This window comes from Bufo bufo, chromosome 1, assembly GCF_905171765.1.
Source record: "Bufo bufo chromosome 1, aBufBuf1.1, whole genome shotgun sequence".
Lineage (NCBI taxonomy): Eukaryota > Metazoa > Chordata > Amphibia > Anura > Bufonidae > Bufo > Bufo bufo.
In genome coordinates this window covers 62,703,338-62,845,906 of record NC_053389.1, presented here as the reverse complement: position 1 = coordinate 62,845,906, position 142,569 = coordinate 62,703,338, and the positions used below count along the sequence as shown (strand labels likewise).

Here is a 142,569-nt window from a genome sequence, read left to right as displayed (position 1 = left end):
TATAAAATATATAAACAATAAAAAAAATTACATATCGCCACGCCCGAAAAAGTGCAAACTATTAAAATATTTAAAAATATCTCCTATGCGGTAAACGCTGTAACAGAAAAAAAAAAACTAACTTGATATTTGCCATTTTTTTAGTCACCTTGTCCCTACAAAAATTAGGTTAGGACTGTTCTATTATGGTCCAGACGTTACATAAAATCTGGAATGCACATGGCTTTTTTGATGTTTTATTTTTTTCACGTGGTATCGAGTATCGCAATACTTTTTTATAGTATCGAAATCGAGTAAAAATTTTGGTAAGGCTACTTTCACACTAGCAGCAGGATGGATCCGACCGACTGTTCACCCTGTCGGATCCGTCCTGCCGCTATTTCGCCTTGCCGCCGGACTGCCGCTCTCTCCCCAATGACTATAATGGGGACGAGGACGGAGCTCCGGCGCAGCATGGTAGTGTACGGCAAAAGGCCGCCGGACTAAAAGTACTGCATGTCCGACTTTTTAGTCCGGCGGCCTCTAACCGCGAACTGCCGTGCTGCGCCAGAGCTCCGCCCCTGTCCCCATTATAGTCAATAGGGACAGAGCGGCAGTCCGGCGGCACGGCGAAATAGCAGCAGGACGGATCCGACAGGGTGAACAGCCTTTCGGATCCGTCCTGCCGCTAGTTTGAAAGACATGTTTTTTTTTTTATACCGTAATTATATGTATTTTAAATTTGGCAACTAAATTTTTCAGGTTAGGAGTCAATGGCTCCTTGATATTTTTTTTTTAGTCTGGAGCCCTGAATGGCCTTTTTTACACCCACTGAGAGGGAGGACAAACTGAACTACTACAGAGACATCCTATGTAGTCAGTTGGCCGCTGCCTATCTGCACCATCGTCCATCCTCTCTCAAGTCTGACCAGGGGGGGGGGGGGGGGGGGGACATCTGCGCTCACATTCCACTGCCATGGCTGGGGAGGGGTGGGGTGGCAGGAGCAGTACCAGCTCCATCAGCAGCAGCCTGAGACTACAGTAGCTGATGAGTAGCTTTCTTCACCCGCATAGTGAAGAAACTACTCACCACCAGCAGCAGCTAGACGTAGAGCAGAACCTGAACCAGCAGGTGGTGGCATACTTGGACAGCACCCTGCCACCCCACATTGAAGATCCGCTGGACTACTGGGTAGCCAAACTGGATTTGTGGCCACAACTAGCAGAGTTTGCCCTGGAAAAGTTGTCCTGCCCGGCCAGTAGTGTGGCATCAGAGCGGGTGTTTAGTGCGGCGGGGGCCATAGTTATCCCAAGGAGAACTCGCCTGTCCACTCAAAATGTGGAGAGACTGACCTTTGTCAAGATGATTCAGGCGTGGATCAGCCAGGATTTCCAACCAGCAACTCCTGATGCATCAGACTTGATAATCCATGGTGCCACACCAACACTTTGATACAAGAGACCGTTTTCTTCTGACTACCTGCCTCAGCTACTACTTTGATGCTGCAACCCGCCTGATGCCACACATCTGATGCCAAGTGCTCCTTATTTCACCCACCTTTAACATAGTACATAACATAGTACATAAGGCCGAAAAAAGACATTTGTCCATCCAGTTCGGCCTGTCATCCTACAAGTTGATCCAGAGGAAGGCAAAAAAACCCTGTGAGGTAGAAGCCAATTTTCCTCACTTTAGGGGAATAAAAAATTCCTTCCCGACTCCAATCAGGCAATCAGAATAACTCCCTGGATCAACGACCCCTCTCTAGTAGCTATAGCCTGTAATATTATTACACTCCAGAAATACATCCAGGCCCCTCTTGAATTCCTTTATTGTACTCACCATCACCACCTCCTCAGGCAGAGAGTTCCATAGTCTCACTGCTCTTACCGTAAAGAACCCTTTTCTATGTTTGTGTACAAACCTTCTTTCCTCCAAACGCAGAGGATGTCCCCTCGTCACAGTCACAGTCCTGGGGATAAATAGATGATGGGATAGATCTCTGTACTGCCCCCTGATATATTTATACATAGTAATTAGATCTCCCCTCAGTCGTCTTTTTTCTAACGTGAATAACCCTAATTTTGATAATCTTTCAGGGTACTGTAGTTGCCCCATTCCAGTTATTACTTTAGTTGCCCTCCTCTGGACCCTCTCCAGCTCTGCTATGTCTGCCTTGTTTACAGGAGCCCAGAACTGTACACAGTACTCCATGTGTGGTCTGACCAGTGATTTGTAAAGTAGTAGGAATATGTTCTCATCACGGGCATCTATGCCCCTTTTGATGCAACCCATTATCTTATTGGCCTTGGCAGCCGCTGCCTGACACTGTTTTTTGCAGCTTAGTTTGCTGTTTATTAAAATTCCTAGATCCTTTTCCATGTCAGTGTTACCGAGTGTTTTACCATTTAGTATGTACGGGTGACTTGCATTATTCCTTCCCATGTGCATAACTTTACATTTCTCAGTGTTAAACCTCATCTGCCACTTATCTGCCCAAGCCTCCAATCTATCCAGATCCCTCTGTAGTAGTATACTGTCCTCTTCAGTGTTAATTACTTTACACAGTTTAGTGTCATCTGCGAAAATTGATATTTTACTATGCAAGCCTTCTACAAGATCATTAATAAATATATTGAAGAGAATAGGGCCCAATACTGACCCCTGAGGTACTCCACTAGTGACAGTGACCCAATCTGAGTATGTACCGTTAATAACCACCCTCTGTTTTCTATCATTGAGCCAGTTACTTACCCACTTACAGATGTTTTCTCCAAGTCCGTGCATTCTCATTTTATATACTAACCTTTTATGAGGTACAGTGTCAAATGCTTTGGAGAAGTCCAGATACACGACATCCATTGATTCGCCGCTGTCAAGTCTAGTACTTACCTCCTCATAGAAACTGATTAAATTAGTTTGACATGACCGATCCCTCACGAAGCCATGCTGATATGGCGTTATTTGCTTATTTCCCATAAGATGCTCTAAGATAGCATCTCTCAGAAAACCTTCAAACAGTTTACCCACAACAGATGTTAAACTTACCGGCCTATAGTTTCCAGGCTCTGTTTTTGGACCCTTTTTGAATATTGGCACCACATTTGCCATGCGCCAATCCTGTGGGACATTCCCTGTCAGTACAGAGTCCGCAAATATCAGAAATAAGGGTCTGGCTATGACATTACTTAATTCCCTTAGGATACGGGGGTGTATGCCATCCGGTCCTGGCGATTTGTCTATTTTGATTTTTTTAAGTCGCTGTTGTACTTCTTCCTGGGTCAGACAGGACACTTTTAATGGCGAATTTATTTCAGCATTCAGCATTTCATCTGACAGTTTATTTTCCTCAGTGAATACATTGGAGAAAAAAATATTTAACAGCTTTGCTTTCTCCTCGTCGCTCTCTGCGACTCCCCCCTCATTACTCTTTAAAGGGCCGACACCTTCAGATTTATACTTTTTAACATTTATATAATTGAAGAACATTTTAGGGTTAGTTTTACTCTGTTTGGCAATTAATCTCTCGGTCTCTAATTTGGCCGCTTTTATTTGTTTTTTACATGTTCTGTTTTTTTCCTTATAGTTTTTCAGTGCTTCCGTGCTACCCTCCTGTTTTAGGGTTTTATATGCTTTCTTTTTGTCATTTATTGCTTTCTTTACAGTTCTGTTTATCCACATTGGTTTCTTTTTGTTCCTTAACCTTTTATTCCCATACGGTATGTACCTCTCACAATGAGATTTTAGGATGTTTTTAAAGATATCCCATTTTTTGGCTGTATTTTTATTTTTGGTATTGCCACCCATCGCCCCACTCTATTACTGGGTCACTTTGTGGTCTCCTGATGCAGCTGCTGATGCCATCTCCACACTATGTCACCTTGCCACTCTGTGGCCTCCTGATGCTGCCACCACCTCCAAACTATAGAACACATAATGCAACAGCACTCTACAAAGCAAATAAAGTACAAAGGTATATTGTATTGCAAATGCTATGCTAATAAATTAGAGATGCTTAGCAAATACATTTTGTAGAAAATTATTTGAGCCCGTCTGCCGCACGCCAAGGCGATCTCTATAAGACTATGTCACCTTGCCACTCTGTGGTCTCCTCATGCTGCTGCCATCTCCACACTATGTCACCTTGCCACTCTGTGGTCTCCGGATACTGCCGCCATATCCACACTATGTCACCTTGCCACTCTGTGGTCTCTGGATGCTGCCGCCATATCCACACTATGTCATCTTGCCACTCTGTCGCCTCCTGATGCTGCCGCCACCCCCAAACTATGTCACCTTGCCACTCTGTGGTCTCCTCATTCTGCTGCCATACATTATGTCACCTTGCCACTCTGTGGTCTCCTCTTGCTGCTGCCATCTCCACACTATGTCATCTTGCCACTCTGTGGCCTCCTCATACTGCTGCCAACTCCAGACCCTGTCATTGAGCCACTCGGTGGCCTCCTCATACTGCTGTCAACTCCAGACTCGGCTATTGTGCCACTCTGTAGCCTACTCATGCTGCTGCCACCTCCAGACTCGGTCATTGTGCCACTCTGTGGCCTACTCATGCTGCTGCCACCTCCAGACTCGGTCATTGTGCCACTCTGTGGCCTACTCATGCTGCTGCCACTCCAGACTCTGCCGTAGTGCCACTCTGTGGCCTACTCATGCTGCTGCCACCCCCAGACTCGGTCATTGTGCCACTCTGTGGCCTCCTCATACTACTGCCAACTCCAGACTCTGTCATTGAGCCACTTGATGGCCTACTCATACTGCTGCCAACTCCAGACTCTGTAGTTGTGCCACTCGGTGGCTTTCTCCTGATGCTGCCACCTCCAGACTCGGTCATTGTGCCACTCGCTGGCCTCCTCATACTGCTGCCAACTCCAGACTCTGTCATTGTGCCACTCTGTTGCCTCCGCATACTGCTGCCAACTCCAGACTCTGTCATTGAGCCATTCGGTGGCCTCCTCATACTGCTGCCAAGTCCAGACTCTGTAGTTGTGCCACTCTGTGGCTTTCTCCTGATGCCGCCACCTCCAGACTCGGTCATTGTGCCGCTCGGTGGCCTCCTTATACTGCTGCCACCTTCAGACTCTGTCATTGTGCCACTTGGTGGCCCTTCATACTGCCGCCACCTCCAGACTCTGTCATTGGGCCACTCTGTGGTCTCTTCATGCTGCTTCCAACTCACCATTTTGTCATAGGTCCACTCTGTGGACTTCTTATGCTGTTCCCACCCTTCCCTTTTCATGACTGGGCCACTATTCTGCCTTTCGGCCTGGCTGACATCATGATTTACATGATTTATTTGACCTTTCTTCTGATCTGTCAGAAGGAAGGAAAAATGAGACGCACAACGGATCCTGTCTGTGTATCAGCTGTAAGGCCTGTATGGTCCCATCAGAATTGGCTTATGATTTGGTAGCCAAAAGCAGGAGTGGGTACAAAACACAGAAGACATGCAAATATTCCATTCACGTGTCATCTTTTACATCCACTCCAGTTTTTTTTGGCATTAGCAATACTGATGGATTATTGAGCAAATGCTGACCGAGCAAAGGCGTATGCTCCACAGACAGGATCCGTTTTTTTGGGGTTATTGTTCTGATGGATCAGAGGAAGGGCAAATTAATCAGTGACGTCAACACAAACTTACTGCTGACACCCTCTCCACTCTGTCAGGGGGCTCTACTTGTATATGCGTTTAATAGAACAGGTTCTGTAGACATCTATGTGGAATCAGCTGACGACGGTGTAAAAGGAGTGCACTTCTTCTTGGTGCTAACATCGACCTGTAAGGCTGAGTTCATACTTGAGTTATTTGGTCAGTTTTGGCCCCGTGACTGCCCTAATAAGTGAAGTGTGCAGTGATTCCAAGAGCGATGCCTGTCATCTGTATTTCATACTGACTCACAGTATTACTTCACTACCACAGCAGATTCCCTATGCGTGTTACTGCAAGGCACAGTGTTCTACACCACTATAAAGGCTCTCAGCAGCCAGGAAATAGCCGTTTTTTTAATGTAATTTGCCGCAAATATATTCGGATCGAACCAAATTTTTCCCGAAAAATTCGGCGAACCGGCGAATTGAGTTTTTGAAAAATGTCCTCATCTCTAATTAGGGGCAATAAAATGGCTGCCGTCCTATTAGTACACACACCACCTGTCCTAATCACACAGAAGGACAAGTGAGCTAAAGAGCTGCCTCATCCTCCTCTCTGCTCTGCTTGTCAGAAATTATGCAGCTGATAATATCTTCAGCTGAATCTCTTTAGGAATGGAGTTCATGAGGAGAGTGAGACATGAAGTACAGACATGAGGTGGGGATGTGGTAATGAGCAGCAGCTCTTGTATACAGTTTCCATTACCACAGCCTGTCCTCTCTGTACTTCATGTCTCCTCATGACCTTCATTCCTACAGAGATACAGCTGAAGATCTTATCAGCTGTATTCAGGAAGGATCATAATCCCTGACAAGCAGAGCAGATAGGATGGGGCAGCTTTTTAGCTCAGTGTTGTGAAGTAACTTGTCCTGCTGTGTGATTAGGACAGGTTTTGTGTGTACTAATAGGACGGCGGCCATTTTATTTCTCCTGATTATTGCTCCATAGACAAAATGAGCCATTATAACTAATCAGAGGTATTTGGGAATATATTTATAATAAAGCAATATTTAAGTATTTTTATTTTCTTAATTCCCAGAGTACCCCTTTAATTTTGTCTGGTCCTCTTCACTATGAGAGGGAAGCTACTGGAAGCAGGGAAGCTACTGAGTATGTTGGTCCACCACTGAATGCAGTATAAAGTGGACCAGAATTTCAGCCACAGAAGAAACAGCAGAGAGCGCTACCAGAGAAGAAAATGTACATAAAATACCTTAAAATATTTTTTTGCATGGATGTTGCAATAATATTTAATGTGAAATGCCTATATATAACCTACGTATAACTACGGGAAATTGTTCTACACAAAAGTTGCTGCATTTTTATTTTTGTCCATATGGTAACAGGAACTATTCATTTTCTCTGGTGGTAATTTCCTCCAGGTCCACTATATATTGTGCATATTACAGGGAGACAGAGGCAATTAGTCCAGGGAGTGGATGCATTCTTTTTATAGGATTACAATATGGTAATTGCTTTCTCTAGTCACGCTAATTTTGGATTGTTTTATTATGCAGTGTGGTTCGTTTCCAGGAAGCCGTATTATTTTCAACCCATTATATGCAGAAAAGTGAAAAGTAATTCACTGTTCAGTAATTTTATCTGCAATTATACATACACAAATAGTAGGACAGTACTTGTATTGTCAGCTACAGAACTGTTCAGTAATCTGGTCTATCAAACATATGGTGATATATGGCTTATTAGATTCTATAGATTCTTGTAGCTAGGGATCTTTGATATATTCTTTGTTTTAACTTTATGGCATCTTATAGGAATTTCAGTACAATGATTCAGGCATCTATGCTGTACTACGTCAAGCATCAGAGTTGGACTGACCCACCAGAATGCCAGCAGATCCTCTGGTGGGCCCAGGCTCAGATACCATAATGGGCCTCAAAGGTTCAGGATAAAAAAACATATTCGGAGCTGACTTTGGAGCCAATCACTTGCCACTAGGGTCATCATTTCTTATTAAACTCTATTCATTATATAAGGTTTGGGCGCCAAGAACAACTTCCTCTGGTGGTTCCAAGGATCCCAGTCCAACACCATATCAAATGGTCTAAAAAAATACTTGTTTCCTATTATTGCATATTTGTTACACATTTCTATTCTTTAAAGAGGGTTCTGTCTTAGAAGCCAACATGTCCAATGGTTGTAACCTATGGCTAATTTAAAAGACAAAACAACAACCTACGGTCCCGGTGTTCCCACACTGCTGTCCTGCTGCTTCTCTTTAGTGATAGACCAAAAATGGCTTTGTTTTATGACTGCTGAAGCTAGTCACTGGCCTCATCAGTCACATGCTAGAGTGGCACATCACTGCTATTAACATACTAGTGACATGCTGTTCTAGCACATGTGACTGCTGAGGCCAGTGATTGGTTCCAGAGGTCATGGGACCAAGACTCTTCCAGTCCAATGGTAACTGGAAGCAGACAGTAACTGGGCAGTAGCATGGCAATGGCAGAATCGTGGACAGTAATTCTTTTTAAAAAAATTTTTAATTGGCCAAATGTTATGACCACTAGGGTTGTTGGCCCCTAGACTGGCCCCATTTGAATAATTTAAAAAAAGTATTGCTGTTACCTTAAGGAGGCTGTCTAGCTTCACCTCAATTTCATCTCGGTCTTGGACAGCACTGTACCTAACATAAAAAAGTCACCTCCTCCCTGCCACTCTGTTCCAGCACTGATAGACCAGGTCCTACCAGGCCTCCCTTTCAGAATCTCAACTACCAAGAGTGTCTGTAGCTATGAAGGAGGAAGCAATAGAAGGACAGTCCTTTGATTTAAATAATTGCAACCAGACTCTTCCTATGATTAAATGTCCCTTTCCATGGGATAATGTACAAGCAGATTGTCGGAAAGAAAGCTTTTGTTTCCAACAATATGCTGATTGCTAGCGGAGGAGACAGGTGCATTTACATGCAGCAATCTCCTCCAGCTTCTCCACAGTATGGGGAGGAGTGATCGCTAATGCCACCGATCTTCGTTGTTTCCTGGCAGCAGATTGTGTTTACACGGCACGATCTGTACTGCACAGTCGATCCAATTACTCGATCGTTGAGCATTCCACTCGTTCATCGGGTAATCGGCGGTACATTTACACTGCCAGATCATCGCTAACGAGCATTACTATGAACACTCGTTAGCGATGATCTTTTGAATCCTCGACCTGTGTAAAGGGCCCTTAAATGGCATTCTTTTTCATAACAGATGAGAAATTCTAGTCCATTGTCTAGACCTGAACTATTTAAATTCAGATATATTGGAAGAAATCCATGCACAAACTGCTTGTTTCTGGTCCTGCTACAGATTCTCAAGCTTATGGTAAGGATTTGGTAAGTAGTGTAATGCAGACCTTTAATTTCACATGTAGCCTTAGGGCTCGTTCACACGAACGTGTGCTGCCTATTGCCGTATTGCAGACTGTTCCATGTGCATTCCGCATCACAGATGCGGACCCATTCACTTCAATGGGTTCGCAAATCTGGAGATGCGGAACGGTGCGGATCGGAACGGAGTGGTCCTGGGGTTCTGTTCTGTGCCTCCGCACCACAAAAAGATAGAACATACTCTATCTTTTTGCGGAACGGAGGGATCGCTGACCCATTCAAGTGAATGGGTCCACGATTCCCATGCAGCTGGGCCACGGTCGGTGCCTGTGCATTGCGGACCGCAATATGCGGTCCACAGCATGGGCTTCACACGGTCGTGTGAACGAGCCCTTACTTGTGTGCTTCAGATCCTTGATTTGCCACATAACTCAGCTGTACTTAAAGGGATTCTTTGGGGCTTTATTTAAATTCTCTGTTTCAGCTAACCCATGGGAGGAAGAGAAGTTCAGCAGTACTTACCCTTTTGTTGTGATGACGATTCTGCGATATTGGCTGTAATCACGACTGACTGTGAGCACTTCACCATAGGTCCTGACCAGATGTGCCCCGCTTTCTTCCAGTTCAGCTGCAGGTACACTATGCAGAGGAACAGAAAGGCATATTAGCACACCCGGTAGAGACTTTACCAGAAGAGCCTACAGAAAGTTGGGGGGTCACATGATTACAGCCAAGAAAACGAAATTGGCAGCACAACGAAATTGGCAGTGCAACTTAGGGTACTTTAACACTTGAGTTTTTCTTTTCTGGCATTTCGTTCCGTTCTAGGGGCTCTATACCGGAAAAGAACTGATCAGTTTTATCCCCATGCATTCTGGATGGAGAGCAATCCGTTCAGGATGTCTTCAGTTCAGTCTTTTTGACTGATCAGGACAGAGAAAAAACCGCGGAATGCTACGGTTTTATCTCCGGCCCAAAAAACGGATCACTTGCCTGAATGCCGGATCCGGCATTTTTCTTTCCATAGGAATGTATTAGTGCATTCAAAATACCGGAATGCCGGATCCGTCCTTCCGGTCTGCGCATGTGAAAAAAATAAATGCCGGATCCGTTTTTCCGGATGACACCGGAAAGACGGATCCGGCATTTCAATGCATTTGTAAGACGGATCAGGATCCTGATCAGTCTTAAAAATGCCATCAGTTGGCATAGGTTTTGCCGGAAGTGCTTGCTGGATCACTCTGCCGGAAGTGTGAAAGTAGCCTTAGCTAAAACCGAGGATTTAGGAAATTCCCTGGAGAAACCCTTATCCAATATATACAGTGCCTTGAAAAAATATTCATACCCCTCGAACTTTTCCAAATTTTTTCACGTCACACCCACAAACTTAAAGGGGTATTCTCATCTTCAGTTTTCATACTTACCTTCGTCCAGCGCAACGTTCACTTCCTGGATTCGGCGGTGCTTGATTGACGTCTTCTCCCGGACAGGCTGCGCTTGCGCAGAAGACTGAAGTTTTTCTCCCTGCCACGCCGCGCATGCGCCATGGTGACTTATTCCTGGCCTGTATAGTACAGAGCCAGCGTGTGCGTTCGCGGCTCTGTACTATACTGGCCAGGAAGAAGTCATCATGGCACATGCGCGGCGGAGTGCGCGTTCAGGAGATTGCACGGCCCGGCCGGGAGAGAATCTTCAGTCTTCTGAGCAAGCGTGGCCCGGCGGGATTCGACAGGAGAGGTGGCCATAACCAGGGGAGACGAAAGACAACAATCAGGTAAGATTATTTTCTCAAAAAGGTGGGAATTGGGTAATAAAATGTATTTAGAAAAATTATTACTGTCAAATCATTAAGAGATTTAGCAGTGATCATTGTGATGGGAATACCCCTTTAAATGTATTTTACTGGGATTTTATGTGATAGACCAACACAAATTAGGAAGAATGTGTAAAGTGAAAACAAAATGATACATGGTTTTCAAAATGTTTAATAAATAAAAATCTGAAAATGTGGCTTGCATTTGTATTTAGTCTTATACCCCTAAATAAAATCCAGTGTGATCAATTGCCTTCAGAAGTCACCGCATTAGTAAATAGAGTCCACCTGTGTGTAATTTATTCTCAGTATGACTACAGCTGTTCTGTGAAGGCCTCAGAGGTTTGTTAGAGAGCATTAGTGATCAAACAGCATCATGAAAACCAAGAAACACACAAGAAAGGTCATGGATAAAGTTGTGGAGAAGTGTAAAGCAGGGTTAGGTTCTAAAAAGATATCCTAAGCTCTAAACGTCTCACAAAGCACTGTTCATGGATGCAGGGCCGTCTTTAATATTGATTGGACCCTGGGCAAAAATTTACTTGGGCCCCCTGGATCCCGCCTTCCCACACCTTAGGCAATCACGCCCTCCACCACAACACACACACAAAAAATCCACACATCTGGTAGAGTACAGTGAATGACTGTAAATACTTCCAGTTCTGAAGACTCCAGCGGGTCAGGATCAGTGCTCTGGGCAGCTGGGCTCAGGCTGGAAGTGGGCACCGCTCTGCAGGAAGGAGACCAGGGCTCGGCTCACCCTAGTGTTACAGTGCACCCCAGCACCCCACAGTATGCAGTATAGCACCCTATTGTATACAGCAACCCACAGTATACAGTATAGCACCCTATAGTATACAGCAACCCACAGTATGCAGTATAGCACCCTACAGTATACAGTACCCTACAGTATATATTAGAGCAGTATAGCAGCCCACAGTATACAGCACCTCACAGTATACAACACCTCACTGTATACAGCACCCCAAACTATACACTATACAGTACAGCAGTATAGCACTTCACACTATACCGCACCCACAGTATACAGTATACAGACCCCCACAGTATACAGTACAGCAGTATAGCCCCCCACACTATACAGGCCCCCCCACTATACAGGCCCCCCCACACTATACAGGCCCCCCACACTATACAGCCCCCCCCACAGTATACAGGCCCCCCCACAGTATACAGACCCCCACAGTATACAGGCCCCCACACAGTATACAGGCCCCCACACAGTATACAGCCCCCACACAGTATACAGCCCCCACACTATACAGGCCCCCCACACAGTATACAGCCCCCCACACAGTATACAGCCCACCACACAGTATACAGCCCCCACAGTATACAGCCCCCCACAGTATACAGGCCCCCCCACAGTAAACAGGCCCCCACAAAGTATACAGCCCACCACACAGTATACAGCCCACCACACAGTATACAGCCCCCCCCCCCCACAGTATACAGGCCCCCACACAATATACAGAGCCCCCACAGTATACAGGCCCCCACACAGTATACAGCCCACCACACAGTATAGAGCCCCCCCCCACAGTATACAGGCCCCCACACAGTATACAGCCCACCACACAGTATACAGCCCACCACACAGTATAGAGCCCCCCCCCCCACAGTATACAGGCCCCCACACAATATACAGCCCACCACACAGTATACAGCCCACCACACAGTATACAGGCCCCACACAATATACAGGCCACCCACAGTATACAGGCCCCCACACAGTATACAGCCCACCACTATACAGTAGTTTACAGTATATTAACATAACAGCCCCTGTCACCTTTTTCTTATGTAATGTTCACACAAAAAAGCTCCACAGCAACACTCCTGGTAGGACCTGTGATGACCTCATAGCCATGTGATCAGTAATTGCTAGGTTACTGGTCACATGGTGATGATGTCATTAAGGTCCTGAAGTGATCACACACAACTTTAACACAGTACGATCATGATGCCTGGACTCAGTGCAGGCAGGCACGGCAGCACCCCTGTGTAGCTGACAGCTTGACACCCGGGGCAGTGGCTAGCAGGGCTCAAGAGGCAGCTGCCTTGGGCCCCCCAGGAGCAACTGGGCCCGGGGCAGCTGCCCCTTTTGCCCCTTGGTAAAGACGGCCCTGCATGGATGTCCACTAGAGATGAGCGAATTTTTCGAAATGTATTCATGGCGAATCGTGTTAAAAGACGGCTATTTCCTGGCTACAGAGAGCCTGTATAGTGGTGTAGAACACTGTGCCTTACAGTAACACGCATAGGGAGTCTGCTGTGGTAGGGAAATAATACTGTGAGTCAGTATGACATGCAGATGATAGGCGTCACTCTTAGAATCACTGCACACTTCAGTTATTTAGTCACAGGGCCAAAACTGACCAAAAAACTCAAGTATGAACTCAGCCTTACAGGTCGATGTTAGCGTCAAGAAGAAGCGCACTCCTTTTACACCGTCGTCAGCTGATTCCACATAGATGTCTACAGAACCTGTTCTATTAAACGCCTATACAAGTAGAGTCCCGACAGAGTGGAGAGGGTGTCAGCAGTAAGTCTGTGTTGACGTTACTGATTATTTTGCCCTTCCTCTGATCCGTGAGAACAATAACCCCCAAAAAACGGATCCTGTCTGTGGAGCATCCGCCTTCACTGGGTCAGCATTTTGTAAGTAATCCATCAGTATTGCTAATGCCAATAAAAACAGGAGTGGATCCAAAACAGAGATGACACGTGAATGGAATATTTGCATGTCTTATGTGTTTTGTACCAACTCCTGCTTTTGGCTACCAAATCATAAGTCAATTCTGATGGGACCATACAGGCCTTACAGCTGCTACACAGACAGGATCCTTTGTGCGTCTCATTTTACCTTCCTTCTGACAGATTAGAAGAAGGGTCAAATAAATGATGATGTCAGCCAGGCCGAAAGGCAAAAAAGTGGCCCAGTCATGAAGTAGGGAGGGTGGGAACAGCATGAGAAGTCAACAGAGTGGCCCTATGACATAGTGGTGAGGTGGAAGCAGGAGGCCACAGAGTGGCACAATGACAGTGTGGAGGTGGCAGCAGCAGCATCAGGAGGCCACAGAGTGGCACAATGACAGTGCGGAGGTGGCGGCTGCATCAGGAAGCCACAGAGCGGCACAATGACAGAGTCTGGAGGTGGCAGCAGCATCAGGAGGCCACATAGTGGCAAGGTGACATAGTGTGGTGGTGGCAGCAGCATCAGGAGACCACCGAGTGACCCGGTGACAGTGGGGAGGTTGGTGGCAATAACAGTACCCGCTGACGATGGTGGGTGTAAGAAGGAGCACTTGGCATCAGATGTGTGGCATCAGGCGGGTGACAGCATCAGAATAGTAGCTGATGCAGGCAGCCAGAAGAAAACGGTCTCTTTTGTCAAAGTGTTGGTGTGGCACCATGGATGATCTTGTCTGATGCATCAGGCATTGGTGGGTTGAAATCCTGGCTGATCCACGCCTGATTCATCTTGACAAAGATCAGTCTCTCTACATTTTGGGTGGACAGGAGAGTTCTTCTTGGGGTAACTATGGCCCCCGCCATACTAAACACCCGCTCTGATACCACACTACTGGCTGAGCAGGACAGCTTTTCCAGGGCAAACTCGGCCGGTTGCGGCCACATATCTAGTTTGGCTGCGCAGTAGACCAGCGAACCTTCAATGTGGGGTGGCAGGGTGCTATCCAAGTATGCCACCACCTGCTGGTTCAGGTCCTGCTCCAGGTCTAGCTGCTGCTGCTGGTGAGTAGTTTCTTCACTAGGCCGGTGAAGAAAGCTGCTCATCAGCGACTCTAGAATAAAGTTGCTGCTAATGGAGCTGGAACTGCTCCTACCCCCCCACCCTGCCACAGCAGCCTTGGCAGAGGAACGTGAGCGCAGAGGGCCCCCCTGGGTCAGACCTGTGAGAGGATGGACGATGGCGCAGATAGGCAGGGGTCAACTCACTACATAGGATGTCGCAAGTGAGCATGCATCGGGCCACTTGTGCAAGTGACTCGGAGGGACTCCCTGCCTCAATCTCCACTGCATACTGTCACAGTGTGTCTGGGTCCTCTGCCTCCTCTTCCTCATCGCCCTGTAGCTCCTCTGGCTGCTCCTGCTCCTCCTCTCCTGTCACCTGTGTATAAAAACCACCCATTTCGCTACACATTGCTTGTGCTCCTCCTCCAGTTCGGCCCCCACAGGGCTCATGTGGCCGTGAGATTTAGGCGCCACATCTCCAGTCCCCTGACCAGCCAGATTTACCAGCATCTGTTCCAGGACATGAAGCAGTGGAATGACGTTGATCATCCTGTAGTCCCGGCGACTGACAAATAACGAGGCCTCCTCAAAGGGCCTGAGCAAATGGCAGGTGTCATGCATGAACTGCCACTGGCTGACATCGAAGTTACACAGGGGAGTACTCCTGTCCGCTTGGATCATCAAGAAATCGTTTATGGCCTTTCTCTGTTAGTATAGTCAGTCCAACATATGGAGGGTAGAATTCCAACGGGTGGAAACGTTGCATATCAGCCTATGTTGGGGGATGCCGTTCTGCCGCTGCAGCTGAAGGAGGGTGTGTTTTGTGGTGTACGAGTGGCTGAAGTGCATACAAAGTTTCCTGGCCATTTTTAGGATGGGTGGAAGACTTCAGGAACCGCTTGACAATTGAACAGGTGTGCCATGCAGGGCACCTGGCTCAGCCCTCCTTGACGCAGCGCCGACACCATGTTCTTCGTATTGTCAGTCACCATGGTTCCGAATTTAAGTTGTCGCGGAGAAAGCCAGAATTAGATTTCTTGATGAAGGACAAAGAGCAGTTCCTCCCCTGTGTGACTCAGTTCGCCCAGGCAAACAAGGTGCAGAACAGCGTGACACCGCTGTGCCCTGCACATGTGGTATGCTGGAGAGGCACTGTGAATTGTCCCTGCAGTGGAGGCTGAGGACACGGTGGAGGATGAGGAGGCAGAGACGGAAATTGTTGCAGAACCAACGGCGTGAGAAGGTGGGAGCGGAAGCGGCATCACCTGGCCAAGTTGTTGGAATGGTTGTGCAGGAACCCCACATTCACCCAGTGGGCCGTAAAGGACATATATTGTCCCTGACTGTAGTTACAGCTCTACACGTTGGTGCTGCCGTGCACTTTGGCAGACACCGGCAGGCTCAAAGACTGGCCCACCTTCTGTTCTACATGTGTGTGCAGGGCTGGTACTGCCTTTTTTGCAAAGAAATGACAGCTTGGGACTCTCCACCTTGGCTTGGCACAAGCCATCAGTTCTCTGAAAGGTGCAGAGTCCACCATTTGAAAAGGGAGGGACTGCAGCACCTGCAACTTGGACAGGAGCACTTTAAGCTTCTGTGCAGTTGGATGAGTGTACGCATACTGTTGTCTTTTGGCAATCGCTTCGGTGATTGATTTCTGATGAAATGACTAGGAGGGCGAGGAGCAGGAGCATTAGGACCAGCAGATTATGGGAAGGACAGACAGCCCACTTTGGCTGAGGTGGTGGAGCCTTGACTGCCTGAAATTGGCTGCGTGCCACTGGGTGATGGAGAGGTTGCTGTGGCAGGCTGGACCACCACATCGGAGCCACGGTTCTCCCAGGCCACTCTATGGTGATGCTGCATATGTTGACACAGGGCCGTGGTGCCAACATTGACATCCTGGCCACACTTCACCTTCTGCACACAGATTCTACATATGGCCATGTTCACCTCCTCCGGTGGCTTAACAATAAACTGGCACACTGCCCATTAGGTGATTTTACCCCCAACACTATGCACTGACTGACTGCTACCGCCGCTGCCTCCGTGAACCCGTGCACCTATACTTCCCGGGCAGGTAGGCTCCTGCAAAGTGGGTGGTCTACCCTGGGCATGTTTGGCTCACGTCGTCCCACTACTGCCACCCTGCTGACCCCCGGCCACGCTAGAGACTTGCTGGCTCCGCTGCTGCCTCATGGGCAAGCTGGCACCCTCTTCTCCTGATGATGATGAAGCCCCTCGTCACCCGGCTCCCAAGTGCGATCAGCTACATCATCGAGTACTGTCTGCACGTCGTTGATGTCCTCCTCAACCGTCTCTGGGTCAGGAGCCTGACCGCTCACAACACCAGCTCCCACGCCACTCTCCTCATCACTACTTGCCCGCCTAGTGGAGGAAGCGGCAGATGTCTCCTCCACATCTTGGGTTGCCAGTAGCTGCTGACTGTCTTCTAGTAGCTCGTCCTCACTGTATAGTGGAGCTGAGCTCACAGCATACAATACTTCTCTGGCTGAGGGAACAGAAAAGGACAGAGGCAGGTTGAGGACAAGTAAGGGCACAGGGCCTGCTCCCAGGCCATGCCAACAAAGTGTTGTGTCTGTTGAACCCACTGACTCTTGGCTGGAGGTGTCTGATGTTACTTGCGACGAAGTCGAAGATCAAGTCAACCATTCAAGAACCGTTGGGTTGCTGGTCAAGATACGACCGCTAACTGACACTGGGAGCTCAGGCCTCTCGAAGTGACCCCTGCTGCCACGGCCACTTACTCTGCTGTGACCTCTGGCTGTGCCAGAAACATTTAGGCCTCTGCCACTCCCCTGTGCAGGGCCTGGAACTTCTCTGTCTGACATTCTGTTAGATCAAATAAATAAATAAAAAGGAAATTAAAACACCCAAAAAAAGTCTGTAACTTTCTGACTTCACCACACAACGGCTAATAAGCCCTTTTATTCACACTAATACACACAAAAAAGGGCTTTAGAAGATATAACTGCACCCCTGAACGGCAAATATATTTTTCTTTTGCCACTAATACATGCCACAAAAGGCTTTAGAACATATAACTGCACTGCTGAACGGCAAATATATTTTTCTTTTGCCACTAATATATGCCACAAAAGGCTTTAGAACATTTAACTGCAACGCTTAACGGCAAATATATTTTTATTTTGCCACTATTACACGACAAAAGGCTTTAGAACATATAACTGCACTGCTGAAGGGCAAATATATTTTTCTTTTGCCACTAATATACGGCACAAAAGGCTTTAGAACATATAACTGTACCGCTGAACGGCAAATATATTTTTATTTTGCCACTTATACACGCCACAAAAGGCTTTAGAACATATAACTGTATCGCTGAACGGCAAATATATTTTTATTTTGCCATTTATACATGCCACAAAAGGCTTTAGAACATATAACTGCACCGCGGAACGCAAATATATTTTTCTTTTGCCACTTATACACGCCACAAAAGGCTTTAGAACATATAACTGTATCGCTGAACGGCAAATATATTTTTATTTTGCCACTATTACACGCCGCAAAAGGCTTTAGAACATATAACTGCACCACTGAATGGCAAATATATATATTTTTTGCCACTAATACACGCCACAAAAGGCTTTAGAACATATAACTGTATCGCTGAACGGCAAATATATTTTTATTTTGCCATTTATACATGCCACAAAAGGCTTTAGAACATATAACTGCACCGCTGAACGGCAAATATATTTTTCTTTTGCCACTAATACACGCCACAAAAGGCTTTAGAACATATAACTGCATCGCTGAACGGCAAATATATTTTTATTTTGCCATTTATACATGCCACAAAAGGCTTTAGAACATATAACTGCACTGCTGAACGGCAAATATATTTTTATTTTGCCACTAATACATGCCACAAAACGCTTTAGAACATATAAAAGCACCGCTCAACGGCAAATATATTTTTCTTTCGCCACTAATACACAACAAAAAGTGCTGTAATTTTAGCACTTCACCACACAACGGCTAATAAGCCCTTTTCCCCCCACTAATACAAGCCAGAAAATGTTTTAGAACATATGACTGCAAATAAGACGTACTGTACAGTCGTGGCCAAAAGTTTTGAGAATGACACAAATATTAGTTTTCACAAAGTTTGCTGCTAAACTGCTTTTAGATCTTTGTTTCAGTTGTTTCTGTGATGTAGTGAAATATAATTACACGCACTTCATACGTTTCAAAGGCTTTTATCGACAATTACATGATATTTATGCAAAGAGTCAGTATTTGCAGTGTTGGCCCTTCTTTTTCAGGACCTCTGCAATTCGACTGGGCATGCTCTCAATCAACTTCTGGGCCAATTCCTGACTGATAGCAACCCATTCTTTCATAATCACTTCTTGGAGTTTGTCAGAATTAGTGGGTTTTTGTTTGTCCACCCGCCTCTTGAGGATTGACCACAAGTTCTCAATGGGATTAAGATCTGGGGAGTTCCCAGGCCATGGACCCAAAATTTTATTGTTTTGGTCCCCGAGCCACTTAGTTATCACTTTTGCCTTATGGCACGGTGCTCCATCGTGCTGGAAAATGCATTGTTCTTCACCAAACTGTTGTTGGATTGTTGGAAGAAGTTGCTGTTGGAGGGTGTTTTGGTACCATTCTTTATTCATGGCTGTATTTTTGGGCAAAATTGTGAGTGAGCCCACTCCCTTGGATGAGAAGCAACCCCACACATGAATGGTCTCAGGATGCTTTACTGTTGGCATGACACAGGACTAATGGTAGCGCTCACCTTTTCTTCTCCGGACAAGCCTTTTTCCAGATGCCCCAAACAATCGGAAAGAGGCTTCATCGGAGAATATGACTTTGCCCCAGTCCTCAGAAGTCCATTCACTATACTTTCTGCAGAAGATCAATCTGTCCCTGATGTTTTTTTTGGAGAGAAGTGGTTTCTTTGCTGCCCTTCTTGACACCAGGCCATCTTCTAAAAGTCTTCGCCTCACTGTGCGTGCAGATGCGCTCACACCTGCCTGCTGCCATTCCTGAGCAAGCTCTGCACTGGTGGCACTCCGATCCCGCAGCTGAATCCTCTTTAGGTGACAATCCTGGCGCTTGCTGGACTTTCTTGGACGCCCTGAAGCCTTCTTAACAAGAATTGAACCTCTTTCCTTGAAGTTCTTGATGATCCTATAAATTGTTGATTGAGTTACAATCTTAGTAGCCACAATATCCTTGCCTGTGAAGGCATTTTTATGCAACGCAATGATGGCTGCACGTGTTTCTTTGCAGGTCACCATGGTTAACAATGTAAGAACAATGATTTCAAGCATCACCCTCCTTTTAACATGTCAAGTCTGCCATTTTAACCCAATCAGCCTGACATAATGATCTCCAGCCTTGTGCTCGTCAACATTCTCACCTAAGTTAACAAGACGATTACTGAAATGATCTCAGCAGGTCCTTTAATGGCAGCAATGAAATGCAGTGGAAAGGTTTTTTTGGGATTAAAGTAAATTTTCATGGCAAAGAAGGACTATGCAATTCATCTGATGACTCTTCATAACATTCTGGAGTATATGCAAATTGCTATTATACAAACTTAAGCAGCAACTTTTCCAATTTCAAATATTTATGTAATTCTCAAAACTTTTGGCCACGACTGTAGAAATATTTCCTTGTAATAAACCCTGTTAATGGGCTATTGGGCTGTAACACCCCAATAACAAGAACGGTTTGCTGGAATTACAGAGCTGTATAATGGCAATTTGGATCCCCAGTCAGTGCAGCAAGGTGTAATAGGATTTTTCCTATTACCTAGGCCAGGAATGGGCAAACTGCGGCTGTTGTAAAACTACAAATCCCATCATGCCCTGCTGTAGGCTGATAGCTGTGGGCAGACTGGGCATACTGGGAGTTGTAGTTTTACAACAGCTGGAGAGCCGCAGTTTGCCCATCCCTGACCTAGGCTGTCACCTCCCAGACTGTACCCTGTTCAAAATAAATGCTGTGGAATGATTCCTCCCTATCTTTTCCCTACACTTTGAATAATCTTTCCCTGCACTTGTACAGTAAATCGTTTTTTTCAGCACAATGAAGTATTTCCTAGCACTGTCCCTAGCGCCTGCTGACGTCTCTCCCTGCACTAAGTACACTGGAAAATGGCAGAATCCGAAATGGCTGAGGCTATTTATAGGGCTGTGACATCATAGGGCTGGATGGCTGCTGATTGGCTGCATGCATGGCATTATGGGTGATCCTGCTTACCCAGAGTTCCTTGCTTCATGTCCTCACACATGCAGCAGCCATTTTAAATGCAATTTGTTACTACGAAGCATGAGGAAATTCGGATTCGGTGCGAATCAAATTTTTCCTGAAATTTGGATCTAATTCCACTTCGTCAGCTTCGATTGGCTCATCTCTAATGTTTAGGTCTCTCAGAGCGTTTAGCTTGGGGGACACATGGGGGTAATGGCACCATTAATTGCTGTTTTTTTGGGGGACACATGGGGGTAATGGCACCCCTGTTTGCTGTTTTCCCGCTTTTTATTTCAGATTTACCTGAGGAGATTTCCTTGGACCGGTTCCAGCTGGTTACCACAGGATGTTTTCAGGCAGCTGCAGATTCGGCGCTGATTGGAGGAAGCTGTTGCTGTGGGAGAATACCGTTCCCTGATTCGTCTCCTTGCCTACAGCGGGAAAGTTGGCGGGTCTGGTGGCGCTTCTGGGCCAGTTCAAGAAGACCGGATTTGTTGCCCCGCCCACTCTCCCCTTATTTTTTCACAACGTTGCTTTGATTTATTAGAGGGGCTGTATCACTCAGTGTTTCTAAGTGGATTTCGGTATTTATTTATTGGTTCTGATAGTTCATTAATTTATTAATGCAGATGATTTTAATTACTTATTAAATTATTTATTATATTATGGTATTACCCTTAATAAAGCATTGCGGCCATTTTATTCCAGTAAATAATTGGTAGTGTATTTATTTTTTGTTAAGTGATGCAGGTTTGAAGGGTGCCATTTGCCTCCATGTCCACCTAAACTGAAAACCTAAGAAGAGCACTAATTAGAGAAGCAGCCAAGAGGCCCATGGTCACTATGGAGGAGCTGCAGAGATCCACAGCTCAGGTGGGAGAATCTGTCCACAGGACAACTATTAGTCGTGTACTCCACAAATGTGGCTTTATGGGAGAGTGGCAAGAAGAAAGCCATTTTTGAAAGCAAGCCATAGGAAGATCCATTTGCAGTTTGCCACAAGCCATGTAGGGGACACAGCAAATATGTGGAAGAAGGTGCTCTGGTCAGATGAGACCAAAGTTTAACTTTTTGACCTAAATGCAAAATGCTATGTGTGGCAGAAAACTAACACTGCACATCACCGTGAACACACCATCCCCGCCATGAAACATGGTGGTGGCAGCATCATGCTGTGAGGAGGGTTTTCTTCAGCAGGGACAGGGAGGCTGGTCAGAGTTGATGGGAAGATGGATGGAGATAAATACAGGGCAATCCTGGAGGCTGCAAAAGACTTGAGACTGGGGCGGAGGTTCACCTTCCAGCAGGACAATGACCCTAAACCTACAGCCAGAGCCAGAAAAGGAATGGTTTAGATCAGGCAGGGCTTTTTTTCTCAGAGAAAAGGTGGTGGAACTCACCCCCCCTGGCCACGCCCCTACCCACCCCTAGGACCGCCCCCTAAAACCGCCCCTTTAGAGAACAGGGATGCAAGTAAAATTGCCAGTGACGGTCGTGACAGCCAGGCTGCCAGTGCCCGCGGCAGTGGCGACTCTAGGAACAATATATAGGGGGGGGGGGCACAAAGATACCACAGTCAAAAATGGGGGGGCAAAAACAAAATAAGTATATATAAATAAGATTACAAAATACGAGAGAATTGCGGTTTGCAGGGATACATTTATAATAAAACAATTTACTTACAAAATAAACTATTCAGTCGTCTGCTGTGCCGTCCTCTGCTCGCTTCCGCGGATTCTTTCCCCTTCTTTCTGTCTCTCGTCAGTGCGCAGGCGAACTGTTATGGGGGCATCTGTGGAAGACACACTGTTATGGTGGCATCTGTGGATGACACATTATGCCTCTCATTAGCCCTCATTATGCCTCTCATCACTCCCATATCAGCCCCCATGCCTCTCATTAGCCCCCATATCAGCCCTTATGCCTCATTAGCCCCCATTATAAGCAATTATGCCTCATTAGCCCACAGTATGCCTCTTAATAGCCCCCATTATAAGCCATTATGCCTCATTAGCCCACATTATGCCTCTTATTAGCCCCCATATGCCTAATTAGCCTCCATTATGTCTCTAATTAGCCCCCATTATGCCTCATTAGCCCCCATATGCCTCATTAGCCCCCATATGCCTTATTAGCCCCCATATGCCTCTAATAGTCTAATTAGCCCCCATTGTGTCTCTAATTAGCCCCCATGATGCCTCTCATTAGCCCCCAATTATGCATCATTAGCCCCCATATGCCTCCAATTAGCCCCCATATGCTTCCAATTAGCCCCCATATGCCTCCAATTAGCCCCCATATGCCTCCAATTAGCCCCCATAGCCCCCATATGCCTCCAATTTGCCCCCATATCCATCCAATTAGCCCCATATACCTCCAATTAGCCCCCATAGCCCCCATATGCCTCCAATTAGCCCCCATATGCCTCCAATTAGCCCCCATTATGCCCCCAGTAGCCACATTTTTTATAAAATAAAAAACCACTTACCTCTCCTGCTCATGGACGGATGCCGCCTGCAATTTTCTTTCTCCTCAGTCGACTGTGCTCTGAACTGGCGCGCACAGCGCGAGGTCACAGAGCGCCCTCACTTCACAGAAGTTCGGGCTTGGGATCGGTGTTCTGTAAATAGTATTATTTTCCCTTATAACATGGTTATAAGGGAAAATAATAGCATTCTGAATCCAGAATGCTAAGTAAAACAGGGCTGGAGGGGTTAAAAAAAATAAAAATCATTTAACTCACCTTAATCCACTTGCTCGCGATGCCCGGCATCTCCGTCTGACTCTTTTACTGTATAGGACCTGTGGAGAGCATTAACTATAGTTTAAGGCAGCGGTGGGGAACCATTTTGCTGCCAAGGGCCATTTGGATATTTGTAACATCATTCGGGGGCCATACAAAATTCTCAATAAAATTTTTTTACTGCTGTATTTGGTCAAACATATAATTGACTTAGGGATAAGTTACAGAAATTGCACTTCAATTAAAATAATCTAGAGGGCTGTATTTTTGCAGCACAAAATAGCGCCTGCACTATATATATACAGTATATTACATACAATACAGGCGCCATATTGACCACACATAGCAGTCTAATTTTTAAGTTCAGAATGTTACTTATTTGACATTAATGGCAGGAAGCTAAACCCAGGGGGTCCAGAGAGGGGTTCACCCAGCTTTCACTCTCCCTGCCTCTTTCTTCGCAACTGTCCCTGCCTTTGTCCCTTTCTCAGCAAAATATCTGCCCCCACCTCCATCAGCCTGAAATCAGCCTCCTATCAGACCCCCCAGGCCTACATCAGCCTCAGATCAGACTCCCATCAGACCTCTAAGCCTCAGATTAGACCCCAATCAGACCCTTCCTAGCTTCAGATCAGACTCCCATCAGACCCCCAGCCTCAGACCAGACCCGGATCAGACGCCCAGCCTCAGATCAGCCCCCATCAGACCCCCCAGGGTCAGATCAGCCCCTATAAGACCCCCCAGCCTCAGATCAGACCTTCATAATACCCTCCCTAGCCTCAGATCAGCCCCCATCAGACCCTCCCCAGCCTCAGATCAGCCCCCATCAGCCCCCCTAGTCTCAGATCAGACCCCTATCAAACCCCAGCCTCAGATCAGACACCCCCAGCCTCAGATCAGACCCTCCCAAGCCTCAGATCAGACCCCCATCAGACCCTCCCCACCCTCCTTTAGCCTCAGATCAGCCCCAATCAGACATCAGATCAGATACTGTATTTAAGATAAACAAATAAACTTACCTCTCCAGCTCCGTACGGCGCTGCCTCTTGGCAGATTCACTTACCCTCCCTGTTCTTCTTCCTGCCGCACTATATTGTCACCTCACACCGCACAGCGTCAGGTCATAGTGCACGTCTACGTGCACTGCGTCCTGACGCTGGATGTGTCAGGACACAGTGTGGGGCTGAAAGAAGACCAGGGAAGGTGAGGACAGCCAGTGCAGTGCTGTTCTCACCTTCCTGTGCCTCCTGTATGCTAATGACCGCTTCCATAATGGAAGGGGTCATAAGCATTTTCACATTATGTTCTGGCAGGGGGCCGGGGGCCACATGAAATGATACCGTGGGCCGCATACGGCCCTCGGGCCGGAGGTTCCCCACCCCTGGTTTAAGGACCTGGGATGACGTCACTCTGGTCATCACATGGTACGTCACATGATCTTTTACCATGGTGAATCACCATGGTAAAAGATCATGTGACGTACCATGTGATGACCGGAGTGACGTCATCCCAGGTCCTTAAACTATAGTTAATGCTCTCCACAGGTCCTATACAGTAAAAGAGTCAGACGGAGATGCCGGGCATCGCGAGCAAGTGGATTAAGGTGAGTTAAATGATTTTTTTTTTTTTTTAACCCCTCCAGCCCTGTTTTACTTAGCATTCTGGATTCAGAATGCTATTATTTTCCCTTATAACCATGTTATAAGGGAAAATAATAAGGTTCGGGTCTCCATCCCGATCGTCTCCTAGCAACCGTGCGTGAAAATCGCACCGCATCCGCACTTGCTTGCGGATGCTTGCGATTTTCACGCAACCCCATTCATTTCTATGGGGCCTGCGTTACGTGAAAAACGCACAAAGAGGAGCATGCTGCGATTTTCACGCAACGCAAAAGTGATGCGTGAAAATCACCGCTCGTGTGCACAGCCCCATAGAAATGAATGGGTCAGTATTCAGTGCGGGTGCAATGCGTTCACCTCCCGCATCGCATCCGCGCGGAATACTCGCTCGTGTGAAAGGGGCCTAAAGCTGGTAGAGACATACCCCAAAAGACTTGTAGATGTAATTTAAGTGAAAGGTGATCCTACAAAGTATTGATTCAGGGGGGTTTAATACAAATAGATGCCACACTTTCCACATTCTTATTTATTAAAAGTTTTGAAAACCATCTCTCATTTTCTTTTCACTTCACACATACTTTCTACTTTGTGTTGGTCTATCACATAAAATCCAAATAAAATACATTTACATTTGAGGGTGTAATGTGAAAAAATGTGGAAAAGTTCAAGGGGTGGAAATAGGCACTGTAGGCAGTCAGTTTACACTGCAATATCACAGAGATATTCTCCCCTAAAGCAATTTTTCCGATAGCATGATATATTTTTTTCGTTGGCTTAATATGGAAGCCAAGATAAAGACACCCCCCCCTTCCCCCTTAGTATGCCTTCATATAAAATTGGAAGGATATGGAGTCAGGTCCATTAGAAAGCTTGAGCCTGAAAGAAAATATATATCATCAGAAAGTAGGGAATGTGTGAAGTGGATTCAGTTTCTGAATATCTTTAGTTATTGATGGTACTTATCATGGGGTTTACCTGATACGTTGTAGACCCTCTGGATTGTGACTTTTTGAATTTGCCAATTTAGGCTGAACCCATGAGTCAACTTTAAAGGATTCCTTGATATTCACTTTTTAACCCCTATACAGGGATGTGGACTTTCTGTAGCTGCAGGGAACCCTCAGGTCCCTACCCCTTGGATTAGTTCCCATTTGCAACAGCTGATGCAAAACTGGGAAGATGATGCCAAGGTACTGTACCATATTGGCAGACAGAAGTCATAGTCAGGTGGTGCTGCAAGGGTTGAGACAGAAAGCTTATGGTAAGAAAGAGGAGCCAAAGGTCACATCAGGTGGTAGAAGGGCATCGAATGTACAAAGGCAATTTATGGGGAAAGAGCCTTCATATGAACATTTGGTCCCAATAATCGTCCCATGTAAAAGGGCCTTTAGTGATGTCTGGTCTTAGTTTACTCTGTCTAAATATTTCACAGAATTAGGAAATCTGCTTTTGCTGACATTACTTTTGGAGACAAGACACTCAACTATTTCCCCATCAATCAATTAAGTCACTCTTGTGTTGGCTAGTGTTGATCGTGAATTTTCTAATCACAAATGTTTATTGCGAATATCTAGAATATTGTGCTATATCTTCGTAATTGCGAATATTCTAGAATTTTTTTCATCAGTACCCATGATCCCTCACTGCTTCTTGCTTGTGGGACAATGAGAAGGCTGCAATATCTTTAACTTTAAGAGTAGTGTTAATCGCAAATTTTCGTATCGCAAATTTTCCGATTTTCGCAATCAAGAAAATAATGACTGGAGATCACGAATTCTCAAATATATTATGAATATTTGCCCAAATATTCGCAAAATATCACAAATTTGAATATTGCCCCTGCCACTCATGACTGGTGTTGGCACCATCATCAATGCTGAATCTCCTCAGTTATCCTAAAATAACCCTTCACCAGTGCTAACTTCTGACTCACAGTTGTTAACCAGCCCAAGCAATGGCTCGAGGTATCTGGTTTCACCTTCAAATAGTAATGTGTTTTCTTTGGATCTTCTTCACTCGCTGTGATTTTAATAAATGTCTAGCAGGATACACCAGATGTACCACACAATGTGATCCGATATAATATTTGGCTTGTCTTCTGTCTGGTCTAGTTGTAAGCTGTAAAAATAACTGATAATTGATTAACAGATTCAGAATAAACAATATTAATAATGTAGTCCATATGAGTAACTGTCCACAACAATAGAATAATCCTAACAGATTTACAATGGAAAACCTTTTTAGTAATCCTCACATTATTTGGAAGTCCTAAGCACGCTGGTAGTATTGATATACTGTCGGTTCTGTAGTGGAATTTAGAGACTGCCGTTGCGTTTGAGCTGGTATGAGTCTTTCTCCTTCTGGACTCCCAATGCATTGCTGGCTCTGCTACCTTTCACCAGTTAGCACTCATAGAGTGTTTTGTCTCCCTGCTTCCTGGGGCATACAGTATGTTGTCTGTAACAAAGACTCTTCAGGCATACCATGTGGCCTCAGCCACACACACACACCCAATGACAACTCAATGTACTAGGCGCAGTGATGAGCAAACTGCGGCTCTCCAGATGTTGTAAAACTACAAATCCCATCATGCCCTGCTGTAGGCTGATAGCTGTAGGCAGACTGGGCATACTGGGAGTTGTAGTTTTACAACAGCTGGAGAGCCTCAGTTTGCCCATCCCTGTACTAGGGGGAAGAGAGACATATGAAAGACACTGTAGATACCCCTTAAATGTATACACTAGGTATACACAAACCATGTCACAGTGATATCTCATAGATTAAGATAGCCATACACATTAGATAAATGTTGACCAACTGACGTTTTTGCTGGGACCGGCAGACCATCTAATGTGTAGTACCCTGGAACAAGGGTACTTTGGAGACTGGATGTTTGTGGACATTTGCCCCTATTGCTGCTATGCAAAACCATCAACTCACTATTTCAGTGCACTTTGAAGGGTTACCTTGCACTGTAATTTATGCTGTTGTTTGCACTTATACTGTTTTATACTGTTGAATTACATTTTATATGGTTTTATATGATATATCCCACTAATTTACACTGTTATTGCACTGTATTTGGACTGAACTGCGGGAATGGTTAATGCACAGCCAGTTCAAACTATGAGACTTTGCCTGTGCACTAAGAAGCTAGTAATTTTTCTTTGCTGTCTTTGCAGAGTTGTGATTTGGATGGAATATACAGAAACAGAGAACATTTGACCATCTGATTTAACTCTGTCAGAATGTTGTTTATTACTGAAAACTGCGCATTCATTCCCATTGACTTTTATTGAGGCCCAATACAAGTCTGTGGCAGGCTTGAACTGCAACATTGTTTGTTTTAGGCTGTGATTCTCCAGCTTCACCCTTCCCACTAGAAGGTTCCAGATGAACTGTATAAAAATGGAGCAGTCAGAGCCCCTAGTTGCCTGCAGATCAGTATTTAGTAGGAGAGACTATACAAGACTGCACGAGTGACTAGAAGAAGATGCTGAGACGGGAATACTCTGCCACAGATCCTGGATCACCGGCCTTTGGGGCAAAGTATCAGCATTCTAAGAAAGAGAGGCACAGCTAGATCACACTTTTTCTCAGCACAGAACCTTCTGCTACCTGAGCGAAGACTGGAGAAGCCAGCTCAGTGAGTTGCCTCTATTGTTTTTCACTTGAGTTCCTCCACTAAAGAAGCACACTAATTTACTGCAAAACCCTGACTTTCTTCTGGACTTATTTCCCACTGGGATGCACCCAACCTTAACTTCAACTCCGAAGAGCAGCACATCGTGACACCTCAACAGTGTCTGGGGGATCCAGCACAGGATTGGGGGCCACCTCAAACCCAACCACTGCATATAGTGGTATCCCAACTCTCTTCGAATGGCAGATTTTAGAAGAAAGATCATTATGGTTTATTGAATTTCAACATGCCTGATCATTGGTCTCAAGGAATCTGGCAGTGGATGACTTCTCTATCCTTATTGTGAACACATTTATGCACAGTAAAGCGCAAGGTTGAGATGTATCCTTTTTAACAGTGTAAGCCAGCCTTAGGGTACTTTCACACTAGCGTTTTTCTTTTCCGGCGCTGAGTTCCGTCCTAGGGGCTCAAATCGGAAAAGAACTGATCAGTTTTATCCTAATGCATTCTGAATGGAGAGTAATCCGTTCAGGATGCATCCGAATGTCTTCACTTCAGTCTTTTTGACTGATCAGGCTTTTCAGAAAACCGTAGCATGTTGTATTTTTACCTCCGGCCAAAAATCCTGAACACTTTGACTGAACGCCATATCCGGCCTTTTTCCCATTGACTTGCATTAACGCCGGATCCGGCGCCGTGTGTTCCGTCAAACCGGATCCGGCTTTTGCATGTTAAACCCGAAAAATTTGAAAAAAAAGTTAAAGTCCATAAATGGCGGATCCGTTTTTTCCAATGCATTTTTTCATTGTGATCAAAATCCTGATCAGGATTCAAATGTAATCCGTTTTCACATGTTATTCCGGATCCGGCGGGCAGTTCCGGTGTCGGAATTGAACGCCGGATTTAAACAACGCTAGTGTGAAAGTAGCCTTAGGGTACGATCACACAGTCAGGTTTCCTGTTACAGTTTTGGAAGCCAAAAACAGGAGTGAATTAAAAAAAATCTGAGAAGCCATATCTGTCCATTATACTTTCTCTGCTTTTAAGTTCCACTCGTGATTTTGGCTTCTAAAACTGCATTAAGAAACCTGACTGTGTGGCTATGCCCTTATAGTTGGGCTAATTATGTGCAGCTATAATTGTATATTAAATCAGACAACCCGGCTGGTCACTTGATAGTCTTTTGCACAGGTTTCTCTAAATGGGATCGTTTTTTGGAAACAGGTGACAGCAAAAAGGGACTACTGGGTTTTTTGGTGCTGTCAGACCAAACCTTAAATTAGGCTCTCCATGAAGCCTCATAATGTACAAGATTGTTTGATTCTTAAAAAATACACCATGTTTAAACTGTGTACTCCTCCTTGTTCTGGCACATGCAGAGCAAGTGAGAATCTTCTTCTGGCACACTGTGCCAATAAAACCAGGGAATTTCCGACAAGCTTGAGATGACACACTGTGTCCTCAGGGATTTTAATCAGGACAGAATTGGCAAATTTTGGCTATGGTCGCCATTACTTTTTTCCTGAACGGCTGTACCTCCTCGAATCCTGAAAGGTAATACAAAAGCACATGTTTTTAATAAATTTTGCAAAAACTAGTAGTGACATACAGCCAGTAGAAATGTTCTCTTTAACCAAATAAATTGTTGTAGGCAATTCAAGGCACCTTATGTAGATGTCACTGTAATTGATGCTCATAAAATCAGTAATACTGGAGATACAATATTTTAAGAGGAATAAAAATCCACTAAATATGAGTTTACAAAGTTGCAGAGCAGGAATGATGGCAAATATTTTTGCATTTTCAATATCTCATTAAAAAACCCCAACCATTTACAGTAATCTCTGATTTATGGCACTGAATGCTTGGCCGAAGGGACAACAAATGTGCACAAATGTAGTCCATAAGTTTGTGGAAATGAATCTGTCCACCGTGAGAATACATATAAATGCTTTTAGCAAGTGATTTATCCAGATACTTTCCCTGGTGGTTTGGAGGATTATGGTCAGTGTTAGAAAGAGCTATAGCTCTCCAGAAAATATACTGTAAAATTGCCACACATGAGACAAACCAAAGAATAAAAGCCTAGTGAGTTCATGTTTTTTATCAATAGCTTTACTTCCTGATATATTAATTCTCTGGTAAAAATAACAAAAAGTATTTACAATTATGATTGGTATTTCAAAAATGGAATTTAAGGCATGTCATTTTTTCAGAGTCACGGCTGCTGTCCTCACACAATTGCTCCCTAGGGCTATGCAGTCAAAGGAGGGGGCACCCTTTCTCCCCTCGTAGCACACTCTGATTCTGGGGCTACGGTCTGATGGTAGCTGGGGTGCCCTTGTTAGGTGTTCGAATGGGTGCAAAGCAGGTCATGTAGAGTGTAATGGCCAGGGTATGGTGTAGAAGTCAGAAAATCAGGACAGTGGTAGAAGAATGAATGTGCAACGAGCCTACGGTGAAGAGCGTCTGGGGGATTCCTTGCCCCTTAGAAGGTTTCTACGAAATATGTCCCTCTTATAGAGCAAGTAAACGTGACGCTAGTTGCAGTTAAGCAACGAGGAAATGGAGTCCCCTTTGTAGATGGTAATGTTGGTACCCAGAGTAGGATTGCCAGAGTGATGTAGAGTAGCCTACAATGTCTCTGTAGATGTTGTATACACGTGTCATGGTGTTCCCACCTTGATATCCTTGGATCCCAGATGTGGTGTATTCTGAAGCAGTACAAAAAAGGTAGTGGAACTTGGATGATGAATAAGTAGAATAAATGGAGTCCAGACTTGTAGTAATGTTGAACACAGCTTTACTTTGGCATAAACAGTAATCCAAACTTTATCATGGTCATCAGCAGGTATTGCCTTAAATGGCAGGCAAACGCTTCTCTGCAACAATCTCAGCTCTGCTATGCTATCTGGAGTAAATATGAACTTTTTCTCTTCTGCTGGAACTTAGTTTAGCTGTCTGTAGTCTGTCTCTTACTTTAATCCTAGGATCCTTAATCCTTCTTGTCCTGGCTTTGAGTACCTCAAGCTCTAGCTTCAGCTTGGATGAAGGCAATGCAAGCCCAGGAGGGGACAAGTAACCATGTATACTTCAGAGTATGGGCCCCTGGGCCTAGCAGAGCTCTGCTAGCCAAGACACAACCTTTACCCAGGAGGGGGTAGGCTAGACTGCACACTAACTAACTAACTAACTAACTAACTCCTCCCTCCTCCCTCTCTACAGAGGGCTGGAAGGGAACTAGAAGGTTCATCTCCAGGGAAACCGATGTTGTTGCCATCTGCTGGTGAACCAGGCACATTACATGTTAACATAACATTGGCAAGGAAATTCATATACACACATTACAGGAAATTACATTAAATATCAGAAATGACGCAGGATGCACCAACTAAGATAGTGGGGGTACAAAGTAAGTGGTAATGCCCACTCTGAGTCATTACAAATGTCTTTCTTTTCTCAAGTGCAAAATGTGAGTTGTAGTACATCAAACTATAGCATACACAGTTCCAACTGTACAAAGTACAATTCTCTCCCAGATAGCGATGTATGGATTTAGACAAGGGTGGGATTTATGGCTCTCTATGTACACTATCTTGCTAAAGTCTCCCTCAGTAGAATCTATTGTGGGCAATAGTACTTTTACAATGGTGGTTGTAGTGACCACTGTCAGATATGGGGTTTTGAAGGCATGTCTGGCCAGGACGTGTCCAAGGGTGAAGGGAGTCTTAGCAGTTTCCTCCACAGCAGCAAAGTCTGAAATGCTGCAGTAGCAAGTTACTTTGCTGGCTCCAATGTTTGACCATGCAGATTCCATCGATGAATATTCAGACTGACCACACGAGTCAGGTCAAGTCACAAACACTCTGGTCATGTATCATGTTACCTGCATGCAGCTTTCCTGGAGACAGAAGACAGACTGCTCTCCCAGGCACATAGCTCACAGGTCCAAATAGCAGAACGATTAGGACACCTGCCCACCTTATGACACAGATGAGGGAAACATTAACCTTACATGAACACAGAGAGCATACAAGTCACAGGAAACTGTTCACACACATCCACAGAAGTCTGCAGCCAGCACACACAACACAAGCAACCAGCATACACAGGACAGGTCAACTACAGCCAGTACGCAAAATCGCAGGCAGCCAGTCAACATGGCAACTCCATGGGTGCACTGCGACATTACACCACTAACATTGCATCGTTATATTGGTGGTAGGCGAACACATCATTGCATTGCACCATATGATTTATAGTACAAAAATAAAAATTTTGAACCAGTAATATTAAACACAAACTACATAGTTCAAATAAATTTCACTGCCAACACTGCATCATTATATTGATGGTAGGCGGACAGATTATTGCATTGCACCATTTTTGAACCAGTGTTATTAAACACATACAAAATTTCTAGAAATTTCACTGCCAACACTGCATTATAAAATTAATTGTCAATAGCAGTGTGCAGTGTATTTGTAGAAGGGATAGGACATTTAATTACGCATCTGTCTTTAAATTACAGAAAACACACTTGCAATTTTGCTAGTACCATTCAATAATCTGTATGTACCAAATGGGGGTTTTTCATTTTTGGAAACATGACTTTTCATTTATAGTAAACCTGTGAGTTTTCATTTATAATATATAAATTATATATTATATATTATACATTCTACATTATATTAATACATTATATATTATAATGTCATAATAAAACGTCTGGAAACCGGAGGAGTGCAAAACGATAGACCTATGCCTCATCCTCCCAGAGCCAGAATGTTGGCAGCAGTCATCCGGCCTGTAGCTTTTTTTTTCATAAGAAGAGGCAAGAAACTACCATGACGCACTACGTTCGATAGTCAAGAGAATCTACCTGTAGATGAGATGTGTGAGAACTGTCAGTGTTTGGACTGCCATGAGGAGGAGTTTCAGTGGGAGGCGGGGGTATTCCATGCTTAGCTTCGTTGGTGGTGGCACCTATACAGTGGTGGTGGTAGGGACAATGGTAGCAACAATGGCACTAAGGGCAAATACATAGCAGGGAATTGGGAAGGGGGCCAAGGGTCTCACGACATGTCACAATCTGATAAAACTGATGGAGAGGGTGAGGACTATGATTATGATTGTGTGATGGACAGGATCTGGGCCCTGGATCAGGGTGCTAAGGAGGTAACATCAGAGGGGGAGGCTGGTGGCAGCATCAGCGGCAATAAAGAGCTGAAGCAACATATGACCAGAACCTCATAAAAACTGCCAGGGCCAGATCTGCTCCTATTATGATCAGCTCGGGAACTGATGATGCCTCTGAATCTGATACTGTGGGCTCAGGCTAAAAATTTCCCAGACCTATGCCAAACTTGTGTGTGAGTATATGCTATCTGGCAGTCTTTCTCCACCATGCTGGACAACAGAAACATTGTTGTGTGCAAGATCTGCAGGATTAAAATACAGTGCCATTACTGTTACTGTGAACAGTTAAAGGGGCTGAACCGCGACATAAACTCCCCTTAACTCCTTTAGCATGTACGAGTGGAGCATTGGAGCATTTCCTTCCTCCGATGCTCCCCTTGCCTTAGGCTGCATGCAGGGCAAGGGCATTTTCTTGCGAGCTGCTGACGTACCAGGGTTCACAACACTATGCTAGGCGGAGACGTCCGCCTAGCAGGGAGCCCGGTGACATCACTGGCACAAATGAGTGGTGTATAGTGCCTCTAAAACCGCCCAGAACAGCTCTATATACAGGGCTATACACTGATCATTTACGCCGGTGACTTCACTGGCCTCTTTGCTAGGGCTCACAACAAACAGACCTTGCCCTGCACAATGCAGTGGAAGGCAAGGGGAGCAGTGGAGCAAAGGAGTGAAGGGGAGCTTATGTCCAGGATCAGCCCTAAACCCCGAAAACCCCTATAAGCAAATTGAAGATGAAATAATCTCCAAAAGGCATAAAGTTAACCACCTCAGCTCCCCTAGCTTAAACACCCTTAATGACCAGACCACTTTTTACAATTCTGCACGACACTATTTTCACGGTTTATTGCTCGGTCATGCAACTTACCACCCAAATGAATTTTACCTCCTTTTCTTCTCACTAATAGAGCTTTCATTTGGTGGTATTTCATTGCTGCTGACATTTTTACTTTTTTTGTTATTAATCAAAATTTTATGAATTTTTTGCAAAAAAATGACATTTTTCACTTTCTGTTGTAATTTTTTTTTAAAAAAACGACATCCATATATAAATTTTTCTCTAAATTTATTGTTCTACATGTCTTTGATAAAAAAAAAATGTTTGGGTAAAAAAAATGGTTTGGGTAAAAGTTATAGCGTTTACAAACTATGGTACAAAAATGTGAATTTCCGCTTTTTGAAGCAGCTCTGACTTTCTGAGCACCTGTCATGTTTCCTGAGGTTCTACAATGCCCAGACAGTAGAAAAACCACACAAATAACCCCATTTCGGAAAGTAGACACCCTAAGGTATTCGCTGATGGGCATAGTGAGTTCATAGAATTTTTTATTTTTTGTCACAAGTTAGCGGAAAATGATGATTTTATTTTTTATTTTATTTTTTCCATACAAAGTCTCATATTCCACTAACTTGTGACAAAAAATAAAAACTTCCATGAACTCACTATGCCCATCACGAAATACCTTGGGGTGTCTTCTTTCCAAAATGGGGTCACTTGTGGGGTAGTTATACTGCCCTGGCATTTTAGGGGCCCTAATGTGTGGGAAGTAGTTTAAAATCAAAATGTGTAAAAAATGCCCTGTGAAATCCTAAAGGTGCTCTTTGGAATTTGGGCCCCTTTGCCCACCTAGGCTGCAAAAAAGTGTCACACATCTGGTATTGCCGTACTCAGGAGAAGTTGGGAAATGTGTTTTGGGGTGTCATTTTACATATACCCATGCTGGGTGAGATAAATATCTCGGTCAAATGCCAACTTTGTATAAAAAATTTGGAAAAGTTGTCTTTTGCCGAGATATTTCTCTCACCCAGCATGGGTATATGTAAAAAGACACCCCAAAACACATTGCCCTACTTCTTCTGAGTACGGCGATACCAGATGTGTGACACTTTTTTGCAGCCTAGGTGGGCAAAGGGGCCCACATTCCAAAGAGCACCTTTAGGATTTCACAGGGCATTTTTTACACATTTTGATTTCAAACTACTTCTCACACATTAGGGGCCCTAAAATGCCAGGGCAGTATAACTACCCCACAAGTCACCCCATTTTGGAAAGAAGACACCCCAAGGTATTTCGTGATGGGCATAGTGAGTTCATGGAAGTTTTTATTTTTTGTCACAAGTTAGTGGAATATGAGACTTTGTAAGAAAAAATAAATAAATAAAAATCATAATTTTCCGCTAACTTGTGACAAAAAATAAAAAATTCTATGAACTCGCCATGCCCCTCACGGAATACCTTGGGGTGTCTTCTTTCCAAAATGGGGTCACTTGTGGGATAGTTATACTGCCCTGGCATTTTAGGGGCCCTAATGAGTGAGAAGCAGTTTGAAATCAAAATGTGTAAAAAATGCCCTGTGAAATCCTGGATCGCTGTTATCAAAACAGTGTCTAATATACCTGTTAGGGGTTAAAAAAATCGCATCTACAGCCTGCCAGCGAACGATCGCCGCTGGCAGGCTGCAGATCCACTCGCTTACCTGCAGTTCCTGTGAAAGCGCGTGGCTGTGTGCGCGCGTTCAAAGGAAATCCCGCGTCTCGCGAGATGACGCATGGATGCGTCCAGGAGGAATGAATCGACCGCCGCCAGGACGCATCCGTGCGTTAGGCGGTCGGTAAGCAGTTAAAGATGACACATTCCCTTTGTTTTTTAAGCAAAAACTATTTATTATTTTCATCTTTTACATTTTCAAACAACAAAAAAGGAAAAGGGCCGGAACCAAATGTTTGGACACCCTATATGGTTAGTACCTAGTAGCACCCCCTTTGGCAAGTATCACAGCTTGTAAACACTTTTTACAGCCAGCCAAGCGTTTTTAAATTCTTGTTTGAAGGATTTTCATCCATTCTTTCTTTTAAAAGTCTTACAGTTCTGTGACATTCCTGGGCCATCTTGCATTAACTGCTCTTTTGAGGTCTATCCACAGATTTTCAATGATGTTCAGATCAGGGGACTCTGAGGGCCATGGCCAAAGCTTCATCTTCCCGAGTTCTTAATATCTTCTCATGATCCCCTCCCCTACGTGGAGACCAAACCCTCTCAATACCAACAACATGCATGTCTCAGTGGTTAGTGTAGCTCTGGTGTGGGGTCCTAGGTTTGAATCTGGCCAAGGACAACATCTGCATGAAGTTTGTATGTTCTCCCTGTGTTTGCGTGGGTTTCCCCCAGGTTCTCCAGTTTCCTCTCACACTCCAAAGACATACTGATAGAGACTTAGATTGTGAGCCCCATTAGGGACAGTTAATGATAATGTCTGTAAAGCGCTGTGGAATATGTCAGCGCTATATAAGTGTATAAAAAAATCTATATATATAAAAAAGGATGTATATATATGTGTGTATGTATGTTCCGCGATCACTCAAGACCATTGATTTCAACGAAACTTGGTATACACATCCCTTGGTATACACAAATTCTTGTGGGGGTCACAGCTCTCTAGGACGTACTGTTCCTGAGATATTCCCAAAAAATTACCTGCATTAGCCAATACAAGCCTGCAAGTCTTTCTCTTCATATCCCAACTGCCATACAAACGGTCACATGTCCCTTATCAGCCAATAGAAGCTCGCAGGCCCTTAGTCTCCACATACACACATTTTTACTCCAGGTTTCCATAACAACCCAGCCATTTTTCTTCACTGCTGTAGGTCAGCTTTAGGCTACGGCTACACAACGACATGTGTCGCACGACAATAAGTCGCACGACACATAGGGCCAGGGCTTTTTTTCTCAGAGAAAAGGTGGTGGAACTCACCCCCCCTCCCCTGGCCACGCCCCTACCCACCCCTAGGTCCGCCCCCTAAAACCACCCCTTTAGAGAACAGGGATGCAAGTAAAATTGGGGGGGGGGGGGGGGGGGCTATAAAAGTCCAGCCCAGCAAAGAAACCCCCAGATGGGGATGGCACTGTTAATGGGGGATCTGGGGATGGCACTGTTATGGGGTGGAGGATCTGGGGATGGCACTGTTATGGGGGATCTGTGGATGGCATCCACAGATCCCCCATCCTATAACAGTGCCATCCACAGACCCCCCATCCTATAACAGTGCCATCCACAGACCCCCCCACCTCATAACAGTGCCATTCACAGACCCCCCTTAACAGTGCCATCCACAGACCCCCCCACTCCATAACAGTGCCATCCACAGACCCCCCCACCCCATAACAGTGCCATCCACAGACCCCACCACCCCATTTCAGTGCCATCCACTGACCCCCCCCTTAACAGTGCCATCCACAGACCCCCCCCCCCCCCATAACAGTGCCTTCCACAGACCCCCCCCACCCCATAACAGTGCCATCCACAGACCCCCCACCCCATAACAGTGCCATCCACAGACCCCCCCACCCCTTAACAGTGTCATCCACAGACCCCCCGTTGCTCCAGTACAGTTATAAAATGTGTAATTCAATTAATAATGATTCATGCTGCCCCCTCTGTAGTATAACATTCAATATATCCTACTCACAGGGCTACTGTTATATTGTAATGCAGGCCGGCCGGGCAGACGAGCGGCAGAGTGACTGACTGACGTCACGTGCCTGCGCCGCCTGCTTCATTCATAAAGTAGGCCGGGCAGGCAAGTGGCGTCAGTCAGTCACTGCCGCTCGTCTGCCTGGCCGGCCTGCATTACGATGTAACAGTAGCCCTGTGAGTAGGATATATTGAATGTTATACTACAGAGGGGGCAGCATGAATCATTATTAATTGAATTACACATTTTATACCTGTACTGGAGCGGCGGGGCCGGAGCACAGGGAACGCACCGGCCCCCAGCTCCCCCTCCCAGTCCCTTCCCGCTGATACATCGCAGCCTGCGATGCTGGAGCATGGCAGGCTGCGATGTCAAAAGGTGGCGGAACAACGTTCCGGTGCGTTCCGCCAGAAAAAAAAGCCCTGCATAGGGCACAACTACACTGCTACATGTGTCGCGCGACATTGATGTCGCACCAATTTCGCGCAACACATGTCGTCATGTAGCCCTAGCATTAAAGGGGCAGGCACTGTGGAGGTCACTGTTAACCACCTCCGGACCGCCGAACGCAGCGACGCGTCCTGGAGGTGGTTGATTCATTCCGAGTCGACGCGCCGGCGCGTCCTCTCGTGAGACGCGAGATTTCCTGTGAACGCGCGCACACAGGCGCGCGCGTTCACAGGAACGGAAGGTAAGCGAGTGGATCTCCAGCCTGCCAGCGGCGATCGTTCGCTGGCAGGCTGGAGATGTGATTTTTTTTAACCCCTAACAGGTATATTAGACGCTGTTTTGATAACAGCGTCTAATATACGTGCTACCTGGTCCTCTGGTGGTCCCCTTTGTTTGGATCGACCACCAGAGGACACAGGTAGCTCAGTAATATGTTGCACCAAGCACCACTACACTACACCCCCCCCCTGTCACTTATTAACCCCTTATTCACCCTTGATCACCCCTGATCACCCCATATAGACTCCCTGATCACCCCCCTGTCATTGATTACCCCCCTGTCATTGATCACCCACCTGTAAAGCTCCATTCAGACGTCCGCATGATTTTTACGGATCCACTGATAGATGGATAGGATCCGCAAAACGCATACGGACGTCTGAATGAAGCCTTACAGGGGCGTGATCAATGACTGTGGTGATCACCCCATATAGACTCCCTGATCACCCCCCTGTCATTGATTACCCCCCTGTCATTGATCAAGGCAGCAGGGTACTGTGGAGGTCACTGTTAAGGCAACAGGGTACTGTGGAGGTCACTGTTAAGGCAACAGGGTACTGTGGAGGTCACTGTTATGGCAGCGGGGTACTGTAGAGGTCACTGTTAAGGGGGCGGGCCCCTGAGGAGGTCACTGTCAAGGGAGTGGGGTGCTGTGAAACTAATTGTTAAAGGGGTAAAGGCACTGTGGGGGGTCAGTGTTAAGGGGTGGGGGACTGTGGAGTTCACTGTTAAAGGGGCGGGGTGCTGTAGAGGTCACTGTTATGGGGGATACTGTAGATATCTTTTAACGACACACACAAACATTAAATGAAATAGATTAAATATACCTGAGCAAATCCAAGTCCTTCCGCTAGTAAAAAAATAAATGAATAAATATGTTGGAAATATTGGCCGAGTGACCACTGGGGATTGACCAAATCATTAAAGGGGTTGTGCAAGAATGTGGTGGTTTTTGGCACTTCCCCCCACCTCGGCTGGACCTGTAAAGGGTAGGTTACTTATCTGGTTCCCCACGCTGGGTCCTTGCCCCTTCTTCTCACAGTCTGCGGTGCTCCACAGAGCTCCATCACTGAAAACATCCGGTATAACGTCTCTTGCAGCCAATCACTGGGCGTCCTGCTGACAGGCACAAGGGGATACGATCACTTCTGTGGCCAATTATGGGGGGTCTTAATTATGAAGATCCTAATATGTTTTTTTTTTCAGTATTAAAATGCAAGAAAAACTATATAAATGTGTTATCGTTCTAATTATACTGACCTGGAGAATGAAGGTAACAGGTCATTTATACCACATAGAGAACATAAAAGCAAAACCCATAAAATTGTTGCATCATTTTTGTTTTTTTATTCCACCCGATCATATACAACAGTAAATGGTGCCATTAGAAAGTACAACTTAGAAAGTACCAAAAAACGGAAAATGGCTCGGTCCTAAAGGTGTTACGTTTTTCCAAGAAGCGCACCTTCAAGGGTCTAATCGTACTTCCTATATAGATCTTATTACAATTGGTACAGATAATCATGTATACCACATAAGTGGAGGAGCCAAATAATCATGTATACCACAAAAGTGGAGGAGCCACATAATCATGTATACCACATAAGTGGAGGAGCAAATTGCACCCGACATGTACTGTACCACTAAACATATTTGGTTGAAATGTCAGAACTTTTAGAAATCTGGGGTTGTACTTTGTAAAATGTGCAAATATGTTAATAGTGATAATACCTAGAAGTTTTAGAGATTGTATAAATTATACAATCTCTAAAACTTCTAGGTATTATCACTATTAACATATTTGCACATTTTACAAAGAACAACCCCACATTTCTAAAATTTCTGACATTTCAACCAAATATGTTTAGTGGTACAGTACATGTCGGGTGAAAGAAGATTTCCTAAGGTTCAGGGCTTCCGATATACAATCCTACATCCATGCTGCAGAAGATCAGTCAGTATATCATCATCATCATCATCATCATCATCACTAACGGATGTAAGTGTTTTAAAGTAATATATTTAATTAGAGTAAATTTACTATACTGTAAAGTTACTGTAGGCGTGGCATGTTTACCCTGGCTATATACCATCCTTTGTTGTAACTAGTCACGTTGACTCACCAGTTTTTCAGCCCTGGAGAGCATCCAGTTAGCATAGCCTCCAGCCCTGAGGCAAAAGACCACAAACAAGCTACCTCAGTCAGAAAATCCATGTCAGAGCTGCAATTTCTCCTAATTCTAGTGAACTCCCCAACTGGAATAGCCTTCAAAGTATATTTAGGATGAAAGTTGCAGGCATGGAGTACTGTATTGTCTGCGGTGGGCTTTCGATAGGTAGATGTTATAATAGTGTGGTTCACCTGCCCCCTCACCACAAGATCCAAAAATTCAGTGGACACAGGATGAAAATTTTATGTGAATCTCAAATGAAATTCATTTTTATGAAGATAGTCCAGGAATGCCGGTATGGCAGATACATCACCCTGCCAAACAAAGAGCAGGTCATTAATGTATCTGCCCTACCAGCAGAGGTGAATTAGCCATAAACTCTTCAGGGAAATTTCAGGGTGCTGCCTAAGCCCTCCTCACGGCCGCTGGGGTCGTCAAGTAGTTATGTAACTGCCCGGCGACCACAAGTTCCCTCCTGATTCTTGAATTCAACTGGAGGAGGAGGGCAGAACTTTGCAAACAGAGTTGGCCACCACAGAGGGGCAGCTTCTGAGGAAGTATTTTGTGATGCTGGGGCAGTATTTTGTGATGCATTATGTATTTTGATGCTGCTGGGACAGTTTATGGTTGCATTGAGCCTACTGCATGGGGCTACTTTTAGTTTTTTTTTCCAGGTCCACTTTAAGTTCCAGTTCACCCCTGCCTACCAGTGCACAATCCACAAAAAAACTACTATTCTCACTGTACAAAAACAGCTCCTCCCTGTCTGACATGACTAACTTTGCCAAGGAGGGGAAATAATTCGCCCCATGGGGACGCCTATAGTCTGCATATAATACTACTCATTAAAGACAAAAAAAATTGTGAGTAATGAGAAACATAGTAACATCTAAAATATGTTCATATAATGTATCACTGTGTCAACGGTAATGTTGGAGATGATAAGTGAGTGCTTTGAGCGCAATATCATAAGGTCTGGCACTGTATAAAGCCTGGATATCACAGGGCAGTCAGACATAATCCTAGTGCCAGGTCTTATGTGCAAAACACTGCAAGATATCCCTGCTGTCCCTCAAAAAACCGAGGGCCCTGCACACGAGAGGTTGCGGGAGAAAATCAAACCACCCCGACAGCCTCTGGCACACAGAGCTAATTCCTGAGATTATAGGTCTCATAGGGGGTGCAGAGATGGGGTAGACTGGCCATAGATCCTACAGGGAAAGTTCCGGATGGGCCGATGCCCAGTAGGCCCCCAAGCCCTCCTTACTGACACCGGCCAGGTACATAACGAGCTGATGCTCTCAGCATTAATTACTGCAAGGACCATCAGGTACTTATGTTGATAATCTAACTCAGTGATGGTGAACCTTTTAGAGACTAAGTGCCCAAACCCATGTATTTATGGCAACATGCCAAGACAGCAATTTAACCTGAATACTACAGTCCAATATACTATATCTTCCATGTACTTTATCAACAGCTATAATAGCCTGTCTACATTCATGATGAATGGCAGGAAAAGCCTACAGCGTGATGAATGGCAGGAAAAGTCTAAGGCATATTGGTACTTCATAGACTTTTTCCATGGCATTGGTGCCCACAGAGAGGGCTCTGAGAGCCACCTCTGGCACTTGTGCCAAAGGTTCGGCACCACTGATCTAACCTATCCAGCTCTATGTTTTACACAAGGTAAGCAGCACCATGGGTTCATCCCATACCCAATTTACTGATATTTTGGCAGCAGGAGTAGTAGAGAAAGGTGGTAATATAATATAATAATATAAATAACATTCCAAACACTTGTTTCCTTGGGAAAACTGAAGGTACAAGTGTATGGGGGTTTGGGAGGAATAGCTGTCGGCTGTACAGTGGGAGTATTTTGCCATCAGCAATCTGATGTGTCTAACCTTCTTTACTCCTAACCTCTCCCTGTCTGCACACTCACTGTCTCATAGACACCTTGTCCCCTCTCATCACATTATATACCATGTCTGTCACCTATCATATTCAGTCCTGAACCCAACATCCTGACTCAAACCTAATCCATACATTACTTTCCCTGCTTATTACTCATTTTCCAATTACACAAGTGTGAGCCACCTCTTATAATCCCGTGAGAAATCATTTTCTTAAGTTCTTTCCTTTTTCTTACATTTGATTTCAAACAGGAGAATAAGATTGGTGCATGAACTGACTTTGGATCAGTGCTGAGGTGGTAACTCTAGGATTAGGAAATAATGATAGTGTAATGAATAGGAAGTGGCTCTCGCATGGCTTCCACGGCGCTCACTGATCCGCGGGGGTGCCGGGTTTCGGACCCCCGCAGATCAGATATTGATGACCTATCCTTTAAGGAGTGGCAAACCAGGCAACTGCCCATGGCCACTGATAATAAGAACCCAAGAAGCAGCCTAAAATGACCCAGTATAGTTTAGCGGTTTATGGTGGTATTATTTAGGGACTGATTTCAGTATATGGGAACTACTATATATGCCAGTATTGTCCAGGATTAGAAAAACATGGCTACTCTCTTCCAAAACAGCACAGCCCCTGCCCACAGGTTGTGTTATTGCAGCTCTGCCCCATTGACTCCAATGGAGGTGAGCTGCAATACTAGACAAAATCCATGAACAGGGGTGGTGCTGTTTTGAATGTGAGCACCCATGTTTTTCTAATCTCGTTCAACCCCTTTAAAGACCCCACATAATACTGCCATATACAAAAGTTCCACTTTAAATGAAAATATATTATATGTATATTTAACCCCTTAAGGATCCTGCCATATTTCACCTTAAGGACCCGGCCATTTTTTGCAAATCTGACATGTGTCACTTTATGTGGTGATAACTTTAAAACGCTTTTACTTTACCAGGCCATTCTGAGATTGTTTTCTCGTCACATATTGTACTTCATGAATTCAAAATTCTAATTTAACAAAAATTTGGAAAAATTAGCAAATTTCCAAATTTCAATTTCTCAACTTTTATAATAGATAGTAATACCTCCAAAAATAGTAATTACTTTACATTCCCAATATGTCTACTTCATGTTTGGATCAGTTTGTAAATGCCATTTTATTTTTTGGGGACGTTAGAAGGCTTAGGAGTTTAGAAGCAAATCTTGGAATTTTTCAAAAAATTTCTAAAACCAACTTTTCCAGGACCAGTTCAGGTCTGAAGTCAATTTGTGAGGCTTACATAATAGAAACCACCCAAAAATGACCCCATATTACAAACTACACCCCTCAAGGTATTCAAAACTGATTTTACAAACTTTGTTAACCCTTTAGGTGTTCCACAAGAACTAATTGAAAATAAAGATGAAATTTCAGAATTGCAGATTTTCCATTTTAATCCATTTTTTCCTGTTACAAAGCCAAGGGTTAACAGCCAAACAAAACTAAATATTTATGGGCCTGATTCTGTAGTTTACAGAAACACTCCATATGTGGTGGTGAAATGCTGTACGGGCACACGGCAGGGCGCAGAAGGAAAGGAATTCTATACGATTTTTGGAAGGCAGAATTTGCTGGACTGTTTTTTTGACACCATGTCCCATTTGATGCACCCCTAGAGTAGAAACTCCAAAAAAGTGACCCCATTTTGGAAACTATGGGATAAGATGGCAGTTTTGTTGGTACTATTTTAGGGTATATATGATATTTGGTTGCTCTATATTACAATTTTTGTGAGGCAAGGTAACAAGAAATAGCTGATTTGGCACCGTTTTTATTTTTTGTTATTTACGACACTCATCTGTCAGGTTAGATCATGTGGTATTTTTATAGAGCAGGTTGTCACAGACGTGACAATACCAAATAAGACAACTGTTTTTGGTTGTTTGTTTCAGTTTTACATAACAAAGCATTTTTGAAAACAAAAATAATTTTTTTGTGTCTCCACATTCTGAAAGCCGGAGTTTTATTTATTTTTTGGGCGACTGTCTTGTGTAGGGGCAATTTTTTTTCAAGATGAGATGACGGTTAGATTGGTACTATTATAGGGTGTATATGACTTTTTGATCGCTTGCTATTACACTTTTTGTAATGTAAGGTGACCAAAAATGGATTTTTTACACCGTTTTTATTTTATTTTTTACGGTATTCACCTGAAGGGGTTAGGTCATGTGATATTTTTATAGAGCAGGTTATTACGGATGCGTAGATACCTAATATGTCAACTTTTCTATATTTATGTAAGTTTTACACAATGATTTCATTTTTAAAACAAAAAAAATCATGTTTTAGTGTCTCCATAGTCTGAGAGTCATAGTTTTTTAGTTTTTGGGCGATTATCTTAGGTAGGGTATGATTTTTGCAGGATGAGATTACGGTTTTATTGGCACTATTTTGGGGTGCGTATGGCTTTTTAATCGCTTGCTATTACACTTTTTGTGATGTAAGGTGACAAAAAATTGCTTTTTTACACTGTTTTTATTTCATTTTTTTTACGGTGTTCACCTGAGGGGTTAGCTCATGTAATATTTTTATAGAGCAGGTTCTTATGGACGTGGCGATACCTAATATGTATACTTTGTTTATTTACTTAAGTTTTACACAATAACAGCATTTTTAAAACAAAAAAAACCCCTATGTTTTAGTGTCTCCATATTCTGAGCCATGTTTTTTTATTTTTTGGGCGATTGTCTTAGGTAGGGGCTCATTTTTTGTGGGATGAGGTGACGATTAGATTGGTACTATTTTGTCGGGCATACGCCTTTTTGATCGCTTGGTGTTGTGCTTTTAGTGATCTAAGGTGACAAAAAAATTGTTTATTTAGCACAGTTTTTATTTTTTTATTTTTATGGTGTTTATCTGAGGGGTTAGATCATGTGATATGTTTATAGAGCTAGTCGATACGGACGCAGCGATACCTAATATGTCAACTTTTTCTTTTTTTCCCTATTTAAAAAAAAATAATTTAACTTTAATTATTTTGTTTTTTTACTTGAAACTTTTAAGTTTTTTGGGGAAAAACTTTATTTTGTCACCTTTTTTTTCTATTTATTTTTTTGTCCCACTTTGGGAATTCAACTTTTGGGGGTCTTATCCCCTTTACAATGCATTCCAATACTTCTGTATTGGAATGCATTGGCTGTATGAGTAATACAGTGTGTATTACTCATACAGCTTCCTGCCTCTGAGATCCAGGGGGCTGGATCTCACAGGCTTTTCACCGGAAGGCAGCCCCGATGCCTAAGGTCACAGCAGCACGGGGACCCGATGGCAGCACTGATCCCCTCCCAACATCGCACATGCCGGGGTCAGCGCTGACCGCGGCACATGAAGGGTTAATGCGCTGGCATTGGTGGTTTCACATGCAGCAGGGGTCCGGCTATCAGTGACTGCCGGACCCCTGCTGCGGATCGGGCGGGCGCAGCTCCTGCACCCGCCCGATCCCCATAAAGTACATGTACGTAGCAGGTCTTTAAGTCCCGCAAAGAAATGACGTACATGTACGTCATGGGTCCTTAAGGGGTTAACATATAATTATATTATTTTGTGGGTTGTACTGTATATAGCAGCATTTCCTTGGCACTGTGTGGTGATACAGTATAATGTGGGCTGAAATTAGGAGCAAAACTATCCAACAATGGGTGAGCTTCTTTGATAATGGCGCACACAAGACCATTAGCGGTACAATTTCTGCAATATCTTTAAATTTTTGGAAAAAAAACATGCAAAATTCCTCCAATTCTTGGAGACAATACCATTCCTCATTCATTCAGCTTCGGCTTTATTCCTTAAGGCCTCATCCACACGAACGTATTTTCTTTCCGTGTCCGTTCCATTTTTTTTGAGGACCATATACGGAATCATTCATTTCAGTGGGTCCGCAAAAAAACAGAAGTTACTCTGTCTGCATTCCGTTTCCGTATGTCCGTATTGCCGTTCCGCAAAAAAATAGAACATGTCCTATTATTGTCCGCATTGCGGACAAGGATAGGACTGTTCTATTAGGGTCCAGCTGTTCCGTTCCACAAAATAGGGAATGCACACGGATGTCATCCGTATTTTCTGTGGATCCGTTTTTTGTGGACCGCAAAATACATAGTCGTGCGCATGAGGCCTTAAGGAAGACAGTGATTTCGAACTTACAGCTCTCCAGCTTTTGCCAAATTACAGCCCTCAGTGTGCTTGGAGACCACTGCTCTGAGGCATACACACGCGAGCAGTGTAATAGGCTTTGCAATTTACATACCTTTGAAATAGAAGTGTACTTTGCTTTACTAGATAACATCATAACTGGGAAAAGGCGTGTTTTCTTGATCCTGTTGCCTTGGCTCTGTAACTGTGAGGCACACATCGATTGCTGCAGACGTGTTAAAAAATGTGATGTGAACTTCAGTTGTCGGTAAATGTCATCTTCAATGTATTTTCTTTTTTACCACAGAACTGAATACTACAGTACATTTGTTATTTCAAGGCAGATTGAAAAAAGAAAACAACTTACAGTGGCTTTTATGTTGTTTGTCCATGGATAATTGCCTAAGGACAAATGAATTTGTAAAAAGGAGCACCGATTATCCATTTAGTAAGAAGAGTTGATAATTTCGTTTGCAGCAGTTTCATTCCGACCGATTTTCGGCATATTTGCTGGGTTGGAGCTGTATCTCCTGCCGGTCCCAATTATAGTTAATAGAGACGGACGACGACGAGCTTCCGACAATGCCGGAATGCAGAGAGATCCCACAGGCTGTTCCCTGACGGATACTAAGCGCTAGTGTGAAACTAGCCGGTCGTTGATTTGATCATCGCATTAAGAGTATTTAGACTGGTTGAGCATCGGCCAGATAATCCCTAACAAGCTTGTTAATAATTATCGTAAAGGTACGAAAACGCTCATTCATCGGGCCATGAAGGCCCCTCTCTACTGCTAGATTTAGCAGATGCTTGTTGGAAAGGAAGCGTTCCTTCCCAACAATCACCTGCCCGTATTTACATGCAGCGATCTCTTCCATAGTATTCAGAAGAGCGATCTCTAATACCATTGGTCGTCCCTATACAGAATTATTGTTTGTCGGCAGCAAAGTGCTGTTTAGTTGGCACAATCAGCTGATGATTTAGGTGACCCCATGAAAGATGCCATTACCCGATGAACAAGCATTTCGCCATACTGTGGAGGAGATCGCTGCATGTAAAGAGGTCTCCTTGACTGACCAGCAGGTGATTGTTGGGAAGGAATGCTTCCTTCTCGACAATCGTCTGCTAAATCTAGCAGTGTAATAGTGGCCTTTAGTAAGAAGCGCCAATCAGCCATTTAGTAAGGAGTGCCGATCATCAGTTTAGTAAGGAACACCGATCACCGATTTAGTAAGAAACATCAATCATCAATTTAGTAAGGAGCACCAATCAACAATAAGGTGCAACGATAAATGGTTTAGTAAGGAGTTAGGAGCGCTGATCATCGATTTAGTAAGGAAAGTTGATAATGGATTTAGTAAAGAGATTTGAACATCAATTTAGTAAGGAGCACCGATCATCGATTTAGTAGGGAGCGCCGATGTTTGATTTAGTAAGGTGTGCCAATCATCGATTTAGTAAAGAGCGCCGATTATCGATTAAGTAAAGAGGGACGATCATTTATTTAGTAAGGAGTGCTGATCATCGATTTAGTAAGGAGAGTTGATAATCGATTTAGTAAGGAGCGCCAATCATCGATTTAGTAAGGAGCGCCAATCATCGATTTAGTAAGAAGTGTTGATCATCAATTTAGTAAGAAGCGCCGATTAGCGATTAAGTAAGGAGTGCGATTTTGTAAGGGGCGCCGATCACTGATTTATCATCAACCCCGAAGGAGTTCAAATCAATGATTTAGTAAGTAGTGCGTATCCTAAATTTATTAAGGAGCATTGATCATCTGTTTAATAACAAGCACCAATCAATTTAGTAAGGAGTGCTGATCATCGATTTAGTAAGGAGAGTTGATAATCGATTTAGTAAGGAGCGCCAATCATCGATGTAGTAAGGAGCACCAATCATCGATTTAGTAAGAAGTGTTGATCATCAATTTAGTAAGAAGCGCCGATTAGCGATTAAGTAAGGAGTGCGATTTTGTAAGGGGCGCCGATCACTGATTTATCATCAACCCCGAAGGAGTTCAAATCAATGATTTAGTAAGTAGTGCGTATCCTAAATTTATTAAGGAGCATTGATCATCTGTTTAATAACAAGCACCAATCAATTTAGTAAGGAGTGCCAATAATGATGGTGTGGCAGTCATCAATTTAGTAAGGAGCACCGACCACTGATTTAGTAAAGAATGACAATCACTGATTTAGTAAGGAGTGCCTACTATCGATTTAATGTTCGAAATATGTGCATTTATGTGTAACAGTGATCATATGCTTTTTTGTAATTTTGATTGCTTTTGATATCACTTTTATTTCCTCCTTTCCTACCAACCTATAATCAATGAAAAATTATCATTGAATCTCTGCACCTGTTTACACTGCACAGTGACTGGACACACTTGCTCAATAAAATAACTTTTTTTTATATGATAATCGTTCCGTGTAAAAGGCAATAACTGATAGTTGTATGTAGGACACTAACCCCTTATAAAACACCTAATCAGCAGTTTGGAGAGCTAGAAAATAATTGTCTACACTGACAACTAGGAGAGGTTGCAGCCAGCTAGAAAAATAATTAAAAAAGAAGTCTCATTCTGTAAAAGAGGGCAGGGCAGGAATGTTCTCAGGGCTTCCTGGGTGTGGATCACATTGTGTAACCTTAGCTGTCTCATCTCTTCATCATATCTCCTTTGCTGTGGTTCATCGTCATCGGCAGGAATAAGGTTTCCTCAGACTATTTGTGAGTCACAGTCAGATATTTATCAGAGTACTTTCCTTGCTCTACCTGTGATCTTACAGTATCTCCACAGATTTAGAAGCACAAGGAATCTACAGGATTAACAAGGGTCCTCTAAAGTCCAGGTACTAAGACAATGGAAGATCACGATGTTAAGACAGCCAATGGCTCCCATTCCGAAGAGAGTTTTCAACAAGATTCTGCAAATTCCAGTATTGATGAAACTCCAGAGATCCTAAGTAGCCCAGGACCAGACCAAGGAGGCGTGAAAACCACAGTGCTGAAGAATAGTCCTGGGGCTGGAATCAAATTCAATCGTCTGAATCTTTATGGTGGATCTGATGCGAAAGCTCCTGGAAGCCCTGGTCATGATAGTTTAGAAAATCGCAAGTCTGCTCGCGTAAGTGTAGGGGCAAATATAGAGTCGGATGATGTCCTTTGCGATACATGCATTGAAGACAAAAAGAAAGCTGTTAAGTCCTGTCTAGTCTGCCAGATTTCCTTCTGTGAAGCCCACCTTAAACCCCATTTGGAAGGAGCTGCTTTTCGGGACCACAAACTGCTGGATCCCATTAGGGACTTTGAAGCCAGAAAATGCCCACTTCACAGCAAGACAATGGAGCTGTTTTGTCAATCAGACCAAACCTGCATCTGCTACCTGTGTATGTTCCAAGAACACAAGAACCACAATACTGTGACGGTGGAGGCTGAGAAATATGTAAAAGAGGTAAGTGCTGATTTTTTCATAGTTATTACTGTACATTACTCAAGTTACAAACGAGTTGGAAAGCCTACCGATTATAATTATTGCAAATAGAGATGGGGAATCAAGTCACCAAGTTTACAATGGTTCGAGAATTGAGATGATTTTCGACTTGAATCCGTAAAGATTAGATTAGAATATTTTTAAATATTGTTTTAATATTAGCTAATTTATAAAAAAAATTAAATCAACGTGATTTATATTTGATTTGATTTCCATAGACATCAATGGAGTAAAAACTATTAGAAATAGTTTCCCACTAAAATCAAATCAATCCCAAGTGAACATGTATTTGAGTTTCTTAGTCATGGGAAAACATGTGCCATTGGGGCTTCCCAAGACTCTTTAACAGCAAATTTGTAAAGTTATCAACGAATACATCTTACACTCCCATACAATTGCTTACTTGGAGCTAACGAGAGTTAATATATTATAATAAAGCCATATTTCAGAATTCCCCTCTATTATAATTGCATTACAGTGATTACTGCAGGATTAGAGCGACTTTACGGCTTAATGGCCTTTAGAGATTTGACATCAAGAATCCAGATATGTTTTTTCCCTTGTCTGTAACGATTTAATCATTATAATTGTGTTACTTCTTCTCTTTAATTCATTTGGAATCTTAGCGTCTATCATTATTAATAGTTCATTTGGTTAAATTGAATAAATTATGAAAAGAAACATCATAAAAATCGAAATAATAGTAAGAAAAAATTACAAGTGGCGGAGTCGTAGGAGTTTCATATTCCAGCCACCCAGCAATTTGTCCATCACCAATGGTCAAGCTTCTAAGAAGGAATGTTGTGATTTTGTAAATTTCAAAAAGGAGAGCAGGAACATTTTTAAGTATTTTTTTATTTTATTGAATTTTTTTTTTATTTGAAAGTACATAGACCTGGGATATTCCCACTGAGGAATGTACAGTTTGGAAGTGGTTAAATGTGTAAGGGCTTAAATTCTGCTGTGGTCCTGTCTGAACAAAACATAGACTGAGGGCGTTTCCTTTATTACGACATTTCATGAATGCCTCCGTATAATAGCTAAAATCTACGGCTGCTGTCCTGCCACACCCTGGGTGTGCCTGCGCATTATGCAGACAAGCCACCTGCCCGTAGCCTAATACAGTATGTTAGCAGTTAGTTACGCAGGCTGAAATCACCTCAACCCCCCCTGGGGAGCAGATATGTGACAACTTGCATTTGTGGACTGTGTGCTCAACCGTTTTGTAGGTGATTCTTCCCGTAAAGGCTTCAGGCTTAAAAACTGGATCGATCTAGAATCTATTAGAGCACATTTAAAGGGGCAGCAAACTGTCATTTTGTAAAAGTTAAAGGGTTAGCTTTGGATAGGTTATCAATATCAGATTGGTGGTGGTCCGACACTCATCAACCCCCGCTGATCAGCTGTTTGAAAAGGTTGCGGCGCTTCAGGGTGTGCTGCAGCCTACTCAAAGCTTCCCAAGAACAGCACTATTCATTATGTAATGGCTGTGCTTGGTATTGCAGCCCAAGCCCATTTACTTAAATGGGATTTGGCTGCACGTAGGCCATGTGATCGATGAATGTGACATCACTGGCCTAGGAAGAGGCTGCAGCACTCACTGGAGAACCATGGCCTCTTCGTACAGCTGATGGGCCAGGAGTTTGGAGCCCCCACCAAATACATATTGATGACCTCTCCTAAGGATAGGCTAGCTTGGCTATCTTTGTCTGTCTCATAGATATTGAATGCAGCAACAGTGTGCATAGCTCCATTCAAATGTCTCCAGAACGGAGAGCTTAGGACCTCCATTTAAGTGATTGTGGTGGTCCCAGAGGTTGGGCCCCCAGCAATGATATGTTTATTGTCTATCCTGTAGATGCGTGTTGAGGGTTTCATCTTTCAATGCATTCTAACGACTGTGTCCAGTTGCAGAGGGGAAGTTTGAAATTTTTAGACCCCAATGCACAATTTTCAACAGGGCTTCCTACTACAATCCATACTGATCTTCTCATCTGAGACAAGATGTTCCATGGACCCCCTCAGGCTCACACACCCTAGTTGTGGCCTTCCTTATTTGGTGAATCCTATGTTTTAAAGATTAGCTATTGGCCATTAGCTCTTAAAGAAGTTTTCCAGGAATTTGATATTGCTGGCATATTCTTAATTGTGTATTAGACACTTTGATGCCACAGACGATTGTCTGGAGGGAAGCGTTCCCTCCCGGCAATCATCAGATAGCTAGTAGAGGACACCGCTTGTGCTAAAATAAAATTAAAAAATAAAGTTTTTTTTCCCCATCATTCAATACCCCATAATGACCAAGTGAAAACAGAATGTTTAAAATCTCTGCAAATTTTTATTAAAAAGGAAAAACTAAAATCTTGATTGACATAAGTATTTAGACCCTTTATTTAGGACTTACCGTAGTTAAAGCCCCTTTGGCAGTGACAACATCCTCCAGTCTTCTTGGGTTTGATGCCCCAAGGTTTGCCCACCTGGATTTATGGATCTTCTGCCATTCTTCTCTGCAGATTATCTCAAGCTCTGTCAGGTTGGATAGAGACCATCAGTGGACAGGCATTTTCCAGTCTCTCCAGAGATGTTTGATTGGGTTTCAGGACTCTGGCTGGGCCACTCAATGTCATTCACAGAGTTGTCCCTAAGCCACTCCTGTGTTGTCTTGGCTGTGTGCTTAGGGTCATTGTATTGTTGGAAGGTGAACCTTTAGCCCAGTCTGAAGTCCAGAACACTTTGTATCAGGTTTTCATTAAGAATATCTCTGTACTTTGATCTATTCAGCTTTCCCTCAACCCTGACCAGTCTCCTTGTCCCAGCCGCTGAAAAACACCCCCACAGCATGATGCTGCCACCACCTTGCTTCACTGTAAGGATTGTATTGGGCAGTATCTGGTTTCCTTCAGACATGATGCTTAGAATTGAGGCCAAAAAATTCATTCTTGGTTTCATCATACCAGAGAATCTTGTTTCACACAGTCTGAGAGTTCTTAAGGTGCTTTTTTGCACACTCCAAACATACTTTCATGTGTCATTTTCCAAGGAGAGGCTTCTTTCTTGCCTCTCTGTCATAAAGCCCAGATTGGGGGAGGGCTGAAGTGATGTTTGACCTTCTGGGAGTTTCTACAATTTGCACACAGGATCTTTGGAGATAAGCCAAAATGACCATTGAGTTCTTGGTCACATGTCTTACTAAGTTCTTAATTCCCCCCATTTAGTTTGGTGGCGCGGCCAGCTCTAGGAAGTGTTTTGGCTGTTCCAAATGTCCTCCATTCAAAAATTATAGAGACCACTGTGCTCTTGGGAACTCTTGGGAACAGTGCAGCAGAATTTTTTTTGTACCCTCCAGATCTGTGCCTCCACACAATCCTGTTTCTGGGCTCTACAGGCAGTTCTTTCCTCCTCATAGCTTGGTTTGTGCTCTTATATGCATTGTCAGCTAGGACACTTTATATAGACAGGGCTGTATCTTTCCAAATTATGTCCAATCAAGTGAATTACCACAGGTCGATTCCAATCAAGTTGTAGAAACATCTCAAAGATGATCAAGAGAAATTAGATGTCCCCCCTTCCCGAGCTAAATTACAATTGTCATCGCGAAGTGTCTGAATACTTATGTCCATGCTAAATTTTAGTTTTTCCTTTTTAATAAATTTGCAAACATTTCTAGAATTCTAGCTTTCTCTTTGTCAATATAGGGTATTGAGAGCAGATTGATAGGAGAAAACTTGTTTTTTTTTATCATAGCACAAGCCTGCAAAATGTGAAAAAAGTAAAGGTCTGAAAACTTTCTGAATTTATTGTACCTATATATTAAAGCGTAGTCTTTGTCCAAATAACTCAGTTTTATTGCTTGTTATTCTCTTATGCTATGTGTGATTTACAGACTCAATGCATAGCATATCATTACATTATTACTAGCACACAAGCACTGTAGGGCATGTTCACATGAGGCAAAAGGTCGTTGTCATAGCAGAACAGGTTCAGGGACGTTCATGTTAACACATTTGAATGCACAGTAAACTAGATCTCTTACTAATTCTGATATGAACTCTCAACTGAAAAGAAAATGTTGTGATGCATTTAAAGGGGCATTCCCATATTCTTTATGATCGGTGGGGGTTCAACTTCTGGAACCCTCAACAATCCTGAAAATAAAGGGGCTGAAGTATTGATTTGGTGGCAAAGCTGCTTCGGTCTTTTGTCCCTGCACAACAGCGCCGCCTGCTGTATAGGGTAACTCCATCAATCAATCACCAATGCAGAACCATTATTATCAGGATCGGTTGGGGTTCCCATCTTAGCAATAGCAATATTCAATCACGTTATGAGATGGGAATACCCCTTTAAAGTGAAACTCCTCTTAAAGCAACCCTCTGGTTCAAGAAAAAAAGTCACATTAACTTGGTTATAAGCAGAACTTTTCATTACCTGGTACCTAAGCTGTCAGCTGTAGATCCGCCAGTTCCCAGGCTCCTCTTCTGTCATCCAAGATGGCTGCATTGCTTCTCAGGACACCGGATGCATTTGCATTTGGTAGTCCAAGACACTTCCTGCTCAGATTGGACACCATTGCTCATGGGAGCATTGGTGGACCATCCAAGAGCAGGGCTGGAGAACCAGAAAGTGTCTTGGATTACCAACATACTGTGAAATAGGTGGTTCTGCAGCTGAAAAGATGAAAAGAAGGGCACCAGGTAAGTGCTCTGTTTGTTCCCCAGTTAATGCAGACGGTCTCTTTTAAGAGCTTAATTTAAAGGGGTTTTCTAGGAATTTAATATTGATGGAATATCTTCAGGATAGGTCATCAACATCAGATCGTCAGGGGGTCCAACACCCGGATCCCCTGCTGGTCAGCTGTTTGAAGAAGCCATGGCGCCCTGGTGAGCTTACCACCCTCTCACAGCTCACCAAGCACAGCGCCTTACATTGTATAGTGGCCATGCTTGGTATTGCAGCTTTGGCCCATTAAATTGAATAGGACTGAGCTGCACCTAGGTCATGTAACCAATGAACGTGACCTAGGAGGGAGTTATAACGCTTACCAGAGTGAGGACCCCCACCGATCAGATATGTATGGCTTATCCTGAGGATAGACCATCAATACTTAATGTTTTGAAAATCCTTTTCAAGGTGTTATTATATAAGTTTACTCAAAGTAATGACTCACTTGTGACCTTCAGGATAATAATTTTTAGGCTCTTACCTCTGTGCAGCACACCTCAGGCTGACATACAGTCTGTGCATTAAATATACACTGCCATAAATTATGACTGCGTCCGTCTATGGCACTGGTAGGGCAAGGACATGGTATCAGAATTTCTAGCATACTTGCAAGTTCTTAGAAAATCGAGGGGGTCTTGAAGGTGGTCTTTTACTCCATTTTACTCCACTTCACAACATGTTCAACCACAGTAAAGACGGTTGGCATATGTACACAGTACATACAGACCTTTTCTCTATGATGAAGCAGAGCACTCAGTGTATACTACTGTAGCACCCCTGCCCGATAAGTGATCTGAGAGAGGCACTGTACTCTATCCAGTTGCCTTCCACTGGTGCATGGATTGCAGGTTGCCAGTTGGTTCTAAGTGCAAATGGAAAATCTAGGACAAAATTATCCTTCTGGTCCACTTTTTTTTAAGCTGGTCATACAAAGATGACACATTTGGCCAACAGCTATCTCTCCTGATCCTCCCACACATATGCATGCTTGTCTAAGCAGGCCTATATAATGATTGGGGAGAAGGCAGTGGTTTATCTCCCCGAGAACAAAAGGATCAAGCAGCTGGAATCCAAAATGCCCGATCCTTATCTCTCCCAATGTAAGCTGTTGAAGGAGAGATAGGAGAATACAATACACATACCTCCTAACCTTTGAAAAACTCAAGAAGGGACAATATCAGTGGCAAATTATTTTACGTAAAGCCATGACACAAACTATGCTCAGTGCCTTTCTATACAGGATGCATGCTTAGGGGCATACGGCAACTGAGGCCAAAATTCTGGACTGTCCCACTGGACCCGGATCTGTTGGGAGGCATGCATACACATTAGACGGTCGGCTGAACCTGCTGAAATTGGTGGGTTAGGCAAACACAAATCTAATGTGTATGGGGGCCTATAGATCGAATATGTATGGGGGCCTAAAGATCGAATGTGTATGGGAGCCTAAAGATCAAATGTGTATGGGAGCCTAAAGATCAAATGTGTATGGGGGCCTATAGATCAAATGTGTATGGGGGCCTATAGATCTAATGTGTATGGAGGCCTAAAGATCTAATGTGCATGTGGGCCTATAGATCTAATGTGCATGGGAGCCTATATATCTAATGACTATGGATACATATAGATCTAATGTGCATGGGGGCCTATAGATCCAATGTGTATGGGGGCCTATAGCTCTAATTTGTATGGGGCCTATAGATCTAATGTGTATGGGGGCATATAGATCGAATGTGTATGAAAGCCTATAGATATAATGTGTATGGAGGCCTATAGATCTAATGTGTATGGGGGCCAGAACCAAAACCCGATCACCTGGGTTAAAGATCTGGACCCGGGTCTGCCAATTATAGATCTGACTCTGGGCTCGCTGAGTGGCCTCCCTATGCTCCCTGACAAGAGGCAAAACGGTCTCTATCCGCTGTTGCATCTTGGTAACATATTCAAGGAGGCTTTTATGCGGAGTAGGTTATTGTTCCCACGCCTCTTTGGCTACGTCCAACAAACCACAAGGATGTCTGCCATATAGCAATTCGAAGGGTGAGAACCCAGTAGAGGCCTGGCTCACCTCTCGCACTGCGAACGTGAGATAGGGCAGAAGAAGGTCCCAATCCTTTCCATCTTTGGACTTTGCATCAGTTGCGACAGCCACCTCGTGGGTCCACCTGCCGTAAACAGTGGACAGAGACACCATAGCAGTAGGGAAGTCTTTTAAGTCCCCATGTATACACATGACCCCTACTTTACGGCCAGTATACTCAGCAGAGCGTACCAGGGAAGCCCTTACCAGGGTCACCAGACTCCCTGAGTCCAACAGAGCCTCCGCTGGAGTGTCTCCCACCTCCACCTGGCACAGGTGGTTCAGAGACTCCGGAGCAACCACCACACACAGTTTCCTGGCATACAATGATTGACGGAAGCCATAGTTTGTGTCTATGGGTTCCCCCCTGCTGTGGACAGTCCGCTCGAACATGGCCAGGAGCCCGACACCGCCAGCAGACCATTAGAGCGGGGTCCACAGGGGCCTCATCCCGGGCAGGTTTTGTGGGCACCAGTCGCCGGGTCCGGGGCGGAGGGACTCTGGATTTGAGTGCCCCCCTCCCAAAAGAACCCACCAGGTCGACCATCTCCAGCGCATTACCTGGAGAGACCTGATCCATCCATTTCTGGAGAGGGGGAGGCATAGCAGTGGGGCTCAGCACGTCAGGTTGTAGCCACTTTTGCAACAGGTTGAGCAGGTTATAATACTGGGGTCTCGCGGATTTAGCCGGGTTGAACTCCCACTGATGCACCCGCTGGGCCCGAACCAGCACATTCACCCCCAGTCTTTCCAAAATCTTCCCCTTTACCTTTGGGTAGTCGGCCGCTTGATCGTCCGGCAAATTTAAGTACACGTGCTGAGACTCTGATGCCAGGAAAGGAGCAATGACCTCAGCCCACTGGTCCACGGGCAGCCTTTCCCTGTTGGCCACTTTCTCATACATCGCCAGGTATGTTTCGATGTCATCTGTGGGTGTCATCTTAGGGATCGCTGCATGAACTGCTTTCCGGGCATCGTGAACGCTTGGGGTTGCTCCTGCTGTTTGCAAAGCCATCACGTGTTGTAGCAGCAACCAGTTGGTCTCTTGCTGCTGCTTATTAGCCTCGCGTTGCTGCAGGTTGGTCTCTTGCTGCTGCAGATTAGCCTCCATGAGGGCCTTCAAAAAAGCCTCCATTTTGTCACGTGACACAGGTTTAAACCTTGCAGGTTTGATAAACGACATACACCCGTGTGCAAACCAAAAATATTTTGGCAATCACACCAGCCTCACTGCTCTGCACGCATCCTCCACCAATTGTAGGGATTTGCTCTGGTAGGCAGGGTAAGCAGACGCAATACAGAGGCAAGACCACGGTTGAAAAAACAAAAGTCCAGTGTTTATTCACACAGAAAAGGCAGAAAAGAAAAAACAATGCTTTACAGAGTCCTGGTGTTAGTTCACACCGCAAGAGCTCCCAAAAATAACATAAATCACCTGGCAGACCACAGCAGGCTTTAGGGCACCTGACTCTCAGCAGGCGGCTCTCATGCAGCTCTCAAAAACACAGAGCTTCCACAGCTCCACTCTCACTTGAAGGAACATACCACACCCAGCTGAGCTGCTGGCTGGGTTTTTAAACCCCAGCCCAAAACCTCGCCTGGACGTGGGGAACAGCCACCCACCTTGCTCTTCGGCTGCTCCCAATAAGAACCGGCCCGGATCGGCTTTACAGCCACACTAAAAAAAACAATGTCAGCGAGCACTAGCTGCCGCTGACACACAAAGTTACCGGTTCTTATCTCACCGGGGCTAGGAACCTCGGTGACACGTACCTTCCATACCTTACACCCTCCTACAGAGCCTATAGATCTAATGTGTACGAGATCCTATAGATCTAATGCGTATGGGGCCTATAGATCTAATGTGTATGGGGGCCTATAGATCTTATGTGTATGGGGGCCTATACATCTAATGGGTATGGGAGCCTATATATGTTAATATGTATAAGGGCCTATAGATGTAATGGGTATGGGGCCTATAGATCTTATGTGTACGGGGCCTATAGATCTAATGTGTATGGTAGCCTATAGATGTAATGTGTATGGTGCCTGTAGATGTAATGTGTATGGGGCCTATAGATCTTATGTGTATGGGGGCCTATAAATCTAATGTGTATGGTAGCCTATAGATGTAAGGTGTATGGGGCATATAGATGTAAGGTGTATGGGGCATATAGATCTAATGTGTATGGGGGCCTATAAATCTAATGTGTATGGTAGCCTATAGATGTAATGTGTATGGGGCCTATATATCTAATGTGGATGGGGGCTTATAGATCTAATGTGTATGGGGCCTACAAAGCTAATGTGTATGGTAGCCTATAGATGTAATGTGTATGGGGGCCTATAGATCTTATGTGTACGGGGCCTATAAATCTAATGTGTATGGGGGCCTATAGATCTAATGTGTACAGGGGCCTATAAATCTAATGGGCATGGGAGCCTATAGATCTAATGTGTATGGGGACCTATAGATCTTATGTGTCTGGGGGCCTATAGATGTAATGTGTATGGGGGCCTATAGATGTAATGTGTATGGGGGCCTATAGATCTAATGGGCATGGGAGCCTATAGATGTAATATGTACGGGGGCCTATAGATCTAATGTGTACGGGTGCCTATAAATCTAATGTGTATGGGGGCCTATAGATCTAATGTGTACGGGCCTATAGATCTTATGTGTATGGGGGCCTCTAAGGCTAATGTGTATGGGAGCCTATAGATGTAATGTGTATGGGGGCCTATAAATCTAATGTGTATGGAAGCCTATAGATCTAATGTGTATGGGGCCTATAGATCTAATGTGTATGGTCCGCTTTAGTGCTTGAGTCAGGAGCCATTCATCCAAGCACCTTCCCTTTAGGCCAAACCAATGCGGCAAGTTTTTTAAACAACTCCCCACACTCCTCTATGAAAGATGGGTGGAGAATCTGGGCAGATCAAATGCGAAGCTGGTTCATACTTCCTCCTCTCAACTATATGCATATAAAACCATTTAACAAGCAATAAACCCGGGCGCTCACCCTGCCATACATTTTATTTCTATTTCTGTACATTAATAATTTGTCATGGATTTTACAAGCTGAAAAGAGAAGTCAGCTCTGTCATCTCTGAAGGCTCTGACAGTTTATCTTAATGTTATCTGGGCTGTAATTGCAGATAAAATGCTCAGGAACAGATCTGTGAGATGGGATTTTTATAACTACAGTACAAAAGGTCATTAGAGACAAAACCAAATGAGTACACAGACCATAAAATACACACGAAGTGTCACTAGAGTGCAAAACGCTGAGATTTAGAGGAAAAAAGGTAATTTACAGAGCAGAAAAGTAAAATTGTGTCATTAAAGTTAATAGTTTATTCATGGGGTACAAATATGGAAGCGGGGCTTGTTTACCGGAGATAATATCCTAAAAATATGTTAGATAAGAAGAGAAAAATACAAATATAATAATGATGTATTGATGATATCATAAAATGAATATAATATAAAATGAACTGAAATGGTCATAATATGTTAATATGATTTATAAACACTTCACTTAAAGGGAACCTGAAATGCATGGCGAGACCCTTCTACAACAATCATGACACAGAGCAGGAGGAGCTGAGCAGATTGATATACAGTTTTATGGGAAAAGATTTGGTATAAATTGCAATTTTTTGTAATTTTAAGGGAATCTATCACCAACAAAATTTGTTTTAAATAGAGCATACCGGAAGGTAGAGATTGGTGCCCCGAAACATAAACTTACTCTTCTTGTAAAAATCTGATCCCTTAATCCAGAGAAATGCTTATTTGTATTTTATGTTAATTAGGTTTTAAGTGCATTGAGGGCGGGGCTGTGCCGTTCAGTGCACCATTGCTCCTCTGCTTTTCACCGGGCCATCTTTTAAACTTTTGTTGCTCGTTTTGGGCTTAGGAGAACAGTAAGCGATTCTTATCAGTGACGGACAACCTTCCTCATATCAGCGTGCATACTGAGTTAGCGGTCACTGAGTAGGACCACCCACTGGACTCCTAAGTATAGAAAAAGCTGAATTATAAATGACCAAAAAGTTTATTTCTATTGAGTCTTTTCCTTACAAACCTATATATATATATAAATATATCAATCTTCTCAGCTCATCCTGCGCTATAATATGTTGCTGGCAGGACAGACGGCATATTCTTTTTGACAAGTTCCATTAAAGGGTGTCTGTCGGCAGGATTAAAGGGGCAATCCAATCTTGGACATTGCGGGCATATCGCTAGGATAGGTCCCCAATGTCTGATAGGTTCTGGTCCCTCCACCAATACTTAGAACAGAGCCCGCAAAGTGCCGTTGGGCGCACGTCCACCATCCATTCATTCCTATGGGAGCACTGAAAATAACTGAGTGCTGGCTCGGTTATTTCCGTCAGCCACATAGAAGTGAATGGAGCCGTGACTGTGCTTGCTCAGTGCGCTTCCCAATCATTTTAATGAGGACTTCCGAAAAATAGCCGAGTGTGCTGCTCGGCTATTTGCTGCGCTCCCATAGGAATGAATGGACGGCAGCTACGCATTCGCGGTGCACCCTCCGTCACTTTGCGGGCTCCGTTCTATTTATAGGTGTGGGTCCCAGAGGTGGGACCTGCACCTATCAGACATTGGGAAACTGCCAGCAAACAATAATTCTGTATGGGAACCAAGGGCGGATTGCCCCACTGGTAAATTTACCAATGGGGCAATGCCCAGGGGGCCGCTCAAGCCTTCCTCTTTGCCAATGGCCAGGTAGATAGTGAGTGGTAATTAACACTGTGAGAATCAGGTACTCATGTACCCAGCCAGCCACCGCACATACCCTCCTGAATTCATCTGCTGTGGATGCATCTCATCTCCTAAGTCCCCTGCTCCATATCTTAATCAGAGACAATTGGAGGTAAAGGACAGCAAATGGCATCTAATGATGGCCACCACAAAGGAACAGCTTTTGGGGCAATATATTGTGCTTCAGTGTGGTATATGGTTCTGATGGGACTGTATTTTTCACTATGGTATTGCTGACTCAACCTACTTGTGTTGCCCGCCTTCTGTCAATTTGCACCCACCTACTACCAACATGTGGGGCCAATTTTCGTTTTTTTCCAGGGCCACTTTAAGTTTCCAGTCTGATGGGGATGAGCGATAGCATTAGTGATCGCTCCTCCCCATCCTGTGGAGGCGATTGCTGCATGTAGATACAGCAGTCTCCTTCACTGCCGAGCCGGCGATTGCTGGGACGGAACGCTTCCTCCCCGACAATGGTCTGCTTAACTCATCTTACTAGAAGGATAGTCTTTACACTATTTTACAATGTAGTTGATACATTAGGAATATTTGCGAGTTAGTATTTTGGGGAGGATGCAGTGATAAGCTGGTAACGTACTGGCCTGGATTTAAGACTAATTATTTTGATAGATTGATATATATTTTACCTAATATTCTACTAGATCAGGACTCTGCGTCCTCTGGAGAAAATGAATTTCACCTTTGCAAGGGAAACTTTGGAAGGTGGATTGAAACAAAGACTTTGTGAAATTGTCTATACGGCTGCTTCCAGTAATGGCATGAAGCCAGCTCATGATAGGTTTGCTTCCATCGGTAGAAACCTTTCTCCTTGGCAGGCCTTTCGGTCCTTCAGTACAATTTAAAATGCAAATGAATGTGCGGAAAGCTCATTGAGATAACAATTATGGGCGGTGGAAGGCTTTTGTGAACAGGAAATTCACACCATTTGCATAATGATACAAGCAATCTCATAACTATATAACGTAAATTAGACGGATTAAACAACATTAAAGTTAATTGTCCTTTTTTTTTAAGTGGTTCTCCAGGATTTTTTTTAAATACCTCCTCCACCCAGTGGGACCAGTGAAGGGAACTATACTGAACTACTTCCTGCTACTTGGTTTTGGCTCTGTGGGTCCAGGGATGTCTTCACTGTATTTCCGGCACTGCATGTGCATTTCCTGCATGGATGGGTTGACGTACGCCACTACAGCCAATGACTAGCCTCATCAGTGACATGTCCCCAAGCTGCTCGGAGACGCATCACCATTGGCCGCAGCAAGGCACGTCACTCCTTCCATGCAGAAAGTTTACATGGTGGAAACCTGAAGTGAAGTAAAGAAAGATGGGGACCTATGGAACCAAATGGCAGGGATCAGGTACTGTAAGTATTGTTACCTTCACAGGTCCCACTGGATGGGTGGGATTTTAAAAAAAATGTGGACATCCCTTTCAAAGGAGTTTTCTGGACAGTTATTATTTTTTTATTGTCAAAAAGGATAAAAAAAAATAAGAAAGAGGCACTACTCATCTCCACCAATTCCTCGCCACTGTTGGTCTGATGCTAGACCAGTGCTGTCCACATCTTCTCTGGCTTAACACATGCTGGAAATGCCAGGAAAGGTCCACTCAGCCAATCATTGGTCAAAGCAGTGACCTGCTTCAACTAGTGATTGGCTGAGCAGGCATTTCCTGTGTGTCCAGATGGAACCAGGAAGTGGAGACCAGTGTTGATCCTGTAAGCATCAGCAGGGTGAGGAATTGGCGATGTGAGTAATGCTTCTCTTAATTTTTTTCTAAACATTTAGCCTGTTGGACAACCCCTTTAAAGTGTAACTGTCATGTTTTCATAAAAAATAAAAAATCTATTTTAGAATATATTACTGCTGCTGCAGCATTATACAAGAAGCAATCTTTAGGTTCTTCACATACCACTGTTTTTCTTGAGCTTTTCCATTAGTTACGACTGTTTTAACCTCTACAATATGAGGATCTTCTCAAAATAGCTCCTCTGCCAGTTCTCTGAGGCCTAAACTGCTTCCCTCACTACACATACACACTGCCAGCAGCCAATCAGATTGGATTACTGAGAGACACACCTTCTCACTCTGAGAAGTGTGAAGGACCACCCCTCTGTCTTCTGTTTGCACTAAAAGGAAAAGCCCTAGTAACAGTCTTTTAAGGGACCAAAGGATAGGGACAGGGACATTATTGAAAGCTATTATTATATGGTAATTACAGATCTTTTGACAATCATTGACAAACTAAAAAATATGACATTTATACTTTAACCCCTTAAGGACCCAGGACGAGAATGCTCGTCCTAAATGGCCGGTACTTTGTGCCCCAGGACAAGCATTCTCGTCCTGTGGTCCTTCCTCTCCCCCATGTGCGGTGCCGCGATCAGCAGCTGGGATCCGGCTGTTACTGACACTGCCGGATCCCTGCCGCATCCACTAGCATCAGTGATAACGCCAATGCCAGTGGATTAACCCCTCATATGCCGTGGTCAGCGCTGACCGCGGCATATGGGAAGTTTGCGCTCCCTCCAATCAAACCGTCATCTCACCCTGCAAAAAATGGGACCCTACCTAAGACAATCACCTAAAAAATAAAAATAATATGGCTTTCAGAAAAAGGAAACACAAAAACATGATTCATTAAAAAAATGCTTTATTATGTAAAACTGAAACAAAAGAAAAATAAAAGTAGACATATTTGGCATTGTCGTGTCCATAACAACCTGCTCTATAAAAATGGCACATGATCTAACCTGTCAGGAGAACACCATAAAAAACAAAAAATAAAAACTGTGCCAGAACAGCCATTTTTTGGTTACTTTGCCTCACAAAAAGCATAATATAGAGCAATCGAAAGTCATATATACCATGAAATAATACCAATGAACGTATCACCTTGTATCACCTTTTCCTATAATTTCCAAAATTGGGGCACTTTTTTGGAGTTTCTACTCTAGGGGTATTTAAATGTCATATGGCAACTTAAAATTATCCCAGTGAAATCTGCCCTCCAAAATCCATATGGCGCTCCTTTCATTCTGCGCCCTGCCGTTTGCCCGTACAACAGTTTACGACCAGATGTGGGGTATTTCTGTAAACTGCAGAATCGGAGTAATAAATATTGAGTTTTATTTGGCTGTTAACCCTTGATGTGTTGCAGGAAAAAAGGAATTAAAATGGAAAATCTGCCAAAAAAGTGAAATTTAAAAATTTAATCTCCTTTTTCCTTTTATTCTTGTGGAACACCTAAAGGGTTAACAAAGTTTGTAAAAATCAGTTTTGAATAACTTGAGGGGTGTGAGGGGTGTAGTTTCTACAATGTGGTCATTTATGGGTGGTTTCCACTATGTAAGCCCCACAAAGTGACTTTAGAATTGAAGTGGTCCTTAAAAAAGTGGGTTTTGGAAATTTTCTTAAAGCCTTATAAGATCCTAAAAAATAAAATTACATTTTCAAAATGATGCAAACATGAAAGTGGACATATGGGAAATGTAAAGTAATAGACTCTTTTATGATGTATCATTATCTGCCTTAAAAGCAGATAAAATAAAATTTGGAAAATTGAAAACTTTTCAAACTTTTCGGAAAATTTGGGATTTTTTTTAATAAATAAAGGTGAATTATATCGACTAAAATTTTTCACTATCATGAAGTACAATGTGTCGTGAAAAAACCAATCTCAGAATGGCTCGGATAAGTAAAAGTGTTCCGAAGTTATTATCACATAAAGTGACACATGTCAAGTTTCCTTGGTCCTTAAGGTGAAAAATGGCAGGGTCCTTAAGGGGTTAACTGTTTATATATATGCTTTTAGCTATAAACTCTCAATGTGATCCAGCAAATGCTTCCCACTAATAAGTATGATATTATTCAGTAAATTCTCCCTTTGCCTAAAGTTATATCTGCAGGATAACGACCTGATGATTATTCAAGATGTCTAACGTTTCTTGTTCCTTCCATTAAAGGCAGAATTGTCTGAAATCCAGGACCAGCTTCACCTCCAGTTACTTGATGTAGATGATGAGGTGGAGAGATGGCACAAGGAGAAGGATCGGATTAGGGTAAGAAAACCGTCATTATTATTTTAAAGCTTTGATTTTGCATTTTATTCGCCGGTGCTTTTTGAAAGCTTTGTCACTTCCATCAGGACCGGCCCCACTACAAAGTGAGCCATATGAATGGCGGTGACAGCGCAGGAGAAGTCTTTTGTGGACATTTCAACATACCCAAAAGAATGGAACTTAAAGGACTTTACTTTCTGCCTAAGAACCTAACTGTTCCTAACATGATACATTTTTATGCAGCATCTCGGGGTGTGACACGCTAGGACAGTTAACTGTATTCTGGTTAAAGCAGAAGAACCAAGAATTATTGTCCCTTAGTAAAGAAACAAAGGCTAATGGCTTGTTCACACGACAGTCGCCACTCTGTTGCCGTATTGCGGCCCGCATACGAACTTGCTCTATCTTTTTGCGGAACGGACGGATCGCGGACCCCATTCAAGTGAATGGGGTCGAGATCTTCATTCGGCAGCCCCATGGCAAGTGTGAACAAGCCCTAAAGGTGAAGTGGCTAAACCTACAGATTTCGGCAGTATCTTGTGTATATAGGGACGTCCTGATTCTTCCCCGCTTGCCAACTTAATTATGTAAGGTAATATCTACCGTTCTTTTAGCAGAGTCTGAAAGCAAGCAGTGCAAATCTATCTATCTAGTTATCTAGTTATCTGTCCCTTTAAAGTATCAATCTTGTAAAAAAATATTTAAAAAATTGTATCAGCTAGTGTAACATTAGTTGCAGCTTTGCCCTTGTACACGTACACCTGTCCATTAATAACATGTGGACGTAGCCTGTCCAGCAATGGCGCCGTGCATTCACATGTGGCATTTCTTTTCTACATGCACACGTGTGCCGGCCCTTCCGCAATTTGCGCTCCCCAATGCACAGGCACCATCCGTGCGGTTTCTACAGACGGATGCAGCCCCATTCAACCTGAATGGGTCCGTGATCCGTCCGCACTGCAAAAAATTAGAACAAGTTCTATTTTTTTTGTGGTGCAGAGGCACAGAGAGAAACCCCATGGAAGCGCTAGGTAGTGCTTCCGTGGGGTTCCATGCATCCATTCCGCACCGCACCTGTCGGATTGCGGACCCATTCACTTGATGCTGTGCACAAATGGCCAGGGCCTGTTTGCGGGCCACAATACTGGCCCGGCCGGCACGCGGTTCATGTGCACGAGCCCTTAGGGTGGGTTCGCATCAGCATTAGAAATTCCATTATACTGTTCCATTCAACAAGACTTTTTTCCCGGAACCATTATTTGTGCCCATAGACATGCATGAGGACGGAGCAAAACGGAATGCCTCTTAAAGGGTTCCGTTTTGCATTCTGTCCTAAATTTCCGTTGCATTCCATTATAACTCTGTTATAATAACGGAACAGTGTAACGGAATTTCTAACGATGGTGAGAACCTGCCTCTTTTTTTAATAGATTTCCCTATGTGCTGAAAAAAATCTCATCCTAGAGTTATTCTAACTTTCCCTGCATTTCTGGCATTGTCTGATCTTTCTGCGCATACTTTGGCGTTTTCCGTGGTAAGGCTTTGCATGTGACATTTATACAGGTATGAGGTGCACATTTTTCATTTTGGTGTCACGCTTCCCTTAAGTGCATAACGCTTATTTTTACATTGGAGCCGCAGGCGCTCACCCGTCTCAGCAGAATGCGGATGAAAACTGGAGGTTCAGGAAATGTTGTAGTCAACATATTTCTAGGTCTTCTGTGTGAAGGTGTTTGCTTTGCCAACTATCCTCATAAGTGTTGAATGACTACAGCCCATAGTACAGTCACAAGATTTCTTCCCCCCCCCCCTGTCTTATAGCAGATGGCTGATGAAGGAACAGCCATTTGTGATGATAACTAGAGATGAGCAAAGTTCTTAAAATTTGATTTGGCTGCTTTGCAGAATTTTACAAAAAAAATGAGTAAGTAGTGGGTACAATGACAGGTAACGGCAATTGTACCGCCCCATCATTGAATCCCTCAGAAGCCGCATTCATCGCTGATTGTGGAATCTGAGATTAATATTAAGATATGAGAATATGTAAAGATGAGAATATGTCATCAGGAACATCCAGCTCCTCCTCTCTCTGCATCTTGCTGACTTTTCTAGGACATAGAGACTTTGAAGGATGATTTGGAAAAAGTAAAGCCAGCAAAAGATAAGGATGGTCATCATTAAGACCTGGCACCAGAATAATAAAGGCTTCCATCTTATTGGTATTGAATTACATATCTTAGTTTACTGCGGATGTAGGAATACATAAATAAAACTGACGCAGAATAAGTCTCCCTGCACTCACCCTGCAGTCTCCCTGCAGTCTCTCTGCAGTCTCCCTGCACTCACCCTGCACTCTCCCTGCACTCACCCTGCACTCACCCTGCACTCACCCTGCAGTCTCCCTGCACTCACCCTGCACTCACCCTGCAGTCTCCCTGCACTCACCCTGCAGTCTCCCGGCACTCACCCTGCAGTATCCCTGCACTCACCCTGCAGTCTCTCTGCACTCACCCTGCAGTCTCCCTGCAGTCTCCCTGCACTCACCCTGCACTCACCCTGCACTCACCCTGCACTCACCCTGCAGTCTCCCTGCAATCTCCCTGCAGTCTCCCTGCCCTCTCCCTGCAGTCTCTCTGCACTCTCCTTCTCCAATATTCTTCTGTTAGTCGTTTTCAGCAACACTGTCCCTAGAGCATGAGCACTTGGCATGTCTCACCCTATGCTCAGCTCACAGGACAATGGCGGAGACCATGAGGGATAAGGATTTTATAGGGCTGTGACATCACAGGGTATGGCTATATGGCTATCTGTAGATTGGCTGGCTGCATGGCATTATGGGAGATCTCATCTTCTTTCTTTCACTTAGTAACATGTGCAGCCACCATTTTAGGAAAACCTGATTCGTTACCATGAAGCGCAAGGAAATTAAGATTCCTTTAGAATCAAAGTTTTCCTAAACTTGGACCGAATTCTGCTTCTAATGCTTCGCACAATGTGACATCACTGTGTATATTATCCCTCAACTGTGACATCACTGAGCCCATCATCCCACTATTGTGACATCACTAAGTGCCCTTTACATCTATTGTGACAACAGCTTGCGCATTATCGAACTATTGTGACATCACTGGATGCATTATCAAAGCATTGTGACATGACTCTGCCTATTATCCCACTATTGTTACATCACTGTATCCATTATCCCACCATTGTGACATCACTGTGTGCATTAACCCACTAATGTGACATCACTGTGCACATTATCCCACAAGCGTGACATCACAGAGCACATTATCCCGTTATTGTGACATCGCTGAGTTCATGATCCCTGTGCAATAATAAGACCAAAATAAAGGCGGTCATGGTGATGTGGGACCTCAAGGTTTTGCCCATGATGACATAGATATAATGTCAGGTGGAAGTTGCAATACATGTAAATTTCTATAGGTTATATTGAAGAAAATCTGCGAAAATGTTATTGTCTGTAATAATTCATTACACAATTGTATTCATCGTTCAGGACTTTGACTGCTTGTCTTCTCTGCCACCCCACTCCTGCTTCCATGCGCACGCTATCATGGATCCTGCTAAATTCAGTTACCGAACGCTTGCCATTTACTGTCTACAGCTATGGGTGATGTTAATCCTGCTTCACTGCTGCTCGCATTATTCTCGTTTCTCATTACTGCCATTATGATCAGATGAGCCGTGAGCGATCTGTTTCCACTGCTGTTCAGTTCCGCCAGTGCTTTCACCGGTGCCTTTTCTTCCAGATCATCCCGCTCTCTGCATTTCTTTTAACAAAAGCTTTTTCATTTACATGAATGGTTCTTGCCTGGAGGATGTCGCACTGAGCAGCTTATCTGGATTATCTGATGTTCCAAACTGTAGTTTGGTCTGTGTGAAAAAAAGTTCAGACATAGTCTACAGAAGTTTATTATTTTCTGTCACGGGTAGTGTTTTCTTGTAAATTTTTTTTTTTTAAAGAGGCTTCCCAGTTCCCTAGTATAGGCCATACATGTCTGATAGGTTTGGGTCTCAACTCTGGGACCTGCACCTATTTCTAGCAAGGGGAGTTTCCATGTCCACCCTATGCTTCCGATACTGACTCATGCACATGACAATATTATGACAAGAGCCTTATATTTGGTGCCAAGGATGAGATCAGATCATGGGCCGCTCATCAAAACGTTGGTGCCATTAGGCACACTCTTATCCTAATTTATGAAAAAAAAAGTAAATTTATCTGTTGTGGTAGACTAAGGGTGATTTCTAGGGATGAGCGAATCGGCTTCGGATGAAACATCCGAAGTCGATTCACATAAAACTTCCTTCTAAAACTGCACGGAGCAGGAGCTCCGTACAGTATTAGAATGGATTGGCTCCAATGAGCCGAAGGTATTGCTTCGCGAAGTCTAATGAGACTTTGCGTAACAACTTCATAAATTATTTGTACTGTAAAAAAACATTTCCCGAACTCGGGTTCAGTTCCAAGTGGTACCTTGGAAACTAACCTGAGTTCGGGAAATGTTTTTTTACAGTACAAATTAATTTATGAAGTTATTGCAATAACTGCGGCTCATCAGAGCCGAAGTTCTAATACTTCTGCTCCGTACAGTATTAGAATGAAGTTTTATGCGAGCCGATTCGCTCATCCCTAGAAACCACCCTTAATCTACCAGAACAGATAAATCAACTTTTTTTTCCATAAATTGGGGTCAGAGTGTAAGTCAAGAATTTTTTTTTCTTGTGAATTATTATTATTATAATTTTTTTTTAAAGATGACCTATTCACATGAGCCATATTGATGCAGTTTTTGAAGCCAATGCCAGGAGTGAACAGTAAAGGGAGGAGAAGAATATAGGAAAGATTCTACTTTTAATCTACTCCTTGCTTTGGCTTCAAAAACTGCATAAAATACTGCATGAAAGCAGCACTTGTGAAAGTGACCTTAGGGTTCTTGTACACAGGGTCAGACTGGCCCACCAGAGTAACAGAGGATCCATCAGTGGGCCCAGTGTCTAAAGCCATAGTTGGCACCAAAGGTCGAGGAGTAAAACATTTGGAGCTCGTCACTTGCCACTAGGGTCTATTACTTTGATAGAAAATCCATTGGACTGCATTGATGATACAGAACTTGGGCCCTGAGAATAATTTCCTCTGGTGGTCATCAGTGACATTCAGGCCCATGATGCTGGGCACTGAATAGTTTTTGAGTGCAGTCAACATCATAACCTATGACACATGTAAAGTATTTTGGCTATGTGAAAATGGTCTTATACTTACTCTCTCCAGGCTTAGCTTAGACTTACAAAAAGTGATGGAAAATACTGACCAAAATACTGCCATATGAATGTGGCCAGTGGCCACCTTAACTTGGCAATAATTGCAAAGCATCTGTGCCTCTACGCTTTATAGATGTCATTAATTTCCTTAGAGTGGAGAATTATCAATACCCCTCAGTTCCCTCATGTACACAGAATTAGTGTGGCAAAGTTCATAACTACTGCCAGTTAGAGATGGCCTTGCGGTTCTCCTAGAGGTTGTTTTGCGGAAAACTTTGCACGTTCGCCATTCGCCGAACATGCGAACAGGGTCATTTTGAAAATGACAGGCAGAGGAATAGGCAGGCCATTCTGCAGGGGTGGTAGGGGTCAGGCAGGTGCACCAGGCTGGAGCCTAACTGGGAAGTTGCAGATGGTGCGTGCAATTACGTCAAAGGACGCACCAGACTTGGTTGATTGGCTCACTCAGCCTTCCGCTTCTGCACCCTCCTCATCCTCTCTATCTGCACAATCTTCACTCTCTGCTTTGTGCACCCCCAAAGACACCACCACCACCATATCCCCTCCGCTCGAGTCAGAGGAATTATTTTCCCATCCATTACAAGACCTTACCGAACCGCAGCCATTCTTGGCATCGGATCAGGAAGAGGAGGTAGCAACGGCCGCCACCCAGCGGTCTGACGACAGTACCCGGATCAGCCCAAGGAGGGAGGTCCCCGCTGTTGCTGCCTACTCCGAGATCTCTAATGTCAGTGGTGGTGAAGGTGACGATGATGAAGGGTCGATGGACGTCACGTGGGTACCCATAAGAGAGGAAGAGGAGGGGAGTTCAGAGGGAGAGACGGAGAAGCAGATAGTAAGGAGAAGGAGGAGAAGCAGGCAGAACTTACAGTGCATGGGAGGCAAAAAGCAGACTGCTAATGTATCTGGAACGAGCCAACCACCATGCACGGTCACATCTGGCGCTTCCAGGATGCCGGCACATGGCTCTGCAGTGTGGGCTTTTTTTTAACGTGTCCACTGCTGACAATAATGTTGCCATCTGCAGCCTGTGTTGTCAACACATAAGTCGCGGTAAGCCCAATACTCACCTAGGGACGACCGCCTTAAGAAGGCACCTGGCCTCCCATCATCGAGCCCAGTGGGAGCAACACAGTCAGAACCCACAAAGCCACACTCCCGACGCTCCCCGTCCTGCCTCTTCTCCTTCCCCTCTCTCCTCCCAGTTGTCCTCCACTCCACCTTCCCCCGTGCCGTCATCGGGTTCATCTGGCAAAAGGCAGGCTTCCTTGCCCCAAATGTGGCCCGATGGCTGACCGCTGACTTGTCAGAACTGCTAGCATGCCTACTGCTGCCATATAAACTGGTGGACTCGGTGGACGACAGTGTGGACTACCTCACATTTCTAAAAATGAATGAGGCATGGATCTTGGAGGAATTCCACACATGTGACGAGTCGACTACGTTTGATTGAATTTCCTCATGACAGCCCACAAATATCCGCCACCACCCAGAAGAAATCATGGTCCCTGTCTTAGGTAAATACAGCGGCATAAAAGGCCTTTTATGTCTGTTAAATGCCTAATTTTTGGGGCCTGTACTGGCCGACAGTTATATTTTTATCCTGTGACCGCCTAATGTCCCTCCAGCCACAGAATCCTACAAAGTTGTGTGCTGTCAGGTGAATGCCTGTTGGCAAATTTTTTGGGCCTGTACTGGCAAGTTCTCACAACAATACTTAGTGCACCAGTCACTAATATCTCATGAGACCTTATAAAAATGTGAAGTTGTGTGTACCGCGGAAAAAATAAAATCGCATCATTAGGGATTTTCGCAATGGCGCTTTTTTTTAAACACTCAGTCTGCATATACAGCGATTGTTCTAACATGCATGTGAAATGTAATCAAATACACTGCTTTAATGTCAAATTACTTACAGTGAGTTCTTCCTCAACGTTGCGAAAATTGTTGCCAACCATCTTTTCTGATCGCATCCAACTTCGGTCTGGTGGAAACCAGATGCTGTAGTAGGCTGCGCCTATTTTGTGCATGCGCATACGTAAAAATTACATTGCCGATATTTCGCATTGAAAAAAATAATGAATGGAGATCGCAAATTTGAATAATACATCTGGTATGTCACTGTCCATGTTGTGGGACTATTTGTGCACTTTTAGTAATTATTTGGTGGCTGCAAATCTGACCTGAAGGTTTTTCACGTTCGCCTGCCATTCAAGTCTATGGGGCCCGCTGCAAACACACGGTTGGCGAACATTTGAGCCGTCCCTGCCAATGTTCATCCATCACTACTCCCAGTATCACTTGTGACACTAGATGCAGTAGGCGGCAGATGATAGTAACAATAAGCAAGGCTATTAAGTAGGAAGATAATTAAAGGTGCTGCCATGCAAACGTACTCTTATGAGCCTCCATGGGAAAATCCCAAACTTGGCACTGCGCCATACGTGACGTGGCCTGGATTTTCAGGTTACGTGATGAAAGTATATATGATCTTAAGATGTTGGGTTTGCGAGTGAGATGTCAAGGTAACAAAATATTTTTATTACATGAATTTTATGATATAACCTACATATTAATGATATAGTGGAGAACATTTCCCAGGAGAACATTTTTAAGACTCATGGTATCTGTGTTGAGAAAGCTTGTGAAAGCTAATATTAGGAATATTAGGAGATGTCATGAGAGCAGAAAACTTGAAATTTGTCTACTTCATGTAGAATGTACTAATCCTGACTGAAATGTAGACATTGTAAACTTAGACCAGACAATCTGGTAATTTGACAAATTTATCACAGTGGCTCAGTCTGGATGATAAATTTACTGGAAGGGTAGACACTTCACATCCCCACTTGGTTGGCTTACTTTGCGGAAAAAAAATTGTGCCAAAATTTCGGTTAGCTGGAGAACCAAAACATTTTGGCTAGGTGTTATGGATTATTCCCTTTGTGTAATTCTATAAATTCACATTATTAAATGTGGGCCACTGTTTGTTATTCGTTGGGAAAATTTTTAAGGTGCATTTACACTTTTCCGATGAGCATACAGTTATCGGGAAGAAAGCGTTCCTTACCAATAGATGCCTGCTCGTTAGTGGAGTTGAAGTGCTGCATTTACCTTCACTGAATGGGGACAAGCAATGGTTACTGCTATTGCTCCTCCTCATACAGATTCATTGTTTCTGGACAGAAGATCCCTGTTTACACAGCACTATCTGCTGCCCAGAAACCATGACTGAGGTGCCTGCACCAAGGATCATTTCACCCAATGAATAAACGTTTTGCTCGTACATTGGGTGAGCTGCGGCACCTTTACACAGGCAGATTATTAGGAACGAGCCTTCTTACGAATCTTCGTTCTGCATAATCGGCCCTTGTAAATGATCCATTAGTTGAATCCATTTTGCATGGAGTACACACTCCTTTCTCATTAGTTCTGTTCAGGTTCAAAACAAAAAGGTCCACCAGGTTCATTCTTTTATAGTCTGATTGAATCTACTGTACAATAATTCTAAATGATAAACATGTTTTTTTTTTTTTCTTTTTTAAAGATTTGCTTTAGGTCTTATGAATTTGGCAATTACTTTTGCATGGTCCCTTCTGGCAGCTGATAATGTGCCCATCTGTCCACTCTTTATGTCAGTACTGGACTGGGGTTCCTTGGGTCCAGAAGAGGAAATTAATCTCAAGGCCCAACACCTATATCATCAATAAAGTTTAATAGCTATTGAATCACAAAAATTAACCCTAGTGGCACATGACTGGCAACAAAGGCAGCCAAATGGGTTTTATCTGCTGGATCTTTGGGTCCATTATGGTATCAGAGCTTTGGCCCAACAGATGATCCTCTGTTACTCTCAGGGCAGTCCAATCCTCCTACCTGTCATTATATTGTTTCTCTGTGGGGTACTATATTATCCTCTAGCAGCTATACTTCCATAATACAGCACACGAACTGAGCTTAGCCGAAGAACAATGGCCCGGATTTACTAATGTGAGGGCACCTTAGAACCTTAGACTTTGCACCATAGTTGGTGCAAGTTGGTACACATTAGTGCAACTTGGTACATTTTTGGCATGAATTTGTGCATCTAATTTTGGGAAAATCCTCTGCACCTACCACAACAAGGGGCATAGTTTAGTAGGAAAGGGGGAGTTACCTAAGCCAACCAATAGTTTATCCTCCAGCCGGAGCCCCTGTGATAAATTTTTGATAAACAGTTGATCTTCCTTTAAATGCCTCTCAACCAGGCAACAAGTACCCTGCCCTGCTGAAGGGCAAAACAGCTGTCTGCAGTTGGGTCTGCTTTTCTTACGGAGAAGATTCTGGTTTGGCTAATATGCTTAGTTACGTTACAAGGGTTGGTCATTGGTTTATATGGTAGCTACTCCCCAACACATGGCACTAGACAGTTTTCATTTTTCCTGAAGAAGAGCGACTTTGCATAGCTATCTTCCTTGATATCCCTGACCACCTGTTCCGTTTTGCTGAAAGGATCTGTTCTTTCCATTTCTCTAGATTTATTAACCATTTAGAAATGGTTTTAATTGCAATCTATCTGATGACTTCAGGGTCAATCTAGGTGTCCCCTTAAGCTGGCCACACACATTAGATTGGCCCTACCCAGTGATCAGCTAATCATCTTATGTGTTTGGTGGCCTCCCGAATCTCCTGCAACAGCTAGGGATCAGACAGTTAGATTTAAACAGCACCTGTCAGCAGGATCAACCTCACAGAGACAGGCATACTGCATGGAAGGTCTGATCCTGCTGATTAAAATGATACCTGTCTTGTGAAAATCAATTGCGACATTCCTGAGAATAAAGACTTTTATTCTTTATGCAACTAAAGGCTCCAGTGCATATCCGCCCCTCAGTGCATCATCTCCTAAACCTTCCAGTGCTGGCCATGGCCCTTTATGCACTGAAGCCCTAATTTACATAAATAATAAAATATTTTTTTCTCGGAAACGCCACAACCGATTTTTACTGATATTTTATTGCTGTCAATAATTACGTTTTTTTCACTCTCTCCCGTTCTAAGATCTGCAAGTCTTAGGCTACTTTCACACTAGTGGCAGTCTTCTCTGGCAGGCTGTTAATGCTGGTGAACAGCCTGCAGGATCCTTGCTGCCGCTAGTGCAAGAGTGCCGCCGGAGGTCTGCTCCAGCCCCATTGAATATAATGGGGGCGGGCTAGAGTTCCGGTGGCAGCTCGGCAAACATGCCGAGAGGCGGCCAGAATCAAAGTACTAAATGTCATAGTTTTATTCCGGCTGCCTCTCGGCATGTTTGCCGGGCTGCCGCCGGAACTCCAACCCGCCCCAGTAAAGTCAATGGGGCTGGAGCGGACCTCCGACAGCACAGATCCAGTAGGCTGTTCACCCTCCGGAACAGTCTGCTGGAGAAGGCTGCCGTGAGTGTAAAAGTAGCCTTATACTCTATGTATATAACTATAATCCAGACCATTGCAACGGAGCTGACGCCGGATATTGTCGTGTTTTGTGTCTGTTCTCCAAGTGAAGCCTAATCACCTGTAAACGTGAAATTATATCTCCTCCACATCAAAGTCCATCCAAGCTTAGCTCATCTATCTGCCTCTTGCAAAATGAAGATGTTTGTAATATATAATATCTTGGCCTTTCTGTCACATCCAATACTTGACTGTGAATGTGAGGAAACTCTTCTCTATTTCAAAATCCTTTAATTAAGAGATGAACAAGCCTCTCTATACTTCTGCCTATATGCACAGATAGCATGTCACAGAAAGCTGCTTTCTATTTTGCATAAATCTAATTTGCCTGCACCTTATTTGCATACTTCTGTGTGTCTTGAACGCTGTTGCTATTTACAGTGTTTACTGTTACAAATCTCATTTCTTATCTTCTCCCAATGAATCCAAAGGTTAGAATACCAATTTCAAACATGGTAATGAGACATACATACGTATTTTACATATACAAGACCCGTTGCTGTTCCTCTTTAATATACAGTATTTATTATTAGTGATGAGCGGCATGGGCAATATTCGTTTTTGTGATATTTCGCAAATTTTTCGCATAATATTCGAATTCAATTCTAAAATTCATGATCTCCAGTCATTATTTTCGTGATTGCGCAAATTGGTTCTAATGATGCGCAGATTTTTTGCGCAATACATGCAACTTCACATTTTATCAGGTCTGAGTAGATATTACTGATTGGTGCACTAAGTATTGTTGTGACATCACAGCACTATGTCTGTAGCATGTATGTATGGACAGCAGAGAAACAGTAATCCCTATCACAGTACCTAACACCCTGCACTGGAACCTGTCAGCTACACTATATCACTATCTGACCTACACTGACGATCTACCACTAACTATCTGTATTATATATATATGAGCTAACTATCTAATGCAATTGGATAAGGAATAGGATCCAGATGAAAGCACAGAGCACCGCAATGTCACTGATCGCTCTCTCAGAACTGTAAAAAAACTGCAGAAAATTGCTGCTGAGGAGTCTCTTATATAGTAAGGGGTAGGCAACTTTCCTATTGGTTGCTAGGGATGTTGCTAAGCTCTGACAAAGATATTGCAGCCTTCTCATTGGCCCACAAAAAAGAAGAGAGGTTACTAATGAAAAACAAATCTAGAATATTTGCGATTACAAATATATAGCACTATATTCTACATCTTCGCGAATTCTCGAAGTGCCGATTTTCACGATAAAAATTCGCGATTAGAATATTCGCAATCAACACTATAATTATTAATGATCTTGTAGAAGGCTTGCAGAGTAAAATATTAATTTTTGCAGATGACACTAAACTCTGTAAAGTAATTAACATGGAAGAGGACAGTATACTGTATATATATTTTACAGAGAACATATATACTGCATATATACTACTGAGAATAGTATAATATATATATATATATATATATATATATACTACAGAGGACAGTATACTGCTACAGATGGATCTGGATAGATTGCAGGCTTGGGCAGAGAAGTGGCAGATGAGGTTTAACACTGACAAATGTAAAGTTATGCGCATGGGAAGGAATAATGCAAGTCACCCGTACATACTAAATGGTAAAACACTGGGTAACACTGACATGGGAAAGGACTTAGAAAATTTAGTGGACAGCAAACTTATCTGTAGAAACCAGTGTCAGGCAGCTGCTGCCAAGGCCAATAAGATAAAGGGCACAGATGCCCGTGATGAGAACATAGTCCTGCCACTTTACAAATCACTAGTCAGACCACACATGGAGTACTGTGTACAGTTCTTGGCTCCTGTGAACAAGGCAGACATAGCAGAGCTGGAGAGGGTTCAGAGGAGGGCAACTAAAGTAATAACTGGAATGGGTGGACTTAAGTACCCAGAAAGATTATCAAAATTATGGTTATTCACTTTAGAAAAAAGACGCCTGAGGGGAAATCTAATAACTACAGTATGTATAAATATATCAGGGGTCAGTACAGAGATCACTCCCATCATCTATTTATCCCCAGGACTGTGCCTGTGACGAGGGGACATCCTCTGCGTCTGGAGGAAAGAAGGTTTCTACACAAACATAGAAGAGGATTATTTGATTCTTTACTGTAAGAGCAGAGAGACTATGGAACTCACTGCCTGTGGTGATGTTGAATTCACCCCAAGAGGGGCCTGGATGTATTTCTGGAGTGTAATAATATTACAGGTTATAGTTACTAGAGAGGGGTCGTTGATCCAGGGAGTTATTCTAATTGCCTGATTGGAGTCGGGAAGGATTATTTTTTTCTAAAATGAGGAAAATTTGCTTCTACCTCAAGTTTTTTTTTGCCTTCCTCTGGAGGAACTTGCAGAATAACAGGCTGAACTGGATGGATGTATTTTTTCAGTCTTACAAACAATGTAACTATGTAAGATCCTGTCACGTTGAACATGGTGTCTAATCAGGCAGCATGTAATAGAGCAGGAGGAACTGAGCAGATTGATAATGTGGGGGGTTAGCTCTTATTCGGGGGTCATTCTCACAAGAATTGTCTTCAGGACACCAGGTTTCATGTCCAAACAGTGCATTTATTGTGCCTCAGCAAACCAAACATAAATAATACAAAATAAACACCTGCCCGGCTGGGCTCTAACTAAACATGAAGTTTCTGACTCACCTAAGTCACAGTTCACACCCTGTGAACCCATGCGGCTTTGTCAGCCAATGTCGAACGGCCTCCTGGCTGTACAGAGTCCAGTACGCCCACTGTCTCCAGTTCAGTGTTTATTGTGGGGGATTGGGGCTTAGTAGTCCGCCTGACTATAGCCCTGCAACCCTCCCAGGCGTCGCTTCGTCACCCAACTCCAGGCTATCTCCCAGCCTTGTGGTCCCTCAGCCTTGCCCAGCTGAGACCACACAGACAGAGCCTCCAGGCCTCTGTCCACAGGTAACACACTCCCCCCTTGCTGACACTCTGGGAGGTGCTTTCTGCCAGGCTGAGTACCTCCAGCTGGTCTCACCTGTGGTGGAATAGGGGCATGGACCGCACTATCCACCCCTTCCTTGCCTCCAACTTGCGTGAGACCTGTCACTGTCTCACAATATATTGTTTGTGCTCTTTTCATAGGAGCCCTGTGAGTGGTCCTATCAGGGTTTGATGGCCTTCCTTATATGTACAGAAATAGCTGCCGGTCACTGAAAGGACCATTCGCTGGACTGCTCAAAAACGATATATCAATCTGCTCAGCTCCTCCTACTCTAGACCATGCTCCCCACATATACGATATGACAGGTTCCATTTAAATTAGAATTTCTCAAATAATGCTAGCACAGCTTGTTTAAAACTTTCAGAACTTTTTAGTAGTAGACTGGGTGCCTGAGCAATAGGTTCTAGTTGTCTAGTTTACTGCAAAGGTGTGCTACTTGTTTCCTTCTTCCATGTACTGACTTCTTCCTGTGGTTTTGAACCCTTCACTGTCTAACCTGATCTCTGCCTAATCTCCATACTAACCCTGTACTGCCTGCTCTGACACTTGACCCTCCTTCAGTACTATAGACTTTAGATAGATTTACGGGGTGCAGGCTAAACCGACCTTCCATTAAAACTCATCGATCATGCAGTGAGGAGGAACAAGGGCTTAGAAGACCCATTCTAGTGATCAGTCATGGGACCCCCGTTCATACATTTACCTTTCCTGGGGAAAGTTATTTCATTTGTGGGACATGTAATTGCCCAGGAGATACTGGAAATTTCCTACCACCAACTTCTGCTGGCGAACACATGAGAAAATCCTTATTTCTTGTCAGTACCAGTAGAACTAGCCTACTTGACACTATGACGCATCTACTTCTCACCAGATACAGAGTTTAATGTCATAAATAACATCCTTGATTGCTTGATAGCAGTAATCCACATTCAGACGAATAGCGAGCAAAGTAAGGAAAATATATATTCTGTGAGGAGCAGGAATAGTCTGAATATGTGCCTATTATGACGTGAGTGCATAGTAAATATAGTATGAAATAAATGCCCAGGCGTGTTAAATGGCAGGTTGTGATATAATGAGTGTATGTTGTAATAATAAAATGGTTTTCCATGATTAGAACATTTTTGTGACTTAATGGATGAGATAACATAAATACCTGGCATATCAGACCACTCGAGTCAGCAATCAATGTCCTACAAATAATAACTATATGCCGTACCTGGCACTTTATATAATTAAATACACAGGTTTCCATGGCATGGTTATGCATAAACAGGAAAATGTCACAGTTGGAAATCCAATTTTAAAATATTATGGACACGTCAGTTGTTACTAAATTGGCTAGGACAACCTGGCACAAACCCCATTGCTATATTTAAGTAGGCGGAGGTGTGCCTGTCAATCAGTTATCTTACTAATAGTATATTGATGGATTACAATGTTCCAGCATCACATCACACATTATTCTGTAAGGATGGTTTCACATGCCGCAATTTTTTGGAAAAATGCCATTTCAGTTCTTGATGCCCTCTTCTCAGCCAAAGTCAAAAGTGGTTTCAAAGGGAATAGAAAATATAAAAGTAGGACTTCGACTTCTCCTTCCTGCTGGATCCATTTATGGCTTTTTCTAAATATAGTGGAATGGAAAAAAAAATGCTGAATATGTTAAACCACCCTAAAGAACAATGCAGTATATAAAAGAAAAAGAAAAAAAGGAGTGCTTCATAGGCAGTAGTGACCCATGCAGGTATGAGGAGCACACTTTGTACCAATGCACTTACCTGTAGAAATTGTGCTAATCAACACGAGTTGTTAGTACTTGTTACGGGGTGTCGTATCTAGCTGATCTGATATTGATGGCCTATTCTGAGGATAGTCCATCACTTGTAGAGGGTTGGACAACCCTTTTAGCTATTCAAATTCTATTATATTCTAGAAAAGTACGCAGCTAATACTCCATATCAAGGACCAGGAATCTAATAAGGACATAAACAAATGCCTGTATTGACTTTGGCCTCAAGTGTCCACACGTCATCTACATTGTTATATATACATTTGCATATTTTACATATAGAAAATTGGTTTTGGAGTTGTGTTTACAAGATCTTTCACCCTTTCCATTGGGTCACATTTCATTGCCTAACAGCCACAAGACTAGGACACCCCATGGTTCTTCTGTACCGTTCTGTCATCTTCATCTGTGTTATATAAAAATTAGTGTTGATCGACCACCAAAGTGCTCAGGTGCTCGAGTAGAACACTTTGGGATGCTCGGGTGCTTTACTGAGCAATCGAGCACAATGGAAGTCAATGGGAGAACCCGAGCATTAAACCAGGCACCCCCTGCTCTGAAGAGGGGAGGGTGTCTGGTTCATAGGAAAAGGTCAGAAATTGATGGAGACACCACCGAAATGGTTCCGGAACAGCATGGGGAGGATGTCTGGATGCATTTTGGACTCCCAGGTCGCTGCTGGGAACGATGTTGTCCGAGTAGTACACCACTTTTACAGACTGACAATAATACGCACAAAATCAAATATTTTAGATTTTAGAGGAAAAATTGTTATAGGATATCTTTCCTGTATATTTACTTGTATATAAAGTGCAAGTGCTGCCAAAAATTACAAGAAAGAGGCACTCTGATACAACCTGTATATCACATAAAGGAGGGCCTCATTCACATTGTGGTACAATTGTTCAGGTAGTGGGACTCCTACACTCATAAAGCCTATGCACTAAGTAAAAAGGCTGCCAAAAATTACAAGGAACCAGTACTCCAATACATCCTTTATTTTTTATTACACATAAAGGAAGGCATCATACACAGCCTTGAAAAATTATGATTGATGGCCTGCTGGTGACACTTAAAAACATTAGGAGGAAGGGCCTGCTGATCTGACCATCTAAAACATTATGGGTGAGGGCTTGCTGCCGCTTTGGTGACTCTAGATAACCTGGGGCCGATCGCACATCCCCGTGACGGCGACAATCCATTCGGATGTCTGGCCTATCAACTTTCAATGTTATTTTCAGCTCAAACCATGGTGACCATGGGTAACGGTGAATCAGTGTTACACTGGATGTTGGATATTTTTTGGATGCACACACTTTACACTGGTAGTGTGGCGCAGGTAATGTCACTGTCCGCAGCGGACACCGTCTACGGAAAAAGTACACTGGATGTCACAGATATTCTTTGGGTGCGCACACCTTACACAGGAGAAGTGGGGCAGTTAATGTCACTGTCCGCAGCGGACACCGTCTACGGAAAAAGTACACTGGATGTCAGATATTTTTTGGATGTGCACACTTTACACTTGTTGTGGAAATTTTATTATATGGAATTATGCAGACATTTTATCTTAGGATGTGTGTGTGTTTTATAGATTGTCATCTGTCTCCCTGTGTCGGATTTAACCGAGGAACGCTCTAGCAGAGGGTACTTGGGTTGAATCGGGACCAGCGGTAAAACCGTCAGTATGAAAACCTTCTCATGGGCTTGGAGACGTGTTCTCAGTGTGTGTGGGGGGGGGGGAAGGGTTTCCGGTTTGTGAGCACTAAGTGCAATGAGCTCGGCTTCTTCCCTTCAAATGTCTATACACATTAGAGAAGTGAAGTCTGCATAACGAGAGATACATATTATACCTCTGTTGCGACTTCGCTATCCCTTTCCGGATACATATCTGCTTTTAAGACATGCATATCTGCCTTGTCGGTATACTGGTACCGTATACTGACATTAGCCGTAGCAATGTCCCGCAGATAGTCCCAAATCTATAAGAACCAGTAGAATGATCTTCACTAGATACTGGTCACTCTGAGCAGTATTGAAGGGGGTCCATGCTGACAGTGATGGGGGATGGGCAGCCACCTGGCTGATCAGACTCACCCTTCCTTATACAGGGATAAGGTGTGTGCATTGCACTGTTTGGCCATGTTGATGCCCTTCCCTTGTCCTTTTGATATGTACCTGCACTTTCTGGGCTGACTGGCTCAAGTTATAAAGCCGTCTCCCATCGGGCGTCGTTCTATTGCCTTAATAAAGAAGGAGTCTGGAGTCTATTGAAGGGATTTTTACACTGACTCCAGCTTGAACCAGCATTGTGTCTGACTTTTCCTGGGCTAAAGAAGTACTTCATCCCTTATACAGAAAGAACTGAATAATAGCTACGGAATTGGTTGTGCTGGGCACACTTTAATACTGAAGTGCACCTTTTAGTGAACCGGAGATTTGTGCGCAAAGTCCAACCAAATTATCCATATCACACAGGAGATGTGGCAGAGCTAATGTCACTGTCCGCAACGGACACCGTCTACAGAAAAAGGACACCGTATGTCACAGATACATTTTTTCAGTGCACACGTTAGACTGCAGATGTGGCACTGGTAGAAGCGGACACCGTCGTAATGTCGCTGTCTGCAGCGGCCTAACTATTGTACGCTATTTAGCGCAGGATGCGTTAAAAATAGATATTGCGGCCACACACAATAGTCCTTAGAAGGACTTTTGGGTCTGTAAAGTTTTAGCAATTTAGCGCAGGTTGCGCTAAAAATATAGATTGCTGCTGCCACACACAACAATAGTCCTTAAAAGGATTTAAGTTTTGGTGGTAAAAATATTCTTAAATCACTCCCTACACTGTCTGTCCCTTCCTCAGCACAGCTCTCCCTGACTAAGAATGAACCGAACACGCGTCATCGGGTGCTATATAGCACCAGATGACGCGTTTCGACCAGCCAATCTCTTTAATGCCAGCAGCCAACATGGCTACGACATTACAGTGAGGGCACTACTCACCTGCAGAGCAGCCAAGAAATGTGCTGGGCGGAGACTTGAGCATTGCCCTCGAGCACATGCGGTATTCGGCCGAATACCGCCATGTGCCGAGCATCGAGATGCTCGCGCCGAACTGGTGTTTGTCCGAGCATGCTCGATCTACACTAATAAAAATCATCAAACATCGAACTTACAATTTAAAGGATATGTGTTATCCAAAAAATGACTTATTGTTTATGTTAAACATATTTATTAAGAATTTTTGAGGATTTTGTTTTCATTTCCATGTCTCTATCTATGTTTAAAAAATCCTGAAGACCTTCGGTTTTTCACTCTGACCACTGAGCTTCATAATAGGTGGACACTTCCAACTCTGTGGAGATCACTTCTCAACAGTTCTCTCATTAACATCACAATAGTTGATATATCTGCTTGCCCACTCTCCCTCGCCGCACCATGGCCTCTGCACAGGTCACACAGCATGCCCACAACGCTCTTCCATTTAATGAGTTCTTTACAGGTTCACGTGGCTGCTGCAAAGCATATCTATAAATGCTGTGAACAGAAGATTGAGGATAATGGCTGCCCCTATAAAAAAAAAAGAGAAAATGAATACAAACTTAGTGACATATAGAAATGTTATATTCCAGTAGATCATGCTCATATTCACGTTTGGCTGACACTCGTGACTCATGTTGAATCTCTATGTGTTGTGAAGCTCTATGTGATGCTTATGTTGTTAGGGCAATAACATAATAATGTATTTTTTTTTTTACATTTCCTCTTTTTAGAATTTTACAGCCAACCAAAAGTCTGCTGTTGACCATAGCTTCAAGGATCTCATCCGGGAGCTTCAGAAACAGCAGGAGGAAGTGAAGGCATGTCTAGAGCAAAAGGAGAGAGCTGCTGTTGACCAAATCGAGCAAATTATAGGCGACTTACAAGTAAAAAGAGACCAACTTCAAGACAAGCAGCACGATGGAGATAAGCTGTTACATACCACAGATGCTGTACTTTTCTTGCAAGTGAGTTCATTAAATGTTAATAGAAGCATGCCAAAACTTGGGAAGGAGGGTTAGAAACGCCAACATTACACCCTCTGGACAAGTTCAACATCATAAAATGTAAGGTAAAAGCATTGACCTTTCAGCTTTAGCTATGTGACAAGTAGCGCATCAGTGTTTCATTAAATACAGCATATCCGGCAAGTTAGAATATGAGCGGTTGGGTGAGAACATCAATCTAGAGTCACTTCAGCTAACGTGTAACTGAGATGACCCTTAGACAAGAGTCTAAGTTTTAGTCTTTCTACCATTCAATACCACAAACCATAGACCGAGAGATGAGCAGATTCTATTTCCTATAAAAATTGCATGCATACAGCTGCTGTAGACATGACGATTCACAAAGGCAGGGGAAGGGGGAATGTTACTACTGCTTATAGTGTGTTGTATTAAGAATATTTTTAAAGGGGTTTTCCAGGAATGCCATATTGATGACCTTCAGGATAGGTCATCAGTATCTGATTGGTGGGGATACAACTCCATCTAACTCAGCCCCACCAATTAGCTGTTAGAGAGGATGGGCGCTCCAGTGAGTGATGAAGCCTCTTCCTCGGTCACTAGGTCATCAGTTAAATGGCCTACGTGTAGCTCAATCCCTTTTAAGTAAATGGGCCTGAGTTGCAATACCAAGCACAGCCGCTATACAATTTTTGGCGCTGGCTTGGTATGACGTGAGGAGGCTTCAGTGCTCACCTTATCACCGAGGCATCTTCAAACCCCTACTGATTAGATATCGATGACCTATCTTGAGAGTTTTGTTATCCCTTTAAGGGAATTGTCTTCTATCTAATACGTTTTTAGGGTACATGCACACAGGACAGGTTAGTAAATAAAATCCACAGAGTATCTGCAGACATCTACAGCAGCAAAACAAAATTGTAGTTAAATACTGTGGATTTGCCCTTTGGACTTATCATTAAGGGAACTTTGATATTGATGGCCTAGTCTTAGGATTCAATATTAGATCACTGAGGTACCAACTCCTGACACTTCCATTAATCAGCAGGTCTTGTCCCCTTCATCATTTAACAGGCACAGCTCAATGCATTTTGCACTGCCTGTGCCTGGCATGCAGCTTAGTCCCAATTCAAGTGAGGCAGCAGTGAGCTGCAGTACCAGGCATGACCTCTTCAAAAATGTATGGAGCTCTGTCTGGTAAACAATGAAGGTGACGTAATACTTGCCAGAGCATTGCGGCCCTTTCGATCAGCAAATAGGTGAGGATACAGAGAGTCGGACCTTCAATAATCTGCTATATAGGCCATCAATACCAAAGCCCTAGAAAACCTCCATAAATGTTTGTTTTCAAAATTAATATGCAGTCCTTGGGGAAGGTGTTTTTCAGGTTTGGGATATTGATAGTCCATCCTCAGGATAGGCCACCAATGTCCTATATTTGTGGGTCCCACTCTCCAGACCCCTTATCGGTGACAGACACTTACACAAAGAATGCTACCAATCACTGATAAAATCTCTCTGGTGTACAGCTATCAGTGAATGACATCTATCTCTGTATACACACTTACACCGAGAATGCTATAAATCACTGATAACACCTCCCCTGTGTACAGCTATCAGTGACTGACAGCTATCTGTGTATACACATTTACACAGAGAATGCCATCAATAACTGATAGCATCTCCCAGTGTAGTTATCAGTGACTGACAGATATCTCTGTATACACACTTACACAGATAATTTTATCAATCACTGATAACACCTCCCCATGTACAACTATCAGTGACTGACATCTATCTCGTTATACACACTAACACAGAGAATGCTATCAATCATTTATAAAATATCCCTGGTGTACAGTTATCAGTGACTGACAGCTATCTCTGTTAACACACTTACACAGAGGATGGTATCAATCACTGATAACACCTCCGTCGTGTACAGCTATCAGTGACTGACATCTATCTCTGTATATATACTTACACATAGAATGCTATCCATCACTGATAACACTTCCCTGGAAGTGCTTACCTGTTCCTTGCCACTCAGGTCGTGCTCTATGGCTCCCACATGTCCATCTTCCAGTAGGGAGCTTTTTTATTTCCTCCCAGGCATAGGCCAGGTCAACTGCTCTGAATTCAGCAGTGACATATCTCTTGTGGAGGGAGTAAACAAGTTGAGGACCAGAAGATGGACATGCGGGAGCCAGACAGCAGGACATAGGTAAGCACTATCAAAGTGGATGCATCCATGAAAAGTTTTTTATTCCCAGACAAACTGCAGTTTATACGTAGACAAGCTATGAAGATCAGTGAATGTCGATTTTTTTAAAATAAAATCCCTAATTTAGTGGATGGTATTGAACTGAAAATCTATGACATATTCATGTTTTTTCACAGGAGTTCCAAATGTGTATTAGAAACGCCCCTCCAATCCCCCCACTGCCTACTTATACTGTGACACTGGAGGCAGAAAAGCTGACCCAAGCAATGGGTGTCTTAAGAGAAGAGCTGCTTACAGCTGGCAAGAAGAACTTGGACAAATACTTTAAAATGGAAGCTAACCGGAATTTGGTTGAAAAGAATGGTAAGACAGATCTGTAAATGATGCTGAACTATATAAACTAATCTAGAAGAAGACCAGTGGTGCTTCCCTACGCCACCGCTCACACTCTTGTATGTATTTTGTAGCGTTGATAACGGTTGAAGTCTTTTTTGTTCTCATAAGCAGCTCTGCTGTTTTATTTTCACTTTTGTTGGCATTTCTCATTCTGCTTTCAGATCTTGTGACAGTGATTTATAAGTCATTATCATACTTTTTATTAAGTAACATTTGTATTCACTGGCTATGGGTGCTTGTAGACCACTCGATTTCGGGCTGTTTATGAGTGCAGATCGATGATAAAACAGGTACTTCTGTGCTCGTTTAAACAACCTTTACACAGGCTGATCGAAATTCTCAGAGGGATGAACGATCTTTAACATGATTATTTGTTTAACGGGAAGATCTTCTGTCAACCAGCAAGCATTTCTATGCCTTCATAAAACATGATTACTGGCCAACCAGCTTTTAAATGGTGGGAAGCTTAGGCCAATGGTTGGACAAACAAATATTCCTATTAATGTTCCCAATCATCGGACAATGTATAAGGCCCTTTTATGTACATAGTCATAATAAGAATATATCCCTGTATTACCATGAATCCTGAGATTGGGGAATAAATAGGCTTAACATGGCTTAAGTGTATAAAAAGGTTACTAAACTAGGATTAAACATATATACAAAAGATAACATACAGAGTAAAGTAATTAACAGTCATCAAAGCTGTGGCCAGGTACCTGGTACCACTAAGCAACTACTTAAAAAAAAATTATAAGGAGATAACCACTAAATACCTTACTACACAATCCTATAGTGTGCAGATGCTTAATATCATGACTACATCTCTAACCTTGCAAAGAGTTTTCTCTCTATGTGTCTGTTCCATAATTCTTTCTGAAAACCTAGGAAAATGTTGAGTACAGTTTCCTGCCACTTCATTCAATGTATGTACGCATGCAGCCAGTCTGTTCTTTTACTATGATGGGGTGCTGGAAGTTTATTTTCTCCCACCACATGCAGGGAGGTCTGTAGCCCCAATGTAAATGTGTTTACAATCTTTGCCAGGTGTTTTGCACTACTTCCTTTATGGCCACTTAACCTTCTGTGGAATCCAGGAGCTCTTTCCCTTAAACTGTCACTATTTTTTCACAAAACTTTAGATGTGTTTCAGAGACATTATTGAAAGTTTAGATTGGTTGGAGTCTAAGCACTGAGACCCTCACCGATCTCTGGAATGAGGGAAGAGAACTACATGAGCTGGGCTCAATAGAAGTCTATGTGCCTGTCTTGATTCCATCCGCTGAAGCTAGCAGAGAGAGAGTGAACTATGCATGCCTTTCAATCCCTTTGTTCTAGGGATCTTGGGGGTCTCAGCTCCCAGACTCCCACCAGTCTAAACTTGGTGATATGTTTCTACAATATATCAAACCTTTTGCAAAAATTTGTGAACCTTTAAGGGTTGGCACGTATGCTGCCACTTGATGGCTTTGTAATCCTCAGGATAAAGGATTTCCTTGCTCAGCCGTGCTCCTAGCTACTAGTTCACCCACAGCTCCTCCTGTAGAGGAAGTGGTGGTACCAGCCCTACCTAGCAACAGTAACTAGGGACTTGCTTCTCTCCCAATACATAACCTGTGGGACATACAGTGCATAGAGTACAGTACAAGAAACCCTGCAGTGGGACACATCAATAGTGAAGAATAATTACCAATCTCCAGTACTGAAGTGTACTATACTTTGTTATTTTATATATGTCCTAAGAACCTGGACTCTTTATAGGACATAATAAATTATTAAAAACACTAAAGTACTACAATAACAATTTAATTACAGTGGCCAATTCACCTACAAATAAGTCTTTCAGTGAGTCCCAACTGATTTAATCATTCTATTTGGAGGGAATATTTCCTCTCTATGAGGACTAGTCACAATAATCTGCTATCCTTTATTTCCCAGGATGTTGCGCAGAAAATAGGTGCCATGCAGAGGAGCTTAATTGCTTTTCTAAGTTCATGTGGATGTAGAAACTTTTAGTGTAATAACATTTATTTTTTTCACTTTTCTCCTTCGTGCAGGCTGAAAATGAAATGAGTCTTGTGCTAGAGATAATAATATTATTTTTGAGAAATAAGGGTCATTAACTTAGACAATCAAGGTGATTTACAGTAAATTTAAGTTTGCAAGTTTCAAGAGGTTCAAAAACTTTCTGCTGGGTGTTTTGTTGAATGGACTTTTCAATCTCTAGATAGTTTTCAATCTCTTCAGTTATTATATTGCATTGTAAAAAAAATGGCACATATTTTTAATGTCATTTCTCTTTTTTATCTTGTATTCTTCAGAATAGGTTATCAGTATCAGATTGGCAGTGGTCTAATAATTTTAAAGCGGAAGCAGCACTCGTACGCCGATCGCCGGGGTCGCCATGAGTTACACCCCGCCGATCTGATATCGATTACCTATCCTAATCAAGCAGCTGTTTTTTCATAATGTATGTGCATTTTTTTAACCAAAAATGGGAGAAATATATATTTTGTAATTTCTTAGGAGTTACTTCTGGATTTGGCAAAATGGCAAATTCTATGCTGATTCTCTTTTTTTAAATCTATGAACTTGGTTGATGCTACGTTTTATCTGATACAGACCTTCAAATCAACTGCATAGACATAGAATTAAAAGATAAAATTCTAGCTGCCGCCGGTCAGCACTAGAGGGAGCCTAAGAGCTTATTGCATTTTGGTTCAATATTGAGTTCAATAGTATGCAGCAAGAATTGTATCTTTTAACTCTATGGGTGAATGTATTAAATGTTTTGAGGGAGTTTTTTGGGTATGAACACACCAGAAACTATGGCGCATGTATCTGTGCTGGTGCAAATTTTAGTACAAATTTATGCCAGCTCATAACAGTCATAGGTTTCATTTTCTGTCTTTATGGCTGTCCAGATTTCTTAAGAGGCATAAGCTTAGCTTTATCAATGTCAGTCTTAATAAACGCCACCCCAACGCAGAGAATTTGGAGCTCTGTATAAAAAATATAGCTCCATCTCTCTTATTTATTTGCAATCGGCCCCATTACTTTTTCCTCCAATAATTATGCTGACAACTGGGTGGTCTCCACAATCCAGTGTCAAAGGGGCATTAGCAACTCTGAAATGGTCCAGTGTGGAGGCGGCATCAGACTGGCTCCAGTGGTCCCTTTAACACTGGGAAGTGGAGACCACCCAGTTGTCAACTTATACTGTAAATTATTAACACAACTGTAGAAAAAAAGACCCGGACTGTGGCCTCTTTTAATTCGATCCATACACAAAAAAAACCCCAAAAAAACCCTCCAAATTTCAATAATAAAGGCAGCGATTCAGGGTGAATGGTTTGGTGAGGGGTTGGGGTGCAATAGATAAAAAAAACAGTCACGATAGGTTCGTTATAATGTGATTGTCCAGTGGGATTACATTTTTATATGTGAGATAGGATCCCTTGCCACTGCTGTTCTCTGCTGGTCTCCACTTTCTGGTCCTGACATGCAGGAAATGTCGGAGATTCCAATCACTGACAGGTCACAGAAGTACGCACCCAGTAATGGTTGGGACAGCAATAGCAGTGGATTATGAGGAGAGTAATGCTTATATTTTATGGCACATTTAACACATTCTGCTCTACATATACAAAATTGAATTGTGTCGGACTACCTGTTTGAGGCTGTGGTTTTCTCATGAATAATTATTAGGACAACCATCTATGTTGCTCATTTACACACATGCATATCCTTACTACAGCAATGCTTTGACTCTCCCATGCCAATGTGCTATGGCAGTGGGTGTGGCACAACTGTGTCAACCAACAGATTTTATTTTGTGACAATCCTAAGGGCTTTATCCTGGAATTTTTCAGTTTTCCACTTTTCAACCCCTGTATAGGGATCTGGACTTTTCTGCAGGGGAACCACCAAGCTGCTACATCCTGGAGTAGTCTCTGTATGATTGACAGCTGACCCATGGGGGTCAGAGACTCCAAGGCCGAGGTCAGGGCAGGTGGAGTACAGGCTAAATGGTGAATAGTCTGAGGTCAGAGCAGGCAGCAAAGGGTCAATACGGAGGTCAGGCACAATTCAGGTCAGACAGCAGAGATTCAGAATCCAGTAAACGGGCAGAAAGTCAGTACATAGGTAGACAACAGAAACAGTACACCATTGCAGGAACTTAGCAAACTATGGAACCAATTGCTCAAGAACCTTCCCAAGGGGGAAGGCATCTTAGGTACCCTAGGGTTGTCAGTCATTGGCTGGTAAGATCAGGGTGGATGTGCGCTGGCCTTTTACTAGGAGCACTTGCGTGTGCCTTACAGGCTGAGGAGGCAAAGCTTTGCTGGTATGCAGGCCACAGCCTGTATGGAGAAGCAAAGTAAGCCCGGTGGCCAGGCCTGCCAGGAAGAAGGAGGCAGCGGGAGGTGGGTTCGGGAGCTGGGATAGGTGAGCAGACCAGCAGTGGCCTTGGGCCACCACTGTAACACAATATTTGCCTAGTCCCTCAATTAGTCCTTTTATTTTGGCTTTCAGTGATGATTTAATTTGTTAAACTCTTTCCTGCTACTTAATTCTGCCATGGATTTTCCATGTGCAAATCTGCAAGGAAAATCCACAGCATTCCCATCCCATGTCTTTTCACTCGAATAGTCTTCTGGCATTGCAATCATTGATAGCAGAGCATCTTCTGATTCAATATATGTGTTGTATAAGCATTAGCATTCATCCGAATGATCATGGTGGTGGCACAGCAGGTAAGAGAACACAGGGCTGTCATCAAGGCATTAGTACCATTGATCTCGCTCCCAGAACACCTGCTGTTCAGCCCTGTCATGAAAGCGTCCGCTCTATTGATAGAAACACATTTGATCTCAGCGTAGGAGACATTTCCTATCAGAGAGTCGAACTTTAAATAATATTCCAAGCAGTAAGGTCATGATCAGCTTCATGAAGCGTGCTCAATGCAGGCAGCGTATCATTCACCCGAACAAAGCATATCTAATATAGTTAAGGTTAAAATTTAGACCATGCAAAGGAAAAGTCTAATCAACAAATTGGAAATCTGCCTGCAACCAATATCCTCATCCTTGGATTGTATGTAAGCTTAGCCATCCGGAATGAAAGAGTTAAATATTTTATGAGCTCTCCACCCCTCAATGGCCGTGTTCATGGTTCCAGGACAGAAACAGTTACAGCTATCACTTCTTCTAAAATGCTGGGGTAAAAGAACTAAATATTATACAAAACCTCATGCATAGTGTATATCCATGGCGGATGGTGGTAGGACGTCTCAGCGAGTAAATTTCATTGCCTTTGTATACATATGAGAGATTACTATATAGCTAGTAAAATAAATTATTCAAAAGTGACAAGCAATGAAAAATTAAAAAAACATTGGCAATGGGGACTCTGTTGATTCATCGATTTTTCCAGTTACATCTACGTATTTTTAAGAGCTACATTGTAGAACTTGAAGAACAGGCATAGGAGAAAAGGTAATACTAGGGATATATGTATCCATATTTATAGAGTCGTGCGGATCAGGCTATTATTAATTTAAAAGATCCATTCTTAAAACAGGTTTACATACATAATATTAAAACCGGTACAATAAACATGAATTAACTGAGTGACACACTGGAAGAAAGAGGGAGAGGACCTTGTCTTTAAAGGCTTACAGTTTATGAGGGAAGGGTAGAAGCTGGTGTTTGGTGGCAGCAGGGTTATTGTAGGTTGTCGGCTTTCCTGCAGGGGTTAGGGTTTCAGGTTGCTTTTGAAGGTTCAGATGAGAGGGGGGGGGGGAGTCTAATGTTCTGTGGTAGCATTTCCCAAGTGTGGAGGATGTACAGGAAAAATATTGGAGAAAATTGTGTGAGGAGCAGACAAGAGGAGAGTAGAGATGAGCGAATCGCTCAAAATTCGATTTGGCTGAAATGATTGACCAATTTGATTTGGGTCCGAATTGATTAGAACCATATCGAAAGTGTTTCAATTGGCTTGGAAATCTGTGTACAACACTCTGAGGTCTCTTAGGACTTTTTTCCGCTCTTGTCTCTCACTTTTTTTTGTATGTTAATTGTTTTCTCCTTTCTCTCCCTTCTCAAATCAAATCACCAAAAATTCAGATTCTGATTCACCTCAAATCCGATTTAGAATCGATTCATTCATCTCTATAAAAGAGCAAAGGAGGTGTTCCTGGGAGGATCAGAGATTATGTGTGGGGATAGGGAGTAGGTCAGAAATGTAAGGAGGGGACAGGTTGTGGATGGCCTTGGATGCTATTGTTAGTATGTTGAAGTGGATTTGCATGGCTATGAGGAGCCAGTGAAAGGGTTGGTAGAGGGAAGATACGGAGGAGAAACGAGGAGAGAGGTAGATTAACCTGGTAGCAGAGCTGATGATGGCTTGCAAGGGAGCAAGAGTGTTAGATGGGAGGCCACAGTGAAGGATGTAGCAGCAGTTTAGGCAGGTCATGGTGAGGACTTGCACTAAACTTTTTGTTGACTCACAGTTGCGGAAGGAGCAGACATGTAGAATGTTTTTCAGTTGGAGGCGGCAGGATCTGAGAAAGTAGTGGGATTAAAACAGAGAATATGGAATATACATATAAATAACATTTCAGAAGTAAACTGTATATATATAAAACTGTGTAATGATTATATAAAAAGGACGTAGTACATTAAAATTATGTAGGTATGAGAGCGGACGGGAGACAAGCTAGGTCTTCCTAATCCAAGGGCTAACTGCACACATTGTGGATTAGGTGTTTTTTTTCCATGCAAATTTTTGTGTTGTAAAAAACACAGCATTAGGGTCCATTCACATGTCCGTATGTGTTTTGCGGATCGGCAAAACACGGACACCGGCAATATGCGTTCTGCATTTTGCGGACGGCACTCTCATAGAAAATGCCTTTTCCTGTCCGCAATTGCAGACAAGAATAGAACATGTTCTATTTTTTTGCGGAACGGAAGTGCAGATCCGCAAATGCGAATGCGGACAGCACATTCCGGTCCCATTGAAAATGAATGGGTCCGCACCTGTTCCGAAAAATTGCAGAACGTATGCGGACCCATTTTGCGGACATGTGAATGGACCCTAATACAGTACCGGCAAAGTGAATGAAGTTTGTCAAATCTCAAATATACTTTGCATAGTATTTCCATGCGGAAATTGATCTGCTGTGCGGTTTTTGAAACTTGTAGCTTGTCATTTGTTTCTGCCGATTTTGGCAAAGGGTGAGATCAGCGCAAACCCAAATCAAAATTTGCAACTAAATCTGAAGTAACACATGTGGATTTAGTTAGGAAAAATGCAGGGAAATCAGCCTGAAAATCCATGCAGAAAATCTATTTTTAAACCTGCACTTATGTTATGTAAAAAAAACTCATCTGAACTGAATGTTTGTTCTTTTCACTATTATATAATGTACACTATTATGTAATTTTACTTGTGCTCTAACTTTATACAGTTTGTGACCTTATCTCACAGCAACATGGCAAACAGCTCAAAGGCTATGTTCTTCTTCACAATCATTTTTTTTAATTGTCACAAAATGACAAATGAAAAATTAAGCAACTTTTCAATCGGCTGTAATGATAAATTTCCAATTGTTTTGATCCTGCAGCTCCTTTGCAGTCTATGCAATTCCATGGTAACAGACAACAAATTCAGGGTGGTGTAATCCTGCAGTTTTGCAACCTCATACTGTCTGCCATTTGTCCCCTACTTTGTGCTAATGTACTATTGGAAGGCTAACCAGAAATAGACGGCAGGATAGACAAAAAGACTTCAGGATCAGACTACACCAAGCTTGTTTGTTGTCTGTTACCATGGAGATGTATAGTCAGCATAGAAGCTCAAGAAACAAAATGGGAGGAAAATTTTAACTACAAAGAAAGAAATGGGGGTTAGTCAAAACATCCCAGTACGCAGGTGCACATCGCCATGGCTGGAAGCACAAAAGCAAAAACAAACACAATGCTATAGCACTCTGCAAACACAAATAATCAAGTAAATACAATAGTGCCATACTCACTATAGAAAATGTACTAATGCTAATGCTACATTATAATTGTGAGATTCTTGGCAAATACATTTTGTACAAAATTATTTGTGCCTGTCCACCAGCGTCAAGGTGATCTCTTTAGGTCAGGAACCTATATTAAATATCACCTCCGCTGGTGCCGTACTGACCTCCATTAAATTCAGGGAATGCAGGTTCCACATGCATGCTGAGCCCACTCTGTATTATACCTCTTTTGGTACCACAATGGCCTCCGATTAACCAATTTTAATCAAGACTTGTTGTGAAGTTGCTTCAGTTTTCATTTTAGTTGCATTGAAAGAATGAAAAAGTTTGTGAAGTGGCATACAGGTATATCCTTCAAGAGATTTTTGTTGAAAATCACCTTTCCAGTTTACTTTCTAATCTGCTGTTCTTTTCTTATAGTGGAGAACAGATACATGATGAAAGACCATGCGAGTGACTGGGCTCCGGCAAATGACTCATTTGGAAGGTTCGGCTCTCTATTTAATGTCAAAGGTAATATTAACATTGTCAGAAATAGCCTTCTTTTCTCTTTTTTAAAGGCCCTTTCTCGTTATGTTCCATCCCTGTGTCTTGTATTCTATTTTTAATATTTCTAATTTACACATTGCTCCTTTTCTTACCAAGCAACTCTTCTTGTATGACACAAGTGCAACGACACAAAATGTGAGCGAAATTGTTCTCAACACTTAAAGGGGTATTCAGGGAGTAGGATATTGGTCACCAATATCAGATTGGCAGAGGTCCAACACCCAGCACCCGTGCCGATCAGCTGTTTGAAGAGTGAGTCCTGCTGCCTCCCCGCACCTTACCACGCACAGCGCCATCCACTGGATAGCTACCGTGCTTGGTTTTGAAGCTCAGCTCCATTCACCTGAATGGGACTGACCTGCACCTAGGCCAGGTGATCGATGAACGGGACGCCACTCGCCCCAGGAAGAGGCCACAGCGTTGTGATGTCCTGTGTGTTCTGACACCTTTCTATCATACTCTTCTTTTATTTCAGCAGGTATACATGAGTAGAGTGGACGCGTTTCGGCCCGTCCATCCGAAACGCACCCTCTCTACTGATGTATACCTGTCACCTAATGCAGTAACCTTATTATCATCATCATCACAGGCAGGATTACAATGACAGGTATCACCTCTGTAATAACACAGGATCCAACATTCACAATAGGTGATATCACTGCTTATCTATTCCCTCCCGATCCTGCACAGGTCACAGAGCATGCCTAGAAAACTCTCCCTCCTGTCCATTGTGTCTCTGGCCCATGGTGTCTGTTAACAGCTCAGGCAAGATGGCCGCCACCATGATCATGTTCGGAAAATAGAATTAAAAAAAAAACCCAACAGATTAGAAAAGAAGAATATGTGTCACTATCTGTGAATGGCAGAAAAACGTATAAATGACATATTCCCTTTAAAATGCATGTTCCCGTTTGTATTGTTTACGTGTGTATTTTCTCTATTTTTTTAGCCGTTGTATTTCTACAACATTGCAAAAACAGCAAAAAAGATTTTCATCCTTTAGCAAAAATAGAACAAATGCAGATGAAGAACAGACAATTTAAGACACACTACGGATGCCGTATACGTTAAAAAAGTGATCTGACAGTCCATATGCAAATGTGAATGCGCCCCTATCCCTATATATATGTAAAGGATTATTCCATAAGTTTGAAACTTTTCTACTCCCCCTTTAAATGGACATTTTACCACCCCCTTTAAATGAATGGGCACATCATCCCTTTGCTATCTTTAAAGCACATAGCTGTAATCCTCTGATAGCTACTGGCAAAATAATTATATTGGGGCGATGGGGAACTAGTATTTTGTTGGAATTGTTCAATCAGAGCAACTCATTAGCTGTAAAGCTCTACATAAGCAAGGCCATGCTAGATTTTAGTAAAAAAAATATTAATTTCAAAGACAAGCCAGGATGAAGAGCCTGAGTGGGCAGAACAGTCAAATTGTGCTTTAACCAAGTAATTATATTACTCTATGAAAGTGAATCAAACGTTTTGCTGAGTTATTTGGGCGAGGTAGTAATGGTTCACTGGTGATGCTGCTCTTCAGTATGTAGCCACACAATATGTGTGTTCTCAATGTAATTTGGCTCTGTCTGTTTTTACTTGATAATACACTTTTTTGACTTACATTTAAGATTACTGTCTACCGAATGCTCATTTGGCCGGCAGCTATCTTTCCTAACCCTCCCCCATACTCACATTTGGCCAAGTGTGGACATAAAAGCCACTGCCAGGCATCTATGGTAATCAGGGGCATAGCTATAGGGGGTGCAGATGTAGCAGTCGCTACCGGGCCCAGGAGCCTGAGGGGGCTCAAATACCCTTGTGCCATATAAGAGGACACCAGTATTATAGAAAGTGCATGCTGGTCAAGTTATAGCTCTGGCTGGAGGGAAGGGGTTAGGTCAAGAATTTGGCATGGGAGGGTTGGGGGGGGGGGGGGGGTCTACTGTCTCCACGGGCATCATGAAGGCTATGTGCTTCCCTAGCCACAAAACACTGAGGGAAGGGGGGGCCCAAGCTGAACCCTTGGACCAGGGCCCATGAGCCTTTAGCTACGCCCCTGATGGTGGTGGCTTATCTCCCTGAGAACAAAAGGACTGGACATGTTCAACTCCATCAGTCTGATCCTTACCTCCCCAGGTGGCAAATATCGGGACATCCCCATACACATTAGATGGTTGACTGGTCCGGCCAAAAATGTGCTTTGAAATGAATGGCAGTTGTGGATGAAACCTATGAGTCCTAAGTTTCTGTAAGGCCTCATTCACACGACCATTGTTGGGTCTTCACAAAAAAAAAAAAGCGGCTCGGATGTGGTCCCATTCACTTCAACGGGGCCGCAGAAGATGTAGACAGCACTCCGTGTGCTGTCCGCATCCGTTGCTCCGTTCTGTGGCCCCACAACAAAAAAATAGAACCTGTCCTATTCTTGTCTGTTTTGGGGACAAGAATAGGCATTTTCATTATGGTTGGCAAATTGCGAAATGCACACGAGCGGCATCCGTGGTTTGCGAATCTGCAATTTGCGGACCACAAAACACGGGTGCAGAAAAACAGGCAGGAGATCCACATGAATGACGGTGTGTTTTTGGAAATGATTAAGTGTTCTGTAATATCAGAATTAAGGTGGGTTCGACAGAACTTACTTTTCCTTCCTGCATAACAGAAACCAGACAGATCCATTATGCTTGCCCATAGACCTCTATTCTGACGGATCAAAACGGAACGTCTCAGTTATTTTCTATTATGACCATATTATAACGGAAAGCAATAACGGAATTCATAATGTTGATGTGAACACGGCCTTACACAAGTTTCTTTTCTTCGATAGGTTCTCGGCAGTCCTTCCAGCCCTCCCCTGTGCGCTCTCTAGCAGATACTTCAGGCTTGAACAGCATGTACGGAAACAAAGGTACAAAAGTTTTATTAGAAGGAATATTAGAAGATTGTGTAGGTTTGTGTCTTTCTATGCATATAAAATATGTTTTATACATGTACTGTATACATACTGATGACCCCTGTTTTGTGATGTGCTATGCATTTACTTCTAAATGGTATAAATACATGTAAAGTATGAAATGATCGCTTGTATGAAAAAGCAGTTGTATAGCTATCAAAGGGAGTAGTAAATCAATGACCTATTCTCAGGATATCTGATCTGTGAAGATTGGAAAACCTGGCAACCCCTCCAATCAGTTGTTTGAAGAGGCCACGGTGCTCCGGTGTGCTCCACGAACTTCTCACAGCTTACCAACCACAGTGCTGTACATTGTATAGTGGCTGTGCTTGGTATTGCAGCCCTGGCCCTTTCACTTAAATGGGACTGAGCTACACCTAGGTCACGTGACCGATGAGTGTGACATCACTGGCCTAGGAAGAGGCTGCAACACTCATTGGAGCACCAAGGTCTCTTCAAACCAGATTGGCGGAGTCCCGGGTGTTGGACCCCCACCAATCACATGACCAGAGGATAGGTCATCAATAAGATACTCCCAGAAAACACATTTAACATCCTCCTTTTGCAATCGAGCATATTTAGAAGTTACTTGGCACCCCTAAAAGTAGTTGAAGCTAAGAAGTGTAATTTGTGCAAAAAGCATGTTAAAAACTAAATATAAAAGTCAACTTATTGCAATGACCGGACTTGTATAAGCTGTACTTCATGCTATGAAAATCTATCACTATTAGTTTACAAAGTTGATATCTTATAATAAGAGATAGGGTTATCAAAAGCAAAAAATGTCATCTATATCCAAAAAATCTAAGGTAAAAGCTAGGCAATAAATGTTAACTAGCCATGTAAACTGCAGGACACGGCCTCTCATTTTTCTGTATCTGAATGAGTTAAAGAGGTTGTCTCACAGTGGACATTTATCACCTACGTTCTTTCCCTGTGACCCCCACAAATCATTAGAACAGGGTTCCCGAGCCACCCATTCCTCTTTACTCCATAACAGCTTGAGCACAGTGGCTGTCCATGAATATCCATGGAACTGGACATCGCTTGCTGCGGTCCTCCGAGCAAGTGATGTCATCCATTGCCGGGGGTCAGACCATGATCACCAGAACAGATGGACATCAGCCCTTTCAACCTTTTCTCTGTACAGTACCATTTCCAAAGACTTTAATTGCAGTAGTGGAAAACTCCTTTTAGGGTGGTTTCAGGCTCAGCGTTTTTTGAAAAAATTACGCAGTTTGTGGCTGTTTTAATGCAGTTTTTAGAGCCAAAACCAGGAGTAGGTTCAAAAGGAATGAGAAACATACAGTAAGGGGCTGTTCACACACAATCTGGTATGGCTTCCACTCCAAAAACCATCTGATGGCAGTGTGGAGACCACCTGCTATTGTTTGCAATAGAAGGCCATGTTGCTATTCATCTGGTTGCCTTGTCATTTCCTGGCGAAGTTGTGACCATTAAACAATCAAAGTCAGATATCACTTGGCCAGCCGGTGCCTTTTTAGAGCAGAACTCGTGCCACATTTTGCTGTCAAAAGACACTGTGTGAATGGCCCATTTGAGAAAAACTTATACTTTCCCTTCCTGCTGGATCTACTTCAGGCTCAAAAACTGCATCACAAACTGTAGAGGTGATTTTCCAAAGCAAAAGGCAACAAGTTGTGTCAAATCACCCTTAAAAGGGTTTTCCAGGTTATAGATATGGTAGCCTATCATAGGATATGTCATCAGTATCAGATCGGTGGAGGTCCAACTCTTGGCACCAATGTCAGCTATTACCTGCAGTCTGAGCAGGAACACCACAGCTCTGTACACTACAGTATGTAGTGGCCATTCTCAGGTACGGCAGTTCAGCTCCCATTCACTTGATTAGGAGCTGGACTGCAGTATTTGAGAATGGCGACTAGACAGTGTATAGCACTCTGGTGTTCCGCTCCGTACACTGTTTACTTCTTGGAACTTCGTTTGTAGGTAACAGCTGATCAGTGGTGGTGCCCGGTGTCGGACTTCCACAAATATGCAATTGATGACCTATCCTATGGAAAGATCATCAATATCTTTAACCTGGACAACCCCTTTAAGACTTATCATTAATTGCCTTTTTGTAGAAAGAGTAATAGCACACACCAGAGGCAGGAGGAGGATGAGGATATATTTGCTTGCATGAGATTTATTGCAGCAACTTCTGTGGCTGACAACATGTTCTGTACATATGCATGGGGTTGTTTCTGCAGCACGTGCATAAACTTTAGCAAACTTCATTCAGATGTATGAAACTGTCATAGAAACTAATCTGCCAACCCTAAAGCTTCTATTTGGGAAGTCAGCCCAGAAAACACGGCCCATATGTCGGTCGCCACTCCTGGACTGATCATGTCTCCCGTGACCCGAACTGACTGCATCATAAAAATTTATGATACAGTGAGTTCCTAACTGATTGAGGCTCATATCATCATGTGAGTACAGTACAATAGTTCCGTGATTGGATAGGAACGGGCTGTATCATAGTGTTTTACAGTCAGTTCATACTTGATCACAGATCTATAGTACTGTATTCACATGATGATGTGAGTACAGTACAAGAGACCCACAATCAGATAGGATTTGACATCATAAATCACTATGATGCGGTCAGTTCGGATGAGGGGAGCCACAGTCAGCGCGGGAGACTGTTCTCTACTCACTGAATATCCCCTCTCTTTTATTATAGAAAAAAGCAATGTTAGTGAACCCCATAACAAAGTCACTACAGTGGAAAACATGGCCCATATGTTGGTCACCAATCCTTGACCGACCACGGCTTCCGTGACCCGAACTGACTTAATCATAATAATTTAGATACAGCGAGTTCCTAACTGATTGAGGCTCACATCCTCATGTGAGTACAGTACAATAGAATCGCGATTGGATAGGAACTGACTGTATCATAGGGTTTTACAGTTGGTTTAGGTTGCTTTCACATTAGCGTTTTTTGCAGATCCTTCATGGATCAGAAAAAACACTTCTGTTACCATAATACAACCGCATTCATCCGTCATGAACGGATTCAGTTGTATTATGTCTTCTATAACCATGACGGATCCGTCATGAACACCATTGAAAGTCAATGGGGGACGAATCCGTTTTCAAAATTGTGTCAGAGAAAACTGTTACATCCCCATTGACTTACATTGTGTGCTAGGACAGATCCGTCTTGCTCTTCACCACATCGCGGACAGAAAAACGCTGCAGGCAGCATTTTGGTGTCGGCCTCCAGAGCAAAATGGTGACTGAACGGAGGCAAACTGATGCATTCTGAGCGGATCCTTTTCCATTCGGAATGCATTAGGGCAAAACTGATGCGTTTTGGACCGCTTTTGAGAGCCCATGACGGATCTCAGAAACGGAAAGCCAAAACGCTAGTGTGAAAGTAGCCTAATACGTGATCACAGATCTATTGTACTGTATTCACATGATGATGTGAGTACAGTACAAGAGACCTACAATCAGATAGGAACTGACATCCTAAATCACTATGATCCAGTTCGGATCAGGGGAGCCACAGTCAGTCCGAGAGTCTCTTCTCTGCTCACTGAATATCTCCTCTCTTTCATGATAGAAAAAAGAAATCTTAGTGAACTCCATAAGAAAGTGACTACAGTATTTCATTTCTGGAAAGCTTAGAGATAATATTAATAGCTTTACGTCTCAGACCAGGAAACAATAGCAATAACTTTTTGTATGTAGGTTGCTTGACAACTTTGAAAGACGGATTGGAGTTCCTATAAATTTTTCTTTTGTGGGAGGCTTAGAGGAACCACAACCTAAATGCTTACATAGGAGCCTTTAATCTCAGACAACAACAATAACTTCTCGTAAGTTGAAGGTTGGCGGCTTTAGAAGGAGGCTTATATTAGCTACTGTAGTTAACTCTTACCTCTTTGGTCAGTGTACAGGAAACACTTGTTAATGTATTTTAAAGGGGTTATCCCATGAAAAGTAAACAATGAATAGGGCATTTTATATCAAGTATTATTGCAATATTGAAATACATTTTTTTAGATACATGACATTTTCCTCTCTGTTAGTGCCCCCTGCTGTTTATCCTTCTTGTCCACCTTCTCCTGCTTTCAGTGGTGGACACACGTGCTCAGTAGCTTCCCTGCTGCCCCTCCCCTTAGTGCTGATGTAGTGATCTCATTGAATAGCAGGTGAAGCGGCCCAGACACCGTTCATCCATTCACCCCTACTTCTAAACTGATAGAAAAATATAGGAATATGCCTCTAGACAGTGGAGATGGAACTTGGTATTTCTCTCTCTAGACAGTGGAAAAGGAAATTGTAGGGGCATCACAAACCATATGTATCACTGGGGCTATATGTGAGTTCCTATGCAGGTGAGGAAGCATGAGCAATCACAATGCTTCCTGGGAGATGCAAGTTCTTGGGACACATGGGCATTGGGCCACATTTAACAAAACAGAGAAAGCAAACCCTTCAAATTACAGCTGTTCTCTATGGAACCTAGCATTGGGCAAACCTCTGGTCTGCTTATCATTTGGGAGACTCTTCTAACAAAAAGGATTGCCTGAAGCGGAAAACTTCTTTAAGAAATAACAACTGATCTCTGGTTGGTTTCTATGGACAATAAGACCAATATGTCTGTAGGCCATATTGATAAAGGGACATAATGTCTATATGATTTTACAGATGCTCTCCTCTTGTAGGAAGAAAACCGACTCTCTAGTCTACCTACTAGAGATAGGTGCTCTATAAATCAACGCTTGACCCTTTAACGAGCCTTGCAACATGATCAAGGATATCAACTAAATCATAGTTTGGTAGAAAGGAAGTATTAACCACCTGATATCCTTAGTCCTTACCCTATGATGCAAGGCTCATTAAAAGATTGGACATTGATGGGTACAGTACCTCCAATAAATAGAAACTACAGAGTTGGTTTTCTTTCTCCTGGAAAGCAGCTAATTTGTATACTTTTTGCCTGGCCTATAAGACTCCCATTTGGAGATCTCTGCAATCACATTTATTCTATACCTTTCATTAGGTCAATATTGAGTTTATCAATCACTACTAATGCAGAACTTGATTAAAAAATGAAGCTGAGTAGGAACATCATTATGAAAAAAAAATTGTGCAAAGTTTCTCAACATCATTTTTCTCGGGTAAAATCAAACAGACTATCAGACACGTATAATGTAATATTTGCTGTTTAAATATTTTTGTAGTCCTATTTTAATATTTTGTGTTTTATCATATGTCATTGTAACCAAGTAACCTAAATTAACCTTTAAACTGTGTCTATGTCCATGGTTTACATTTTTAATGCATGATGCAATTCAATGTGTATTTGTTTTGTACTAAGCTGCTTACAAAGTACTCAGCTGGCTTTTATTGCATACTAGTATGTACTAACCTTTTATGGGATCTTGCTATTAGGTCAATATCATATTCAATAAGAAATAGATCTCAAGTTAACCTAAAAATACTGGATATGATGATCAAGAAGCATAGTAAGAGTTGTGGCACAGGCCAGTCTCCTTCTCTTCTCTTACCAGCAGGCCTGGATGCTGTGGTAGCTCCATACCTTCAGACAGACTGTCACCTGCTTGTTTGAAAGGCCTTCTTCCTGTGCCCGTAGGGTGCACATATGCACCCTCTGGCTTCTGAAGAGCTGGTCACCTTAGGGTACCCTATTGGAGGGTGTTAGCATCCCGTGAAGGTGTGCTTTTTCTGTTGTCCACCCGTGTATTGACTTTCTGCCAGTTTTCTGGATTTTGACTCTTAATGTCTGCCCTTATCTCGGACCGTTTACCGTATTGCATGTACTCTGCCTGACCTGACCTCAGCCTGACCCTTCAGTGCCCTTCACTAGTGTCTCTTGACTCCCCATGGGTCAGCTGTCATAAAGAGACTACTCCAGGTGGTAGCAGCCTGGTGGTTCCCCTGCAGAGAAGTCCAGATCCATTTGTAGTTCTTAAAAAGTAAATACCAGGAGACTGCCAGGATTACACCCTAGGGATAGCCCAAAGACAAATCTGTTGGTTGACACAGTGGTTACATACCCATTGTCATAACAGTAAGACTTCTCTATAGCATCAGTGTATATGGATATAGACATTGATCAGGGAGGTACTATTTCTACTTGTAGAGAGTGCCAAGTAGTTTTAAGGAGTCTTATGCAATGTAATGATCCTCTGAAAAAAGGTAAGAAAATTTGCTCTCTTTTCAAAAAAAGAAAAGAACACTATGCCTCTAGTGCCACCAGTTGGAAGGTAGCTATCCTATAAGGCAATGTTCCTTCTAAACAGGCCATGAGACATAACATGAGGATTATAGCCAAGCCAGAAGCAGTACCCCTTCATCCCCTACAAAGGCCTTTCACCCAACTAAGTCAGCTGTTTCTGCTATGAAATGATGAAGAAGAATCACCATGAAACATCTGTCTGCAGATGAGGTAGTGGCTTGGAGTCTAAATAATCTATCAAGCCCTGTTTAAAAAATCAAACATTGACTAATAGGACAGCTACATTCCAGCTGGTGGCCCCAGAGGCACAAACTAATTAGCATGTATATAGACTTGACAAATAATTTATAAAAAAATATGAGGAATTGTACAGATGTATTAAATAAGGCCATAGTATTATTCTATAGACTATTTCTCAAAGAATAGCACCTCTTCTTGTAGGATCCTACAGGATGTGGGACCATTCTCCTAATCAGACCAATGAGGACACTTCCACCATCTCAGCATCGACCTTTAATCAGAAAGGTATTCCTACTGTTTTTAACAAATATAATCCCTATCTGCAGCATAGATTATAGTGGGAATAATCTATGGGGGGGGGGGGGAGCTCTTAATCTTAGGGGCATGCTTTGCTGAGTGCTTTACTCTTCAGGCTGTTATCTCTAATGTTGAGGATTTACATTAATTTTCTGCTTTTATTCTAATTTGCAAGTCTTGTAACTTGTGTTTGTACAGTAAATAGTCAAAAAACTATCTACAGTATGCTTTTGGAAAACATCCTACATTGATATAAAATAGAAAAAAAGAGTAATACTCACCCACTCCCCTGATTCTCCAGTGCCACTTCCCTGGTCCACCACCGGTCTCTGTTCTTTCTACTCCATTGATGATGTATCAACACGACATGTGACCAATCACTGCTTCTAGTGGTGATGTGTCAATGACCACAGAGGTCCAATCATTGACTACAGCCGTCACATGTCATATCAACATGTCCTCACCGGAGCAGGAAGAACAAAATTTGGCCGGGGATTGGGAAGTGTCAGCACCAATGGAGGAGGAGAGGAGTGGTAAGGGGAGTATTACTCTGTTTTTATTTTGCCCCATTGTAAGCAGTTTGGGGAAAAAATGGACATCCCCTTTAATATTCTATAAGAGAAAGTTTCACATGCTTTATTATTCACTGTATAGATGACAGGACTATTGCTCCTACTGTATCACAATGAGCACAATGTGCAATACAGAGCTGCAAACTGATTCTCATTTTATGACAGCAAACAACTACAGTACATTTAGATACAAGGGGCAGCTAAGGCAGTGTAGGCCACTGGTCAATATGCTGGACCAATTGTAGACTGCTGTAAACCATTCCCACATAACCTTCCCCCAGCAGCAACTCTGTATCAAGGGGAGTCGGGCCCCGTGTGCTGCGGTTCCATTCAAGCTCAATGAGAATGATGGAAACAGCTAGTGATTGGTCTCAGATCCCCACCAATGTCATATTTATCGCTTATCCATTGGATATACATGTTTTTGGTTCGAAAACACCTTTAAGGAAGGATTATGGAAAACAACATTAAAATATAATTTGGACATACAGTATATTTGAAAGCCTTTTGACACATATATTGACCTTAACATTTGTTCCTTGTGTCAATAAAATGGAATGTTGTTTTCCAATCCATGAAGTGCAATCGATATTTGAAGTTCTTGTGAAGCTATTGCATTATGAAAAGTAGATGTTGTCAAAGGTCAAATCTCTTACTTGCACTCAGTAATAACAAGAATTATAAGATTACAAATGGTACAATATACAGTATATAAATATATTTTTGTTTTGTAAAGCAGACCTGTCCCCATTGTGTGCCGTCATTATATAGGACAACATAATCTGATGACAGATCCATCTTAAAGGGGTTGTCTAGCTTTGGAAAACTATCTGGTTGCCCCCGCACTTTTCTGGGACTGCGGAGGGAAGCATACTTACCTGCTGTCTCTCGCTGTGTTCCAGCTCCCGCAGTCTATTGTTGAGTTCTGAGCGCTCCCACTTGTCAGCTTGGCATATGGGCCAATGACTGGCTGCAACAGTGGTATGTCCTCCAAGCAGAACATCATTGGGTCACGTGGGATGCCCTGGAGCTGGAAAAAGTACAAAGGAGATCAACTAAACTGATTAGGGGAATGCAGAGCCTTAGGCTACTTTCACACTAGCCGTCATAGGGGCTCAATACAGGAAAAAAAACACTTCAGTTTTGTCCCCATTCATTGTCAATAGGACAAAACTGAACTGAACAGAACGAAATGCTCCAAAATGCATTTCGTTCCGTTTAGTTGCGTTCCCATACCGGAGAGCAAACCACAACATGTTGTAGTTTGCTTTCCGACCTGGGATGTGGAGTAAAACGGACAATAGAAAACGGATCAGTCCTCCGTTGACTTTCAATGGAGTTCATGACGGATCCATCTTGGCAATGTTAAAGATAATACAACCGGATCCGTTCATAACGGATGCAGGCGGTTGTATTATCAGTAACGGAAGCATTTATGCTGAACCCTGCCGGATCCAGTAAAAACTCTAGTGTGAAAGATTAAAATAATTAAATTCACTTAGTCTTGAGAAGAGGCTTCTAAGGGAGGAAATGATTAACCTATACAAGTACATAAATGGGCCCTACAAAAATACGGTGAAAAGCTGTTCTATGTAAAATCCTCTCAAAAGACAAGGGGGCACTGTCTCCGTCTGGAGAAGCAAAAGTTCAGTCTCCAGAGGCATTAAGGCTTCTTTACTGTAAGAACTGTAAATCTGTGTCATAGTCTACCTCAGGACTACTTAGATGAATTCTTAAAATGAAATAACCATAAAGCTTATGAAAATGTGTATAAGTCTGGGGCTCACACCCTTTTTTTTTTAAATAAAATTCACATCCCCACCCATCCCTTCGTTGAACTTGATGGACTTACAGTATGTCTTTTTTCAACCGCATCAACTATGTAACCATGTGCCGTTTGGGGGACACATCATTGCTGCAGCCAATCATGGCTTCAAAGGCACACATGACCCTGTCCATGCCAGACGTTGACAATCTGGGACCTGAGTGCAAAACCACAGCATTGGACATAACGTGCTGAAACCAGAGCAGGAAGCATGCTTCCCTCTGCTAGTCCAACAAGATTGTGGTGGTGGTGGTGGGGTGGGGGGCTGCCAAAAGCTGGACAATTCCTTTAATGGGGCTATCTTTATTATTACAAAATCTATTTATAAATACCTCATTAGGAAATTCTTAGTTTATAGAAGTTGATGAGCTTCAAAGAGCATGGAGCACCCAGCATGGCCACCATGTACTGCTCCATTACCTCTGCGGTTGCGCTGATGGGGAAGTGACCATGCGGTGCTTGGTTTTCCTTCAGATTACAACTCGTTGAAATAGCTTTAGCAAGAGATTTGGATAGTAGTGCAGGGCAGCTGTGGAGCATTTGGATCCCCTGTAGCTGCCCTCCAGCATATGTATGTATCCTTCCAGAATACGCCTCTGTTCTATGACTGGAGAGCAGAGCGACTGTTGTGATGTCAGTTCAAAGAAAGGATTTGTTAAAAGTATGTAGTTTCACATGTGCTATATTATTGGAACCAAAATTAGCAGTGGACTCAAAATAAAATAAAAGGGGATTTTCGTCTCAATGTAAAGGGTGAAATTTGGGACAAATTCACAACACAATCTAAGAAATCAAAGAAAGATCCACATGAAAATCCCCATGGAAAACATGCATCAAATTCATTCCCATGTGTGTGTGGCTTCAAGTGGAACCACCATAATGCATCATCTACCTGTTATAGTCAAAATTAGTTAAAATTGTTAAAATACAGGTCATCCCCAGTGGTGGACTTTTCCACCATGCAAATCAAGCAAATGCTCGTGGCCCACAGAGATCAGGCGGCCATATTTAGTGGTTGAACGGACATATCGCCAGTGTAGTTGCACAGGAGCCCAGGGGATATAGGGGTCTTTCCCAGTGGTAGAGCGGTAGCAGAAGTGCCCAGGCTGCACTGTTAAGCTGAGAGTGGATCTTACTGGGCTGATGGGTGAAGAGCTTTGCAGTGCAATGGACTGGAGCTTAGCGGCGCAACGTAACTTTGCTTAGTGCCGCGCGGGAGTCCCTCTGCAGCAAGTAATGACTGAGGCTAGGCCCTGCAGACAGCAGCTATATAATTGGGAGCAACGACCACAGATCATTGGAGGCTAAGTCACACTATACATTACAGGCAGCAGGCACACTTTTGGGGGGGGGTGGGGGGGTGGGGGGGGGGGGGGGTGGGGGGGGTGTATAGCACACAATGTAATTAGCTGCAGCAGGCAGCCAGTTCCTTGGGGGGGGGGGTATGGCACACTATATAATATGGAGAAACAGGGCCAGTTCTGGGGGTGGGGGCTATGGCAAACTATATAATGCCCAACAGCAGGCACAGATCATTGGGTAGCTATGGCACACTATACTGTACATTATACTTAGCAGGCACACTTTTAAGGGGGGATGGGATGTATGGCACACTATATAATATGCGGCAGCAGGCAGCTGGGGGGGTATGACACACTATATATTTTATGCAGCCATAGTTCTTGGCTGGTATGGCACACCAATAGGCATACAGTAATTCATGGGGATGGGGGGGTATGGCACACTATATATTTTACTCAGCAATATGCATCATTTATTTGGGTATGGCACACTGTATATTACACGCAGCAACAGGCACAGTTTATGGGGGGATGAGGTATGGCACATTATATAGTAAGAAGAAGCAGACAGCCAGGAGGAGGGAACAGATAGTGGGAGAGGCTAAGGATGGGGCATGGGGGCCCAATCCGGATTTTTGTTATGGGGCCTAATGATTTCTATGTACGCTGCCGCCCCTGCCACTAACAGATCAGTGTTATCATTGGGACACTGAATCGCATTGCAACTAATCAGAATACAACATTTTTAACCCATAATAGGCCGTGACTGAGGGCTTTTACGCCAAGGAACCTTGTATTTTTGAGATATCAGGATCGAGTTGATGTCGGGAGTAGCTGCCTGATGTCATCCTGAATATTTAATATTTGTCAAATACTGATAAATATAACGCCAGTCATTCAATGTTTTTTTAGCTTAAAACACATATTCCTGAAATAACTTTCTTTGATACTTTTTTATCTGGTGAATTTCATTGTTTTTTTTTTACTACTTTTACTATGGAATACAGCTGTGAAGACAAGTGCAGGCCCAGTGAAAGAAACAGCAAGGAACTTCTTTCAAAAGGCTGCTTTTCCCTCTAATCCTCTCTGTGGTTCTGAGTATTTAAGCCTTGTTCATCGTAGATAAGGAAGAGGAATATATATATATATATATATATATATATAGTCGGTCCATAAATATTGGGACATCGATACAATTCTAACATTTTTGGCTCTATACACCGCCACAATGGATTTGAAATCAAACAAACTAAGATGTGCTTTAACTGCAGACTGTCAGCTTTAATTTAAGGGTATTTACATCCAAATCATGTGAACGGTGTAGGAATTACAACAGTTTGCATATGTGCCTCCCATTTGTTAAGGGACCAAAAGTAATGGGACAATTGACTTCTCAGCTGTTCCATGGCCAGGTGTGTGTTATTCCCTCATTATCCTAATTACAATGAGCAGATAAAAGGTCCAGTGTTCATTTTAAGTGTGCTATTTGCATTTGGAATCTGTTGCTGTCAACTCTCAAGATGAGATCCAAAGAGCTGTCACCATCAGTGAAGCAAGCCATCGTTAGGCTGAAAAAACAAAACAAACCCATCAGAGAGATAGCAAAAACATTAGGTGTGGCCAAAACAACTGTTTGGAACATTCTTAAAAAGAAGGAACGCAACGGTGAGCTCATCAACACCAAAGACCCGGAAGACCACGGAAAACAACTGTGGTGGATGACCGAAGAATTCTTTCCCTGGTGAAGAAAACACCCTTCACAACAGTTGGCCAGATCAAGAACACTCTCCAGGAGGTAGGTGTATGTGTGTCAAAGTCAACAATCAAGAGAAGACTTCACCAGAGTTAATACAGAGGGTTCACCACAAGATGTAAACCATTGGTGAGCCTCAAAAACAGGAAGGGCAGATTAGAGTTTGCCAAACGACATCTAAAAAAGCCTTCACAGTTCTGTAACAACATCCTATGGACAGATGAGACCAAGATCAACTTGTACCAGAGTGATGGGAAGAGAAGAGTATGGAGAAGGAAATGAACCACCTCCTCAGTGAAGCATGGTGGTGGTAGTGTCATGGAGTGGGAATGTATGGCTGCCAATGGAACTGGTTCTCTTGTATTTATTGATGATGTGACTGCTGACAAAATCAGCAGGATGAATTCTGAAGTGTTTCGGGCAATATTATCTGCTCATATTCAGCCAAATGCTTCAGAACTCATTGGACGGCGCTTCACAGTGCAGAAGGACAATGACCCAAAGCATACTGCAAAAGCAACCAAAGAGTTTTTTAAGGTAAAGAAGTGGAATGTTATGCAATGGCCAAGTTAATCACCTGACCTGAATCCGATTGAGCATGCATTTCACTTGCTGAAGACAAAACTGAAGGAAAAATGCCTCAAGAACAAGCCGTAACTGAAGACAGTTGCAGTAGAGGCCTGGCAGAGCATCACCAGGGATGAAACCCAGCGTCTGGTGATGTCTATGCGTTCCAGACTTCAGGCTGTAGTTGACTGCAAAGGATTTGCTGCAACCAAGTATTAAAAAGTGAAAGTTTGATTTATGATTATTATTCTGTCCCAATACATTTGGTCCCTTAACAAGTGGGAGGCACATATGCAAACTGTTGTAATTCCTACACCGTTCACCTGATTTGGATGTAAATATCCTCAAATTAAAGCTGACACTCTGCAGTTAAAGCACATCTTGTTCATTTCATTTCAAATCCATTGTAGTGGTGTATAGAGCCAAAAATTTTAGATATGGGTCAATGTCCCATTATTTATGGACCTGACTGTATATACTCATGTAGTGCCATTGGAAATATGCGAATCTGTTTATTATGTGGTGCCTTTAGGGGTATATATACACAAAGCAGATTTGTTGCAGAAATTTCTGCTACTGGAAATCGGTGGCATTTTTCTGAATGGGGTTGTTTTGGCAGCATGCACATAGATACCTACAAGGTCCATTATGATGAATGGCACAGTGTCAGATTTATTTTTTAACTAATTGGCCCAGTATGAACTCACCCTTGTGGTATTAGCATGAATCCTCTTTATCTTCTTACTTCAGTTATACTTTTTAAGGTACAAAAACATGTAGCAGCCACAATGTGGATGAATGCTGAGCCGACAGGTAGTTTCAGTCTAAATTGGCGTGGTTTTCAAATACTGGAAATTGTTAAAGTCTGTGTATTTTTTGCAGGTAAACAGCAATTTTACCTGTTCAAAATGGGCAGAGGTTAAAGTAATTTTTTGGGAGTTTAATATCGATTGCCTATTCTTGGGACAGGCCATCAATATCTGATTGGTGGAGGTTCAAATCCTGGAACCCCCACTGATCAGCTAAGTGAAGACGCCATTGAACGCTGTAGCCTCTTCCTAGATCAGATACATCATGTTCATTGGTTACTTTGCCTATTTGAAACTCAATCCAATTTAAGTGAATTGGCCTGGCCTGTAATACCAAGCACAGCTGCTACACAATGTATGGCGCTGTGCTTGGTATGCTGTGAGGAGGCCACAGCGCCCACCAGAACAACACAACCTCTTCAATCAGCTGATAGGCAGGAGTGCTGAAGTCAGATATTGTGACCTAACCTGGAGGTAGGCTATCAATATTTAACTCCAGAAAACCCCTTTAACAATCATTTAGGAAATTGAATGTTGGCTCTGTCTCTATCTGCACTGCACATGATCAGTACACGAGTCAACTCTTTATATTTTATTTAAGAAAATGGTCAGAAAAGGCAAGTCAACCATCTGCCATCAGGGTAGATAAAGATGGGGCGTTTGGATTGCAACATGCTCAATACTTTCGTTCTAAGGAAAGATAAGCCACCACCAGAGATGTCCAGATTTCTCCATTCTCCTTATTCAGAGAACACATGGATCTGTATCTATTAGATCATTGCTACCGCCCCCTTCTCCACTCCCCTTTCCCCCATATTTTAGTTGATTACTCATTTAAAGCCTGGTTGTTCTACGCTCTGGGAACCTTCCTGTGCATCATTCTTGTCACATATGCTTCTCATAGTACACATGACTTCATGTAGGTACGATTTCACTATGGCTCATGTTATCATGTAATGTCTAATTAAAGGCATTTTAAAGAAATAAAACTGCCCTGTCTGAAGCTGTCCTAGCCACAACTTTATTTCAATAATTTATGTCTTCTATTGTAGCCACCAACCAAGGAGCTTCCTACCAGTTTTCATCCAACATGACAACCACAGAGACCAACGCTCAGCAAGACAACAACCTCTATAACATGAACGGTAATGTTATTTTATGTAATCTTTAGATGTTTTATCCATGAATTCAGTGGTAGACTGGTCAGGATTGGTCAATGTGGACAATTTTAGATGGACACTTAAAAAGGACCTACAGCCTGTTTGAAAAAAAGTGAAACAAGCACGTGCCTTAATGGGGTTTTCTGAATGTTTTATACTGATGACCTATCTTCAGGATAAGTCATCAGTATGTGATAGGTGGGGGATCTGTCTACTGGTGCCCCTGCCAATCAGCCATTTGAAGAGGCTACGGTGCTCAGGTGTGCTCTGCAGCCTCCTCACAGCTTACCAAGCACAGCGCCTTCCATTGGATAGTTGCTGTGCTTGCTATTCCATTGGATAGTTGCTGTGCTTGGGACTGAGCTGCCTTGTGACCGATGAATGTGATGTCACTGGCCTAGGAAGAGGCGTTGGTGTTCACTGGAGCACTGCAACCTCTTCAAACAGCTGATTGTCAGGGGTCCCGGGAGATGGATCCCCACCGATCTAATACTGAGGACCTATCCTCAGAACAACCCCTTTAAATGTTGCCACTCCTCTGAATGCTCTGCTATTATTTTTATGTCTCTATATGGAAATAGGGCTGTGTTTGTCCGAGGAGCATTTACAGAGACATCTCCTTAGTTTATGTGTAGTTCAATGCTTTGACATTGTCCAATAGGCAGGGACATTTTCAGAACAGCACGGCGTGTGGTCCCGCGAGATATGCTTAGTATATAATGAACCAAATTAACTGATTCGACCCCATTAACCAAGCATTAATGCTAATAATTATTTATATCTCAATTTTAGTTTATCCAATGATGAATAGACATCAGCCAGCAAAAGCTCTGCCACAGACATGGAAATCATCAAAGCAAAGTCTTCTGGTAGGTCCTGATTTTTATTTTATGGATCTAAATCTCTGTTCATTCTGGGCTTAGGAGTCCAGTGGCTGCTTCTACTCAGTGATTGACAGCTGTATCTGTATGCACAATTGTACAAGGAAGAATGCCCTCTGGACTTCTGAGTAAATGATGACAATCTCTGTACAGTGCTGCATTACAGACAGTTGAGTCACATTATTATGACCACCAGCTAATATCCAGATTAACCGTCATGTGCAGCACAGATAACAGCTAGACAGGCTGGAAGTGACTCAATAAGGTCCTGGTAGGTTTTCACAGGTATCTGGAGCCATGCTGACTGCAGTGTATCCCACAGCTGCTGGAGGGGGTACGGGAGAGGATCCATAGAACGAACATGGCGATCGAGATGGTCCCACAGATTAGGTTCAAATCTGGGGAATTAGGGGGCCTGGGTAGTACCTGGATGTCTTGGGCATGCTCTTCCAACCAATGTCAGACATTTCTAGCAGTGTGACATGTCACATTGTCTAGCTGGAAGATTCCATCCGCCCCAGGGAAGACAATCAGCATGTATGGGTGTATGTAATCTGCAAGGATGGATTCATACCCAAATCGGTTAAGAGTGCCTTCCACAGAGATGAGTGTACCCAGAGGATACCACGAAAACATTCTCCAGACCATAACGCTGCCACCACCAGTTTGTGTTCCTCTAGCAATGGTTGCACAGTGTTTGTTCTATGATGTTTCTCACCTAACACCATCCATTCAATTAAGAAAACATGACTCATCTGAAAAAGGAACCCTTTACCAATCCGCAGAGGTCCAATTCTGATACTGCCGCAAGGTTTGAAGCCTTTTCTGCCAATGCATCTTTGTTAGCTTTTGCTTCGAAGCCCCATATACAGTAGCGCTTGTTGAACTGTTCACTGTTTAAACACATGTCTAGTAGTCCTCTGGTTCATTTTGGTGGTGAGCTGCCCCACTGCAGCATGTCCATCTTCCCTTCCATACTTCTCACATCAATGGCATCCATGTCTCTTATTTACATCGGTGCCATTTGTCCACTCACAATACACTTTCACCACAGCAGCATGAGAATAGTTCACAAGCTGCACAGTTTCAGAAATACCTTGGACCGAAATCCAATAATCATTCCTTTTTGCAACTCTGAGAAATTACCCTTTTACCTATGAGAGCAATAAGTGATATGTGTGCAGACAGACTATCACACGCCTTATATACCCACCAAACCAGCTCATGACATGTGACTTCCTTCAAAAGGTACGCACTGCTAACTTCAAAAGTAGGAAGTGGTCATAATAATGTGACTCCACTGTGTATGTTGGTACTATATAAGTCAAAGAAATGTAATAATTTAATAAACTCTTTCTTTTTTGGAGCTATATGGAAACTTAAAAAATATCCTGAAACCATTTCCACTCCATACCCCCAAGTTGTCTTTATTTTGGAAGCTAAGATCTGGGGTGATGTTCTTTGGGGTCATCACACTGGAGAACATCTAGGTTTATAGGTGCAGAACAGGAGAGAAATGATGGGTTCATAAATAGGTTCCACGGATTGCAATCTGTCGTCAGAATTTTCTACCTTGCTAAAGGCTATGGACACCTTTGCATCAATATTTCAATTGTATTTCATGTATTTTGTGGATTTTAAAAAAAATCGAATTAGGTTTAATCATTTCGCTTTCATTTGGCTTCTGCAGTTGACATGCATATACGGTACATTACATAGCAGGCTGCACAATGCTGTTCTGTGATAACTCTTACAGATGTGTTCTAAGCTGATTTATTACCATGTAAAGTTCACTTGATGTGGCTATGAATCAGCTTAGAAGATTGTTTAGGAGAATAGAGTGAGGAAATGGAGACCAAGCCATCAGTCAACCAGTCTGACGGATTTGCTAGTGAACTGCATTCTGCAGCCTGCTGTGCACTGTATATACATATCAGAAGCAGATGCCAAATGAAAGCAAAATGTTTAGTGAAATCAACATTGAAAAATGCAAAAAAATTGATGCAACGATGTCTATAGCCTTTAATATCTAGTCTTTTTATGAAGCTATTATGTTTAAGATATATTTAACTATTATATGTATTGTATTTTTTCAGTGCATTTGTATTGTACTTGGTTCAGGACATGTTCTTCTGCAATAATAATATCTTAGGTGAACTTCCTGTCCAGTAATTTGCTCATCTTCATTTGTTCAGGACCTATGGGGGTGCACTAGTAGATTTTGGATAAAAGAAAACTGGAATTTCAGCCACATTTTTCTGAATCGTCCTCACTATTGGACTACCACTATTTGGTCTTATAGTCAAGAAAGCCCAATAATCCAGTCTTGTGCCGTAACAATACAAACACTGAAAATTGCATTGCAAAGTGGTCTTCTAGTGGGGACAGTCTTCAAAGAAGATGTCAAGTATGCTATAGGGGGAAGCCAAAAATCCACCAGATGAAATCTGGTCTGGATAAGGGAGTCATCTTCTCAAAGAGATGTTTGTTTGTTTTTTGGAGAGGTTTCACTGCATAAATATTAAAATGGTCGTCCATCTTTTACTAAGTGATAGCCTATCCTTAGGATGGGCCATCAATAACTAATCGGCTGTTTGGATGTAGCTCCATCTCCGGTAGTCAGAGATGGAACTACACAGTTCCATCAACTGTGTAGTTGACAGAGCACATTAGTACAGTGCTGCTCCCATTGAAGTCACCGACAGCAGTACGTCGGTGATGAGATCTGTCCGCTACACAGTTGATGGAGCTGTATAGTTCTGTCTCCAAGGTCTGGAGATGGAGCTACATCCAAACAGCTGATTGGCAGCATTGCGGAGTGTCGGACCCCTGCTGATTGGCTGGTGATGGTCTATCCTATAGGCTCGGTGGCCCAGTGGTTAACACTGGTGCCATGCAGCGTTGAGGTCCTAGGTTTAAATCCGACCAAGGACAACATCTGCATGAAGTTTGTGTGTTCTCACTGAGTTTGCGTGGGTTTCCTCCAACACTCCAGAGACATAAAGCACTGTGGAACAGGTCAGCGCTATATACCGTAAGTGAGTAAAATACTGTATATAACAAATAGGCTATCGCTTAGTAAAATCTGGATAACTCCTTTAATGATATTATTCTAGGGAAATACCATAATACACCGGTGTATTCAACAATCTGGCTACGGATAACTGTATAAATACATATCTAATCTGTCTTCACAAAACAATTAAAGTCATTAACACGTTTGGCTTGTTTGCTCCCAACAGACCCAGCAACGCCCGTTCTATGTGAATAAAGGAAATGCTTCAAACACTGAATCCCCATAAATCCCCGAGACCATGGAAGCCTAAGACGCCGTTCTTCAACTTACCAAAGCTATTTGTTAGTAGGGAGAGGGTGGGGAGCTCTGCGTAATTCTTCTTTCACTGCTGTTGCAGTGAATGTGTTGTGACTAGATTTGGCTGGGAGGGAACAAAAACAGGTTTTATTCTTGCCAAGGGCAATAATCATGAATTGGAATTCCTGGGTGGGTCAAGGCTTGGACGAATCTGTAGCTCAGTATCTCAACTTAACCCTTTAGCGCTGATGTACAGTAGAAAGCAGGACATCACAAGTTAATGATTATAATGGTGCCTGAACTCTAACATTTACCATTGTGATCTTGTTTTTGATACATTTTTGTCGTTTTAACTACATTCTTGTCTTTTTATGCATTTTACCATTGCAGAGGTATTTTTCTAATATGATACTTATTTCCTTGTTTGACCTCAACCATCTAAATGTATGGAGGGATTATCCGACTTTTCCTAGCTCCTCTATTCCACTTGTTTCCTCTCTAAATATACCTCTTACATGCTGCACAGCACCCTCTCCATTTATCTGCTCTACCCATTAAACAGCAATGTAAACTCTGCAGGCAGCACAGGCACCATTTTTCACAGTTTCCTTCTTGTGTAATCTTCACAGCTACGAAGATATTCCCTTCTGCTTCTTCTCCTCCAGATGCTTTGTGAAATTCTAAAAATCAATTTTAGCTAATGCAGGATTTATCTCGTGCATCCTTGAATGAAATAAGCTTTGGTATTTTGTCTCACTGCATGCTCTCTGTTGCCTTTAGCTATTATACAGCATGGAGTCAATAGCATTTTATCCAGTCTGTTCTTGGAATATTTAAGACAAATTAGAACTGGTCAGCAGAAATGATGAGATTTTTTTTTTTTTTTTTGTAATGTCACTTTGAAAAATACCTGCAAACGGGCAACCTGTCTGTGCAGACATTTACGCGAAAGGCTACAATGTGCCCCAGGCCATGCAAGATGTTATCAGATAAATGGCTATTGTTTTTAAACCATATTAGCTCATTAAAGCCTCCATTCATCATCGTCCTTCAGGAATATCTTGGTAGACACCTGGAAATGTTCACTTAAGGGTAGATTATCTAGAATTTCACCTGAAACAGTAAGAATAGGACTGATAAATTAGATTCATTCCTGCTCCCTGCTCCAACTTGCCTCCTGTCAAAGAAGTTATCACTTGATATATAGACATGAACCATCCTACTCATAAAGGAAAAAAATTGCCACCAGAGTATGTAGACCTCCTCTCGAGTCACCGAATTATATGTTACTTCAGTCCAACATGTTTAGTGTTTGATAACAGGTAATGCCTACTCTAGGTTTTTCTATTTCTATGGAACTTTCCTTTCAGCTCATCTGCTGAGCTTAACTCGTTATACATCCATCAAAGCTAACAGAAAAAGTTGTAAAATGGCTTCTGGACTTTCTTCTCTAGTACAAAACACCTGTAAGCGAGGCAAGGTACAATAATTCTTCCGGAAGGAACGCTAAACCTAGAAATGAATGCTAAAAGTAAACAAGAAATCTAGTTAGCCTTACTATTTCTCAGTCTGGATCATTTTTGAAGGACTCTGGGTCTTGTTGAAAATCCTGTAGACTACGCAGGGGTTAATCTCCTGATGACCTGTTCCTTCCTTGGCTAGTGGACGGTTGAAGGGACGTGGCTTAAGAAAGACAGTGTGGCGTAATGATCTTTTTGTCCTAATACAGACAATGGGGAGGGGGAGGCTCCTGCTGCAGCCACTTGTCTTATAACCAGACACCGGACAGTGAGGAGGAGCAAAGGGGACATGACTGTACTTCTCGGACAGGGAAAAGTTTTTTAAATCTTTCAAATTTTTTATTGAAATATGAGAAAAAAACAGGACAAAGGGAAGGAGTAGACAAAGTAAGAAGGTGCTGGGATTTTTTTTTTTTTTTTGTGCATTTTCTGTGTTTAGCGTTCCTTAACCACCTGTCTCTGGCAAATAGTCATATATTTTTCCTATGAACAATGATAACATGAGAATGAAAGAAATTGTAACATTTTCATGATTTTTTTTTTCTATTGTTTGATGTAGTTTTAAATTCTTATCTGTTTAGTACTAGTTTTACTAACAATGAAATATTAGAGATTGATAAGTCATATTCTAATTATGTTGGAACATACTGTAAATGCTGATTTTCTCTCTAACATTGCATAACTACATAGTATGGTTGAAAATAGACATATGTCCATAAAAATTAACCCAAGGATTGGAGAGGTTTCTGTGCTAGAGGATATTGTTTTGTTGTCATGTTTGACCTTAGGGTAACATGAACAATTTTTGGATGGAAAGTGAATTACGTTCTAAAGGGTGCTAAAAGTCAAAGAAAAGAAAGAACATTGTAATGTTGGACTTTATTTCCATTCTGTTCTAACGGCAAAGTAGATTCTGAACTTGACTATTTCTAATAATTACATAAAAACACACACACACACAATAAAAAATGTTCAAGTGCAAGACAATGTGTTCTGTCCTGCTCAATCACGATTCTCCTAACGGGGATCTTAAGTTTAAACCACATAGAATTAAAATATATGTATAAGTACTTGTAGTAACCAGACTAGAACACGATGATAACTACAGTTTACAGCAATATATAAACCTAAACACTAGTGAAAGGAAATAACAAAACTATGCATCATTTTGTAATTGCAAAGTGAAATAATATTTAAAGTCAAAACTCCAGGTTAAAAAAAAAAATTTTTTTTTTTTAAATGGACCTATATGTTACACATAACATACTTTTGCTCATTATTTGCCAGGTAGATGTCATGACCTCTCAGTGGAAACAACCTCTGCTGCACAGTTCTGAGGCAGCATCAGAGGTTGTCCGATCCCGACTGCTCTGCAACTGGTGGCTATAGCTTATGCTCCAGTCAGTGGTCTCCAGATGCAGCCAATAGCTACAGAGCATTGACTGAAGGGGTCTGGATCTGACAACCCCTGCTGCTGCCCCATACCCATATATTTATATCCACTCATTTTAGTGGGATGCTTGGCATCTCTCTGGCAGAAGACAAGTATTTGTTATATCCGTGGCTCCTTTTTTCAACAAATATTAATTGGATTTTCACCTTAACATTAGTAAGGTATTTCCATCATACTAGGGTATGTCATCACTTTATGATCAGTGGGAACAACCTCTGAGGCCCTCAACAATCTTGTGAAGATCCCCACCAACTACGATTTTCCTGTGGATTGACAATCCTTGTCACCCCGTTATGCAGGTAATTGCAATCAGCTACATTCAGTTGGACCTCCACATAAAGTGATGGCAAATCCTAGTGATATGCTATTATTATTATTATAAAAAAAAAAAAAATGGGACTATCTCTTTAAGCAGCATTATATGGTACGTTCATTGTATATTCACCTACAGAAAATGTTGCTTCATTAGTTCCTGCTCACAGTTTGTAATATATCTCATTTGACAGTGTCGGTAAAACATTAAAGTTCTACAATTAAAAAGATTCTAAAGTTTTGTGACTTTATTTATTTGAAAATTTGCATCAAGTGACCAAAATAAATGGCATCGATACTGAATAGACTTTGTTCACATTTGCATTGAAGACTCCGTTTTACAGCCTCTGTCACAGATTCAGTCAAAATAGCGAAGCATGCTGCCCAATTTTGCTCACAAATGGAAATCCAATGTCTAATCACTTAAACCACTGGGACCAGCACTGATAACTGGAAAGGAGGACCCAAGCCTCCCATTTCTCTTCACTTCAGGAGGAGTTTCAGTGGACCCCACGGATGCGTCATGCCACTTTATTGCATGTCTATAGGGTTGATGGAAACAACACTTGACTGTTTTTCGTGTACATTGAATAGAAAGAAATTCAGGTAAGGACTGTTCCACACCTAGGGTAAATCTATCTGCAGGTTGTGTCGGCAGAGGAACAGCTTGCTGGTGTTCACTGTATCTGGCCTAGCCAGATAGGGCCATACACCACTGGAGCCAATTAACTATAATGGGATCCAATCCAACGGGTATTCAGCCGGTTTCCGCCATGAGTGTTGGGTTTTGACAGGACAAAAACTGCATACCAGGTTTGTCAGTCCGAAACACGGTTCTCATGCCAGAAGGTGGTCAGATCCTCCCCAGATCCCATTGTAGTCAAGGGAATCTAGGGGTGAATAGCAGTATCCAGCTAGGCTAGATACGGTTGACCAACAGCAAGCTGCTCCTTGCTGAAAAAAACTGCCAGACAAATTTACCGCAGGTGTGGAACTAGCTACCATTTTTATGGAATTTGCTTGGATTATGTCCACAAACTGAAAGGAATAATGGAAGGATTTGGCCTTCTCACTGTTTTCCGCCGGCCCAGTGATGTCACGACTAGTATCACTGGCCTGGGTGCGGCTAAGCTCTGCTCACTTGAATGGAGCTTAGCCCCGCCCAGGCCAGTTGATACAAGCTGTGACGTCACTGGGCCGGCGGTAAACAGTGAGAAGGCTGCGGCGCTGCTAGAGTGCCGCTGCCTTCTTAAACAAATAACCTACATAGAAAATGCCAGACCGCTGGTACTAAATTAATCTTTATTACAAAATCACATTAGACAACATACATGATTAAAAGAATCAGTGCAGGAGATAAAAAGCAACATCACTGGAGGAGACATACAATGAACGGAGTCCCTATCCTTAAACATGATATTCAGAAGAGATGGTTATGCAAACATGAAAACATACATAGTGGGGAAAAGGGACATTTACCCATACAGAGTCTCCTCCAGGATGGCGCCAGGGGTTGGCGCCATCCTGGAGGAGACTCTGTATGGGTAAATGTCCCTTTTCCCCACTATGTATGTTTTCATGTTTGCATAACCATCTCTTCTGAATATCATGTTTAAGGATAGGGACTCAGTTCATTGTATGTCTCCTCCAGTGATGTTGTTTTTTATCTCCTGCACTTATTCTTTTAATCATGTATGTTGTCTAATGTGATTTTGTAATAAAGATTAATTTAGTACCAGCGGTCTGGCATTTTCTATGTAGGTTATTTATATATATTTATTGCCATAGGCTTGGGCATTACTTGAATGTTGATTCAATTAACGGTCGAGGTATTTATTTCGGTTAGTGCCTTCTTAAACAGCTGATCGGCGGGGGTCCCAGGTGTCGGACCCCCGCCGGTCATATGCTGATGATCTATCCAGAGGATAGAACGTCAGTTTAAACAAAGTGCAGAACCCCTTTAATGCTGATCTTGGCAGTGGGGAAACCTGAAAAAGAAGTACTGTGCATCTGCCAGTTATAGAATGTATGGTACATGCACAGAATTGCATGACCAGGCAGGAGGACAACAATAATGCCTGGCCTTGTCAGTCAAAGACAGGGAAGGGAATGCAAACTCAGGAGAGAGGAGGGGCTGAGGTGCACCGAGGGGTTAGGGCCTGCCCCTAGGTGCACTAAAGCTGCAATTTGCATATATTTTAAAATTATGGTATCTCTGGAAGGACACAGTGGATTTTTGGCATACAGGTATCATTTTAGTCAGCATGATCAACCCAACCAGGCAATATACAGTACAGACCAAAAGTTTGGACACACCTTCTCATTCAAAGAGTTTTCTTTATTTTCATGACTATGAAAATTGTAGATTCACACTGAAGGCATCAAAACTATGAATTAACACATGTGGAATTATATACATAACAAACAAGTGTGAAACAACTGAAAATATGTCATATTCTAGGTTCTTCAAAGTAGCCACCTTTTGCTTTGATTACTGCTTTGCACACTCTTGGCATTCTCTTGATGAGCTTCAAGAGATAGTCCCCTGAAATGGTTTTCACTTCACAGGTGTGCCCTGTCAGGTTTAATAAGTGGGATTTCTTGCCTTATAAATGGGGTTGGGACCATCAGTTGCGTTGAGGAGAAGTCAGGTGGATACACAGCTGATAGTCCTACTGAATAGACTGTTAGAATTTGTATTATGGCAAGAAAGAAGCAGCTAAGTAAAGAAAAACGAGTGGCCATCATTACTTTAAGAAATGAAGGTCAGTCAGTCAGCCGAAAAATTGGGAAAACTTTGAAAGTAAGGGCTATTTGACCATGAAGGAGAGTGATGGGCTGCTGCGCCAGATGACCTGGCCTCCACAGTCACCGGACCTGAACCCAATCGAGATGGTTTCGGTTGAGCTGGACTGCAGAGTGAAGGCAAAAGGGCCAACAAGGGCTAAGCATCTCTGGGAACTCCTTCAAGATTGTTAGAAGACCATTTCAGGGGACTACCTCTTAAAGCTCATCAAGAGAATGCCAAGAGTGTGCAAAGCAGTAATCAAAGCAAAAGGTGGCTACTTTGAAGAACCTAGAATATGACATATTTTCAGTTGTTTCACACTTGTTTGTTATGTATATAATTCCACATGTGTTAATTCATAGTTTTGATGCCTTCATAGTCATGAAAATAAAGAAAACTCTTTGAATGAGAAGGTGTGTCCAAACTTTTGGTCTGTACTGTACCCGCTTTGATAGAGTTGATCCTGCTTTTATTACTACTTCTACTAGGTTTGGGTTAATGTATGAAGCTGCAGTTGATAGGGACCAAAATGCCTTCTAAAACAACCATATCGGAGATTTAAAAAAACAACTATACAATTCCTAGTTTTAAACATGAGAAATATTAGTAAATCTGGTGATTCATTGGAATAGTATGTTATTTCCCTTGTGTATTGCCATTTTCCAGAACTGCATTGGTGTGAGCATGCAGCAATTTTCTATAGTGGTCTATTGCTAAAGCCAAAAAGCCAAAGTAAATGACCCTGGCATCTATATTTTTAGGCTATTATCTGGCCCTGCACATACAGTACATACATACACACATGTAATGTATCCTAGCTTTTTGTACTGTCAATGAGGGATACTTAGGATTCATAGCAGGGGCGGACACAGATTGCAGAGGGTCCCTGTGCAAAGAATGTGCCTACCCCCCCCCACCCCACGCCAAATTCTCAACCTAACCTATTCCCTCCTAACATTACATACAGCAATACATAACATACAGGGTAAGGCTACTTTCACACCTGCGGCACTACCATCCGGCCACGTGGTCTGGCAGAGAATGCAAGGAATCGGCCGGACACAAACCACAGCATGCAGCGGTTTGTGTCCCGCGATTCTCTGTATTTTTGCCAGATTGTGGCCGAATCTCTGCCAGACTCCATTATAGTTAATGAGGCCAGCGGGCATTCTGTCTGCATCCAGCAGTGTTGGATCCAGTGAATCACTAATGCAGATGTGAAGATAGCCTAATACAGTACAGCGTCACATACCTCTTACATCCAATGACGTCTTCTTTGATGTAGATGTTCTCTTTGCTCATGTTCTCTATTTAGACCAAACCGCCATGATGATTTCTTTCAGCAATTTCTCATCTCTGCAGAGTTTGACAAACAGACATCTTAGTTTCCTACTTTTCCATTATCCTCCTCACCATCTCAACATCCCATCATGCACCCCCAATACTATACTGCAGAAACAGATAAACCCCCTGGAAATACTTGTACCACACAGATAGTGCCCCTTCAATAATTATTGGCACACAGTGCCCTAAAAAAAACTGCACCCAGCAAATAGTGCCCCTGACACTAATAGTGTAAACATAATGTCCTCAAAAAGAATTGTGCTAAGCTGATACTGTGCCACAGCGCCCCCCCTCAACAGTAATAGTGCTCCCAAAGTCCCAACAATAGTAATAATTCTCTGCCAGAGTGCACTTAGTAGTAATAGTGCTCCTACAGTAATAATGTCCCCACGGTGCCCCAGAAGTAACAATGCTCCCATAACGCCCATACTAATATTCCCCATAGTCCCCCACTTCTAATAAAGCTCACCATAATGCCCCTGGTAGTAATAATTCTCTTAATAATGTGTGACAGTAGAAAAATGACCTCTTATAATGTGTACCAGTGCACAAAATACCCTTTATAATGTATATCACTTCAAAAAATGCACTGTTGTGTGGCAGTAAAAAAACAAACCTCCTCTTAGTGCCCTAATTTGTGCCAATGCCCCCTACTGTGTGCTAGTACAAAAAAAAACTTTCTTACTGCCCTCAGTTAAGCTTAGGTGCCCATAGTGTCCCTATAATTTGTGTCAATATAAAATACTTCTATATAATACCCCCAGTAGAAGCCCCCATAGTGCTCCTCCATCGTCCCCACAGTGCCCCCCATAATGTGCCAGTATAAAATGCCCCTACAGAGTGCCCCAAGTAGATGCCCCTATAATGCTCTTCTCCCCCCTTGCCCATAGTGGCCCCAAAATGTGTGGCAGTATAAAATGCCCCTATAGTGCTCATCTTCACCCCTTTAGTGCCCGTGTATAATGCTTCCATAGTGCTCTTCTCCCACACTTCTCCATAGTACCCCCCATAATGTGTGCCAGTATATAGGGCCCCCAGTAGACACCCCCATAGTACTCCTTTCCCCCCACTTCTCCATAGTACCCCCCAGAACGCAAAAAAAATAAAAAAAAATAAACTCACATACTTACCTCCATGCGGCTGTCAGCGATGTGATGCAGGCCTCTTCTGGGCTGTGTCCTGCGCTGTACGCTGCCCGGCTCAGGTGCCGCCTGCATTGGCCTCTGATTGGCTACACGCGCTAGGCCTGCAGCCTATGAGAGAAACGGGGAAAGAGGAAAATCCTCTCCCCTGCCCCGCCACAGCAATCATTTGTATGCTGATGAATATAGAGATGAGCGCTTCCACAATGGAATCGCTTATCTCCCGCTGCCCTGCCATTTACACAGGACCCTCTTCCGTTGCTGGGCCCTTGTGCAGCCGAACCGGCTGCACAGGTGATATGTCCGACCCTGGTTCATAGTATGAAACATCCATTTATTTCATGTACAAGCATCACCTGACCTTTAAAGGGGTTATTCAAGACTGGGGGGAGGGGGGTTGCCAAACTGCCCCCACTTTACCAGACCAGTAAAGGGAAGATTATTTACCTTCTTCCCATCACTGTCTCCTTATACCTTCTCCTCTAGGCCTGCGAGGCTCTGCTGGGCTCCCTCACTATAAACATCACTGGCCGTGAGGGTGACCTGATCCCCTTGCTTCATGTGACCATCTGTCATGACCAGGGAGCCCGTCACCGCTGCAGCCAGGGATGGGCTGTGGTGATGTCAAGCCGCATGTTTACAGCGAGAGAGCCCAGAGGAGCATCGCAGGCCTGGAGGAGAAGGAGCGAGGAGCCAGCACTGGGAAGCAGGTAAGTAGGCTTCCCTTTACAGGTCTGGTAAAGTGGTGGTGGTGGTGGTGGTGGGGTTGCCAAAACCCCCATTCTTGCACAACCCTTTATGGTCCAAATTTCACCAAATAATTAAAATAATACATGAAATAATACTGTATGTAAGTTATGGTATAACAAACAGTTAGAAGCAAGACATTTTCTAGAACACTTTAGTAAGTTTATTAATGCTTAATTATTTCTCAGGTCAAAAAGAGGGGCAGGGGCATACAATGAAATCACAGGGACCCACAGCAAAATTTTGAATGCCCCCTCCCCCAAGATAATGTTTGTGAATAGGGTGTAGTTTGATCTGGTGTTGTGTTCTGACACTTTTCTAAAGGTACGGCCACACGGTCAGGCTTCCTGATACAGTTTTGGAAACCAAAACCTGGAGGGAATTCAAAAACGAGGAGAAGTCGTATCTGTCCTTTATACTTCTATCCTTTTATGATCCACTCCTGATTTTGGCTTCCAAAACTGCATCAGGAAACCTGACTATGTGGCCGTACCCTAAGGCTCCCCCCAAAGTGTGTTTATTTTGGCCACCTAGGGCTGCAGTTTAAAAAAAGAATGCCATAGACCCATATAATATGCAAAAAAAAAGTGAAGAAAAATGCACTGTTTGTAGTACATTGTATATTTAGCTTTTGACATTAACTTGCTGGAATGCTGGAGAAACTACTGGAAAAATAGTGGATTGTTAATACAGAAAAAGTATGGTGTTCATCCCGACTGTTACAGCACTGATTATTCTCACCCAATGAGCTCCTCAACGCAAGGTAAATGATACCATTTTGGCTACCTGGAGCCACCACAAGGTGGAGCTGAATACATATGAATTTATACAGTTACAATAGAACTCAATAGGAGCTGTGTAAATCTCTATTCAGTGAGTTCCCCCTCAGTGCTTTGGACCCCCTTCCACTACAACAGTTACATAGGTATCCATTATCCATAGGTACACCAACTAGGGGGAGCTCAATACATATGGATTTTTACAGTGAACTCAATAGGAGCTGTGTAAATCTCTACGTAGTGAGCTCTTCTTCAGTGCTTGGGCCCCACAACACAGCAGTCACATTGCCTTCATGTAAGGTATGCATTCGATTCACCGCAAAGCCGAATTTCCTCGTGCTTCGTGGTAGTGAATCGATTTAACCTGAAATAGTGTAAAAAACTGAAAAAATCATACCTGATCTATTCGCTTGCGACCGGCTGGCTGCCGGCAACTTGCTTGAAGACCGCGCATGAAATTCCGTGCGGGGTGACGTATAATGTGACCACTCCAGCTGGTGTGATGACGTCATCTTGGACCACGCGAGATCTCGCACCAGATCTTCAAGCAAGATGGCGATGGCCGGCCTATTGCGAGTAAAAGGATCAGGTAACTATAATTTATTTACTTTTTTTTCATTCACACTGTGTTATTTGTATCAGATGCCGCGATCATGTATGAATCGCGGAATCTAAGTGGTACAAAGATGGGGAGCGTGGCAATCGCCGCACCCTGTCATTGCACCCACTACTTACAAAGTGTGACTAGAGATGAGCGAATTTCATATTTTGAAATTCGTTTGCGCTTCGTTTGGTGGTAAAAGCAGAATTGCGTTCTGGATTCCGTTCTATGACAGAATGCACAACGTTATCAGGGCCATGGACTTCTATTATGACGGAATGAATAATGGAATGCCTCTAAAGGCATTCCGTTATACATTCCGTCATAGAATTGCGTTATGGTCCGTGGCAAGGGAATCCATAACTCAATTCTGCTTTTACCACCAAACCAAGCGCAAATGAATTTCATAACATGAAATTCACTCATCCCTATTCGTGACGAAGTAATTTGTCACAAAGCTAATTTTTTTTTTGCCAAAGCAGCCAAATCGAATTTTCCAATAATTCTCTACTTGGGAGGCATGCACATGTATAATATAACAGTGATAATTGCTAGGCCTGCTACATTCCTGACTACTAAATGCAGAGATATGCCATGTAATACAGTCCAGCAGCAATACAAGAGCAGATAACAGTCTCACCCCCTAAGCCGCCCGTGTGTGGTATTACATAGTAACATAGCTCTTCTGCTTGATTTTGATCATTTCTGCCTCCTGTACGCTCTTATGCATCTAGCACAGTATGTACAGTATTATGTAATACAGTACAACATCTGTCCATCTGACGACTGGATTGCACCATGTGATTTTTAGCAGTGGAGAGCAGGTTGCACACCGGGGAGTGTAGTTGTTGATGGAAGGGTTTGGAGGGTGTTGGCGCAATATACACTGAGATATAAATGTTTTTCTATTGTTACTAAATTGGGTAACAAGAGCGCCATCTCCTGGGCCAAATAGATGTTTTGAAGCAGTAGTTCACAGACCTAATGTCGACACAAATGAAAGCTAAAAATCTGTATTTTATTTGTCCCCTGAACCCTGTAAATCATAAAAGGAGTCAGTTGTGTTGTTCAACCAGAGACTGCAACATCCGAGGAAAAGCCAGTACATCAGCCGTGATCGGCATAGGTCACCCTCATCAAAGTGCCTCTCCAACTGGAGGAGGCCTCACAGGGTGTCGGACGCCCACTGATCAGACCTGAGGATAGGCTATCAATAGTAAAATCTTGTACCAACCCATTTTTTGGTACACAGCTTATATCCCATCATCCTCCTCTAAGGGCACATGTGGCAGAGCATGAGGTGACCAAGCATGCATGTGGCTGAACCAGTCATCTCTATGGGACTGTCTACGGGTAAAACTTGGCAGTTCCATATTTTATTATCCCCCATCGACAAGACATTTATCTGATCAGTTAAAATCTTGGCACCTCTTTAACAGCTGTCACGTAGGTGGGGAACAGTGCACCCCCAAACCACTGTCCCTACCCAATAAGACGATCAACTCTAAGTGGTGGACCCCAACTTGGCGACGGTCCATTCATAACTAAATGCACAGGAGATGAGGGAAATCAAATGAAACCAGGCCAGAACCAGAACAAGATTACTGTATCCAAATCAGAAGACAACTGCAGAAACCAGAAGACAAGCCAAGGTCAATGCCAGGAGAGAAAAAATGACACCAACAGAAGGAACAACTCACAGTCAAATACCAGGCAGTCGGTTAACAGGTAGTGAGGCACAGAAGACAAAATCACAGGTGACTATGGCCAGCAGTCTCCTGTTGAAATAGCCTGCTGTAAGAAGACAGGGGCACCAAGCCTTATTGCTGAAACTGGAATACCTCTTTAATATGGCTTTTCATTCCCTTTCCCATCAATCTTCCTTGAGAGCTGGAGGTGCTAGGGATCAATCACTTCTTCCAGGACTTCACACATTCCACTAGTTTTCGATGATAAGTCTGAGCAGCCGAGCTATTGTCCGTGATTATAGATAGATTATAAATGATATATCTTTTCCTAGATTCAGACATTTGCAGCACAATCACCATTCTTAATATCACCTATGTAGTGATAGTTCTCTGCAAGGAAGAATCCATATCTATATTTCAATTTTATACCCACACAAATGTGCTGCTGCACTAATCCTTTACTTTTATAGTTATTACCGCGAGGCATAGTTATGTTTCTATCAGAACTAGAAGATAGTGAATGAATTCAGCAGTGTCAGTCTGATCTGTAACTTAATGCATTGCTTCCTGGCCTATCCGTTATTACCGAGGAGCAACCGGCTACATCTTCTCCAAGAGTGGATTTACAATGCCCCAAATTGGGTCTGAGTGAGGGCTCATGCACATTAACGTTCTGTCCGTTCAGTCTGCCTGTATGCAATACCATTCATTTCAATGGGGCCACAAAAAAATTTAAATTACTCAGTGTGCATTCCATATACGTATGTCCGCAAAAAAATAGAACATGTCCTATTATTGTCTGTTTTACAATGGATCCGCAAAAAAAAATAATAATGATGTAACACGGAAGGCACATGGATGTCATTCGTTTTTTTGCAGATCCGTGTTTTGCGGACCACATGAGCCCTGATTCCTGCGAAAGTCCTTTGTCTCCTGTGGAAACCTCTGCAATGCTGCTGGAACTATTGGGGTATGACCCCACGGCTTGGTCGTGATGCGGTCATATAATCATGCATTTAGGGTGTGTTGTTATGTCCGCAATCGTTTATGTGTATTTTAGTGGTTCTTTAGTATTCTGATTAAGTTCATATAGTGACACTTGGTAAAATATCTTAAACATATATCGTAAGCGGCTACTCAACTGTATTCCCCATGTAGCCGCAAGCAGCAGGACATGTCTTACGTACGGTCAACCAGGTGCAGTCATCACAACTTTAAAAGTGCCAGGTCTATCACAGAAACCTATTTTCCAATGGACATCAATTGGGAAATTAGATACTGAGGTTTCTAACCGCATTATAACCGTGCCATGTGGTCATACCTCAAGGGTAGCCATTCAGGCAGTGGCCAGTTAGGCCACAGCTGCCTCTTATTGAAATAATAATGAAAAGGTGGTCTGCATTATTAATGGTCGCCCTGAATTGAAGGTGCTGCGCGGCCATTAACAATGAAAACCAGCAATACAGTGTGGTCTTCATCAGTTTAATAAGAGGTAGCTGAGGCCTAATTGGCCGTGCCATTCTCAACAGCAGCCAGCTGCGCCCCGAACAGCTCATGACCGCGCTGTGTGGTCATACCATTAGGGTACAGCCACACGGTCAGGTTTCCTGATGCAGTTTAGGAAAAAAAAGTTTAAAAGTGAGAAAGTATAAAAGACAGATATTACTTCCTTATTTTTGAATTTACTCCTGGTTTTGACTTACAAAATTGTTTCAGCAAACCTGGCCATGTGGTCCTATCCTTAGGCTAATTTCCCATGAGCAAGTTTTCCATCCAGATACAATCTGTTATATGAACGGACAGCATGCAGACTGAATCCTGACACATTCGTTTCAATGGGCATAAGCTAACGAGCATTGCTTTTCAGTGACCATCTTTGCATTCAGGAAAAATCTAAACCAAAAAAACACCAAATAGATTCCCATAAAAAGTCCTATATTGTCAAATATATTATATTATAAGTAAGCTTCCCACAATGAATAAAAATGGATGCAGGATACAATAAGATGAGGGCCGAAACAGTCCAAAAAGAAAGGAGAGCTAATCAAATAAATATCATGTATGATAGGTAGTGTTGATCAAGCACCAAAGTGATCGGGTGTTCGGGTCGAACACCTCGGGATGCTCTACAGAGCACACGAGCACAATGGAAGTCAATAGGAAAACCCGAGCATTAAACCAGGCACCCCCTGCTCTGAAGAGGGGAGGGTGCCTGGTTCATAGGAAAAGGTCAGAAATTGATGGGAATACCACCGAAATGGTTCGGGAACAGCATGGGGAGGATAGAATCGATTTTAGAGGAAAAATTGTTAGGAAACATTCTTTCCTATATATTTACTTGTATATAAAGTGCAAGTGCTGCCAAAAAATACAAGGAATCCGCACTCCAATACACCCTTCATTACACATAAAGGAGGGCATCACACTCCCTTGAAAACTTATGATTGATGGCCTGCTAGCGATTCTCAAAAACATTAGGAGCAAGGGCCTGCTGGTGACCCTCTAAAAGACCCTCAAGGGCCTGCAGGTGAGATGACCCTCTAAAAGATTGTAGGTGAGGGCCTGCTGGTGAGCTGACCCTCTAAAACATTATGTGCGAGGGCCTGCAGGTGAGCTGACCCTCTAAAAGATTGTAGGTGAGGGCCTGCTGGTGAGCTGACACTCTAAAATATTATATGCGAGGGCCTGCAGGTGAGATGGCCCTCTAAAATATTGTAGGTGAGGGCCTGCTGGTGAGCTGACACTCTAAAACATTATATGTGAGGGCCTGCAGGTGAGATGGCCCTCTAAAATATTGTAGGTGAGGGCCTTCTGGTGAGCTGACCCTCTAAAACATGACATGCAAGGGTCTGCAGGTGAGCTGACCCTCTAAATGAATGTAGGTGAGGGCCTGCTGGTGAGCTGACCCGCTAAAACATTATATGCGAGGGCCTGCAGGTGAGCTGACCCTCTAAAACATTAGGAGCGAGGGCAGTCTAATAAGCCTGTTTATATTATGGAAGAGAAGGAGGACGAAAAAAGTAAGATTGAACCATATACCCTTTTTTGTGGTGGAAGGGGTGTATGGGAATACAGTGTATTCAGTACATTATAAAAAACACATTTAATGTGCCTGTATGTTCAACCGCTTTCATCTGGTGGAGTAGAGAAGTCAGGGGCAATCCAGGCCTTGTTCATTTTTATAAGAGCCAACCTGTCAGTAGTGATGAACGAACATCGGCCGCGATCAAATGTTCGTGAACCGCGTGTTCGCGGCGGGCCCCATTCACTTTAATGGCAGGTGAACATGAAAAACCTTCAGGTCATATTTTCAGCCAGCAAACATTTACTAGAAGTACACAAATAGTCCCACAACATGGACAATGATATACCAGAGGGGGATGTATACAAATCTGCAGCACTCTACGTTTTTGTATCCTGCAGAGTCCATTAAAAAAATGCATACGTTAACGTAATATTTTTTTTACCATGGAACTGTATGGTGAACGGACGCCACTGTATGACATCAGTCTGAGGCATCTGCTAGCGCATACATTTTTGGTATGCATTAAATGGATGGCAAAAATAGGATGTGAACTCATCCCTAGTGGCAGAATAAGCACCAGTACACAGCGTAGCAGCGTGGAGGAGAGGGGTGGCCGCCATGTACTGACAGAGCGCTACCTGGTGGTCAGGGATGAGGACTGTGTTTACCAAGGATCATTTTCTACTGGGAAATACAGGGACAGTATAATACTCTAGAATCTATATAATATAAAGATATTAGCCCTACCCCTGAATAATAATACAATTAGGTGGTCATTTATTATATAGAAATACGTCTATGTTAGTCGTATTTCGAACACAGATTGTGGCGCAAAGGTCCTTAGCACCGCAATCCGTATATTTTTCCTGCTCATGCCAGGTCTAAAAAAGGAAGGTGTGAGCAGGGAAAGGGAAACAGTTATGGTCATCCAGTTATTGAATACCACCGCCATACATTAACCGGATAACACCTCTGCACAGTGACCGGATAACACCGCCATACCGTGACCGGATAAAAGGGTATAAAAGGGCACAGTACAGGGAATGACTAGGGACACTGCACAGGGTGTGGTAAGAGGGCACAATGCAGGGTATAAGGGGGCACAGTACGAGGTGAGGGGCACAGTACAGGGTGGGGAGCACAGTCACATGACCCTGTGACATTAGAAGGTCCTTATGGTGAATGCGGATCATATGCCACCATAATAAGAGGTAGAGGAGTAAGACAAGGGTGTGATTATGTGGCTAGAGATAAAAAATTTAGCTATCGGCCAGTACAGGCCCCAAAAACTAGGCAATAGGCATTCACCTGAGAGCAAAGATCTTTGGATTCTGTGGCTGGAGGTGCATTAGGCGGTCACAGGATAAAAGTGTAACTGTCGGCCAGTACAGGCCCCAAAAAATAGCCAATAGGCATTCACCTGACAGCACAGAACTTTGGATTCTGTGGCTGGAGGTGCATTAGGAAGTCACAGGATAAATATGTAACTGTCAGCCAGTACAGGCCCCAAAAATTAGGCATTCACCTGACATAAAAGGCCTTTTATGCAGCTGTATATACAGTGGCGTACACACAATCCATGGGGCCCCGGTGCGAAACTGATCCATGGGCCCCCCCTCGGTCTCGGGAGGGGCATTTCCCCGGGCAATAGGAGATTTTGGGGCCCCTGTGTCCCCACCCGCCCTCAAACCACACACACACAGCCCCACCCCTAAATCGCGCCCGTACCTCTTACATCCAGTGACGTCTCCTTCGATGTAGATGTTCTCTGTCCTCGTCTTCTCCTTTCAGACCAGACCACCATTTTTACGCCGTTTTTAAATCTTAGTTTACTACTTTTCCATCATCCTACCATCTTCTGGACAAAACATCCTACTACCCCAATACTGTGCCCTGTGGTCCCCAATAGTGCCCCCAATATTGTGCCAGTATCAAGTGCCAACCACCCGGTGTGCCAGTATCAAGTGCCAACCGCCCCGTGTGCCAGTATCAAGTGCCAACCGCCCCCCCCCTCATTTTCCAGTTTCAAGTGCCAACTCCCCCCCCTCATTTTCCAGTATCAAGTGCCAACTCCTCCCCCCCTCATTTTCCAGTATCAAGTGCCAACCTTCCCCCCCCCTCATTTTCCAGTATCAAGTGCCAACTCCCCCCCCTCATTTTCCAGTATCAAGTGCCAACCTTCCCCCCCCATCTTTTTCCAGTATCAAGTGCAACCTTTCCCCCCCATCTTTTTCCAGTATCAAGTGCCAACCTTTCCCCCCCATCTGTTTCCAGTATCAAGTGCCAACCTTCCCCCCCTCATTTTCCAGTATCAAGTGCCAACCTTCCCCCCCCTCATTTTCCAGTATCAAGTGCCAACTCCCCCCCTCATTTTCCAGTATCAAGTGCCAACCTCCCCCCCCCATCTTTTTCCAGTATCAAGTGCCAACCTTTCCCCCCCATCTGTTTCCAGTATCAAGTGCCAACCTTCCCCCCCTCATTTTCCAGTATCAAGTGCCAACCTCCCCCCCCTCATTTTCCAGTATCAAGAGCCAACCTTCCCCCCCCATCATTTTCCAGTATCAAGTGCCAACTCCCCCCCTCATTTTCCAGTATCAAGTGCCAACCTTCCCCCCCTCATTTTCCAGTATCAAGTGCCAACCTTCCCCCCCTCATTTTCCAGTATCAAGTGCCAACCTTCCCCCCCCCTCATTTTCCAGTATCAAGTGCCAACTCCCCCCCCTCATTTTCCAGTATCAAGTGCCAACCTTCCCCCCCCATCTTTTTCCAGTATCAAGTGCAACCTTTCCCCCCCATCTTTTTCCAGTATCAAGTGCCAACCTTTCCCCCCCATCTGTTTCCAGTATCAAGTGCCAACCTTCCCCCCCCCATTTTCCAGTATCAAGTGCCAACCTTCCCCCCCCTCATTTTCCAGTATCAAGTGCCAACTCCCCCCCTCATTTTCCAGTATCAAGTGCCAACCTCCCCCCCCCATCTTTTTCCAGTATCAAGTGCCAACCTTCCCTCCCCCTCATTTTCCAGTATCAAGTGCCAACTCCCCCCCCCCTCATTGTGCCAACCTTCCCCCCATCTTTTTCCAGTATCAAGTGCCAACCTTCCCCCCCCAACTTTTTCCAGTATCAAGTGCCAACCTCCCCCCCCATCTTTTTCCAGTATCAAGTGCCAACCTTCCCCCCCCCCCCCATTTTCCAGTATCAAGTGCCAACCTTCCCCCCTATTTTCCAGTATCAAGTGTCTCCTCATGTCCCAAGTAAAGTCCGGTATTAAAAAATAATAATAAACCCTTATACTTACCTCCTTAGCAGCGATGCGATGCAGGCCTCTTCTGGCCTGTGTCCCGCGCTGTACAGCTCAGGCGGCGCGATGACGTCATCGCGCCGCCTGCGACGCTCTGATAGGCTGCCGGCACAAGGCCCGCAGCCTATCAGAGGAACAGGGAAGGGAGACGCCTCCCTCCCCTGCCCGACCGCAGCACAGCAATCTGTATCGCTGTCCTGAGGACGGCGATACAGATCACTATGGAGATGAACGCTTCCAAAATGGAAGCGTTCATCTCCCTGTCACCTGCCGCCGCCGCGGGCCCACCTGAGTCTGAGTGGCACGCACTACTGCAGGGGCCAGGGGTCCACAGGTGGCCGGGCCCCCTGGAGTGCCGGGCCTGGTCGCAACTGCAACCCCTGCGACCCCTGTATGTACGCCACTGTGTATATACATAAAGCAAGGACCATTCTTTGTTTTGGGTAATGGTGGATATGTGTGGGCTGGCATGAGGAAATTCAATTACACGTGGTCATCACAGGTGTTGAATTCCTCTATGATTCATGTCTCATTCCATTTTTTTGTCGGTCACAACCCCTGCTGCGCTGAATGTCCTTTCGGACAGGACACTCGACGAGGGGCAAGCCAAGAGTTCCATGGCAAATTGTGCCAGCTCTGGCCACAGGTCAAGCCTGCACACCCAGTAGTCAAGGGGTTCCTCGCTTCTCAGAGCGTCCACATCGGCCGTTAACCCGATGTAGTCGGACACCTGTCAGTCTAGGCATTCCCTGAGGCTGGACCAGGAGGGCGGCTGTCGATGGGTTGGCTGCAAGAACGATCTCATATCCGAAGTGACCAACACCTCTTCAAACCGCCCTCTTCTTGCAGGCGCGGTAGGATTGGTACCCGCACCTGTTTCGCTGTGGGTGGAAATTCCTATGCCAGCGCCCGCAACAGCAGAATGCAGCATCTCTCGCAGCAAGGCCTGGAAATGATGCATTCTGACAGCCCTCTGTGATGCTGGTAACATGTCCGCCATTTTGTGTTTGTACCGGGGGTCTAAGTACATTGCCACCCAGTACAGGTCCTTGACCTTTACACTTTTTATACAGGGGTCCCTCTTCAAACCATTTGCACTAAATTGGAAGTGGTGGAGCCTGCTTATCGCCCAGGAGAATGTCGTCCTTGGTCTCCTCCCTCCAACCAAAGACAACACCAGCCAGCATCCTCCTCCTCCTCCCCCCAGCCAGCATCCTCCTCCTCCTCCTCTTCAGACTCCTGATGACTTGTCACAGATGGAGTAGCCCCCCCTGGGAATTCATTCAGCATTGCGACTTCTTCATCTTCCAGCTCCTGCTCCTTGACGGCTTGATCAATGACACAACGCAATGCACGCTCCAGAAAGAAGACGTAAGGTACAATGTCATTGATGGTGCCCTGATGGATGTGGAAAAACCAGCACTCATTCAGGTGCACGCTGCCCGGGAGAGGAAGTCAATCCACAGCAATATTATAAGAAAGGATTCCCAGCAGTCGTGTCTTGATGCAAATCAGGTATCTTTTTATTCCATAAACGGAAATAGTCCTATAACCAGGACGCGTTTCGGCGATATGCCTTCATCAACAGGTATATCCAAAAGTAATTCTAACAAGCTATATATACTATAGTCACGACCCACAGGGGCAGGAGGTCTATCCCATAAAGGGAGTGGCCAAAAAAAGACAGGTGCGATCAATATTAAGTGAACAGACCAAAAAGCAAAAAACACTTGGATACATATTCTATCTTACATATTGTAGACAATTTTCTTATGCATGTTCAGATATTCTACGTCTGAAAAATAAATGATACATATATTGTAAACACGTAACAGAATTATTTCTTTACAAATGCATGACCTCATATTCCCTATTGAGGCCTCTAGGGTGTAATGTGTCCAACGTGTGGATCCAAAAGGCTTCCCTCCGTAACATATTGGAGTAGGCAGTAACAGCGGGGACCACCCTCCTTGGGCTGATCTGGGTACTGTTGTTAGATCGCTGGGCGGCGGCCGTTGCTACCTCCTTTTCCTCATCCGACGCCAAGAATGGCTGCGCATCGGTAAGGTCTGGGAATTGATGGGAAAAAAATTCCTCTGACTCGAGTGGAGGGGCTATGGTGGTGGTGGTGGTGTCTTTGGGGGTGCACACAGCAGAGAGTGAGGAGGGTGCAGATACAGAGGATGATGAGGGTGCAGAAGCGGAAGGCTGAGTGAGCCACTCAACCAACTCTGGTGCGTCCTTTGAAGTTATCGCACACGCCTTCTCCAACTTCCCACTTAGGCTCCGGCCTAGTGCACCTGCCCGACCCCTACCATCCCGGAGGAACGGTCTGCCTCTTCCTCTGCCTGTCATTTTCTAAATGATTAACACTTTCCAAACAATATTATGAGGTAATAAACAAGTCCTTTTAATCAATGTGCATTAAACCTAAAGGAGATAGGCCCCTTAAAATATAACTTTTATTATTGATCAAGCTGAAAAAATATATATGCCCCAGTATCGGTGATAGATAACAAGAAAAACATGGGCGAACAAATGCAGCCCACCTATTACTCCACATATAGCGTCCACCACAGATGTAACTAATGAATGTGGATATACTACAACAATGGGGAGGAGGGAGGATCATTGACCAGATATTGATGTAAAGAAGCTGATATCTCACTATCAGGGGAGTCTTTCCCTAGTCAGATCCTGATCTAAACTCAGCCCAGGGACCACCCCTAATGGTGGGGTTTCCCTGTCCTCGTACCTCCCCTACTTGCCCTATATAGCCCTAAGAAAGGGGAGGTAAAAAAATAATAATATATATATAAGTTAGAAATTATAATGCCCCAACAAGGATGAGAGTTGGCATATGAAGTTGGTAACAAATACTCCGTAACAAATACTCCAACGCGTTTCGCCCTGGCGGGCTCCTCAGGTAGTCAAAATACAAATAATAATTAGAAAAATACGGACGTTAAGAAAAAAATGATGTTTTCTTATAAGTACTCACCGTAAAATGCATTCCATTATTGTAAATGAATTGTTGTCCTGGATGATATTATAAACATCACAAAATTAATGAGTCAGACCTTGTGAAGGGGAATATGGGTACATCACTAGTTCCTGCTGAATAGAAGAGATGCTACTAGTAAGAGATACCCATTCTGAACAGGACTGCCTCCTCCCAGGTGTTCGATATGGCATTTTCTAAATGACCCTCTGCCTAAGTCTGTAGAGAAGAGCAATATTTGTGGAAGAAGGTACAGTACAGACCAAAAGTTTGGACACTCCTTCTCATTCGAAGAGTTTTCTTTATTTTCATGACTATGAAGGCATCAAAACTATGAATTAACACATGTGGAATTATATACATAACAAACAAGTGTGAAACAACTGAAAATATGTCATATTCTAGGTTCTTCAAAATAGCCACCTTTTGCTTTGATTACTGCTTTGCACACTCTTGGCATTCTCTTGATGAGCTTCAAGAGGTAGTCCCCTGAAATCGTCTTCCAACAGTCTTGAAGGTGTTCCCAGAGATGCTTAGCACTTGTTGGCCCTTTTGCCTTCACTCTGCGGAGTGACTGTGGAGGTCATGGTCAAATATCAAATAGCCCTTACTTTCAAAGTTTTCCCAATTTTTCGGCTGACTGACTGACCTTCATTTCTTAAAGTAATGATGGCCACTCGTTTTTCTTTACTTAGCTGCTTTCTTCTTGCCATAATACAAATTCTAACAGTCTATTCAGTAAGACTATTAGCTGTTTATCCACCTGACTTCTCCTCAACGCAACTGATGGTCCCAACCCCATTTATAAGGCAAGAAATCCCACTTATTAAACCTGACAGGGCACACCTGTGAAGTGAAAACCATTTCAGGGGACTATCTCTTGAAGCTCATCAAGAGAATGCCAAGAGTGGGCAAAACAGTAATCAAAGCAAAAGGTGGCTACTTTGAAGAACCTAGAATATGACATATTTTCAGTTGTTTCACACTTGTTTGTTATGTATATAATTCCACATGTGTTAATTCATAGTTTTGATGCCTTCAGTGTGAATCTACAATTTTCATAGTCATGAAAATAAAGAAAACTCTTTGAATGAGAAGGTGTGTCCAAACTTTTGGTCTGTACTGTATATCGCAGCCCTCAATCAGTATTTGGTAGAAGAAGGTAATATAGCATTAGCACCCCTCAATCAGTATTTAGTGTAAAAAGGTATATGGCACCCCTCAATTAGTATTTGGCGGAAACATGTATATAGCACCTCTTAATCAGTATTTGGCGGAAACAGGTATATGGCACCCCTCAATCAGTATTTGGCGGAAACAGGTATATGGCACCCCTCAATCAGTATTTTGTGAAAGCAGGTGTATTGCAGCGCTCAATCAGTATTTGGTGGAAGAAGGTATATAGCAATAGCACCCTTCAATCAGTATTTTATGGAAGAAGGTATATGGCACCCCTCAATCAGTATTTGGCGGAAACAGGTATATGGCACCCCTCAATCAGTATTTGGCGGAAACAGGTATAT

General features: G+C 43.2%; 1 protein-coding gene across 2 annotated transcripts; it reads left to right on the top strand.

Moving 5' to 3' along the window:
• Positions 1-50,164: 50,164 nt before the first annotated feature.
• On the top strand, positions 50,165-122,442 carry TRIM29 (tripartite motif containing 29). Of its 2 annotated transcripts, XM_040425109.1 has the most exons (10): positions 50,166-50,952; positions 66,571-66,666; positions 85,992-86,225; positions 88,623-88,809; positions 97,298-97,390; positions 100,262-100,342; positions 107,073-107,156; positions 115,048-115,140; positions 115,948-116,024; positions 119,279-122,442. In XM_040425109.1, exons 1-10 carry the CDS (start codon positions 50,362-50,364, stop codon positions 119,336-119,338), a joined length of 1,596 nt encoding a protein of 531 aa, XP_040281043.1. In that variant the 5' UTR covers positions 50,166-50,361; the 3' UTR covers positions 119,339-122,442. The 2 variants fall into 2 exon arrangements, with proteins under 2 accessions (XP_040281053.1, XP_040281043.1); XM_040425119.1 differs by lacking the exon at positions 107,073-107,156 and having other exon boundaries at positions 50,165-50,952.
• Positions 122,443-142,569: the final 20,127 nt, after the last annotated feature.

Coding starts and splice junctions, on each gene's coding strand:
- TRIM29 (XM_040425109.1), top strand. CDS start 50,362: ATGGAAGATCACGATGTTAAGACAGCCAATGGCTCCCATTCCGAAGAG. Junction 86,226..88,622: donor ATGCTGTACTTTTCTTGCAA/GTGAGTTCATTA, acceptor GTTTTTTCACAG/GAGTTCCAAATGTGTATTAG. Junction 116,025..119,278: donor CATCAAAGCAAAGTCTTCTG/GTAGGTCCTGAT, acceptor TGCTCCCAACAG/ACCCAGCAACGCCCGTTCTA.